This window comes from Lepisma saccharinum, chromosome 1 (assembly GCF_977018435.1).
Source record: "Lepisma saccharinum chromosome 1, izLepSacc3.1, whole genome shotgun sequence".
Classification (NCBI taxonomy): domain Eukaryota; kingdom Metazoa; phylum Arthropoda; class Insecta; order Zygentoma; family Lepismatidae; genus Lepisma; species Lepisma saccharinum.
The window spans coordinates 183,383,825-183,528,003 of NC_139229.1; the positions used below are offsets into that span (position 1 = coordinate 183,383,825).

At 37.6% G+C, this 144,179-nt stretch overlaps 2 protein-coding genes across 6 annotated transcripts; one reads left to right on the forward strand and one right to left on the reverse strand.

The window, feature by feature from the left end:
• The first annotated feature begins 1,889 nt into the window (after positions 1 to 1,889).
• Positions 1,890 to 36,482, forward strand: LOC145990524 (uncharacterized). Of its 5 annotated transcripts, XM_083126222.1 has the most exons (5): positions 7,078 to 7,522; positions 12,764 to 12,930; positions 13,606 to 13,833; positions 15,670 to 15,801; positions 36,360 to 36,482. In XM_083126222.1, exons 1-4 carry the CDS (start codon positions 7,429 to 7,431, stop codon positions 15,793 to 15,795), a joined length of 615 nt encoding a protein of 204 aa, XP_082982348.1. In that variant the 5' UTR covers positions 7,078 to 7,428; the 3' UTR covers positions 15,796 to 15,801; positions 36,360 to 36,482. The 5 variants fall into 5 exon arrangements, with proteins under 5 accessions (XP_082982352.1, XP_082982361.1, XP_082982348.1 ...); XM_083126226.1 differs by lacking the exons at positions 7,078 to 7,522; positions 36,360 to 36,482 and adding an exon at positions 1,890 to 2,151 and having other exon boundaries at positions 15,670 to 15,927; XM_083126235.1 differs by lacking the exons at positions 7,078 to 7,522; positions 36,360 to 36,482 and adding an exon at positions 2,129 to 2,158 and having other exon boundaries at positions 15,670 to 15,927.
• A 4,698-nt stretch (positions 36,483 to 41,180) lies between these two features.
• Positions 41,181 to 111,868, reverse strand: LOC146004958 (uncharacterized). The gene is made up of 8 exons (XM_083144035.1): positions 111,506 to 111,868; positions 80,005 to 80,047; positions 72,985 to 73,075; positions 64,968 to 65,171; positions 53,833 to 53,974; positions 52,802 to 53,001; positions 52,013 to 52,165; positions 41,181 to 42,791 (listed from the first exon to the last, which is right to left on the reverse strand). Exons 2-8 carry the CDS (start codon positions 80,036 to 80,038, stop codon positions 41,432 to 41,434), a joined length of 2,184 nt encoding a protein of 727 aa, XP_083000161.1. The 5' UTR covers positions 80,039 to 80,047; positions 111,506 to 111,868; the 3' UTR covers positions 41,181 to 41,431.
• Positions 111,869 to 144,179: the final 32,311 nt, after the last annotated feature.

Consider the following 144,179-nt stretch of genomic DNA (forward strand, 5'->3'; position numbering starts at 1 on the left):
CGCGAAACGCCCTTTCTAAGGCCCCCTGTACTATAGCACTACACTGTCGGCAATGTCTTCAGCTTTGGACCCGAACTTGTAATAGTGGTAGACGTCAGCACTTTCCAGCAAAATGTGTCACTAGTTCTCCCCCCCCCCACCTAATCTCTACATCGTATAAAACTGTCAATGGACACTGACTGATCACTAACCGACTGTCACACTTACTCCTGAAACCTTATTGAATGATTCTGTTGTACAGACCAACCGTGAAATTGAATCCGCGTATTTATATCCATATTATATTCTGGAATGTTACGCACATAAAATGTTTTGTAGTTCGACTCCACCTCCTATTCACTTTTCAGAGAATTAGTAATCAAACGAATCACCCGACTGCCTTCAACAGTGCTTTCTTGTGCAACTTCCAAATGCTGACAAATCTTTAAATAATGCTCAAGTTCGTTGCGACAACAGCGAAAGAGCAAGAAAAGTTTACATACAATATTATCAATAACAGGGTTATCCCTCAGGGTTCTAGAACATTCTCCGCTTTTCCTCAATAATTTTCTCCGCTTTTCCTCGATCTCTTTAATTTATAAATCACAATATTTTATTTCACACACACAAGCCAAAAACCTTATTTTATCTAGTGTAAATCGAAAAATTTCGGAGGGGGCTCGAGCCCCCTGAGCCCCCCCTCTGGATACGTGCCTGCGAGGTGTAACAGAGAACTTTACTTATCTCATCATAGATTGTCTAAGTCATTAAATAGTTATGAAGTAATTGGCCAAAACTTTTCAACAAAATTCCATTCTACTTGCATAATGAATCATTACAGGGTTTTAAAAACAAATTGTACAACTGGTTAGTTTTACACCCACTTTATGATATTAATGAGTTTTTTGAATGCCTAGTAGGCTAGTAGATAATGATTTAGTTTTGGTACATAATTTAATTGGCTTTTGACAATATCTATTGCTGTACTTGGCCTAATGACAATAAAATTTTATTATTATTATTATTATTATTACATTTTTTGTTGTCTGCATTTCCTTTTGTACTATTTTGAATTTTCCGTGACCAGTGGCGGCGATTGGATTCCAAACCTGTTAAGGGGGTGCTGGTGCCAAAACGAGGGGAACGCAAGGGCAGTTTACTTTCCCTTGGTAAATAAGGTTTAGCATAGTGCAGGCGCAAAAGTGGCAAAAAGTGGCCAACCGCCCCCTATTTGCGGCCACTGCCCGTGCTATGCCTTGACCCATGTACGCTGTGTACTCCGCCACGGGGGTCGGCCCTCGTGGAACTAAAAAGGCCGAGTCTGCTGCCACGCACATGTCAGCACTAAGATTAAGCGTCAAATTTGCTGCTGCCACGTAATTCGTCTGCTAAGAGTATGTTATAAATCTTAAGAACTGATTAAGACGAGAGAAATGCAAGTTTATGATTAGTGGGAATGAATGTACAGGCAATTTAGAATCTTTTTCTTTAGAAATCACTTAGCGATATTATTCTAATGCTAACAGAACCTAACCTAACTACGAGAGCATTTAGGTTTATTATTAGAAGAATGCTGAGGGACCTAATCTTAAAACATTTTTGTGAAAGTAATCGCTACAACTTCACAGTATGTGTTACAGACGTAATTGCATACATAGCATGATGAAATCACGATAAAACAAAGACCGAGTCTACTGCCACGCGCATCTTTTTTGAGATTCCAGCAGAAAAAGAACGTGGCAGCAGACACTGCCAACTAAAAAAGCTTCTTGGGAGTATTTCGATATTTTTAGGAACCAATGAGATGCAACTCCAAAGGAGCTAAACTGGCAACAGTTACAACGGAACACACAGCTTACACTTTGATTAGACAAATTGACCATCACCAAGCAGTATTTATTTTCATCAAATTCTCTTTATTTTATTTTGTTTTCCGAAACCTGAAGTTCAAAAATTGATAGAAAACTGTCAATGAACAAACAGCCTTTGATCTTGCATAATTACTATGCAATATTATTTCTTAAAAGTACAGAATGTAGAAAAATAAAGAAACGAAAAAAGCGGTATTTGATTTTGAATCTTTGGCGCCGAATGCATTGTAAATGGCATATTTTTGAATGTGTTTGAAACATTACATTAGAATTGAGAAGGTAAATTCTAGAAATATCCTCTGTGGTCTGTAAGTAGATTGTTTTGGAGTATAAATATTAGGTAACACTTTACTATACCTAGAATAGTACGTTAGCAATGTAAAAAAAGTGCGAAAGAAATGATTCCCAGGTGTCTCAGGTATAGTAAAGTAGTACCGAATATTAATTATTCCGGGTATCGGTTCCGATTGTTTTATGATTTTTTTTTTCAAATTCTCCTTGCAGGAAGACTAATTATCATAGTATTTTGGCAATCATTGTCACATGAAATTTGAACCTTCATTGAAGTAATGAGCACTGTTTGGATTTCGAAAAAAAGTTATTTATGTTGAAAAAACAACTTAAAAATTGCCTTACGCAAGTATGGGCGCTTCCCATGAACAATGTATTCTCCGTTGTCAAGCGACTGTAATTATCGTAGACTAGTGGGGATTAATGTAGAAGTAAATCGGAGCTTAGTAGAATGCATTTAGGGACTTTATTTTAAGGTCGCGACTAATTTCACCAGGTGGTGAGAATAGCGCAAGGGCTATTTTCTCCAGGTGGCGAGAATGACATATAAAGCTATTTTCACCAGGTGCTGAGAACAGCTTATGGGGCTATTTTCACCAGCAAGAGTATTTTGGCTTAATTGAAAATGACGGGAGTGTTCCCCGATTTGTTTGAAATTTTGTGTACTTTCTACATGAGGCCTCCTGAACACGAATCTAACATTACAATTTCCCGGTCACGTCTGTAACTTGAAAATTTCACGTAATGTTAGGTTAGGTTATGAAAAGCAATATATTACACCTTACACACGTAATATCCAAATTTCAAACAGGGTCGTTATATCGGAGACACATTTCTTCATTTTTACAGAAGAAACTACTTACGAATATGAGTTTCTCCAAGCTTTCCAACGTTCGTCGAGGTATTTTCTTTCATCATGGAATATATTTGACTGGGAAATCATGTATTTTTCAAGTGAAATATCTCACCGACGCACAATTCCCATTGCTTTCGCTACGTGAACTGCATACTGTGTACGTTTGATGATAAGCCCCTGTCAGTGTTTCCAACCCCTTTTTTTCACTGCTTGCCTAACCTAACCTTATCGGAAATGGTTTGTGGGGCTAACCGTCAGCTACCGTGCATAATGGTTTGTGGGGCTATCCGTAAGCTACCCGTGCATAATGTAGAATTTTCACACGTGACGAACACGATAGTAGGTATTTTTCGGTGAAGAAGGTTGGAAACACTGCACAACCACAACGTGAGTCAAAATGTGTCCGCCGTATTGTGTGTTACAGAACCGAAAAAAGGAATAAAAAAAAATCACTCTTTATGTGAAAAATTGTGTTTATTTTCATGTAAAAAGAATAATGGCACCTTGAGATATGTTCTGTAATACACAATTGGTAAGTACGAACCATGCGAAACACATAATATCCGATATTCATGTGTCTCCGATATAACGAAATGTTACCTCAAACAGTGACCGGGACATCAGAACCTCTGATACTTCATCCGGAAAACTTATTTGGTTAGTACATTCTCTAGTAAATAAATCGGAGAACACTCCCGTCACCTTCAATTGCTCCGAGTAATTTCCTGACCATAGCATTGTATTTTATCATATTTTCTTACATTCATTGGCAGTATTGGGGGCCTTCCTATAGCGTAGTGGTAACGTCTTCACCTTGTAATCAAGGGATCCCTCCTCATTACCCGGAGGAGGCACATTGTGGTTCGGATCCCATTTTAGGCATGAGTTTACAATACCGGACCACTCTACAATTTCTATAAATTTTCGCCTACTTACTAATTTCGGTGTCCTGATGACGTATCTGTAGTTCATATTTGGCGGTCACTTGTTAAAATTGTACATTTACGTGTAGAACTTGTAAAATAACCTTGCGATTTACCAGGGTGATTGTCCATACACAGCAATTCGGAACCATCTTTCTTTCGCAATTTGTTAATGGTCTTCCTTTACGCTCAACAATCTTGCTGACGTCAGACGAGGAATGCCTACGAGGTTAGGTTAGGCCTGTTAGGTTAGGTTCCATTAGCATAAATACAAAGAAAAATTGGCAAGAGTTTACAATACCGGACCACTCTCCAATTTCTATAAATTTTCGCCTACTTACTAATTTCGGTGTCCTGATGACGTATCTGTAGTTCATATTTGGCGGTCACTTGTTAAAATTGTACATTTACATGTAGAACTTGTAAAATAACCTTGCGATTTACCAGGGTGATTGTCCATACACAGCAATTCGGAACCATCTTTCTTTCGCAATTTGTTAATGGTCTTCCTTTACACTCAACAATCTTGCTGACGTCAGACGAGGTTAGGTTAGGCCTGTTAGGTTAGGTTCCATTAGCATAAATACAAAGAAAAATTAATATTTTAGCTAAGATAACTATACCTTGTCTTGCCTGTAGATTTCTTCGTTGGGAAAATGGCATCTTCCGTGGAGCTATTGTTCTTATGGTAGGGTTACGTTACGTTAAGAAAACATAGTTTATTTCGTTTTTTTCTCGATTTCCATACTTGACCACCAATTATTACATGCAGATTCGTGATTTGGAGTTCACAGTTAGTGAGTAGGAGAAATTTCATAGAAATTGGAGAGTGGTCCGGTATTGTAAACTCGTTCCCCATTTTATAATGTAGTTCGTCTCGATTAGCCTAACTGTGCATAAGGTGGATTTAAAATCTCGATGGCAGTATTACTTTTACTGCTAAGGGGACAATTTATATAAAAAAAATTGGTGCAATAGCAGAAAGTGCTGAAGACCAGAAATTACATGATCTGGTATTGGGAAGTATTTACAGAAATAATTTTAATGCTAACAGCCCTAAACCTGACCTGGCTAACCTAACAACAAAAGCATTTAGGGACGTAATACCCCTTTACGTCATGTGACATATTACCAGCACCAGTTCATACTGGAACACCTTGTGGTATTTTTCCAAATCCATGGCATGTAGAAAAAACTACTTGATTCCTGCACGAAAGTAAATGCACACCGACGTAAGCTTGATACACCAACAACTAAAGAATGCACACATACGTGTAGTAGGTCAGGTTGTAGATCATGCACATGAGTGGTTTAAGATCTGGTGAAAATAGCTCAAAAGCTAGCTTCACCACCTGGTGAAAATAGTCACTCCATTATAGAACCAAACTGTCCTGCCTAACGTAACTATGAAAGCATATATTGAACATAATCTTAAGTAATCGCTAAAACTCCGCAGACATCACCTTTTGTAGTGTTGTAGGTCAGATTTTTTGTTTAACCTAATTTTTTGCTGCTTTTGCCTGTATAAAGGAAGAACAACATGTCAACTTATGACTGAAGTAGCTTTTTTTCGATTTTCTATAAGTGTGTTAAACACAATGAAGTTAAAAACGTTCATATATATGAAAAATTCTTTTATGTGAAAGTTTTTTCTAAGTTATAAATTCCACATGCTTTACCAGAGATTTATTTTAGTTGTTTTATATGATTTCTCCATTATTATTATTATAGATAAGAATTTTTCATAAGTAATATATTGGAAACAATAAAATACTTTCCAATAGAAACCAATTCATTACAATTGACCAATTGGTTCCGATAGACCAATCAGTTCCGATAGAGTGTCTAAAAACTCATATTGGCTATCGGAACCAATTGGAAAAATTTCCAGCTGGTATGTGTTAACAGAAGTAATTCGAAATTGAACCATGTTAAAATTGCATTCTTAGTATGATGAAATTGCAATAAAACAAAAGGAACTTGGGCCTTATTCCGATTGACAAATACTAAAATATTTATTTTATATGATCCTGAATGGATAGCCACGTAATGAGATGTTGCATGCTTGGGCCCAAGTTTATGCTTTAGTGGTCTTAAAATAAAGTCCCTAAATGCATTCTACATTCATTCCCACTAGTCTACGATACTTACAGTCACTTGTCAACTGAGAATACATTGTCCATAGGAAGCATGCATGCTTGTGTAATGTAATTTTTAAGTTGTTTTTTTCATTATAAATAACTTTTTTGTGAAATCAAAACAGTGCTCATTACTTGCTCCACAGGTTATTTTAATTATTACTCCAAACACGTGAAGTAGATGGCAGCACCCCATGTTCAAGATGACAGTAAACTAATGACTGCTCGTAAACAAAGAATCATGTAGGAGCAGTGGCAACTCATGGATTTTTTTGGGTGTAGGAAGCTATGGTAAACAGACCGAGGAAAATTTTCGAATATGCGTTCAATTACACAATCACATGCATCACTTGTATGCATACCTTGTCTAGCTATTGCATTTATAATGTTAGCTCCAGGCCCTTCGTACCTGCCATGTGTGGATTGAGGACAGATGTGTGGATTGAGGACAGCTTTGCCCATACCAACCTCCTGATAAGAGAAAAGTGCTGTTTTAACTCTTAAATTACGCTAAATGCGATAAAATATTCTGGGCTCCATTATTATTATTATTATTATTATACAATTATTATTATCATTATCATTTTCTGATGACTGCAGTAATTTTAAGTTCAATTTATGCAGCTATTTTCGAGCGGTGAACTGTGTTGTTGTTGTTTATAGTTAAGCAACATTAGGAATTTCGACCATTCAATAAAATGGGTTCAGTAAAGTGTTTGAAAAAAGTTGAAGAATATTCGACGACTGGTAACGGCGTTCGTTTCTTTTATTTCTGTCCCCTAACTATCTACCGATATCCTTATATAAAATATTCCTTACTTGCTAAATCGGGCAGGATAACGAAAAGATGAAAACAAGAGGATGGACCAGGGCCTGTTCAAAGTTTGTCCCTTGATCGGCATACTTCCTTTAGTTTGAAAGAAGTCCGCTGGATATGTACAATGAAGATCTGCAGTTTTTTTTAATGTATATTTCTTCAAAATATCTTCATTAGAATTCAATTTCTCTTTCCCAGGGATGCCTGTTTTTGAGATGATGCTGGATTTTCCCATTATGCCAAACACAGAGTGCTAGGTGCCAACGAAGTTCAAATTTTGCTAGGGTTGGCATCACTGATTGTGGATACCACTGAAGCCTCCTCGTAAAACTGGGCAACCCCCCCCCCTTTCCCTTCCACTGCCCCTCACCCATCTGGCTGTAGTATGACGAGAAACCTTCCTCAGCGGCAGGCAAAGACAGATGGGGTCGTCTTTCGGCAGCAGATCTTGAGCGAGCGAGTGATAGCAGGTTGACTCTTGACCTACATTGTGCTCATAATTTTATAACGTGCATTAAACTCTTAAGAAGTACAGAACTGGAAATATGTATAAATGAACTGTAGGAAGTTCCTCACTTCCTACATGGAGGAATCACCCCTGTGTAGGAATATACAGAAGGGAAAAGTTGTTCTCCAGAAAACACACAGTAAGTAATCAGTATGTGTTAACAGACATAATTAGAAATCGAACCATGTGAAAGATGTCTGTGCATCATGATCAGTGGTCGGAAGTAGCGTGCTACTTTAAGCGTTGCTACTGTAGCTAGCTACAAAATTTATAGCTGCAGCGATGCTACATTTTGAAAATTGTAGCTGTAGTGAAGCTACAAAATTCCTGTAGTTGTAGGTAGGGTCATTCCATGCCAAACCATCCAATGGTGGTTTTATGACCATTTTAGAAAAAATTTAGTGCATATGTTTGTACATGATTCTAGATATCAAAACCAATGTTCAAAAAAATTTATTGTCTTTAGTTCTCCTGGGGCAGCCATTTTTCCAACATGACACATGGCTTTTTTTGCTCATGTAGCACTTTTCAGAAACCTTAATATCTCAAAAACCATTAGAGCGGTAAAATTTTAGTATGCCCGAAATGTATTTCTTCAATCTTACAGAAGAAAGTACTTACCGAACTGACTTTCCGTACACTTTTGAAAGGTCGTGGAAGTGTTTTTCCCCCATCGCTTAATTTATTTCGCCGGTAAATCATGTATTTTTGAAGATTAATGTCTCTCCAATGCATGAAAGCTGTTGCCTCTATGTCCTTCCACTATGTGAATCAAATGTTGCGTGCGTTTGATGATTTAACCCCCGGTCAGTGTTTCCAACCACACCGTTGTTTTCCAAGAACATGACAATTTTGAAGATGACAATTTTAACTATGTTTGCCTAACCTAACCTAACCTAACCTTGCCGTGCATGGTTCGTGGGGCTATTTATGAATGGTTTGTGGGGCTATCCTTGAATGGTTCTTGGGGCTATCCGTGCATGGTTCGTGGGGCTATTTATGAATGGTTTGTGGGGCTACATGCATGGTTCTTGGGGTTTTCGAACCTGGAAAAAAATACAAAATCAGTAACACAAAAGTAGGTATTTTTCGATGAAGAAGGTTGCAACACTGCATAACCACTGATCATGGACAACGCTGGTCAAGATTTCTCCGCCATATTTTGTGTAACGCAAACGAAAACGAACAAATAAGAATTACTCGATATGTTGAAAATTGAGATTATTTGCGTGAAAAAAATGAAATAGCACCTTCAAGAATCCTTAGGAATGCAGAATACGTAAGTACCAATGTGTACCTGCATGCAGGGTGTCTGTAAATAAAATATCAGTGTTTAGATACGTATTTCATTTTCCCCATTTCAGTTTCTGGTAAGTCCAGTATTAAAACCTTATGTTACTATATTTTCTTAGGTTTTATTTAACCCAAATTTAAAAAAGAAAAAGAAAAGACTTCATTATTCTAAGTATGGGATGTAGTTCAATCTTACCTTGCAACGTCAGAAATTAGGTGACATACGTTACCTCATATTGACCAAAACGAGTTGAATCTAAAAGTTGAGATTCTTACTGTGAGTTAGGTTCATGCAGGGTTTCTTTTGTGCCAAATTTCAGAATTTTTCAAGAGGACCCATCTGAGATATTTAACCCCGAAAACTGTCAAAGTTCAATGAACGGCCATGTTTGAGCCCTTGCTGTGAAAAGGGTTGCATTTCTAAGCACTGATATTTTATTTACAGACACCCTGCAGGCAGGTAGGTCTACACATGAAAAAGAAATCAAGCCTTAGACTAAACACCTTCATTGAAAAAAATCAGGCTTAAAAATCCAATTTTTTAGCTATTTCCACCATAATGGCAATGAGGATGAATGGTTTATTTAGATAAGAGATCTATAGTCACTTTCTGCCACTTTTGTCTAATTGTGAGAATGAAGAAATGATGAATGATGAGCAGCGTGGGGAATGGAGGAGCAGGAGGATCCGATCCTCCCAACTAGGTGTTTTTCCTAGTTTTTGCTTTGAGTCCATTTTGCGTAGATAAGCTAATCGAGACTGGATCCGACCCACTATATGCCTCAGTCGGGTATCGAATCTGGGGCTCTTTGTTTACAAGGCGATAGAATTTCCACTGTGTGTGCAGGGACGCAATCCCAACATGGAAACTTACGTAAAGCATCGCTCCACCAGTTTCTCATTTATACCATTAGAAGCATCGCCCAGCTATCCCCAAAGTTCGAGTAATTATCCCCCTCCCCTAACTAACATTCCGTTTAAGTACTAAGAAGATAAAATTGATAAATATCACATTTTTATCTTATTCCAATTTTGCACAACACGTTATAGTTAATTTCGATACATACAAGATATTCCAAATAATTTTTAAAAAGTAGTGTCAGAGAATATTTTTGATGTGACAATGAGAACAACATGCACACGTGTAAGACCTCGTTTTCATTAATATTCCCCTGAGCAGCAGGAATATTTATTAAGAAAAATGATCATTATAAAGCATAGTTTCCCTCCTGTAGGCTATGTATTTTTCGTTCAAAATGCTGCCTTCGTATAAGTTATTAAAAGTTAAATATTTATTGTCAACAGGAATATGTTGACATATAAACAAATAATCCTACCAAATTTTTATTTGTATATAGTTGTAATCATTAATATGCGTAACACCCTTAATGCAATATTCATGTGCCAAATTTGAACTGATATGCCACTTACATAGGTACGTTATTCTCAAGCACTGTAGTAGTAATAAGTAAGTGAAGTATGACTGCTATTAGAAATATCGAATGACAGAATCATAATAAACAGAATATTTTTTCCTGTAAGTACTACAACTACAATACTAGGTGCTTCTTTGGAATATCCACATGGTTGTTTTAATTAGTTTTTTGTGCAAAAGTAGCGAAGTAGCGAGTAGCGGACAGGAGTAGTGTAGTGAGGTACTTTTTGGTAAATGTAGCTGTAGCGAAGCTACTTTTAAAATGTAGCATTTTGATCACCATGATAAATTCGGAATTAAGCAATCTGAACTTGGGCCTAAGTAATTCATTATTATAATAATTAATATCTATTCTATTCATCACACTGGCACTCACAGAATTTCTTTTTCGGAGGGGACTGAAATTGTAAAGGTGTATAGCTGCATTCTGGAAAGGGGATAAAGTATAATTTTTTTTGCAATTACATTTTTAAGCTTTGTATTAAAAGTTGTTCAAAGACAAAAATGGTAATCGGGGGTCATTTTAAGGGAAATTTTCAATTACCACTTTAGTTTCTCCACAGAGTTCTTTACTGCTTTGATTTGAAAACTTCGTTGTTATCAACATTTCGAGGGCTGTAACCCTATCAGCTCCCCCTGAATATGTCAATGATTCATGATGACATGTAAGATATTCAAGAGTCTTTTAAGTAAAATTCAAGGCCATACTAATTGTAATTCTCCTGCACAGTGGTGAAAATTGGTTTCAGGGACTAAGGTACAGCTGCAATCAGAGGAGGGTAAATAAAAACCTTTAAGTCATAGGGTTAGTCTGTATAGAAGGACAGTTACCTGCCTTGATAATCTGCATGATATTCCATAAAGTACAAAACTTCTACATTTTTTAAAAGTCCTTCATATTTTGTTCTTTCAGTTCTCTTTTGATCTGGCTTTTCACAAATGTTTCCACAGGGCTTTGTAAGACTGCCAAATGGCTTTGATAGTTCTATGAGGGGATACAACCCATCTTACATTAAATACATGGTTTTTTGAACACAAATTATCACAAAATGTTTCGCAAATGATTTAGCACTGCAATTTTTTCAATTGCGTTGTTGATGTCAAGTTCAGGCATATGAGAAGCACAGTGTCAAGCTGTGCTAACTTTGAAAAAAATTCCAACTTTGTCCCTCCAGCACTAGAGAATAATATTTAACCCTTTCAACGTAGTAGCTTTAAGATACAACTATGGTTTTACTAACAAGTTCATGATTTAATTTTCACTTAATTTTATTTTAGTCCTACATGTGATGATTCTTAAACTAATGCAGCTTAAAAATATTTCTTTAGCACTATGCATGATATTCATTGTCACCTTACAAACACTTATTTATATGTATTCACTGTGCAGTTCATCACACTCGTCATCACATTCCAGTTCAGTCTCTGAATTACCCTCTCTTTCCTGTACATTATCACAATTGCTGACATATCCTTCATTACTGATATTGTCGTCTTCACTTCATTTACCATCACTGCTGAAGAACATGGGACGATTGAGTTCAGCAATCTTTTTCATATCCAAATGGTCCATTCTACAAGCAGACTGTACCACAACTACTAACCTGTAGAAAATCGGTTTCTCGGTATCTCACAGATACAAACAATTTACTAAGCCCAGACACGAAGGGCCACCAGGCAGATACTGTGGTTGTCTGCATTCAGATAATGAGAGAAGAAGCTACTGAGAAGCTTAGAACCGCATGCCTAATCCCTTCCGAGAAAATAAATCAGCTTAGATGCATGTATCTCAGTTAAGGGTAATTCTGATATTATGTTTGGTTGATTCCAGTGCTTGAAAAATCTTCTTCAGAGCTAGGTGCCTGCTCTGAAAATCAGGCGCCAGGAAACCACCTACTAGCAATCGTGGATAATATAAGAAGCTAAGCCGGCTCCCGTGGTGGAGTGGTTAGCATATCACACTACTACACCAGGGGTTCCGGGTTCGAATCCCAGCCTGGGGATGGATGTTTGTGAGTGTTCATTCATCAATTTCATCATATCATCACTCATCCCCATCTTCGCAATTAGCCAAAAGTGGTACAAAAAGCGAAGTAAAATAAAGCAAGTCAATCAAAAATCGTCATCGCTAAATCATGTGAGAAAGTGGGAAATGGGGGGTTGGGGAACAGAGAGTAAGAAATTGTTACTGATTCTATGGAATGTTCACAACATTGATAAAAAAAAATCATTTGCTAACTTATGTTATACTGCAATTTGAACTTAGAATCTTCAAAATTTCGTACATGCAAACTTTAAAATCGACAATATTGCAGCAAAACATCACAGTCGCCAGGCTGAAATTTTTAGTCACCGTGGCGACCCGCAATTTTCGAGCCCTGGTTGATTCTATATATTTATATTAAATTCAAGAAATTTAGGTTTGGTTGCTTTACCTTTCCTACAGAATTTTTGTATCCTCAAAATTTTCAAACCTGATTCTATAGCTTACTAAAACTTGTATTGTAAAATGCTTTTCTACGATAGAGCTTTGGAAATTTATGTACTTGATAACAGATGCAATACTGAGCTTAGTTAATATATCTGCCTTCTTTGTGTATGTTTTTCACAATGTAGGCTGAATGCACAGTGTGTTGTTTTTATACTTCACAGGAAGCTGCACAATGCCACGAAATATAGAAATAAAAGCTAAAGTTCAAGATTCATCACAACTATTAAGGATGGCAGAAACATTGAGTAAAAGTGCTGGTGTTCTTATCAAGCAAGAAGACTCCTTTTTCATTGTTCAGAATGGGAGATTGAAACTGCGAGAATTTGAGGTGTGTTTTATAGCTGATAATGATTTTTTTGGCCTTTGTTATCACCATCTTTTTATGATAGAATAACCTTCGTTATTTTTTAACCCAAACTTTTTTCTTCCTTCTGTGGTATAGTTTTTATTTTGAAGTTTTCAATGTCTCCCTCAGGGCCTTTGTTATAGCATTCCATTTGTAACTTGCAACACTGATATATTAAAAAGTTGTTTGTATGAATTAATGCAGAATCAAGCACATGGATAAACAACTTGTATGTAATTTTTTGAAAGAAGTTCTTGTATTTTACACATTATATTTGCTTCTGCATACACATTTTTGTGTATTTTTTGCACTAATTTAGTTTTTTTTAAATATTTTTTCATATTCATAAACACAATCATAATTTTTTTGAATATCAAATTGGTAAAATTATAAATTAATTTACTGCAATGCCATCGTGCATCGGCTGTCATGGATAATATTGCATATTGAGACATCTACTTTAGAAAACTGTTGTGTGAATTTTGCCTTTATGTTCCTTAAAAAATTACAAAATGGTAGAATTTTGCACTAAATTGTAGGCTATTTATCAGATCGGTAAAAGTGGCAATTTTACTGATACACAGATATGTCCATATTGGCCAGTACAAATAGAGCACTGAGTAATCTGTTTAATCCTTACTATGTTCCAAATAACAGGATGGAAGTGGAGAGTTGATATTTTACAACCGCCCAGATGCTGAAGGACCGAAGACAAGTACGTACAGGAAGGCAGCAGTCTCCCAGCCAGCTGACCTAAAAGGTGTTCTTTCAGATGCACTTGGGCTGAAAGGAATAGTGAAGAAGACAAGAAGATTATTTATGGTTGGCCAAACACGGATACATGTTGATGAAGTTGAAGGACTAGGGCACTTCATGGAGTTGGAGGTACATTGCTGAAGTAATAATTTTAGCTTTAAGTTTGTTCCTTAAATTTAGCAGAAATTATTTTTGAGCAATACATATTACAATTGATGTTAATTAACATTTATATATTTTTGGCACAAGAAATGCATGAATGTTTCCACTTGTATGAATTTACAAGACAAAACATCAAAGCTCATAATTAGCTCTTCCGATACGTTTGGATGAATGAATTACATTTTTTTTAAGTACAGTGTGTTTTAAAAGTTCTGCAGGATTCAAGGAACGTATAACTTTTAAAGTAATAAATTTATTACAACGAAATATTGTTTGTTACACAGAGGGAACTTTGGTTCATCGCCAGATCTCCAGCTGGGCACCATTCACGTCCAAACACACTTACAATCTTTGTTTGAATCCGAGAATTGCATTCTGACAATGCTCGTCTGGAATGTTGTGAATCATATCACGTATCTTGAACTTCAGGTCGTCAAGATTTGTCAGTTTGTGTTCACACACTTGGGTCTTGACATGTCCTCACAGCCAGTAATCACAAGGCATAAGGTCTCGGTGGTCTAGTGACCTTGCAGGCCAAGGTGTGGGTCCTCTGCGGCCAATCCATCTCTCCCCAAATTGACCATGAAGAAACTCACGAACTTCAATAGCAAAGTGTTGGGGGAGCACCATCTTGCTGGAAGTAGGCCTCATTGATGATGCCTAATTTCTGAAGTTCTGAGACATGGAATGTCTGTAATATGTTCAGGTAGCTGGTGCTGTTCACCTTGTCCTCCTTGGACCAATGAGGCGGTCCATGATCCTGCTTGTGTGTGTCAACCCCCCAAATTCGGTGTTTGGAACCTTCTCTGCACCAAAACACAAGATTTTAACTCGGAAAGCCATAACACGCACTGAGCTTTTTGCCGCATCGATGCCATCTTGGAATCGCATGATCACCTTCACACATCATTCAGCAGTGTGAACAGAACAAAATTTTAAACTTTCCTCTGTGTAAAATAATATTTCATTATAATAAATATATTACTTTAAAGTTATTGCTTTCTAGAATCCTGGAAGACTTTTAAAACACACTGTAGTATAATCAGGGGTAGAAAAATACATGGTGCCTGATTGCCATGGCACTTGAAAATGAAAATTTTCACCGGGCAGCTGAATTTGTAAATTCAGTTGTATTTAATTATTTTTTGCGTATATTTCAAATTCACTTATGGAAATTTCCAGTACTTTGTTTCGTTTGTTTTTAAAAATAAAAGAGGACAGTATGTGTTTTTTTCAATGTTAGTGTGTTTTTTGATCACGTGTATCATTAAATCATAATAATAAACACGGCATTGATTTTTTGCACTGTTGAATTTTAAAATCTGCAGCAATATGATAGAGTCAGCCTAGAATATATTGCATATTTATTCATGCTGTTACCAGTTGAGCCTTCTTTAGGAAGGCCACTCCAGCGCAACAATTAATTGCTTTTAATCCAATCTTTTATTTAGTTGGATTCATGGCTTTCTTAACCTGTATTTGCTTAAAAAAGAGGCTGCTGAGAAGAAGGGGCTGGTGCATGAATTATTTTACTTTTGTGTACCCCTGAGTATAATTAAATTTTATTTTGTGACCTGCCATAATTTTGAGCAAGGAAAAACATTTCTGAGTGAACCAAATTATTTATCAGCAGGAACTTTGCCCGTGAATAATAACCATGCATCGTTAATATCTTGTTTACACCATTACTTGGCTTGATTACCGAAAGAGGGATATGAATTATAGGAATTTTAGGGATGTTTTAATGATTCTATAACAATGGCAATTTTCTGCAGACTGTACAACTGGGCTTATTTCGTGTAGGTGATGCTGAATGATGAACAGCATCCTGAGGAAGGTGAAGTGATTGCTAAAAACTTGATGAAGGAACTTGGTGTTGACGAGAAGGACTTGATATCAGGAGCATACATGGACCTTCTCAAAAGATAGTGCATGGTAGGTGTATAATATAAATGATCTAAAGTCTTTAAAAAATACCTCATGGGAGGATAGGGGAATAATGACACTGTAATTAAGGAAAACTGTAAAATTCACATTGTAATTTTTAAGCATTTTTTATAAAAAAAAATTTGGCAAACATTGAAAACTGGAGTTTTTTTTTTTTTTTTGTGCCTTTAGTGTTAGAAATTTGATGTTTGCGTGGTTCGTCAGCACTTCTATGGCTTCAGTTCAGGAGGTTTGTCATGCATATATCATGTAGAACAAATATAAACTGCATTTACTCCACCCAGTCCCACCCCTGCGAGTTGTTGCTTGACAGTTACTGTTCTAATCGGAAACATGGCAAATGTCCAACAGACAGCAAGGGCTGATTGGAAGCCAGAAAAGCGGTGCTAATGCACATGCAGAGCACTGTAAAGTCAGAATTTTGCCTACCCGCCGCTTATTGCTTGTTGGAACAGGTTTACCTCCTCCCCAGCCCATGGCAACGAGTCGACTTGCACCTTTACCTGGGTTCCTCCACTTCAAGGTGCTCTGCGATTACAAGGTAACTGGGCATTCAATGAGACCCAGTCACCTGCTGGAAGGAAACAGCCCTCTGGCGTTTCTTTGCCACTTGCACAGCTGTAGTCAGTGTTGCCTACTTACGTAGCTCTTAAATCCTAAATCACAAAGTCCTAGGAGGAGCTATCTCCTCCAAGGAGGATTTATTTACTTGGCGATTTCAATGTAGGCAGTTTTTATCTTACTGCCAGGAAATGCACGCAATATTTACAGCTTCATTTATTTAAATGAATGATCGAGCATACAAAAAAACTCTGCATCGAAAACTAATTGTTTTTCATTGCATGGTGTCTTAACCAGGCCCTCAGTGGCACAACCACAAGGGGCATTGCACCCTACCTTGGATGGAAGTGAATTCTAGAGGGGGCAAGAGGGGAGGAGCATTAAAGTAAAATAAAAACAAGGCTAGCAGAATTTAAGAGTAGCAGGGCAAAAGGTACTCAAGATGGAATTAGTTTTCATATATTACTTACATTTCCCTTCCAGATGGCCAAGGGCACCTGCAGAGGGGTTACGGAGGGTCAATTGGCACCCTTTGATTTCAAATTTTATGCAAGTAAAAATATATTTCGTAAATTTTTTTCCTCACTTCGCTCGCAATGCCTACTTTCTTACAGTCCCATCAAGTTCAATGCTGTAGCTAGCCGATAGCGGGAGTTGGTCCTGGACACCGAACGATCTAAATGAAAAAAGTTTTAAAAGAGAGAATGCCATGTGGCACCCCGTGATATTATTTTTTTACTACTGTATTAGATATCGATGTTGCTTTCAAGTTGCAAGAAATTTGATATATATATATATATATATATATATATATATATATTCCTTGCAAGTTGAAAGCAACATCGATTTATATATATTTGCTCGCTTCACTTATTTCCTGGAATGCATTGTAAATTACCAGAGAGAGAAGTAAGAACAAATATGTACTTCAGACTGTTGCTGCTAAACAGTTTTGTTTAAAATGCACATTTAAAATACAGGAACAATAGTTTGGAGGAAAAAGAGCATGCAGATTTCAGAGACAATTTACATCATTTTTGCTGTTTCTTTATTACGAGATGGTTGAATTGATTATGTAATGTATTTAAATAATATATATGTATTAACGAAACTTTGAATACGTACACAATCTAGTGTTAACATGTTGCATATGTATTTTCTTATTTTATGTAGCTCCATGTTGAATTTGTGTAAAACATATATTGTACATGAAAGTTTTACATGTCATATGTAGATTTGGAATGCATTTCTTTCTTTCAAAAATAGTGTGTGTGCTTGTTTTCCATTATTAGGTAATGTGAAATTAACGTGTTGAAAAAATATTTCAAATCCTTCGTTCCAATACGAGTGCTTTAGGCCACCCACCTGTGGCAGAGTGGTTAGTACATCGTGCTACGAAGTCAAGGGTCCCGCGTTCAAATCCTGGCCTCGGCATGGGTGTTTGCGGATGTCAATCATCACATTTAGAACCCCCTTCTCTATCCCCTTTTTGCATGATTTATGAGGATAATAATGCCTTTCATACTACTACTACTACTACTAATAATAATAATAATGGGTAATAATTTATTATTATTGGCACGTTTATCCTGGTACTTGCCCTCCCCAGACAAAAATTTGTGGTACAGGTTGGGGGGCCATCGGAAGATGACACTAGGTTTTCCAACCTCAAGAACATCTTGGTCCATAATACACCCACCGCTCCCATCCTACCACCGCCAGCCCACAAGTGCAACAAACCCAGATGCAAGACCTGCCCCATACTTATCACCTCCCCCACCCTCCAGATCCCGACTGCAGCTGGTGAATTCACCCTTCACCCTAAGGGCACCTGCCACTCCTCCAACCTAATATACACCCTCATCTGTCAAATCTGTAGTTACTTGTACCTGGGTGAAACCTCTACCCCACTGAACCTCCGCATCAATAACCACAGAGCTTCCACCCAAAACTCCAACTTCACCGTCGCCACCCACACCAACAGCCACTACACCACCTTCAACAACTGTTTCCATGTAGCCATAATACACCTATTACCCCAGCACACTGACACCTCCACCCGCAGGTGATGGGAAAGGGCCTACATTTCAGGAAGGTATGCCACCATAGCCCCAGACTCAACCTAGCCACCCAATAATTATTCGCCCATTCCCCCCCTAACCACAAAAACAGTAGACACTGGTGAAAGGATCTTTTTGCAAAACCCGTGTTCTATCACTTGTTTCTGGCACCACTGTGCTGACTGATGGTGGTATCAGTATTCTGTACACTTTTGTACTCCATATTTTCTACCTACTGTGAAAATGAGGTCATGACCTCGAAATATCAAACTTTTCTTCAATTGTGGTAAGTGTTTAATGTCTCCTACTCCATATATACAAGGGTTATTTTTTTTTTTTTCAAGGTCCAATCGTTCGCAAAATAAAAACCACAGTGAAATCAACAATGTTTTTATTTGCAACATTTAGCTACACCTTCCAGCTACTTCTCTACATAGTTGCCGCCTAGATTTAGACATTTGTCTTAGCGTGGTACAAACTTTCCAATACCATCATCATAGAAGGCAGCCGCCTGTGTTTTCAGCCAATACTCTACGCTGGTCTGGCTCGCTGTGCCAAAATGCTGTTCTCCTAGTCAGCGTTTCATGTGCGTAAAGAGATGAAACTCTGAGGGAGCCAAGTCTGGGCTGTAAGGTGGGTGATCAAACACCTCCCATCGAAAATGCTGCAGGAGTGTCTGTGTTGCTGCTGCAGCGTGGGGCCGAGCATTGTCATGAAGAAGGACAATGCCTGATGACAACATTCCTCTTCGCTTATTCTGAATTGCCCTTCGTAGACGTTGAAGCATCACGCTGTATGAGGCTGCAGTGATGGTCGTGCCACGTTCCATGAATTCCACCATCAACACTCCTTTTCTGTACTAGAACACAGAAGCCATACACTTTCTGATGGAGAAGGTTTGCTTGCACTTCTTTGGTTTACCGGGGGAATGGGAATGCATCCACTGTTTGACTTGCTCTTTTGTTTCTTCATTTTCGAAATGGACCCATGTCTCGTCCCCTGTGACAATTTTGTTCAAAAGATCCTTTCATTCGTCGATCAATTGCACCCCTCAGCATGAAGAAATCGATTGACTGCACGCACTTCACACTTGGCGTGCGACTCTAATGTTCTAGGCATGTTTCCATGCTCACTACATGCTTCGAACTGACACGTGCGACGTGACTCGATCAACGGGCATACTAGAGACACTGCACAACACATCCGCGCACAGCTTCATCGGATTTTCAATGTGGTTTTTATTTCGCTACCAATCGGACCTTTATAAAAAAATAGCCCTCGGTAACGCGTCTGACTACCATGCTAAAGGCTCCGGGTTCGATCCCCGGCCGGTTCAAATCCGGGAACTTTTCTAACGGTGAAAGCGGCCCCGGCGCCCACCCAGCGTCGAATAACATGGGTACCTGGGGGAAACCCTGGGGGGTAAAGGCGGTCAGGGGCGTGATGCTGATCACATCACCCCCACTCACGACCGGATCAAGAAAGTGTGGGGCGTTACCCCCACACCCCCTATACGCCTTCATGGCGTAGTGCTATGCACAGGGGAGCACTTTACCTTTTTTTTTTTACGTATATACATTCACGCACACACATGCTAATTCACAGTTGTCTATAGCTAGGTATAATATGGAGGCATGGGAAATATTCAATTTTAGAGCAGTACACACACATTTCCTTTTTTTTTTAGTGCATACATAAATTTTATTTCTTTGTTTTTTTTTTAGAATTTATGGTAATTTTAAAAACAGCTCTTAAGACCACATAACAATTCCAAAATTCATAAAGCTCTGGACCTTGTTCTGGGCTCATTGTCAGTTTAACGGAATGGAAAATGAAGAGTTTGGAATGTGAAAATTGCAAACCAAGATCCATCAATTCATTTTAATGCAGTGTGAGATTAAAAGAGATAAGATAGAGGAGGAGGGAAATCCTCCTTGATTATTCCTGGTTGGGATGGCTCATCTCCCACCCAGTGGATTTAAAAACCATATTATTGAATATATCAAAGTTAGAGCGTTCCACTTCAGTTCATTTTAATTTCGAGGTCCCATAGCTACATATAAAAATATATTTAAACAATTTTTGGCTGATGTGTATCACATCCCATGCTTTTTAGAAGCCGGTATTTTCTCAGACATCTAGAGGACGTTGTATTATAAAACAAAAAAATGAGTTTAGATGGTTCCCAATCAACTCTTTAAGACTTCTAACTTTGGAATATTTGTAAAACATTTGACAATGCATTTATTTGTAATATAATTAGTTGTACCTAATGACGCTCTCAAGCACTGAAAGTACTAAAGTATCATTCATTTCATGTACAAAACCGAATCTGAAATCTCTGAGCAAGCAAGGAAAAACCACATGCTCGAAAGTTTTTTTTAATTTTTTTCAATCTTTGGTGGGCAATATGAAGAGCCAGCCAAGGTTTCTTTTCATATGTAGTGGTATTAAATATAGATACATGCGTGTGTTTTAGGGTGACATGCCAATTCCTCGTTTATGTGAAAAGGTGAACTTTAATGTAAACAAAAGCATGTGCGCGTCACAGTTAAAGGTTTTCTACAAAGAAAATACAATACATATGCTCACCTTGCTGGCCTCCTTGGCGGAGTGGCTAGCATAGCGTGTGTACGAATCCCGGCATGGGATGGTGTTATTTGCGAGTGTCTCTTCATCATATCATATCACTCCTCCTCATCTTCGCGATTAGCCAAAAGTGGCAGATGCAAAATAAAGTAAACCAAATCAATCAATCAAACAATTCCATCTCACTCCAAAGATCTTGTGAATCCAATCCAAAATCTACCACTATCTACAGCTGAATAAGAAAGCAGGTTCAATGCCACAAACCTAAACTTAACTGATTCGAGATATCACTTAGAAGTTGTATACCTACTTTTCCTTTCTAACCCCCAGTGCATTGCTTTAATGCAGAAAAATTTGCAAGAAATTAGATCAAGTTTAAGTATCATAGTGCCCTTTACGGAGGGAAGGAGAGACGTGAAGGGCTTTTTGGGGGAGGGGCAAGGTCTTTCGGGCCCAAAACCGAGAGAGAGAGGTTCACTCCTCCCCCTCCATCTCGCCCAGGGGGTGGGTGGGGGAGAAACAGAGTGGTAGGCAAGCAAACTGGGAAACCATAGAACCTGCAGGGTCTCATTTATCTCGTGCATTCATCTGACTAATGTAATTTTCTTACAGTTTGACTTTAGTGTTTAACTTTAAATGGTGTATGTGTTCCATTCGATATCAAAATATTTTAAGCAATTAATGTCCAATTCTAAGTACAGCTAATATATAGGTAAATATAAGTCCTCTCCCCTTTGATAAAATCACAAATTGATCCCTGTTTTAACCCTTATCCGGGCAAGCTATTTTTGTAAGATGTCCAGGCAAGCAGTGTCTGTCGGACACTGCATTGTTTTAAATGGATCTTGCCCTTCTAATGCAAGATTTTTATGTTTCATCGATGTGGAAACAACCGAGTAACATATTTAACCTAATCATCATTATTATGTCCATAATTCTTGTATTCATCATCATCATCATCATCGTAATTGCAACTTGTTGTAATTTTTGCAGCATAGTATATGAAACATGTTAGGCCAGAAGGTAGTGTGAGGAAATTGTTTTATTTGCTCATTTTTTTTATTTTATCGCTAATAATATTTTTATGTGATGTCTTATTAAATACTTTATTTTTGATTAAACATTTGTTAATACATATTCAAGTAATATTACAACTTTTGTTTGTACACTGTGTCCGACAGACACTGCTTGCCAGTTTACGTAAGTGAAATGGAAAATATTTTTTTACGCCTGGCCTACTTTATCAAACAAAGTCAAATATTGTGAAATGAGAAAAAGAGAGAAACAAACAAAGTCAAAAAATATCACGTTCGCAGGAAGTATTGTTTGAAGTATGTGACAAAAAATATAATCAACAGTGTCTGATAGACACTGGATGCCCGGATAAGGGTTAATGTCTATGAAACATTTAATTTCACATATGAATGATATCACGATGCGACAAGTCGAGAATTGTCACAACCTCATCTCACGTCCTGGGTGGTGAGAGAGTTTCTCGTTCTTGTTTGGGCTTATTTTTCTTTCGGTTTCCACTCAGAAGTTATCTGAACTTATTCACTTCATGCTTAGATAGGGTAATCGGGATTGGATCTATAGTTTAAAGTGGAATGTAAAGCACTGTGCATGTGGGACCCCTTAATTACAAGGCAAGGTATCTCGTTCTGACACACGAAATATTTAGTATAAGCAACACGTACTTTGAGTCACCCCTCAAACTTTCACAACGTAAAGTTGTCATTAAAGCAAAAACTTTTCTTTATAACATCTTTCTGCTTTACAACTTGTTTCAATGCTGCGAACCGTCGAAATATTACATTTTATCCTGAATAGATATTACGGGGCAGCACAGGCTCGTAATTGTCAATTGTCAATTGTCAATAAGTAGTGTATTTGATACTACTACTTGTAATTGTCAATTGTCAATAAGTAGTGTAATTGATACTACTACTGGCGCGAGAAAGTATGCACCCCCCTCAGGCAGATTTGCCTACACTTAAAACAAGCTCAACATGCCCATATGAGTTTTTTGCTCAAGTGTGGAACCCTGTCTAATCCAAGATTTTTGTAAAAATGCCCTCGGGAATTTCCCGTGAAAGTATGACCCCCCTCAGATTGATTTGCCTACACTTATAAAAGGCACTTCTGTGAGATTGTTGTCCATAAATTTGTTAAAAATATGCCCTTCTTGTTTTTTTTTTTTGGCTACACTTAAAACTAAGCCAAACGTATTAACACACACACACACACACATATTTACTTCCGGTTTGCCTACTTCCGGTCCACTTGTGGCCTATTTCTGGTTTATTTATATTGCATTATGTTTTGCAACAAATTATTAGACATGTGTTGTTTTCTGATTGGTTGGTTATGACGTAATGTGATGATGTGTTATATTCTGATTGGCTTATTGTTTCAGATGTTTTCAATGCGGTCTGTGCTTAGGCTATATAAAGAGATTTTGCATTGCATATCAGCCAGTATTGTGAGAGTTGTTGAAGAGTAAGGGTGTGTTGTTGCAGTGCTGCTCATATTTTTTAAACACAAAAATATTGCAGATTTGTATAAATTGAATTACAAATCTATTTGATTTAATATACAGAATTTTTAACAACCTGTCATAGGTTTATTAAGTATAAAGTTTTGATTTGGACCCCAAGAAATTTTATATAAATAGCAAAGCCAAAAATATTAACAAACAAACAAACAAACAAACAAACAAACACACACACACACACACACACACACACACTCACTCACTCACTCACTCACTCACACTCTCTCTCTCTCTCTCTGTCTCTCTCTCTCCTGAACCCAACTGATATTTTTTATTAAGCATAGAATTTTGATTTGAACCCCAGGAAATCTTATATAATAAACAACAACAAAAATGCCAAATCAAAAATATTGTAATCAATGCAATAAGAATATAACCAGCCCCAATTGGGCCAGGCATCAAAGGAATTGTAATCCAGACAAATGCAGAACTCCCACAAAAATATGCCCTAAATGCCATAGAAAATATAGCATGGAATACTTCACTTATAAACATAAAGGTACTTGCTCTGCACAGTCATCAACATTGCCCCCTCAACCATCTACATCTGGTCTGAAAAGAAAGCATGAAGCACCTGTTAATGCTGGACCAGCAAAGCAGCCACGCTATGAACCCATCCATAGCAGTTTTGCTGGCCAATTAAGGGATTACCGGTTTGTATCAGAGCCAAGATGTGGTATTAAGAATTTTTTGAACAGTTTAAATCCTGATGTGCAGACAATTCTAAATGCACAAAATGGCTCTTATAAGCTGTCCCTCAAATTGTTTACACAATATAAGAAGCCAAATGGCACAAAATTTACACAGCCCCACATAACAGAAACTGTACCTGTATATTCAAATACAAATTCAGACAAAATAATAAGCAGTTTGATAGATCAATTGAATATTAAACACTCTGAATTTGCAGCAAAAGAGTCTGGATGGAGCCTATGTGGTTCTCCACACAAGTTATATGTTAATATTTCTGAATTCAACCCATTACAAGGTTCCACTTATGTGCCTTTACCTGCCAATATTAAAAACAAACAAGCCGTGGTTAATATAAAAAATAATGATGAGAAATGCTTTTTGTGGTGTATTTTAGCTGCTTTGTATCCAGTTTCAAGGGATCCTGAGAGAATAAATTATTATAAACAGCATGAAAATGATTTTGATGAAGCAATGAAGGGCTTAGAATATCCAATGTCTGTTCAGAATATTGATAAATTTGAAAAAAAAAGCCAGGGATATTAATGGTAAACAATTATCTATTAATGTATTTACTTGTTCTACTGGCCGTGGCAATTGCTTGATAGCACCTCTCAGAATCAGTACATTTGATGATGATTCTGCTGTTCCGATTGATCTGCTCTTAATTGAAGAGGATGGCACATATCATTACACTCTGATACATAATCTTGAAGCTTTAGTCAGAACACAACTAGACAAAACTCATAAAATATTCAAGTTGTGCAGAAGATGTTTGTCTGTATTTGATGGTCAAAAAATGGTGAATGGGGTTCGGGAAAAGAATGCAGAAATTGCTAAAAACAAGTTAATTGAGCATCTGAAATACTGTGGCAACCATAAACCTGTTCATATGGTGATGCCTAATCCAAGTGAAAATACCAAATTCAAGAAATTTGAAGCCTTGTTGGAACACCCAGCATATATAGTCTGTGATTTTGAATCAAATCTCAAACCTCTTGCATTCTGTAGCCCAGATCCTGATGAACCTTCAATTACATCATACCAGTTACATGAACCTTCTAGTTTTTGTTATGTGATTGTACAGGATGGTGTTGTTAGTAAATAAAATTTATACATGGGAGCAGATGCCATCAAAAAATTTGCAGATGAAATAGAAAATGAGTGCCATGACATAGCATCTAATGTCTTATTAAAATCAAAACCCATGTTGCCTTTAACAGAGGATCAGATTGAAGATTTCAACAATGCAGAAAAATGCCCGGTATGTGATTGTGAATTTTCAGATGCAAATATCAAGGTGAAACACCATTCCCATACAGATGGTAAATTCTTAATGGCCCTGTGTAATAGCTGTAATATTAAGATTCAGAGACCAAAATTTGTTCCCATATTTTGCCATGGTGCATCCAATTATGATTTTCATCATTTGATCAGGTACGAGTGGTTTGACAAGCAGAATTTAAATATTTTAGCTGAAAATAATGAAAAATATATTGCTATTAGCAAAATAATTAAAGTTAATGGTGTTCCTATTCACTTAAGATTTCTTGATTCATACAGAATTTTATCGGCTAGCCTGGCTACACTGGCCACTCAATTATCTGATGATCAATTCAAAATCACATGTGCTTTGTTTCCAAATCAGGACCTGAAATTAATTAGGCGGAAGGGTGTATATCCATATGATTATGTTACAGATTTTTCTAAATTTGATGAGTGTTCTCTGCCACCACAACAAGAGTTTTACAGCAAAATCAGAGGATCTGGAATCACTGATGAAGATTATCACCATGCCCAGTTGATGTGGAACAATTTAAAATGCCAGACATTTGGTGATTATCACAAGGCATATTTAAAACTTGATGTGACCCTCTTAGCTGATATACTGCAGGCATTCAGAAAATCTTCCATGCAAAATTATAAGCTGGATCCAATGTATTTTTACAGTGCTCCGGGCCTAGCATGGTCTGCAATGTTTTTAAACACTAAAATGCAATTGGATCTGATCCAAGATCAAGATATGTATCTGTTTATGGAACAATGTATAAGAGGAGGCATGGTGCAATGTTCTCAGAGATATGCCAGAGCAAATAACAAATATATTCCTGATTATGATCCAGCACTGCCATCAAATTATATACTGTATGTAGATGCCAACAGCCTCTATGGTTATGCCATGATGAAAAAACTGCCATATGCAGGGCTTGAGTGGGTTGAAGATTTCAATATTGAAGATCTTCATGATTTTGATGACAGTAACTATGGCCTGTTCTTAGAGGTTGATCTGACAATTCCTGATGATTTACACAACATATTTTCTGATCTGCCCCCAATTCCCGAGGTTAAGTGTTCACCTGGCTCTAAACAGAAGAAATTGATGATGACTCTAGAGCCAAAACAGGATTATGTCTTATATTACAAAAACCTCCAGTTCCTGATGCATCATGGTGTTCAAGTGACCAAAGTTGGAAAAGTTTTGAGGTTCAGGCACTCAAGATGGTTGAAGCCATATATTGATACAAACACAGAGCTTCGAAACATCTGCAATGAGCCAATTTGATAAGACCTTGTTTAAATTGATTGTCAATTCAGTGTATGGCAAAACAATTGAAAATGTCAGAAAACATATTGATGTTAAAATAATTACTGACCCCAGCCGGAGCAAAAAATTGATAGCAAAGCCAAACTTCAATTACAGAAGAATTTATGATGAGAATATGGCACTTTTCAACATCAAAAAAACAAAGATTAAGTTTGATAAGCCTATTTATGTAGGGGCTGTGATATTGGAATTGGCCAAATTACACATGTTAAAATTGTATTATGATGTGTTGAAGCCTTTTTATAAGGATCGTGTAAAACTGATGTACATGGACACAGATAGTTTTGTTCTTGATATTCAAACAGAAGATGTTTATCAAGATATAGCACAGCCTGAATTGTTTAAATATTTTGATACCACTGAACATTCAAAAATTAAACACCACAACAAAAAGGTGCCTGGCAAGTTAAAAGATGAGACACTTGGTGATGTTATTGTGGCATTTGCTGGGTTAAGAGCCAAGATGTACAGCTTTGAAACATGTAGTGGCGCTATTGCCAAAAAGGCCAAGGGCATTGGCAGAGTGACTGTAGACAAAGAGCTTGAATTTGAAGATTACAAAAATTGCCTCAAATTATGTAGCACAATCAGAACATCAGAATCCAGAATTCAGAGTGTGGATCACTTGTTGACTACAAATATTGTAAGAAAAGTGGCTCTGGACCCACATGATGATAAGAGATGCATTTTATCATGTGGCATACATACTCTACCATGGGGTCATTGTGATTTGAAAAGTGGCAAACAATGCCCAATTACAGAGCATGATTTGAAATAAATAAACATGCCTATGAACTTATTTGGGTTCAAAAAACAGGCTATTATGGACCTGCCAACACCACAACCCTCTTCTGATATAATATCTAAACTAAGTGCTTTGTTAATTATTCATCTGAACAGCATACTTACAGATGTTGATGATGAAACAGGTAAAACATTGTACATATTTAACAATAATTTAAATCATTACCAATTACCTGTAGGTAGTCAATTGCAATTTATTACAACCCCTGAGGGTAATGTCAAGATTTCAGTAGGGAGAAATATTTATAGAATTAAGCACTCAAACATGATTTCTGGCACTGTATATACTGTTTCTGCTGGTGACTGCTTATATATTGAGGTCCCTGGATCCTATGACAAGCTTATACCTTTTTTTATAGAATTAAGAATCAGATATTCAATAATAAATAACCACTAAAACAAAAATGCCTAATGATATATTTGGCCATACAAGACATGAAGATCACAGTGATGAGATTTTAATGCTTGATGTCAGAGTCAAGAAATTAAGAAGTGATTTACAAGCTTTACAAACCACACTCAATGCCAGTCTTCAACTAGAAATTACAAATTTACAATCACAATGCATGGACCCTCTTCTTAAAATTGATTCAGAACTCAAAGTGCTGCTTCAAAAATATACTGATCTGACAACATTGGATAATTTTCAAAGTTTAGAAGAAGCTGTAGCAGCTCTTCAAGCCAAATTTAAGACCCAGGCCACCAACTCTGAGCAATTGAAACAACAATTGGAAGAGCAGATAAATAATGTCCAGACACAGCTCCAAACAATTGTCAAAAGCATAAAATCACAAGAAGATTTTGATCTAGTGATTTCCACTCTAAAGGAACAGATTCAATCACTCCAGATACCTAATCTGGACCCTCTAAACAATGCCATAGCCGAGGTTAAAGAAAAAATGAGACACTTGAAAATTTTATGAACAACTTGCCATCTTCTGATGCTTTGAGTGCAATAACTCTGAGTGTTGCCAATATTAAGCTGCAACTTGAAACATATGAAGATTTTGGAAAAATTCAAAGTACCATAACCCATCTTGAGGGTACAATAGCAGCAGTGCAAAGTGATTTGACAAATGTACAAGAATATCTAGAATCCCGCCTGCCTGGTATTGTAGACACACTTGTCAGTGTCCAGCAACAGATCACAAAGCTTGAAAACCTCAACACTGAATCTGAGCTATTTCATTTTCATCACTTGATCGATGATATCCAAACAAAACTTGAAATTTTACAACAATCAACACCCACTCAGGCAGATATAGCCCTGCTCCAAAATGCTATGCAAAATGTGGCTGATGCATCTGAATTAAATAATGTGAAATTGGCACTTGAATCTTTGCAAAATACTGTATCAAATCTGCCTACATCACAGGAACTTAAAAATATAAAGAGGGCAGTGAATCGCATATTGAAATCAGAAGATATCAAGAATATCCAGACAGAGATCAAACAACTTACTCAGACAGTGGCCACTCTACCAACTAATCAACATATTAATGAACTGCATGCCCTGTTTGAGGATATCAGAAGACAGGTCCATGATCTTACTGCTCAAAATTCAAAATTGGCAGTTATTGAAAATTTGCAACAAATTGTAGCTAATATCAAGCAACAGCTAGGGACCATGGAATCCAATCAAGCAAATGCTCTGTCTGTTTTTGCCACCCAGCTTCAAGAGATTGTGCAACAATACAAGAAACTGGTTGTGGACATAAAAATCAAGCCAGGCCATGATGATGTTGTTAGGACCATCAATGAGCACCTTGAATCTGTAACAAGCAGATTGCTTACAGCAGAAAAAGAAATAACCGGCATAATCGAGAATCCAAAACATACAGTAATTCTTGAATTGTACAGCATCCCCAACAAAGAATATGATTCACCATGTACACCACGTGGCAAAATATATATACTGTCCCCTGCACAATTTTATTACCAGTTTTTTGTTGGGGGCACACTGAGACCAATCAAGATCAAATATTGGCTTCAACCACAGGCACACCACTACCCCACCTTATCAATAACAAATGCTGACAACAAACCAAAAATCACCAGTGTAGAGTTAGAGGATTTTACAGATCCCAATACATTAGAAACATCTTATGTTGAAGATGATGGATCTCTGGAATTTAATATACAAATAGGAGACAAACTGTATTTAGAAAATCCTGCAGTATCAGCTGCTGAACACCCTATAGTTGCAATATTCTTGTTTACATATTATGTCTAGACAAATTATTGTTGATGAATTACACAGACAAGCCAGACATAATTATAAGAGACTGCCAGTAGTCACAAAAGGCATAGATGATTTATGGCAGAGCGACTTGATTGAGATGGCAAGTGGACAGCTGAAAAACTTAGACAAAATCAACAAGGGCTACAAGTATCTACTCACTGTCATAGATACATTTTCAAAATTTGCCTGGGCTGTGCCACTCAAATCCAAGACTGGAAAATGTGTTACAGAAGCCTTCAGGACAATCATCAATCAGAGTGGAAGATCACCGCGTTATTTGCAAACAGATAATGGCAAAGAATTTTATAATTCTGTGTTCCAACAATTTATTAAAAGCCAGTCAATACAACATTATTCGAGTTACAGTGATCTCAAGGCCTCAATTGTAGAGAGATTCAACAGAACCCTAAAAAATCATATGTATAAACAATTTACACTTCAAGGTAATTATAAATGGCTTAATATTCTTCCAGAACTTCTACATAAATATAACAACTCGGCCCATTCCACAATCAACATGAAACCCTCTGAAGTAACTTCATCTGATGAGCAAAAATTGATCAGAACTGTTTTTTATCCTAGATACCAGCCAACAACAAGAAAAGCCAAATACAAGGTGGGTGATCAAGTAAGAATCAGCAAATATAAGCACTTATTCAAAAGAGGCTTTACATGAAACTGGAGCACTGAATTATTTACAGTGGTTCAAGTTAAACCTGGGACCCTTAACACATATATAATAAAAGATCACCGAGGAGAAATTCTCAAAGGCAGATTCTATGAAGAAGAACTCAGCAAAACTAAACAGCCTGACACATATCTCATAGAAAAAATCATCCGCAGAAAAGGCAACAAGTTATTTGTCAAATGGCTAGGACTTCCAGAACACAGCTGGATCGATGCAGACAAAGTGATAATATGAGCACCTGGGATGTTATAAAAAGGCTGCCAGAACCTGAACAGCAGATTAAGAGAAATGGCAAGTTGCTGCCTGAAAATATTAGATGTCTTATTGTTGGGCCATCGGCTTGTGGTAAAACTACACTAATGATTGATAATTTTTTATTGGCACCCAACTGGTTAGACTGGAAAAACAGGCACTTGTATGTCTTCTCTAAGAGCTTGGAACAATTAAAATATCAGCAGCTGATGAAGCTATATGATGGATTGGATATAGCCACTTTTGAACCAGATGTTAAGCCACTCCATGAATGTCTCGATAATTCTGTTGTTGTGTTTGATGACATTATACTAGATAATCAAAACAAGGTTAGAAATTTCTTTACACAGGGGCGACACAAAAACATCGATTGCTTCTACCTGGCACAGACTTTTTCTAAAATACCGAAGCAACTGATCCGAGACAACAGCAATTTTATATGTGTGTTTCATCAAGATCATACCAACCTCAAACACATACATGATGAATATGTAGATGGGGACCTGAGCTACAATGATTTTTCTAAGATTTGCAGTAGGTGCTGGAACCAGGACAGTTATGGGTTTGTCACAATTGATATGACAAGAAAACCCAATATTGGTAAATACAGAAATAAAATTAACAATTTTCTAGACATTGAAACATATATAAATAACCATGAAAAGGCCAATCATTGATGATCTTAAATTAAGAGATTATCTTGTAAAAAGATTTAAGGGATGGAAATCACAGAATAACCTATCTACAAGTTTCCTGACATCATCAACCCAGACAAATTCTTTAGGCAGGGTGTTGTATTGTTTGATTCCACTACCTGTCTTGATTTGCGACCATATGGGCTTGATTAAATTGTTGTATTTTGCTCCACTGCTAGACTTGACTCTTTTTTGTGTGGGATCATTGTTCTGGTATAGAGCATCTGATTTTATTAATATTTCTTTGTAGTGCTCATAATCTTGATCTGTATAGTTGCCAGGCCTTTTCCTAGTCATCAGTTCCCACAACCCAGGTGTGCCGGGATATTTAACAAAAACCACCTTTTTCTCCAAGATGAGATTCTGAATATACAATTAGATCATCTCCCATAAATGTTACTCTGAAATTGCCAATTCTATGTATGATGCTACCATCACGCTCTGTGTCAGCATATAAGCCAAAGACCTCATCTTTGTTGTCTTTAGGTGTGCTTAAATATTTTTGAGCAAGAAGACCCAATTCAATAGGATCCAGAGTAGCTTCAATTCTTCGAGGAGCAACAGGACTAGGTGTATGAATACTGGAAAGTGGGGTGATTGGATAATCTAATATGTTCCTTGCAGCTACAGGTACAAGCTCCGTGATCAAATTTTGATTTTGCTCTGTAACAGTTTTGATATTTTTACCTAATTCACTAATAGCATCAATAATAGGCTGTTCTGTTTGTTTGTGTTGTTCATAATTTGTTGTTGTTTGTTTGTGTTGTTCCACAATTTTTACAATGAAAAGGTTGGAATTATGGACATGATAAGCACAAAATTGTCTAATTTTATAGTGAATGACACTAAGGGGATTGGATATCTCGTAAAAATTATTAATACTCTACCACCTAAATTTTGGAATATTTCTGAGGGTCGGGGGTTGGTTAATGACATTATAAACAAGCTGCCATTTGAACTACATATTCCAGGCTATCAGTATTGTGGTCCCGGTACAAAATTGAACCATAGATTAAACAGAGGTGATCCTGGTGTTAATCCCCTAGATGCTGCTTGTAGAGACCATGACATAGCATACAACACACATACTGATCTTGACAAGAGACATGTTGCAGACAAGAAATTAGAAGAGGCTGCATTTGGTTGATTTGTAAGCAAAGATGCTTCTTTAAGTGAAAGAATAGCAGCATTGGGGACCACCATAGCTATGAACACCAAACAAAAACTGGGGTGGGGGTTGTGAATATGTATATAATAAACCTACAATGAAGGCCAAGGGTGTTATGTATCAAATACCTTATGCAGGTCTTAAATCTCTTAAAACTATTGATAGTCTTTTAACCAAAAAGCAGCGCAAGAAAAAAAATTCTTGTATTGCCAAGGGCCATGGTATGAAATTGTTGCTTAGTACCCCCCAATTAAAAAAATTACAACAATCCAGGAAAAAATCACATGTGGGGGGTTTCATATTTACTATCCCGGCCATCTTAGCAGCACTTGGGGCTGTTGGGAGCTTGGCTGGGGGATCAGCTGCCATAGCAAAAACAGTAATAGATGCCAAGAAAAATAAGGCAGAATTAGATGAAATAAAGCGCCATAACCTGGCCATGGAGAAACAAGGCAAAGGTGTTAAGAGAGCCATGAATAAGTTTAAAAAAAACAAGAGCCGCTTACAAACCAAGATATTGAAGCTTTAATCAAGCCACTGGGCATCAAAAATTTTAGAGGTGTGTACATGTCTGATTCTTTACCAGAACAACCACTCAACAAAGAGTGTGGCATTGTTAATTTGGATAAGTACAAAAATCAGGGCACTCACTGGATTTGTTATCTTAAATATTTAAAAGATGAGGCATTTGTGTTTGATTCATTTGGAGGTGTTCCACCTGAAAATTTAGTAAAATATCTAAAATCAACTAATCTTTATTACAATAATGCCCGTGTTCAAAACTTCAAAGATGTTAATTGTGGACATTTGTGTTTATCTGTTCTCAGATATATGTCTCAAATAAATAAACCATCAATTGAAAATTTTCAAAAAGCCTTGTGGTATTTAAAACATCATGGGGGTATTCCATCTCACCAGCCAAAATTCAATATTGAAACTCAAATTACATGATGATATAGTGTATCCCAAAACAATAGCTCTCAGAGCATTTTATGGCATGTACTTGATCCCTAATATTACACACCACAACAACAAAATTGCAGTAGGGGATCAAAAAATTGTCATCACTCCAGGGCAATATAATCTGTCCACTCTAAATGCTCAATTACCCAGAGGTATAGTATTAACTCAAAATTCTGTCACTCACAGAGTAGAGATTGTATCTGCTACAGAAACAGTGGATCTGGGTACTATAGGAGAGCTGTTAGGATTTGAGAACAACACAAAACTTGAACCAGCCATCAAACACACTGCTATTAATATACCCAAATTCTTAGCCATAGAGACTTTGAATATTCACTGTAATGTGGCCGAGGGTATGATCACCAAATCAAATGGCATAGGCACTCACAAACAAACTGGCATCATTGCAACATTTAAACCTAATTCTGAATTTATGGAGCCCATCATCTACACTCCATCCCCAACATTATATTTTCCTGTGTGCCATAATAGAATAGATAACATTGAATTGATGGTCACTAATGAAAAAGAAGAATTAGTTGATTTTGCTGGAGCCACAACAACTGCAATCATAGAGATTAATATTTAAATAAAAATACATACAAAAAAAAATGGAAAATATTGAGAGTTATGAGCTACAATCATTCCCCCCAAACAGGAGGACATTTGCAAATTTAAATCAACCCAACACAGAGATTGAGGTTGATCTTGATGTAGGGGATGGCTTTATACACCCCCACAGAGCAGATCTATACATCAAATTTGATGTTGTAAAGCTCGATGGAACAGATTATCCGGCAAATTCAAATATAAGATTGGTGGACAATTTTGTGCCGCATCTGTTCTCTGAAATTGAGATCAGAAAGCATGGTGTTGTTATAAACAGAGTGGATTATCCCGGCATTACCTCCACAGCTTTGGCCACACTAAAATTATCCAAAACCGAGGCATCATACTACAAAATAGGTGGATTTGAGGCTGGTGATAAGATATTATCCAAGAGCCACACAGTGCTGTTCCCTATGCACCTGTTGCCAGGATTCTTCTCAGATTACAAATACATTATGTGGAAGGGTGGTTTAAGAATCACATTTAGAAGAGCTGCCAATGATAATAATGCTTTGATGAGGTACAGTACATTAAACTCTACAGGGGAAGCTCTGCCTAATACCCTTCCTGATGAGGGCAAATGCATTATTCAGACTGTGGAGCTAAGAATCCCAGTTGTTGAATATGAAGCCAGTTATGCTCTTAAATACAAAGCAGATATAATAAAAAATCCACAGATTCCTTTACAATTTTATACATATCAATGTGTACAGAAGCCTGCCGCTGGTACTTATTATGAGTTTGGTGCTACAAATTCATTCTCCAGTATACAATATGACATGCCGGATTTTGTGGTGGTACTGTTTCAGACTGGAAGACACAATAATCAGGAAAAAAATTCAAGTAGATTTGATAACTGCAACATCAAGAACATATATCTTAAAAATGGCAGAAATGAGGTGTTCCCTAGAGAAAATTATAATTTAGACATGTCCAAGGGTGATTTCCTTAAATTATATGAAGCATTTACAGCATACAAAAGGGTCACTACTGGCAATACTGACATGTATTACACACCAGATTAATTCAAAGCACAGAGACCCATGTTTGTCATCAACACTTCAAAAAGGAAACAAGTTGTGGTTAATGACAGGACAAACATTAAAATTATCTGTGAATTCCACGATACACTCCCTGATGACACCATATGTAGTGTTATTCTCATAGGTGAAAAATCATATGTTTATGATGTAAGAAATGAGAGAGTCACAGAGCAATTCTAGAAGAATTACATTATTTTAATACTAGATATACAAGTTGAGCCTGGTGCCCAATTGAACTTAAACCGGAAGTAAATATGTGTGTGTGTTAATACGTTTGGCCTAGTTTTAAGTGTAGCCAAAAAAAATATCAAGAGGGGCATATTTTTAACAAATTTATGGACAACAATCTCACAGAAGTGCCTTTTATAAGTGTAGGCAAATCAATCTGAGGGGGGTCATACTTTCACGGGAAATTCCCGAGGGCATTTTTACAAAAATCTTGGATTAGACAGGGTTCCACACTTGAGCAAAAAGCTCATATAGGCATGTTGAGCTTGTTTTAAGTGTAGGCAAATCTGCCTGAGGGGGGTTCATACTTTATCGCGCCAGTAGTACCACAAATCGCACTACTATTGGATTAACTTTGCAAGTACAGTAAACAAAATATAAGACTTATTTAATTTAAGCAATTTCTTCAAATATGATACCAGAGTTTCGAATGAGATCTCGGACATCAAGGATCGTCTCGCTTTAATTTTGAAGAGATCGTATTTAAGTCTCATCTAGAAAATTGAGAGGAAACACAGACTTTTCTTGCCTCAGTACCATCTTTACTTTCAAAAACTATCTTAACATATAGGTTTAAGTCCGAACACTCTCTTATAGAGCTATGAAAATTATGTGTGAGGTACAGGAGTACATTGTATCTTCTTTTCATAGCCACTCTCTTCTAGTTGTTCCCACAGGCTATTAATCTTGATTTCTTCTTCCCCTTTCTCTGTGCATATCTTCTTTATTTGGTCTTCCATGTTCCTTATAAAATTAAGTTTCGTTGCATCACACACATCACTTCTTTTGTGGCAGAACACTCCTGCCGAAAGGACGAAGAAAAGGAATGAGGGGAAAAAGAAGAATGAACAAGGAAGAAAGAAAAGAAGATGACCAGAGGAGGTGGTATTCATCCATATCCAAAGAGGCAGGAGGGGTGGGGGAATGGTAAACAGGTGGTTCCAGATTCTTGCTAATCTTGACCTGTCAATCACCTGTCAGTGTGGTAGACCCATTAGTCAACTGTCAAGAGGTGATATGTTTAATTCCTTTGGAAAAGTCTTCAAAGATAAGGACTGTCAACTTGATTTGTTGTTGTGTGGCTAGTGACCCTGCTGTGTGTATGTAATCTTTCTGTGTGTAGTATATTTCATCATTTTAGTTTAGTTCTTAGTCTGAGGAAGACCCTGATACAGGGTTGAAACATTACATGTTAAGTGTTTTTACATCTTAATAAACTGCCTTGGTCAGCAACTTAGTGTTTTTAATACACACACACACACACACACACACACACACACACACACACACACACACACACACACACACACACACACACACACACACACACACACACACACACACACACACACACACACACACACACACACACACACACACACACACACACAGAGGATGTATCATAAGTAATAGCGCAAACTGACACAGTTGAAAGTACACAATAATGGAAGCAAGAAAGTCTCAGTAAACATGGGTTTGCGAATGTGTGGTTACAAGCCACCACTGACTTCATTGTTTGTAAACGTTGTCCTAGTTGGTAAAATGCTAATAATGAGTGCAAATGTGTGGATAGAAGCAGTCACTGATTGCATTTTGTAAACACAGAGTGCTTCACTCCTTGCACGTTCCGAGGTTTGCTCTTTGTTTACAAAACGGAACATTTCCAAGAGGTGGCGTTGTAATCAAACAGGATGGATACAATCAGTACAGAGAATTGCACATGCTTGTGACCAATTCCGAAATGAACCGGGGGTGTTCGAAAGAATTTGAAACTCAATGCGGAATCTCATACATTGCATCCAGATGCAAGGACGACACTTTGAACATCTCCTTTAACAGGTACGAGTGTACAGTAATTGTAACATGTAACATACTAACGTTTGTTAAACTAAGTAGAAATGTTCAATAAAAGCAATGAGATCTCCAATGACTTTTCTTACTGTATTATTAGCATTTTACCAACTAGGACGACGTTTACAAAGAATGAAGTCTGTGTTGGCTTGTAACCACACATTCACAATTATCTCGAAAACGGCTCGTTTACAGACCCATGTTTACTGAGACTTTTTTTGCTTCTATTATTGTGTACTTTCAACTGTGTCAGTTTGTGCTATTACTTACGATACACCCTGTATAATGAAAGGAGAGAGGAAACACTCACCAGACGCAGTAAAACTTCAAATTTTCATGACAGTGTGTCACATCTTCAGGAGTAGAAAAAAGACTTGTGAGCCCACGCTATCGCACTGTTCATGTGGCTCACTTCACAAGTCTTTTTTTCTACTCCTGAAGATGTGACATGCTGTCATGAAAATTTAAAGTTTTACTGCATCTGGCGAGTGTTTCCTCTCTCCTCTTTCACTGTTTATTTAGCCCTTGTGGCCCTCCTTCCTTTTATATACTGCGTGAGGCACCTAAAAGTACCACCTGAAATAGCGAAGAAACCAGAAACAGTAGCGATGTGAGGTTTGCGGGAAACAATAATATCAAATGGGGCTCTTAAATCGGAGGTATGGGGTGGGTCGAAAAATATCGACAAATGGGGCATCTGGAGCAAAGTCATATTTTTTTAAATGGAACGATATACAATAACATGCATAATATAAAAGAGCACACGCAGAGAAACACAATGCCGTTGGTCTCATGCATCTACTGCACATAGGAACGAAGATATGGCCATGTGAAAATATGTAAACAAACTAACAAGTGGCCCACTTGACCGTCAGTACCACGGCATGTAAGACTTCTCAGGTGCCTGACAGAACTGCCTTTACGCAGAGCAAGTTTTGATAGCAGCTCCACGAGATCGTGTTAGTTCATAGCAAGCAGTCGTAGTGGTAAGAGCGAAGATTATGGTGTTCAAACATAGAAAAAGCGGACATGATCCTGATTTATGGGGAATGCCGAAAGAATGCCTCGGAAGCCTACCGTGTGTACGCAGAGAGATATCCGGACAGACGACAGCCATCTCGACGTCTGTTTGGTAAGTTATTTATTAAATTAAGAGACACCGGAAGTGTAACACCACGAGCACGTGTGCGGAACAAGCCAACTAAAGGTGAGGCAGGTGCAACAAATGTTCTCGCCGCTGTTGCTGTGAATCCGCACGTTAGCTCCCGTGAAATTGCCAGGGATGCTGGGATGAGTCAGCGAAGTGTATTGCGCATTCTGCACACACACAAGTTTCACCCATATCACATCTCCCTCCATCAGGAACTTCACGGGAATGATTTTGTGGACAGTGTTCGGTTTTGCACATGGTTGTTACAGCACGACACACCCGATTTGTCACGTATCCTCTTCACTGACGAGGCAACTTTTACCAATCATGGAAATGTCAACCTAAGGAACATGCACTATTGTTCGGTGACATATCCACATTGGCTTCGCCAAGTGGAACGCCAGCGCCCATGGAGTGTGAACGTGTGGTGTGGTATAGTGGGTGAACATCTCATTGGCCCTTTTTTTATACAAGGGACACTGAATGCTGATCGATACATACAGTTTTTACAACATGAACTGCCTGTACTATTGGAGGACATACCACTTCAGACAAGGAGGGACATGTGGTACCAACATGATGGGTGCCCAGCTCACAGTGCAAGACGCACTACAGCATGTGTGGAAAATATATTTCGAAATCGTTGGATTGGACGTGGAGGGCCTGTCAAATGGCCGGCTCGTTCCCCAGATTTGACACCATTAGACTTTTTCCTGTGGGGAAAGCTGAAGGACATTGTCTACCGGGATGTGCCAACAACTCCAGAGGATATGCAACACCGCAACAACTCCAGAGGATATGCAACACCGCATTACTGCGGCCTGTAGGGACATTCCCTACGAGATGCTACATTCTGTGCAACGATCTTTGCATGGGCGCCTCGTTGCCTGTATCGCAGCTGACGGCCACCACTTTGAACACACACTTTGACAGGTTTTCGCTTCTTACGCAGTGGTTCTTCGACATACTGTCATGGTCATTTTCATTATGATGTAACACTGTCAAATACATGGTGCTGACGATGTCTACTGTATTTTTTCTTCCTTTAACACGTTCTGTCTTCATCTTGTCCAATGGCTTCCGACATCTCATACTTGTACATGCCGTGGTACTGACGGTCAAGTGGGCCACTTGTTAGTTTGTTTACATATTTTCACATGGCCATATCTTCGTTCCTATGTGCAGTAGATGCATGAGACCAAGGGCATTGTGTTTCTCTGTGTGTGCTCTTTTATATTATGCATGTTATTGTATATCGTTCCATTTAAAAAAATATGACTTTGCTCCAGATGCCCCATTTGTCGATATTTTTCGACCCACCCCATACCTCCGATTTACGAGCCCCATTTGATATTATTGTTTCCCGCAAACCTCACATCGCTACTGTTTCTGGTTTCTTCGCTATTTCAGGTGGTACTTTTAGGTGCCTCACGCGGTATATATAAATAAATTGATATTGGTTGTTTACGACATATTCTTATGGAGCGTACAGCACGGAAATGCTACTTCAATGTGTGTGAGAGGAAAAGTAGCACCATTCTAAAATGTTATTGGCGATGTGGCTTATGAAGCTTTGAGTTCCCTTTCTAAGTGGTGGAAATCTATTGCAGTTGGCAACACTACATACAGGTGTGTGACCGGTACAGTTTCTACTCGAAGCAACTGCATCACGCAGAGGAAAGGGTGTGTAGTTGATTGAAAGAATGCACCGAGACCTACTAGATATCTTAGGACTTTGGGTACCCAGCAGGTTTAAAATACCTGCCAGGAACGATCTGGGCAGGTGGTCAGGCAAGGTGCTCAAGCAAGGGCGTTGCACAGGTTGCATGTCATTTTAGGAGCGATGTCTTGTGAATGGGTCTGCTCCAGGTCTTGTGCAGGCATCTGTGCACATGCTGTTAACAATTGACAGTTTAATTGTCTTGTTAAAGAAGCTAATTTTGCAGTTTTTGTAGTGGTTGGAGAGTTTGCTGTTCATACATTGTTCACAGCCTGGCCTTTCCTAATGTGGGATTGATAGTAGATAGCAACACTGTTCTGTAGTTTCAGTTAGAAATCTCAAGCTTGGCGAAATGTGAGAACAGGGTGGAAGAGATATGAAACAAGATTATTTGGTAGAAAGTCACAGTACCACAAGCAACAAATCATCACATTTCGATATGCACCAGTGTAATGATGTTGGGATCTCTCTTCTTCAATTTGTGCATTTTGCTGGAGGATGAAGGATACCCATGATCCATTCCATTTATTTTTAGATTTTGCTTCACAGAATGTACAGTACAATATTGAAAAATCTAAGTGGATTAGGTGTTATAATGCAACATAATCTGTTGTTATTATCTCTGCACCTGGCATGGCTGACTGTTCAGTACAATCTATAGATGTGAATGACTCCTATAATAATTATATGAGAAACTGAAACAAATATATACAAAAACTTTATTGTGTTCTGAATATCAAAAAATCAACAAGTCACACATGGTGAAGATAATACATAGGAAATTACTGTACACTGATAAATATATAATCAACAAACAATCAAAATGAACAAAAATCAAATTCTTCATTCTTATTTATCTCAAAGTTCTCTTTCCAGTTTTGCGCCCATCCTTCTCAAAGCTATTATTGTATTCACTGCTTTGATCCATCTCTTCTTAATCACGTATCTCTTCAGTTTCTTCTTGCTTAAAGTTTGCCCTTCGGCTTTCTGGTCCTTCAGCCAACGATGCTCTAGGCTTTGAGTTGAGGTCATTCTCTTGCTAAAGACAATAAATTAGACTGTTAGAATGTTATCCAACAGGCTTACCTGTAATGTCAGAATATGTGTTTTTTTTTCCTTTTTTTTTTTTATTGTGTATGTATAATATTATATTCCAAGCTGCGAGAGCTTGTGTTGAATTGTGGACTTTTTCTCCATGCTGCTATTACATTCAAAGTGACTGGATAATGTTTTCATTGTTCTTTGGCCCAACGACTGCATTGTTAGTTCAACCTCTGACCATTCCTTGGATAGATTCTGGCGACAGTTATCAACGGATACCACAGTTCCTTGAGCTGTGGATGTTTCCTTATTGTCCCACTTCTGGAGGAACCGAGTCAGCATGTCATTTGCAACACCATCCTTCAGAACATCTACGCTCGAAGTTTGCTTTGGTGAGTGCCGTGGGGTGGATGGAGCAGAGTGGCTGGAAAGGGAGGAAGGACAACGAATTGGACTCGTGGGAGGAGTTTTGGTGGGAGACTGTTGGTCACTGGATGCAGAAATCGCGGAAGAACCAGAGTTAAAGGAGTATTGTGAATATGATGTCTCACATTGTTGTATCGCAGTTTGGAACATTGTCGACAAGCGATTTGAAAAAGAGGTGTTACTTTCAGTCTCGTATTTCCCGAAAGGAGTGTTAGGTACTTCTCTGTTTTGGCTGGTGAGTTTGAATTTCGTACCACCTCGGGATAAAGAAGACCGTCTTCCATCCTTACATACTTGTTCAGTCTGTTTCGAGTTCTCGGAAGATTGTTCTCTAAACACAACAGGAATAGTGAGTTTGCTAGAGTAGACTGGACTTGAAAATGGATACGAAGTGTAATTGTTTTCTAACTTTGTTTCCAAAAATGAGTGTGTCTTCTCTGAAAATTTGGTCTTTGTAATTGTAGAAGATGAGGTTTCTGCAGATGAAGTCATGCTTGAAGAGCTTGTGTTGTTGTTTGTGATGTCAGACGGGGTCTGAGAAACCATCTTGAACAACTTGTCAGACAGTTTCCGGATCTCATCAGCAAGATTAACTCCAGCCATATCATTCTTCTTGAGTAAGCAGGAACTGTCGGATGCCCGACGACGACCAAACTGGCAAGTTTGGAAATTCTTATTAGGTATCATCGAGTTCTTATCGAATGTGTAGTGGAAGAAACTGTCTCTCGGGGAATTTGAAAAGTCAGTTTCAATTACGGATTCTGGAGAACTTGAAATGGACCCGCAAGGAGAGGGTGACATGCCGTGCAAGGAATGCTGGGAAGATATGTGTTCGAGGCCCTCAGGAACACACAAGGAAATGGACTGGCAGGATGTGTCGAATACATAAGGGCTGTTGGGATGCTCGCTCCACCTTTCGACAAACACTCGTAGGTTGTCTTTTGTCACATCCAGCTCTTCAATTTTGGGTTTTGGAGGGGGTAGAGGCTTTCTCCGCAGCCATGGGTGAGAGAGGCACTGAGTCGCTGTCAACCTGCGGCTAAGACAAAGGTCCTTTGTTAGAAAGAAAAATCAAACTACTTCACACACAAATGAAATACCATGCAATGAAAAGTAAAAATAGCTCTGCCATTAAGTGATAAACTTCCCATGCATATGAAGTAAGTTAAGAAAACACACTTGGAAAATGCAAATATGTCAATTCAAATAGAAATAGAGCCAAAACACAAGATTTTTACATTATTGTAAGCAGAGAATTCAAAGCATTCTTTTTTTGCATGTAGAAATGAATGTAAAACAATATGACCGACAGCAAAAAATTCAGGAACTGTGAGAATTTAACTCATTTAGACAGTGGCATGACTGGGAATTTTGTACGGCAATTATATGACCTTAATATAAGTTATGGCTTCTTCTGTTTAGTAGTCTGTACTATATTTTACTATCTTTATTTGCATCTGGAATTTTATTTAAGGAGAACTGTGGTAAAGTAGAGTAAATAACCTCCACTCCCAGACATGCCACAGAGATCAAAACTAACTTACTCAGCTACTTACCTTATCAGATTTCTTATAACAAACAGAAGTGACAAATTTTATACTCGTTCCTGAACGCTTTGCTGAGCATTGACATAACGTTCCCAAAACTGACAATAATAATTTAAAAAGTTCACTTCAGTTGATGCTTTTCCCATCTTCTTATTTGAATATCTAATATATCTGACAATAATAGAGCATTTTGTATACTGCTTGGAATGAAAAATATCTATATTAGGTTGCTTTTACACCCCCCTTTTAGGTTAATTGTGATGAGGACAACTGATCAAACAGTTGAAAGAACGAGCACACAGTTAAATTAATTTCTTACACGAACGTGTAATAAATAATTCCATGTAACTAATTCAGAAAATTATATAGAATTATTGTATATTTGTGTAAGAAGTGAAAAATGAACATCCATGTACGTAGGATTCGAATCTGGGTGGCATGCTATGATTACCACTGTGTTATTGAAGTTGGCTAGTGGAACTTCTAAGAACAGGGTCAACTAGTACTTTGTTTTCAAAATTAAGCACAGCCGTACTATTATCTCCTTTCTCTGCCAGTATTACAACGAGGGAAATATATTCTCAGTTATTCTTACAACTATCTACTATTGCCTCACATCTTTACTGACATACAGGGAGGCAACTGGTAATGATTCCTAAAATTTTGTCTGATCTCAGTAAGAAATAATTACTTGTCTCCAGATTATTTCACTCAGTTTTGGTGCTTACCAAATCTATTTTTAAATTTCAATATATCACATGAAATATGATTTACGCGAAGTATCATTTTTTAATGTAGTTAATGTCAAGCAGCCAACAATATTTGTTGGACTTCCATCCTTAATAATTCTGCACTCTGAATGTAAAAGCTCCAATGCAAGTAACTTCAATCCCTGAAGATGAGAGTGACATTAGCTCTCGAAATCTCGAACCCTATCCTGAAATTACCTGGTTGATTGCCTGAGAAAACCTCTTCATCAAGTAACTGTTATGAGTATATGACATGTGCTTATATTTTCCTGTGCAAGGCACAGAATTTGTCCTCACTGCACTTGATGACTTGAGGTTTGTGTTCACACAGGCTGAGAAGAGGCAGTGCTTGAAGTGAGGAGGGATGGTATCCTCAGCTAGCAAAATTTTTACAAAGCATCCCCCAGCTGTCTCATTATCACCATGTTAAATCATAGGAACAAACACCCTCCATCTAACCCCAAAACATGATCAAATATCCTCCAGCTAACATTTTCCACTCTTGGTGCTGATAAGAGGTATGTTTAGACCTGTCAGTGAGAGTTCAAAAAAGGTGAAAATCACACCTGCTAAGGGAAAACAAAACCGTATTTAAAATGTATTTATTTTTCACAATGGATTCATTATTTATTTAAGCATTATTTGGGGGGGGGGTCCTTTGCCTCGATTTTGTTATGATACGTTAATATAATTGCCATAGCAGTTTTTTTCTACTTTCTTTGAATTATTGAATTATTTATCAAATCATGCAGCCATTTAACCCACCATTCTTCTTCTTCTTCTTCTTTTTTTTGCAAATTTACCACATTTGCTCCTCATATGGTCCTTAAGGACTTAAACTTTACTTCTTGTTCATTCATGTATTTCCTTATTTGAAAATGTGCTATTCTCTCCCCCCTCCCAAATGCATGAACAAAATAGAAATTGGGTTTATTTTATAGTTTTAGATGCCATTTATTAGAAAAAGTAAGTCTCATATGAACATTATGCAAAGTTCAACATTCTTATTTTAAGATCTTTCTTTCAATATACAAATTAAAAATATGAGAAATATTTATGAATATCATTTCAACAATTTCATGTATCTGTCATCATTTCTGTTATTCAGTGCAGCAATGAACCAGATGAGCATTTTGAGGGAGAGGGGGTCAGATTTACGAAATTTTTCTGGCATTTTGATTGGATATATTATAAAGTGCATAGTGTTACTATATTCATGAAGTATTTAGGGATAACATTCATACCAGCCTCAAGCAAATGGCACTTACAAAAATCCTCCCCAACTTTTGAAGTATACTTGGCCTACATTGCTTTAAAAAGAAGCCTGATGAAGTTGTAAACAATTAACTTCATAAGCTTAGAAAATAATGTGTTTTTTAAAACAAGGTAAGCCAATTATTTAAGAATTAATTTTTCTGGTGAACACAAGATTAATAATGCATTCTAATGGTTAGTAATACAACATGGTTCAAAATTATTGTTGAGGTTTCAGATTACAATAAAACTGCCCACAGAATATGAAAAGGTAACTCAAAAGTTCCATTTGGTAATGATGCAATTGCTGCATTTATGCCCAGGACCTTATAACCACTTGAAAGTGTCACCATTCAAGAGAAAATGTGCAAATTTGGTTTTTCAAAAAAGCCTTATTGCAATGCAGTATCGTTACAAAAGTCAGCATGGAATAGATCTGCCTTCATGATGCATTGAAAGTTACCCTTTCATACTTTCTAAGCAGACCCACCTTGCTGAAGAAGCAAGACTTTTTAAACTAAAGGTCACAAAAACTACAAGAAAATAAACTTCGAACAAGAGTTCTCGGGTTACCAGCCAGGTTAAATTGTAGTTTGCTTACAACGTTTCGAGGGCATACATTGCATGTATGCCCTCGAAACGTTGGAATCATGTCGCCATGAAAGCTACAATTCCAAAAATCTTCTTATATTTTGGACCTACTATACATATAAATGGAGGTGTGGTGATGCAGTAAGTAGGGTGTCAGACTGTCATGTGGGAGACCCATGTTTGATTCCTGGGATAGGTGATCTCAGGTGGGAATTTGCTTCTCTTGGTTCAGCCTCACATAATGTGGGTAAAAGTGGCCAGAGCATGGTGCTGATCACATCACCTCCACAATGGCCAAAATCATGTTTGTGGGGAACCTCTACCTCTATCCCACCTTTCCTGTGTGTGTAGGGGGAGGGCTTTTACATATACGAGGGAAAATCAAAAAGTAAGTTACACCCAACCTGTGTTCTTGTATTAAAAGAGATAATATAATCATGCTTGGTGGCAACACCGTCTGGAATGTTTTCTCCCCACACCCGAAGCAGCCATGCTGCAGCTTGTTTAGTATGTAAGTAGTCACCGTGTAGTATGGCACATTGTATTGAGGTGGCATCCAACATTGAGGCACTTTCTGTTGTCCAATTTTTGTGGCACAAAGGCATAATGAGAGTGAAATCCATCGCCAAATTGTCAAGCTGTATGGTAAGAACGCAATGTCATGCCTCATGAATGCGAAATTGTGCCAGATGTTCAAAGAGGGAAGAACGAATATGAGTGACGAACCATGTGTCAGGCAGCTTCAACTGTGAACACTATCAACAACTTGGATGCTCCCGCTGGGTGCCACGCTTCTTAACTGACGAGCACAAAAATAAATGTTTTGAGGCTGCGCTGTCATTTCTTCAGTGTTATTCCACAGATAGTTTGCAGTTTTTGAGTAAAATCATCATGGGAGATTAGTCCTGGTTGCACCACCCGTCAATTCCGAAGGCATTGTTTACAGTGAGTTTGTGCCCCAAGGAACAACAATCAATGCCTCATCATACTGTGGACATCAAAGAAGCTGAGAAAAGCCATTAAAGATCGAAGGCCCAGAAGATTGAGTGATGGGGTTGTTGTTCTTCATGACAACGCTACCCCCATACAGCTGGTGTCATACAGGAGTTACTGCCAAAATTCAAGTGAGAAGTGTGGTCTCACCCCCCCCCCTTTCCACTATATCTCCTATTTGGCACCCTATGACTACCACCTTTTCGGTCCTCTCAAATAAGATCTGGTGGGTGAGTATTTTGCATCAGATGAGAAAGTGCAGGAATCAGTCTCAAAAGTGGTTGAAAGAAATTGGATGGAATTTTTACACTTAAGGAATCGAAAAACTGGTCACACGATATGAAAAGTGCTTGGAATACCTTGGTGGCTATGTCGATAAAAGTTAAATGTTCATACTTTTTGTCTAATAAACTTTCTTTTTAATGTGTTTTGTTTGGTTTATACAGGGGAGTGTAACTTACTTTTTGATTTATCCTCGTAACTTCATAAATGTTAAATCATAATGAAAGTGTAGTAGTAGTTAAGTCAAATGATATCTGTAGTAATGTTAAACATTAATGTTCATTTTTAATTACATTTATGTTGGCTACACATTCTGGAATGCCTGATATGGGGAATAAAATTAAGCTTTAGTAACATTTTGGTTGTAATTCCAGTGCAGGATCATCTGAATCCCTTGGTTTGCATGCATAACAGGTAAACAAAATGTTAGTAAAATAATTTTCAAAAGTAATCTCTGTGAGCAACAGCCTTTTGAAGGCCAAGCTCTCCTAAGGGGCTCTTGCACTGGGCAATGTGGTCAGCCAGTGCTTGAAGTGGGGGAACTTAAGAAATTTTGTGTAAAGCATACCCCCAGCTATGATACTTTTTATAAGCACCCCTCTCTCCCCACCTAGTTATTTCCACTTTGAGCACTGTGGTCAGTGCATAGTCTCATGAATGGCAATTTCGACCAAATCTAAAGAAATTTGATCTAATCTCGATATGTACAATATGCTCTCCTTTTCAAACAACTTTTTCCTCCCTAACTTCATAATGGCTAGCATGACCAATCACTTTGCTGTCATACATAATGTAGTATTTATAAATTAGGTTTGAACATATTTTATAGTGAATTGATACATGATTGCATTGAAGGATGTGTACCAAAAAACTTTTCTTGAAGGAAAAATTATACATGGTATTCAAAGTTTTAAGAACTATATTTGAAAACAATCAGTATCTGTATAATTGAAGAAGTCAATGCATTTTATGCTTTGGTATATTTGTTCCCTCAGTTGCAGAAAAATGGCATTAGTGTGTGTGCATGTTAAAGGTTTTCCAATAATAATGGGAAGTTGCAGTATCCCGAATTAAATGTCAAAGGGCCAGTTTTGATTTCTGGTTGAACCATAATTTTTTCAACTTTTCAGTAAGTTATTGAATTTATCTTGTCCAATGGACAGTGTTGCCATGCAATCCAAAGGAATTTTAAGAAGAAAAAATCTAGATTTCACTCAATGGTCAATCTCCTTCAAATCGGTATTACGCGAAATTCACACAGCTGAAAACAGTACATGAATTTAGATTATAGATCTGTCATATTTTTATTGGTTTCTAACACGTGCACAACCATGCTTCTGAACACATTTATGAAAAAAATACATGCAATATTTGAAATAAAATACAAACATACAGTGACACTTGTAGAAAACTGAATAGTGCAAACCATTTTTTCACTGCTTCCTAAACTGCTGACTTGTGTGTTTCATTTTTTTAAACTCACTAGCAAATGATTGTATTAATACAGTAAGAAAGTGTGAGATGTATATTAGTTGTAGGTTAAGTTTATTCTTTCTTACATATGTTCCTTAATTTAGGATTTTCTACTTTATTTAAAAATAAACCAGTATGTTGTTATTATTTGTATTTGACATATAAGTTCAATTCTTTCTTGTGCATTATCACCATATTGAAGTCTATATTAAACTTTACGATTTACATTTTGTATCTTGTATTAATTCTGTTGAATACAGCCATTTTCTTTGAAACTACTTGCTGACTGATTGATGTTTTTATCAAACTTCACGAGTAAACTGTATAGTATAAGACAAAAGAAGAGTTGACACTGTATATGTTGATCAACTGAAAAATATGATCATCCTACTTCTCCTCATGGATTAATTACTACATTGAGGATTAATTATGAGATTCATGTCTTCATGTTTTACCATGCGCGTGCACTCCAGTACAACAAGGCCAGCAGTGCTGGCACACAGCATAACTGTTACAAAAAATACTTCTTTAACTTCTGGTTTTTCAGTATTTCTTCAACGGAATCAACCTGCAAGCCTCCAAGGTTCGTCCCTTACTTTTCCGATATGGGGCCATCCACACCCTCTCGTGGCGTGTTGACAAAACATCTGCGACACATCACCCTGGCCAGCCTGTAGGCAGCGAATGCCACCAAGGCCCCAAAAAATCAACAGGCGACCTTGAAGGATCCAATGGGAGGGTATGCTATGTGGAGGGAAATTTTGTTTTCGAACCGGTAAAGGTGGAAAGAAAGCCAGAGTGACATCGGTTCAGTCTGTTGATGTCCTCAGTGTTGCGAACTGCACGATTAAGTGTCCAAGTGTGTTGTATACTGTCAGCGATGTAGCATATCCACCAAGCTAGCTAAAATTTATTTTCAAAAATTTATATTCATAAATGGCCTCCCCGATGGCGTAGTGGTAGCATCGTCACCTTGTAATCAAGGGGTCCTGCGTTCGATACCCGGTGGAGGCACAAGTGGTTCAGATCCCACTTTAAACTGTAGGTCCAGTCCCGATTAGCCTTACTGTGCATAAAGTGGACTTAGAACACCAAGTCAACAACAACCACCTAACTCAACAATATATTCATAAATAAACTATAAAGTTTCAAAACAAAGGGGAAACACAAAAATATGATTGCTGACATACGGATGACATATTCTATGTGAAGATAAAACGTTTCAGGGCATTCAGTCTATTAAGACAGCTAACATGTCCATGGACACATCCACCAAATAGAGTTGGTAAAACTTGCTGGCCGCAGTCACACTTTTTTCAAGTGCTTTGCGAGGTGAAAAGTTACTGTTTTTCGGGCAGTGAATTTCTATTTGTTTGCTTCAAAATCATTTGTGTTGGCATTGTTTACTATTTACTATGGAAAGAACTACGTGGTGCCAAAGTGGATTTGTGAATATTGCAATGTGTGAAAAAATTGAAAATTGTTTTCAATCATTCGCAATCGTCTGTTGCATTAAGTTCGACACAGACCAACTGAAATTCGTGAAAATGAACAACTGTGCCAGGACATTCAGACACATTAATGAAACTGTATCAGGTAGTGTGCTCATTTTTTCAGTATAACGTACCATGTAGAAGCACTGAATTCTTGGTTCTCTTAATTTTTCGGGATCTGCTTCCCTAACGGAAAATGTCACCGCATGCCACTGTGTTTTACACATAGGAACTGGGTACATAGTGTTTCGGATTCCAATTAGCCTTATTGTGCATAAAGTAGACTTACAACACCAACTCAATCAATCAATGAATTACACATAGGAACCCTTGCTTATAGCATGTTGTGTGAACTAATTAGCAATGGTAATTAGTGGCAAGCCCAGGAATTCCAAAACGGCGAGGAGGATATAAAAACAAAGATGGGAAGCAGCTTATGACTTTGCTTTTTAGTCAGTTGTGTATCCCACAATTTTAAAGTAAAACTGGGCCAAAGGGGTATCGTATCAGTTTTTCCAGAAATGTTCTAGAAATTGCCTGATCAATAGTGGAAAGAAATTTTTCCATGCTTAAAAATAGCTTTTGTTATGTTCTGCTACTGTTTTAAATATTTCACAGGTTTCTTTTACAAAACATTTTCATTCAAAATCTGTTCAAGCCAAACATACTTTTACCATTTACGCAGATTTTTCTACAAGCTCCACTGTCACAGACATTGATATTTATTTAGTGTGTACATATTTGTTTCTTTAAGTGACATTCTCAATCATTTTCATTCAATTGTTAACATTCACAACTTTCAATAGAATAATGAACGTATTTTGACTACTTGTTAATTTTACATGCATGACACTAGATCACCTAATCAAAATACAGGAGCCGAGTTGCAACAACTCAATATCTACATGTTATTTCTGCTTCTGTTGGCACTTCTTGAAATACTACTGATGCTCTCTACTTGACAGCAAGTATCATTTGTGAACATGCAAATTGTTACATAGAAGGGCCTTTGTCATACCTGATGAACTGAATAGCATCCTGCGTTTATGCAAATATATTTCCATACACATACATTTTCAATATATTTAGTACAAGTACTGAACCTAGTAGGTGACAGGTTTACTTTTAATGTATTAGAAAGTCATGTTATATGTACAATGCAAGTTAATATTACATCCCAGTGAGAAATTTTACATACTTAAAAATGGAGGAGGAATGTGCAATTCAAGATAGATACTTAAAAGTTGGGTTTTAATGTTTTTCACATTTTTTAGCAAGATGTGATGTTATATCTAAAATGGAATACCCCCTTATATTGTTGAACATTTTCGAATATTGTGACAGTGCAATATAAACTCAAGGAATGGTGAAGAGGTTGAATAACCATGATTCTAATAAAGCTACATGTATGATTTGGAGGATTTCAGAAAATGCAGTCAGAATAAATATGTGTGCATTGAATTTCAAGTACTGCAATCTTGTCTGCCACACTGTAACTGAGTATTTGGCCTGATTTGGCTGTAGTATGGTTTCCTAGACTAAATACTATTTCTCTTCAAGAAGCTATCAAAACTATCCTCACAATGGTGGGCCAACATTGAAATTTTGAGACTAACTGGGGATCAAATTGGGAATGGTCATCCCAATTCATATGTTGTGTCAAGTATATGGTGTCGTAATATATCTGTGCATGTATTTTACAATAAGTTCCATTCCTTTCAAAAATTAATTTCTCTGCCTTTTGTTCCCATTTCAATATTTGCTAATCCGAACAAATTATCTACATTCCTAACCAGTAGCAATTGTTATAATTTGTTGAAGTAATATAATTTGACAAAAGATTGAATACAAGAACAAAGTATTAAGGTCAATACTTACTCTTTATCCTGAAGCAATAACATCTTTATGAAGTCCTTTGCATCCTCAGATATTTCATTAAAAGCCTCATCTTCAAAGTCATATTTTGCAATTGTTACATTTGCCATAGTTTCAACATCAGTCTCACCCATGAATGGGGACAATCCTGATAACCTGGAACCAACAAAGTAATTTATAACACAATCATGCAAACTTACTGAGTAATATCTGTACTTGAAGCAATGTTGGTATAGATTCAAATTATTATTTAATATTAATGCCAGTGCCTTCTTAGCCTGCATGAATCCACTATTAGCACCCTCTCTCTCCTATACAATATACCCTGGGTTTCCTAAGAGAGTCCATGCAAGCCAACAAGACATTCTTATGCAGTATAATCATCTGGAACTGTATGTGTGCTGATTTTACATCTTCAGGTTTTTTGTTTTTCTTTCAATGGCATGGTAATTTTAATTTTTATAAGTTCTTCTTCATAAGACTTGTTATGACCAAGACATTGGTTATTTTAACGTACTGTGTCATATTACCATTTGTTGTTCGCAAGGGTTTCAACTTCCTTCATTAGGGGCAAGTGCTGACATCCCTAATCATTTTCATAATAAAAAAATCATTAATGTTATGTCCACTTTTATTTAACCCTACACCAAAAACAAACACTACTTCCCACAAGATCTTCCAGTAGCTGGCATCCTATATTTATTCCATCTTGACTACATTCCCTATTTTTCCCTTATGGTAAGTTGGTGTGTAACAAAAAATGTTGATAGTAAAAGATAAAGGCATACTCACAGAACATAGCATATAACTCCAACAGACCACATATCTGTGCCGTATCCAATTTGATCAAAATTAACAACCTCAGGGGCAACGAATTCTGGAGTTCCAAACAAAACTTGAAGCTTTTTCTTTGGGTCATATTTCCTGGCCAATCCAAAGTCAATTATCTTAATTCTATTCCCAGTTTTTGTCAAGCATAAAATATTTTCAGGCTGGAATAGAAAATGTTTTATTTTGTTTGGTGTTTCTTAATTCTTGTAATTGACAGGAAAGAGAATACATGTAAATACTATATATAACATTGCTAAAAGTGGACGCTGTACATTGAAGTTTAGAATTTAATCAATAGTTGAATTTATATATAAAACAAATTTCCATAGCTTTGCAACCACCATTTTCAGGATTCCAATGCAAGAACCTTTATTTTTTTTTTCCTGATCCTTCTGTAGTGATCATCCACTTCTAATGAAAGGTATTCAAGTTGAATATTTGCTTACTTTTTCATTATTTCTAAATGCATTACATTATTTGATAACACCAAGATTCTCATGATAGTAAAGTTGCAAAAATTCCCTTTTACCTTTTGAAAACTAAAGGTAGGTTACAGCACCTTGTTCAAGAATGTTGTGAAGGTAGGGGGCTATGACCCACCTTGCAACCCCCCTTACTAGTTTTTAAAGTAAATAATTTTGTCTTCAACATATAATGACATTTGAAAAACATTATCATACACATGTTCTGCAGTAATTTTTGACCACGTGGAAAATGTTTCAACTAAACTTCAAAATGTTCAAGAAGTTTTGCAAGCAGGAGAGTATCTTGAATTCTGTTAGTGAAAAAACACTAACGCTGATTGGTATTTCTCATCACACAAGATAATATTCAATTCTCATCACAAATATAACATCATATAGTATTAAATAAGCTTAGAGCTATGAAATGATGAGTACTATTTTCTCAGAATATTTACTGAAGGTGTAAATAATTTTTCAGATCTAATGTATTAAATTATGTGAAACTGAAAGAAAATAATAAGTCTGTACCTTCATATCTAAATGTACGATGCTCTGTTTGTGTATGAATTCCACTCCTTCACATATCTGCCTCATAAAAATTGTACAGGCTTTCTCAGTAAGAACAAAGTCATCATCTATTACTCGCTCGAACAGCTCTCCACCCTCTATTCTGAAAAGAGAACACATTGTATAAATGCAACATTTAAATTAAAATTACAGTAATTTCAATAATGGTTATTTCATTTTACGCAAGTTCTGTAATGAGAAATGTTAGGAGTGTCTCTGGTACAAGGACTAAGATTTTTTTTATGAGGAAGTATTTCTCCTACCCATGGTGCAACAGCCCGTGAGGGCCAGTGTCTACCTATTGATTGCCAGTCTCACTCTCACATGCCTCATCAGAGTTGGGCGATCCAGGTAGTTACAGGGTGATGTATGGTCGTCATGGTGAATCCCCAGTCATAGTCATCGTAGATTTCCATAACTGGGTTACACTACTTACTAGTAGTTCCCAAATTTCCTCACAGTGGTGGGTGGCCATTAGTCCCTTACACTGGCCGAAATCTCAGGAGAAAAGTTGTTAAACTTCCCTCCATAAACCAGACTTGAACCAGCGTGTGTCCCCTAGCCCGAGTCCAAAGCCTCGCACCTTAGACTGCACGGCATGAAAAAAAACACAAAACTAGCCACATCTTACACCACATGCTATGAAGCAGGTAATATCAGACATTTTAAAACTGCATAGGTGTGTGACTAAGAGTTTACTTTAGGGAGATGAGGTTCAAGTTAAATTCAAGTAGTCAACTAAGTTGATTTTTCGCATTGAAATTTACATGTACTTCACATCTTGGAAGTATATAAGATTATAGACACAAGACATGATGCATCCTCAGCCAGTCTTTCAGATTCACCCGATGGAGGCACATAAACTGTAGGCCCAGTCCCGATTAGTTTCTGTGCATAAACTGGACTTAATAAGAATCTGAAAGGGTTTGAGTTTTTGTTTTACATGTAAGTTAAAGATAATCCATTAAATTGAATGAATAAAGTATAAGCCATGCCAGCAAATTGCCCACCCCCTTTTCCAATACAGTTATTTGCATTCTTATTTGAAATGCCATTCTTCTACATTCTTGCTCATCAAGGCAGAAAAATATGCATTCAGCAGTCATCACAGAGATATTTCCTGGCGTCCGAGATAAATGCTTGAGTGGCATAGTTTGGCTGTTTTTCTTCAAAGCTTTTTGGGCTGAGGACAACACTGCATGCCAATTTTTGGCACACTGACAGCCACTGTCCAGCTGAAGTTGAAAATAGCCTGGCATAAACCCTGCAGTGGCCAGTAACTCCTTGCCTTGACCTATTCGTTACTCTTGATGGCTTCTTTTCCTCTTCTCGTCAAAGTTCCCTTTGTGCACTGCTACTGAAGGGAAGGCTGTTGGAAGGATTTCAGAGTTTCAACACTAACATGCCCTGTTGAAATAGCATGTGGAGAGATATCACAAAGGGTGTAAATGACACGGAAACAACATGTAGATCATTAAAAGTGCTTAGGAAACAGTATCCGTGCACACAACACTAAAATAAGTCTACAAGGTTCTGGATTCGTGTTTCAGTAAATGAGGCTTATTGATTGAAATTCTAGTATTTACATACGTATGTACATTTCATGGGCTTCGGCCAAGGTAGAAAGAGGCCCGGGGCTGAGAAAGCATTGTGAGAGACTTATACAAGTAAATAATTTTAGTTCCACCTTTTAGGCCAAGATATGTCAGTTGTTATATATTTTAAGCACATTTCAAACATATCATTTTTTTCATTTTGTGAGCTCAGTGTATCCTTTGCAGATTCATACCCAGAGCTGTAGTTTTCCCTTTCCCCTCTAACTCTGCGCCTGTGTAGAAAGCCTACTCTAGTTTCATCATAGTCTGCACTTCAATGGTTTCTGGAAGTTGTCAGAGATCTGAAGGAGATTATTTTATTTGTGCCAAGAATCATCAACCCACTTTGCAAAATTTAGTTGATTCCAGAAAAATATGCAGGGTTTGCGTAGTTAGTTAGATGTTAGTCTTTCATCCATTCAAACATTTTTCGAGATTCGTCGCAGATATTGTGATCGTATCTTCGCAAGTTACGGCATACAGGTCATTAGCTACGCCTTAATTATTTTTTACATTTCTCAAGTTTTCGGCTGCTAGATTTTCCATACTTCAATCTATTTGCTTTCTTCAAAAGTCGGTATTCGTGACACCCTGCAAACTTCATTGAAGGCAACCTAATTGAATAGCGTTTTGGAAAGAACAGTGACCTCTTGCATTCGTTCACAGAAGCATTGTTCGAAATTCAATAATTTCTTATTCCACACTTTTGTCGTTTCGCCTGCAGTCCTAACTAGAGCCCGGATTTTTTTTTAACTTAAACTTTTGATATATGTAGCAAAGTGTAAAATATGTAAAAACGGCTCAAATATGTAACTTCCAAATAAGGGTAATATTTGTAAAGATAAGTTTAAGAGCGCATTAGAAGTTATGCAGATAGATCGCTGCGCTATGTTATTTCGGTGACATATCCCTCTTAAGTTACTTGTAAACACTCCTCTCTTTCCCCGCACGAATTTTGCGGAATATTCTACACTACCCGAACAGCCAAGTGGTCTCTGCATCAAAAGTTACTAAAATCTTTTGTTCTAAAGAGCAAGTGAATCATCGTTACTGATGACCTCCGTGGTAGAAGTGGGAATTCCTATTTGAGGAATTGGGGGGGGGGATGCTTACACAAAAGGGATGGATGATGGAAATTTCCCCTCTGGTTGCTAATTTTTGGTACTTGGGGAAGACTGCCGATCCTGCACGTAGTTACTGGAATCCCACTGAACATTTTTCAAATACCACACTGGATATGAACACAGCCTATTATAAATAATCATGGTTTATCCTTATATCGCCTGAAGAAACTATGTGTAAAATTACTGGGTTAAAGGAGACAGCACAGGAGAGCTGCATATCTTTCCCTTGTAACATTTCCTTGTGGAAAGCATTGAGAAGAACGGAAGGTTGGGATGAAAGGGGAAGCGACCACGTGCATGGCATGCGTCCAAGCAAGGGTGCGCGTGCCAGGAACCGTCTGCATACTTTCCTTGTTCTTGGCTGCCGTTTGGGGGAATCATTGTGGCGTATGCGATCTTATTGCTATTCGAACGCCCTGCTTACACATGCAGAAACCGTGTGGCGGATGGCATTCGTGTATTGCAGACAATAGATAATTTCCAGAAGACGTGGTTCATAAATTTAATTTCTTGGGAGTTTTTATTTTTCAGTAAATATTCATAGTAAGTGTTCGGCCTCTTTGGCCCTTCTTACAACTTGGCTACTCCTGTTTTGATTATTGTACGTCTCCTTTCTTCCACTTGGTTTAATCGCAACGAAGAATGAATGATGAAACAGATGATGGAGCAATCATAAAAGATCACCGCCACCCCCCGTGGCGGAGTGGTTAGCACATCACGCTACGACGCCAGGGGTCCCGGGTTCGAATCCTGGCCTGGGCATGGATGTTTGCGAGTGTCTATTCATCATATCATCACTCATCCCCATCTTCGCAAATTAGCCAAAAGTGGCACAAGAAGCGAAGTAAAAATAAAGCAAATCAATGATACTAATAAAAGGTCACCAACGTCTAGGATAGTGTGGTTAGGGTAGTGCGTTTCGAAATCACGGTTCATAGGTAAGGCATGGTCATTTCGTTGTGATTGTTCCTCCATCTTTACTAATTCGTATGAGCAGGATCCTCATAATCGTAATTAACCTAGAGAGATAAACAAATTCAATAACCAAAAACACAAGTATATTTCACTCCTCACAAGAACTTTGTAATATTGTTACATTAGGCACAACAAGTTTGGAATATCATTATGTTTGGCAATAGGTGATAGGCACGGTGGCATATGTCGGTGAAAAGACAAGAACGTCCACCAGACAGATATCACGTGTTGTTGAATTCCAAATCTGTGCCATTCACCTATTGTCTAATATAACAATATTCCAAATTTTTTGTGAGGAGTTTATATCAAAGTCCATGGTGAGAATCAAACTCTCATCCTTCGATAGCGAAAACTTGAGTCGAACATTCATCGCGCTCGGTCACCGAGATGAAGGTTATATTACTGCCGTAAAGCATATCGAAATTATGCTACTGGTCCTGTAATCGTAGCTCCAACTTCATTTTTCTTGCAGAGGAGCAATGTTGAAAATTCACCTAGGTTTCATAATTCACAAAATGAGCCTCATGTGTCTAGTCAGTATGACGACTGATGTGGGATACCTGGGTTTGATTTTCAGGATGGGTCATCGAACTCGCCCAGTTCCTTTTAAATGGGTACCTGGGGGCTATTCTGATGGGTAAACCCGGTCGGAGCAATGTGCTGATCACATCACCTCTACTAGGCCCAGAATCAATGTATAGAGCCCCATCTCCACACCTCTTATATGCATTCATGACACGTGCAATATCAGGTGGACAGTTGTGCACATACACGCAATAAGGAATAAAGTATTGTGTTATATTTACGATGCGAATAAGGAATATGCTATGTTGTTAGTTTCACAGATAGCAACCCAACCAGCAGTAAACTGGCTCTAACCAATCCAGGCAAGAGTTGGCTGAAACCCACCTCGAGCCTGTTTTCACCGGTGTGTTGATGCACACTGGGCGCCATCCTGACTTCACAGCAAAGTTTTGACAATAAGCGCCCATAAATCTTCTCCCACTTCAATACAGGGAAGGGGGGAATCTTGGACCCTTTCTTGAAAAGATTTCAAGCAACAACACACGAGGAAATACTTATAAAACAATCAACCACAGCAAGCATGAATCTATCATTCTCGACTGGCGAGTGTTATGCGGTTCCTGTTTACCTTTGTCTGCCAGCAAAAGAGAAAAAATCATAGTCACGACACGAGGCCTGCTTCCAGTGTATTTGCTGGCAATGCTGCGGGGTCGCCGTGTCGACCAGACAACGCGAATACTTGCCAAAGGGTTGGCCTTCGTCACTTTGTTTGGCGGATGCTTACCTGTCTGTCACTATCAGTGTGTGCTTTTCAGGAGTTATCTTGTAGACAACCCTCCCCCTAAATAAACGAAACATGACACTTTGAGAAGGACACTGCTATGAGCACACTTAGTTAAGATGGCACCAAAGTTAAGCTACTCAACCAACACCCTGCAACTGCTTATACTTTCGTAAAAGACTCAGAAATGTCAAATCTTTTTTGACTTCATTCTCGTCTTTGCTTTTATGTTGCTAACAAGCTTTGTTTTCTGTTATAACAGAAATTACAATGGAATAAATATCGAATTACAAGCTGTTCTCAGTCTATATCTCTGCAAATAACTCCAGGAATACGAACTTTAGGCAAGAATTACGCATTTCATGTATTTAATTTCATTCCAGTGTCAATAGTTTGCATTAATTATTACAAGTGAGTGCGACTGGTAACACGAACGCCAGAATTTCAAATCCGATCACAGTGGTGTGAAGGGAAGGGGCAGCACAGTTTCTGAAATAAATGCCCTCCCTACCTTTACCCTTTCTTGCAAGATAATACGAGTAATAATGGGTATTAATATTCATGAAATTGACATAAAACTTGAGTTATTTTACGTTCCTTGTGTAAATATGAGGGAACCGGACATAGAGGAAATATATAGATTGTTTGATTTGGTTTATTTACTTCGCTTTTCTACCACTTTTGGCTAATCACGAAGATGAGGATGAGTGATGATATTATGCAATTGATGAAGGATCACTCACAAATAACACCTAGGCCGGGATTCGAATCCGAGACCCCTGGGGTTTCCTTCTGCTAAGCACTCCGCCACGGAGGTCGGCATAGGATAAACAGATGAAGACAAAAAACCATTCACACAGTACCCGAAATTTGAACCCTGCCTCTTGGCTTTGTATTGCGTTGAGGTAACTTACGTATTTAAAATAGCCTAAACTTAACACATTATATTACATCCCTCTCCAGTCTATTGTGCTGCGACGCTCACTTAAAAAGAGTACATTATACTAGAAACTAATAGAGCTTTCTAACAAATTTATATTGTTGTTGCGACCGATTTAAGATGAAATGCAGGAGTTGACAGTGCTGCCAAAGAATTTCGGGACGATTCCCATTGCACGAGAAGTGCAAAGTTGTTCATTGTCCTCTTAATGATCTGATTGCCGAGCAATTTAAGTGATCAACCGGTGGATGATTAGTGGTTTTGGTAGATATACGCGTACAATGCAAGCTAGAGCGAGCCAGTCTCCGTGACGGAATGGTTACAGTAGCACGAAACGAAGCCACGATCTTAGCCTCAAATCCTGCGCAAGAAAGGCATGATCGTTTGTGTTGTGCGCTTAATCTAATTATCGTTCATCCTCATCGTCGCGATTAACCTATGGCCAATATAAGCACGTACTGTAAACGTTCGAAAAGTAGGCACAGTCCGAAGTAAATTGAGGCTGTTAGGTATTTGTTTAAAAAAACAGGCTGAAATTCGTACAACTTACTCCATCATGAAAAAAATGCCTTGCATTATGTACTACCTTTTCATGTCTACCATTATTTGGGTTGTCTACCAAAATAATAGAAATTATAGGGATTTTTGATTGTGTTACAATTATTTAATAACAAAGGTGGACCTCCTCGATGGCGTAGTGGTAACGCTGTTGCATTGTAATCAAAGAGTTTCCGGTTGAGGTACATTGCAGTGGTTCGGATCTCACTTTAAACCGTAGGTCTAGTCCGATTAGCATATCCGAGTATAATGTTGACTCCAAACAACGTTGGACTGTACATGTTTACCCTCCTTATGAACCCTTATCCAATTATGACAATGTATTCGAAACACTATTTCCAAACGGCCCAAGGGATCGATTCAATTTAACGCGACATTTAGAACAATGACGAACAGGCCAGAATCGGATCATTTTACCTGGTCACTTCCACGACTCTTATCTTCAAAAGTATCGTTATGTAAACACGTTCGAGGTGTTTAGTTTCGACACCAGATCTCGTTACTGGTACACAGCTACACCCCGATCACTTATGGTTCTGTCAGCAAGACGGCTTAGATTGCAGCAAGGTTCTTCTATTCTTAGGCCGCTTTATCTACAACCTGTCACTAGCCAGCTGTTATGTGCAAGCTCAGGGCGATCGTAAATCCCACCAACGCTAGATAATTTGGCTTTCCAGGCCTATCTACGGGGAGTAATGGTGTTAACTGCGCCTTCTGCGCGCTCTGGTTTCCCGAATGGCGATAACACGACAAGGATTCCTGCTCAGTAATTTGTGCTTGGAAGACAGTGCTTGGTTGTGCACAAACTCAAAATAATTGATTAATTATTAATTGTACAGAAACCTGTTTTGACAGGAAATGTTATTGTTAATACACCAAGACTAACCGTATGCACACATGAAGGATACAAAGATGGGGTTTGCAGAAACTCGTTTATATAAAACAGTGTGGATATGTCGAGGCTACTTGCATCTGTCATATATCTGTATTACGGAATTAGAGGTATAAAAATAGCTTTCTTAGGAGTAAAATAAAACCTCTGCTTAAACAAAGTCTCTCCCATGTTTACGATGAAAATATGTAGGTATGTATGATTGGTTCATCATGTTTATGATGAAAACTTGGGCAGTAAAAAAGTACCTCTGAACAAACAAAAAACAGTAGCATGATAACAGGAAGCCCCATAGATTATGCTGGAAGCAGTTTAAGTCAACAGCCCTTCGTTCTGCTAATATCGCTACCAAAAGTTTTGGGTTCGAGTCCCGCCCTAACCAGAGGTGTACCATTGTGATAGTCCTTCCATACATTTTATCGGTACTCATTCTCATCATAATGGCATTAGGTAACGTAAGATAATGTTCCCCGTGCATATAGCACCGTGTCATGAAGGCACATTTAGGGGGTGTGGGGGTATAGCCCCACATATTCTCGATCTCTGACATTTTTTGAAGTGATGTGATCAGCACCTCGCTCCGGCCGCATTTACTCCCCAGGGTTTACCCCAGGTATCCATTGATTTGAGGATGGGTGAGCCCCAGAGCCGCTTTATGCGGGGACAAGGCCGAAAAAATTCAAACCTTAGATCACGCGAAAAATAAAATGCTGCAGCTATAAAAATTTCAAGGTGTACTATGAGGAAAGGAGACCTAAACATCTGCTCGTGAGAAAGTTCTTATGGTAGTTACACATTTATTTCAGAAAAGAATGTGCAAAAAAGCCAAGACTAAATTTCTACATCACGGATATTTACGAATTTCATTTTGAATGAGCTCATAACATACCAAGGCAATCCAAATCCCTCAAATATAATACCTGAAATACAATTAATTACATTTCTGTGTAATGTATGCATTCCGCCGTGTTTTATAATGAAGGGATACAGAGACTATTCCTTACGTTAGTATTGGCTCTTCTGTATATCTCTAAGCTATTACACTTACCTAGAGATTGATAGTGAATGCAAAATCAGTAGTTAGATATCATTGTCTTACTGGAGAAAGGTATAAGCTAGGTTTAGGAAGGTTTTATGCATCGAATTTTATCATGCTAAGCCTTTCATGTGAATAGCTGGCATAGAACGGGCGCAGCGAGTTCACATTTAAGCTGATTAGGAGCTTAAATGAAAATGTAAAATCAGCCACATATTTCACCTTACTCTGGTGTCAACAGAAAAATGACTGGCTATTTTCTCTAGTTTCACTGTATTCATCTTGGAAGTGCAGGTTACACGAAATCAATTATTCACGTAACTCGGTACATGAGGATATTACTTGACGCGATAAACTATTGGGACTTCTCGAAGTCAATTTATCCAGACTGCATCAAGAGAACGAGTGGTTATTTGCCAAATTCCTGAATAGCACGCTTGCCCGCACAACAAAAACGTAATGATGGTTGCATATCCTGTAGGTTAAACGTGTCTATATGAAATGCACTTATTGAGGAAGGTGTAAAGTTGGTTGGATATTCCACATAGAAAAAAATCCATCCGATTCTGTTTTATTCAAGCATAAATGTTGTTCAATGTGCACCCGTAAAATGAGTATTACTCAGGATGCGACACGTCGATAGTTTATTGGTTAGTGATTCTTGAACGAATGATCAACGAGGATAGTTCATAGCAAGCAACCAGTATTTGATAGGCTATCAGTACTTCGAAGTTTATTTTTGTATCTGAGTAGTTTCCGAAGTTCCCGGGTTCGAGTACCGTCATGCACATTGGTGGGTCCCATTATAAATTTCATGTCATCCTCATTGTCGCTATTAGCCAAAAGAGGAAAAAGCGACGCTAAATAACAAAAGTACAAGTTTCCTATTCAATTATTGACTCAATCAAATAGACCGATAAATAGAGAATATCAGTTCACTAAATTACATATTTGTAGCTTTACTTGTCCCAGAGATATCATAGATTAAAGATATGTCGTAAGTTAAGATTGATTTTGGATTTTCTATTATCTGACAGATAAACGACTGCGCCAAGCGAGATAATGTACTTGTGTTTACACAATACTAGGTGGATTTACCAGATCACCAAATGTTGTTTCTTACTGTGCAATAGATGGAAAACAAATACGCTCAAATTTTTAATCTGCCTCACTCCAGCAAATAAATATTTTATCAAATTTTGCCTTGCTAATAAAGTATTTTCTAACTTTCTGGAAATAAAAATTATCAATTCATTCGCATCTATTCCTTCATCCTAAATGTCGTCATATCTCTATAACAAACTCCATATAAAGACATCAACATCAGCAGCTGGCTCCCCGATGGCGTAGTGGTAAGTAACGTCTTCGTCTTTTAATCAAGGGGCTCGGGTTCGATACCGGACACAGTGGCACAGTGGTTCGGATCCCAGTTTTCACTGTAAGTCCAGTCCCGATTAGCCTTTCTGTGCATAAAGTGGACTTAATAGAACAATTCAAATTCTACAATCTGCTTTCCATTTACAAGGTAAGTTGAATTTTGTTTTGAACAATTGCCGCGCCACATACGAGATATCGAATATCTATTGCGTTGACAGTTTTTACAACTTTATTGAGCGGTGCCCTAAAAATATAACGTTTTAAATATTTAGACAGTACAAAAAAAAATCGAGTAGAAAAGATTAAATGGACACACAACTTTGCTCCGTCACTATTATCCGTAAAATTCCACTTCCAAGCTGCAAGGAAGTTGAATGTTTCGTCAGCATGTAGGCCAGCCATATGGTGGTCAACCACCCTGGAAGACAACGATAGAAGTTTGTTTATTCAAATCTTAAGCTCGCTTCTCCTCCTGCTCTAGATCGATCAGCAAGATATTTGGTCACGGAGTGGCCCATATATACGGGCAGCGCTCCTGGATTTTTGCTTGAGACGAGAATAGACGTTAAGCAGAGACTACAGTCGTTTCGTAGTTTCCTGGTCTAACACAAAAAACAAACGTGCATGGTAGCTATCGAGCTGTTGCATAGAAACAAGGACTTTTTTGCGTTTATTTACTTCAGGACGGGGAAAATATTGAGGTTTTCCGGCATGCACTTCATGTCTGGGACGTGACGCACGCTTTCAGTTTCTACCGGTGTGCTTTTTTCCCGAATTATATGCATAATGTTGTGTAATAAAGAAAAAAGGTAAAGCTGTTGTTAAAGAATCACTACATATCCTAAAATCACGATAAATTGTATTTCTTTTGACAAACTAACCAAGTAATGATAAAAATCAAGAGTCAATACACGATGCACGGTTGACTTTCAGAATAAGGTATAAATTGTTGGAATTTCAGCGTGTTTTTCAATTAGCTGTCAAATAATATTTCAAACATTACTGAACTCATGAACAGTATTGTTATTTTTAAGAATGGAAATTTATTTTATACAAAGTAAATATTGTGTTCCTAAGTGGAGGTTAATACTGCGTACTTAACAACACCGTGGAAAATACCTAGTTGGGGGAAAATCTCCCTCTCTGCACCCCTTTTAATTCGCACCCTGGTTTCAACAGTATTTTCAAACCACCCCAGCTGTGATCCACGATCTTATTTGTTTTTTAACTGCAAATGTAATTTAAACTAAAATTATATTTACTGAAAAAGAATAAAACTTAACTGGTACTTACAATTCCAATATAAGGCACATCACTTTCCCATTGTCAAAACCGTCGTAAAGTTGAATGAGCCTTGGATGCTGAAGGCATTTCATGATATCCACTTCTCGCTCAACGTTGCGACGATCTTCACGCCTGGGAGTCCCCACGAACTTCGCAGCAAGGGGAAGCCCCGTGTTCCTCTCTCTACATCTGTATACGGTGCCGAATTTACCCCTGTAATGAAAAATATTAATTGGAAACATTTTTCTCCAAATTAGGCTAATACTACCATGTAATAACATTAGATCTGAAAGAAAATGTCTTAAGTTTTCATATCACAGTTGCATCTGCGTGCACTTACAAAAATGATCTTTCACTGCTCTTAGATGGATCTTACGAATTACTTCGCATCAAGTTCGGATAAAGCAAGTAATGGGAGAAGGATCAAAGTTTGGTAAAGTCCGGAAACATACAGGTTCAGTGAAACTGACCTACTGCTTGAAATTCGACAAACCAATTTTCTACCAACGGGAATCGAACCTAAGAATCATCGTTCACATTACAAGGTAAGACAGGAAAAACATAAATAAAAAAAGTAGATTTATTACCTCTAGTGAAGGAGTATGCTTTATAGTAAAGAAAAAAAGACACTGGAGAAAGCCCGTAAACAGTCCATCTCCACCCGAATACCTTCATGGATATGCGCTTATGCCCTGGTACCTTAAAATTTATACCAAGGCGTCTGTTTAGAGTAAATGACAATGCTACCATACTAATGACTTAAGATAAATTAATTCGTTATTTTTCGTCCAAAACTGCCCCAATAAATGACTTCGCGATAGAATTTACGTGGAGGTAATTGAGAGGTAACAATGGCAATGCTAATTCTTTCTTAGCACAATGCAGTTAAGAATCAGCATTTGTGATTGTTCAGTGGAATTATGTGTGAGAATTTAGGACGAAAAATTTTCAAATGTATATGAGAGAGCATATTGTATAATTAGCAAACATGGTAAAAGATCGACCACGTAATGCTGTTTTGAGAACAATGAAGTGATTACGAAGAACCAAAAGTTTAACTTTCTACTTTTCAGAATAAGATTCACAAACTATTTACATGATCTCAAACTTAAAACTTCAGTTGTTTGAAGATTGTTTAATTGATGTAAAATATGTGTTCGCATACGATAGGAACCTACATAGACAGACAGACAGACAGACACACACACACACACACACACATATACATACATACATACATACATACACACACACACACACACACACACACACACACACACACACACACACACATACATACATACATACATACATACATACATATATATATGAAATGGAGCTGAATACGCAGGAGAATAAGAGGGAACCTACCCTTTGGCCATTGAGTTAGGAATAATATGACCCCCGAAGAGGATTTCCCCATTTAACCCAAAATCTTATTTTTATTTAATCGTGGAAAGGCTATGTCTGAGGCACCTAATATCAATGATACCAGTCAGTTACCAAACATTTCCCTCAAGTGATATTCAAAATTGGCCCCTAACCCAGCCATAGCCTAGATGATGATGATAATAATAATAATAATAATATTTTGGCCTTGACAAGGATGCTATATGTAATTTATATAATATCCCGATACTTCAGGGGCAGGCGGCTCCGTGATCGAGCGCATCAAGTGGTTCTACTTTCGATCTCTCACCGAAATTCCCGGGTTCGAGTCCCTGGCATGGCATGCGTGCTCTTTGCGACACTCCTTTTATCAATTTCATATAATCACTCATTTTCATTATCTCGATTATAAAAAGTGGCAGAAAAGCGATGTAAAGCAACGAAAATACAAACACAGATACGAAAGAAGTTACTGAAACCCCCTAATAATTAAATAATGCAATGTTTGTGTATAAATAATATTACTCACGCATAAAATCAAGATAATGCAATTATTAGAGAAACCCAATTTCTATTTCGTTTATTTAATATAACTTTTCTGTCAGTGAATATAACTGGCTTAAAATGAACATTGTCCGGCTACGTTTGCCAGCCACCTGAAATGATCCTTGGTTCAGCAGGCGTGATCGTTCTGCTTGTGGCATGCCTCGAGAACCCGTAGTGACCAATCCACGGCGGGAAAGCCATCAGACGATAATGTTGATTGCGAAGTCGCATTTTCGCGTGATTACCTCATGAACCAGTAGCCGAAAACGACAAATGGCGTTGCGTCAGGTTGTACCCTTGTTGGAGCCAAGCAGAAATAACAACTGACTGGCGGGCGGCCATTTTCACCTCACCGATGACCTATGGGATCTTGCGAGCGGGAGAAGCTCCACTGCAGATAGCTTCTGGCAAAAACTGCTTGGATGCCTGTTAAATGGCATAGTTATGGCTACCTCGAAGGGTCAACGTTTTTTCAGGTACGACGCAATCAACGTGCTAAAAGGTAAAGCGATGAAGTCCTAGACTAATAATTGAAAAGCTTTTTGTCGAAGTTTGTTTAAGTTCACTTATGCAAATATAAGTTAATCAGGACTAGACCTACAGTTTCAAATGCGATCCGAACCCCTGTGAAAAGTTCCTCCACCAGAGAACAAACCCGATGTCCCTTGATTACAAAGCGACACTGTTACACCAGCGGGAAGACCCGAACTAATAATGCGAATAAACTATAAGACCTAGAATAAAGTTTCTCCTAATTGTACAAAAAGTACAATCTATCTATTATATTATATCGCTAATCAATCTATGAATAGATGCTTCAAACAGATTGGCTTTGATAATTATATATTTTTCATTTATGTTGTTTTTCTACCACATTAGGATAATTACGACGATAACAATGAATAACGATAGATGAAATTAATGAAAGGAGACAAAGAACACCAATGTCAAGGTCAGGACTCCTACCCGGAGAGATTTCATAGTAAATGTCCATAGAAAATAAGTTCTCCAGTTGCATTTTCACACTATTTCATAAAATTAGTTTGTTATAAAATTTGATTAAGATTTGACACACAGGAGATGTATTATGTAGAAATTTCAGCAAAAATGCAGGTTCGCCAGGACTCCAACCCGGGTCCTCGCAGCGTAGAGATGTGTATTATTTAATTATTGAAATGTATACTACCCAAACAAGTTTTCTGTAAAACGAAATCTCATTGAATTTTATTACACGGAAATATACTGTTAAATGAAATTACTACATTGTATTCTGATCTCGAAAAGGAAATTGTGATACTTTCCCACTTCCCCGAAATTACTTACGTAACCATGGAAGCTATGCTTGGAATGAAAATATTTCGTGGCAAAGTTCCAAATAAGCCAACGAGCTGAAAACATTCTATGAAGTCCAGTTTCGCAATAAAGAGATGAAACAGAAAGGCATTTGAGGAACCACGCCAGAGCTATTTAGTTCGCGAGCGCTGGATGCGTACAGAATATCTCTAATCGCTCATTTGTATGTATGATATGGGATAAGGGACTAACATTTAGAACCTGTCCTTGCTTTCTTTCCGTATTGAATTTAAGTTGCTTATATTGATTTCAGTTCTAGGCAAAGTTTTAGCCCGTAAATCATGCGATTAGTCTGTAAGGATGAACTTAAAATTAAAATACACACACCACACTAACAGTTAACTGCATTAAGATTTATGAAATAGAGTTTATCCCGAGTTCCTACAAGCAGTGGCGCTGTGCCCAAATTTTTTGGAAGGTGGTAGCTCCCTCAACTTTCATTTGACAAACTTTTAATTTTCAGTTTCATTAAATTTTACGTGGGCCCAGAATAAGACCGAAGTTCAAAATAACTATAAAATTCTAAAAAATAAAAATTACTTTGCGAATAATTTTTTTTTATTGGAAACAGACATACATAGCTACACACACACGTGTTAATTATGTACGTATGTGTGTGTGTGTGGTTGAACTTTGTACCCCAAAATAAAATACGTTCCTGCACCACTGACTACAAGCGTGTCGAACATCAGGGAAATAAGTCATCTGTGTTACTCTTACGTCAAGGTGATCTTAGATGCAACAATTACTGTATTCTAAATGTGTCAAAGTGACTTCACTACTGATTAAATTAATCTTATTCTATGTTCACAATTCATTTTCTTGTTGATAAGTGTAAAGCCATATACAGGTATATTGATAAATAGGTGTAAATTGATTGGAAATTTAGATTTACATCACATCATAAGCTTACTGCAAGAAAAAATGTTTAAAGTCAGTTTTATGATCACATAGGCTAATCGGGACTATATCTACTACATATTTCAAGTGGGATTCGAATCTCCACCAGCGTTAGCTACTGTTATTGAGGGGGTTCAGAAAGATAACGTTCAATAAATTGTTGGCTAGTTAACATGGATTAAGAGCAATTTAATCCGAGGCCACGTCAATGGCGGCAAGACAAATATAGAAACTGGTAATCCACATCGAGTTATTAATGATAAATCCATTTAGATTTAGAAAATAATTTATTATATATAGAACTAAGCAACGAAATCCTATACAGAAACTCTGTAGCCTTCCAGTTTAGTGTTGCTAGTAGCTCACGGTGAACTATCAATTGCATTAGTGTGTCTCATACACCCAAATTAAAATAAATCTATGTATTGTCAAACACACACTTAAAAAAGAACAGCCACCAAAATGTGGTTGAAACTTAAATGGACATTACATTTTCAGGGAAGAACACGTGAAACACTGGTGTCACACATGTAATATTAGTTCTAAGCAAAATGTTTACTTAGTGTAAACAACTTTATTCGGTAACTAGAAATATTTCTATTTCGATTCTTTACGCCTCCTTTCTACTTCTTGGGTTTGAGGAAAATTATGAAGTGGGCCATGGAACAAATACGAGCGTCTTGCCTTGGACTCGAACATGGAACCTCGGCGATCATAGCACGTTACGATGACGCCCGGCACATGTAAATAGAAATATCTGAGCATGGTTTTCCCAGCATAGTGTTTTCCAATAATACTATCAAATATAATTTATTTTTGTTGACAAAGGAATCTTCACAAAGGACATGGAATGAAGACTGCAAGACTACCATGACTACCTGTCTACTTATAAGCAAAATTCCAATGTTGCTAAATGGTACAAATATGTACACACATCCAATGGTAATTTAACCAATTCATCAAGGTCATCATAATTCCTGGAAGATTATCATTGGTTCTTATCATACTCAGTATTGATTTTACTCTATTTCTCAAACACGTTTCGTTCAAAATGCTTCAACAAGAGATTACCACAAACCTGTTTTTATCAGCAATTCCTCAAACTTGCATGGAAAGCCAAAATATCTTAGATATTAGAGTAACTTATATTTGCTGGCTGCAGATCAAACTTGCTTGTCCTTGATCCGAAAACCTACATTTCATAAAAAACTGTCTACAGTTTTTCGTGTGTAAGCTGCAAACAAACGTCACCCTCCTCAGAGAAAAATACACAGCTTTCAAAAATAAGGGAACGCAGCCTCAATATGACATTGAAAACAGATTATGAGACGCAGTTTGCCCCGGATCCTCTGCATTTTCTGCAGGTGATACCATAATTAGGCACCGCTTCCTTTAATAGCGAAGGGCTTCGGATGTTGAACAGAGATAATTTGACAACCTGAGTCTCGGAGTAAGACAAACCATTCATCAGCTTCCTGGCAGAGACCACCGAGGAGTCCCGCTTTGGCACGCCTCCTGAGGGAGATATTTGTAGCATATCTTCATTCGAGAAATTTCCCCAGACTGCATCGACTAGAAGAAAGAATACCACGCTTCTTTGCCGAGTCTCGAGGAAGATAGAGCCGTGTCAGAGTTTAGGGCAGGCCCTACAGACATTCTTATTATTATATTTTAGGTGAATCGTTACGAAGAGATTTTTTAATTTTTTAAAAAAAATCTCTATATGTCGACTGTGAGTAAATAAACATTGCTTCATAGAGAATATGTTCATTTCGTGAAGTTCACCGCGAAAGAGGGACATTATATGCCTTTCCTTTGTCCATTATTTTTATAACTTTGTTTATTTATATTGTTCGGTTAATTGTAGCAGGGAATATGAAAAGAATGAGGCAATGAAATCTGTGGTCTGCACCAAGAGTAATATGCCAATATTCATCTATTGTAGCTTAGGAATATTACCGAAAAATTTTATTCACAATGAACCGTCACGTAGTTTCAACATTTATTTTCTGTGATAAGGTTCCATAATTATATACCTAGAATATAATATCTATGCACACCATTAACAATAGGAATTCACACAAGTGTTCTTGGGTTGCCAGCCGCGTTAAGACGGCCTTTATCTCCAACGTTTCGATAATACATTGGTCTCGTCATCATTGCTGACATCGTTAACAGCGTTTCCAGAAGGGTTGATGTAGTCGTACCTTCTGGCCCAATATTTCTAATAAAAACGTCGATTGTGTGATCAGAATATAGCATAGTCTGACGACTACGAAACCAAGGCATAATCCTCACTTTAGGTCATATCAACTCCTTTGCGAATGCCCCGAACACATCACTAAAAATTAATATACCATGTGTCTACACGAAACATATCGTGCCACCCCGATGGTCGAACACCCGAGTGGACGATTATGGATCACCACAGGATGTTCCGGATCTGTATTCATTCATATCCGTTGCAGTGGCGATTTTCCAAAAGTGGAAGAAAAAAACAATGCAAAAATATATATATGCGCATGTAATACAAATATATACACACAGAGAACATTCATCCAAACTCTCCTCTTCGCACACAAAACTAGAAAACAATTTTGGCGCTGGAACAAACTAGAAGATCTTGAGCAAACCTCACCGTTGGGATCTTAAAAGTTGTTAATGGGCCAAATCATGGCCGATGATACCTGACTAAATCTAAATCATAAATTCGAGTTTTCAGCCAATGGTAACGCGCATGCACTTTAACATACTTGCGCCAATGCTGCCACCTTCGCGCCCTCGTATCACCTCTCCCCTTCGCTCCGTGCTGCGGATATGCCAAGTTCAGATTCCCTCCCGAGACAACAGAGGCTTTCTTCACAAATTGGTGTCTGGAGGCTGCGATAATTTGTGGAGGAAAAAATCGTTGGCTTGGCTATTATTGCTGTTTTTACCTTGCTTCCAATTATATTTCCAAGGTTGCACTCAACGCTACGATTCTGTAACGAATTAATCCCCCTTTGCTGCCTGTCAAGACCACCGTTCTCATTTCTATGTAGTCATCAGTTAATAGCTATGCAGGTTGCACTTGTACTGTTGTTATTCTTTTTCCATTAGAGTGTTCGTCCTCTTAAGACGACGAAACCACGTACAGAGATGAATGCACCTGATGAACTTTATGAGACTCCTATACGTATTGCCATAATGAAATGAAAAGATACAATTTCTAACAAGTCTCGCTATGCGTAAAGAGACGATTCTGTTTCATGTGTCAATGGTAGAAACTGTATTTGATTTCTCGCTATTTAGTAGGTCTATGGCTCACAAATTTAAAAAAGGTATTTATTACCTTTATCATTCAGACAATGACATAATTTTATAAATTATTACAAGTCGTGTAGCATCTGCTGGTATTGTAAATGCTAAAACCGTGTGTTTGCACATAAAAAGCTAATTCTCACAATAGTCTTTGCTTAAGACACACACACACAACTCACTTAAATGAAACAAATCTTTATCTCAATACGTGATACTAAACAGACATGTTCACAGGGTGATATATTTAAAAAATATAAAAAAATATGGTTAACATCTATGAATGGAATATTACTATAGGAAAAAGAACGAGAACTTTCCCTCTTAAAACATGCAATATGGGTTAAACATATTGGCTTATTTGAAAGATTAAAGAAATTAACATTTCAATACAAAGAACTTTCATTCCTTCCTTATAAGGGAAGCTTTCGGTTTACATTGACACCGTGAAAACTTGTTGGCCTGGAAACGACATTATTGCATATTCTGCCGTTTTCATATTTTATCACTGCATTCGAAACTAATACGATTATAGACTTACCTTCCAATTTCTGTCTGCAGTTCATAAAATTCAGTCACGTCCACATTTCTCTTAAGGACCACATCCCGATAGGGGAAACTTGGGTCCACTTCTGCAAAAAAAGAGATCAACAAACTTCAAAACCAAGAGCAATCGTTGTGCAATAGCAAATAATATTAAAGGAAAGTCATTACCTCCTTACCATGCACACGAAATTGTGTACTTTCAATTCCCAACAAATATCTTACAATACGTTTCGACAACTTCTCACTTGACTTCCTTGCTATCAACTTCTATTTTAGGAATACCTATAGGATTCGAAGTCAGAACCGATCACTAATCCAATAGTAATTACTACTGATGTTCAATTTTATGCTACCTTATGGAATTGTGAAGATAATTATTTGCAGTCCTCAAAATGGACGGGAGCGACCGGAACGGAATTCCGGTTCATGGAAGTCCGGAACCTTCTAGTTCAGTCTCGTCAGAAGTGGCAACTAACCGTTCCGGTTAGTTTATTTAATTATTTTTTAGTTGTTTTTTTTTTAACCTAGGTTGGAAAAAACTATGGAGCGCTGGAACTGCAACAAGCATACCATCTGCAGTATTTTCTTTTTCTTGAATTTCACTTTTTCAGTGCTTTTCTGATGTCCTTTCTTCTTTGACCCTAATAACCCAACTGTAAAAATTCATGTCAGCCAAACAAAAACCCAATCCAACAATATTGAAATATCTTTCACTTGCACAAATTGATTTTTTAAATTAGTATTTTCAACACAAAGTATTGACGATATGTACATTTAATTCCAATTTTTTCCCCCTTTTGAGCGAGCTGACTACCAGTCACGATTTTCGTCTGTTTAAATTGTAAAGAAAAGAAAATTGCAGAAGCCTCTTGGCCAGTGTATGATGCATTATTTTACGTTTATGTAGTATTTTAATATTAACTATTATTAATGTTAATGTAGCACGTCATTTCACTAGCCGTTAATCTCGTCGCTGTAGTAATCAGTGACAAAAAAAAAGAAACATCATGTTAACGTCCAGTTTCGTGAAAATTTCCATTTCGTGTCCTGTTTTTTGCATGTATCAAGATACTACGATCTTCTTAAAACTCAACTCTTCACCAATCACAACGTCAAATAATCACTTACGTCAAAAGGAATAGAATGATAGAAAATTGAAAACAATGAATCGCAAAAGAAAATAAATCTGTGCACAAATAAAGTGAAATATTAGGTATACATGCATCACTGGCTGGCATATTTAATCAGAATCATTCAATGAATGATTCACATGCTTTCAAGCTTTTTATTAACAATAAACACTTTTACTACAAGTTCTGTTCTTGATAAAGCTCTCTGCTCATTTTCGACCTGCTTTGGTCGCCGCACGGTGACCTGGCCGCCCAGTGCGCGGGAGGCCTTATATTGACCTTGCACAAGTCGTTCCCGCAGTAACTTATTTTGAGCTCTACAGAGACGCTACGAGCTACTGGTCAAGCAGTTGCCAACATCGTTGGTTCATGTGTCACTTGAAGTCCGCCCTTAATTGACAAAATGCCAAGAGGAGCAGCGTGCGAATTCATTTTATTGCTTAAACTTTCTTGTATAAACAGGAAATGCATATATTTGCACGAGTACTCTCTCAAGGGTATTATTATTATAAATATACATTAAACCCTGGTCGTATTTAAACAAGGAGTTTAGGGTACAAATCCCACCGCACGAAACTTCTAACACATTAAATTAATGCAAGTTCAGAAACCAAAATCTGTAACTCCTATTCAAAGCTTATGAAAATACAACGGAAAGACAATACCGAGAGAGCTCCGAGCCAGAATTTTCAAATGTTTGGAAACTTGAAACTTGTTCGAAACTGATTTTATTCTTGGAATCGCAGCCCATTAGTGACCTCTCCAATTACATTTCTGCCGTCCTCTGTCCAGTATTGTCCCCGGATCAAATTGAAAATTCCCTTATGATTTGCCCACAATTTCCTGCCTTGAAATTCTCTGTGCTGCTAGATAAGACAACCCTGGACCTCTGGCTTCGTAGCGCGTTACGCTAACCACCAACCTCAGTCTCTCCTCAAGCAGTTGGCATAGTATACACCTAGGTGGATTTAACCTATATTCGGTCCCATAAAACACATGCTTGTATAATGTGCAGTGACTGTATATAATGTCAATTAGAGGAAATGGTGAAAACCTCTTCCGAAAGTTTCATGCCTGTGCTTATTTCCTCAGACTAAATCCCTTTCCCCAAACATTCACTGCCCCACTTCGGTCAATATTTGTATCATTATTCACGAAATGTTATTGTATTTTTCATAACATTTATTAACCATTTCTTGTTCTACACGAATTTTAACAAATTTATCGAAATGTTCTATATAAAAGAATTACAGACATCTTGTACAAAGATTTAAAATATGGTAATGAGAAAATGAGAGAAATCTTGCAACGATATTGAAAATTATAGATTATAATTACCAAAAATTAACACCTCATTAACAATGATAACTACTTAAGTAACTTAACAACATATGCATACATGCAAGAGCAACACAGTTTCACAAAACCATGATGAAACGCGGCCGGTAAAATAAGTAGGAGCGGGAGAGACTGAAAACTTGCCTGTCCTCAACCTACGGCGACGTAATCAATTTGTGTGAACTATTCAGCTAATGAAGGTTTTATACTAATCCTGTGATTCACTTTCTACTTTTATAGTGATTAACATTTTCTGTTCGCGACGATCAATGCTCTATAGTTTCTCGTTGTAAAATATTTTACGTAGAGATTATTTTGAAAAGTAGCAATAAAACTGGGGCACTATCTCTTTGCACCCCGCCCCCTCCCAATCCCCGCACCACGGGAGGTTATTTACTAGCTTGTGTTCGGTCCTTGGTTAGATTCTCCGTAAGAGATACAAAATCTCAATATTGATCCAGCATCGCGAGGGCAATTGAAAGAAATAGTAGCGCATTCTGCTGGTCTACAAATCCAGGAAAAGCGGCAACGAGACTCGATACGTCACGCAAAGAAAAAAAGCTTGGTTTCCAAAGGGTTGTTGCGTCACGGAGTTCCCTTCAGCCGTCGCCTTAATGCCACTTTTGACTAGTCGCGACAGTAACGTAAGGGTTAATGGCGATTGGATGAAATGGATCTATCAGAAATATACATGCACAAGACACAAAACACAAACCTCTCAGAGGATTATACTGACTGTGAGCCCAGGAGCCAAACAAACTTTGTTACAACTCATAAGTGCTGGAATGGGACAATAAAAAAATAAGAACAGGATAAAGGCGATTGTATCACCAAAACAATTTTACGAGAGGAGGATTAACGAAACTATTTCCGCTTTAAAATTCAACACGCCCTCTTGGTCGTTTACGATTAACAACATCTCGCGTACTGTTCACAACCATCCGGTGAAGTTCCCTCAAAACATTACAACTGACCGTACAATTTATTGACCACTATCCACACGGAACCCTCCCCTTTGGACTTTCCTGAAGAGAATGGTGCATTATAATTAATTCTCTTAGTTTTTCTATTCACTGTTTCACTTACCCCCGTGGCGGAGTAGTTAGCACATCGCGCTACGACGCCAGGGGTCCCGGGTTCGAATCCTGGCCTGGGCATGGATGTTTGCGAGTGTCCATTCATCAATTTCATCATATCATCACTCATCCCCATCTTCGCAATTAGCCAAAACTGACACAAAAGTGAAGTAAAATAAAACATATCATTCAATCTTCACTTTTTCATTTAAATTTCTGGGCGAGCCTGTTATTTTAATGCATGCTTGCCCAGTCTTGAATTACATTACCCCCGTCCGCCACAACTTTGACCCCAGATGCAGAGACCTCACGGGGGAAAATGCTTAGAAAGATATAATACAGTGGCGGAGCGTGACCTTTCCAACAGTGTAAGCCTGCCATGACGAAGGCTATTTCCCGTTGTGCTTATTTTTAGGCTGACATGGTTAGTGATTTATCCACACACATCGACCCCCGCCCCCCCCAATTTTTCAGAACACTTCCCTGGAATTTTTCACCAAATTAAAAATTCTGGATATCTGATAATTAAGTCAGTGTTATTCCTGTCACAATGAGTAACGTAACGATAAAAAATATGCAAAGTTAGATAAAATTAATAATAATAATAATAAACAAACGAAAACAGAAGGAAACAGAAAAGTACTGAATACTTTTTACAACCGCATAACCAAGTATCAGCTCCGTATCATTAATCGCAAAATCGGCGCACTTTATTTTTCGTTTCTGTTACTATGTCTGCTAGAGAAGGAAGGGGTGGGCCTACCTACGTCCACAAGTTTCTTCTTGACAGCAAAATCCTTGCTGGACAACGGCGTCTTCAACAAGTTTTCCACCCCACCGCACAATCACACTCATTTTATTCCATAATGCACTTCACTACTGTATCACACCACAGCACAGGGACGACAGTCCGCTTTTCAATAGATGGAATTCGCAAAAGCAATATCTCGAGACTTTAACAAACACACAGCAAGAAGGGGAAAACAAAAAGAAACCAGATCCAAAATCGGTCACTGCTCAAAGCAGTGATCTTTCGGACTGTGAGGGGAATATCCCTTTCGGATATAAATAAATTCCCTCTCTTGCCTTAAAATTCCCTATATTTAGTAAAAAAAAAAATCAATATTAATTATAAAGGAAATGCTCACTAATTGTAGGGACATATCCAGAAATTTCTATCAAAGGACATGTAAGTGCTTTCTTAGGATAATGTAAAAGCAAATTTAGCACCTAAAAAATCACAAACAGGCTTTTCGTACGTTGTTCGAAGAGTGTTTGAATCACGGACTATGTAATTAATAATATTTGGTTCACATTTGACATGAGATTTGTAAAATTGGTTCAATCTTCAGTTTTCATTAACATTTATTTATTTATTTACTTATTTATTTCACTTTTTAGCTCAATCATTACCAGCTGAGTTCATACATAAACGGAAAACAGAGTCTTAATATGTCTAATGTTTATGCTCTCCTACAAGCGAAAAACAGAAACAACAAGAATTTAGCACATCAATGTGTATCTAGTTTTTACGTATCCCGCTCATTTCTAGGTTTCTCCTTTTTCCCCTTCCTGTTAGTTTCTTGCTTCAGAATTCCCTGTTCCTGGAAAAAAAAACCTCCTTGAAGCACCACCGGCTCAAATTTCCTTTGCCGTCAACCATTCATACCCGACAACGCTGGAGCCCTCCTCTTGCAGGACCTGTGTCTCGCTGCCGCGTATTCAGTGAAGCCAACCCAAGCATAATGGTGCTAAACCTCGCAGAAGTTTAAAAAGTCGTTTGTAAGTTGGAGATATAAATAAAACAACAGGGCCGCTTTTCGTTGTGGTTGAATTTTCTCAAACTTTTCACGTAACGTGGAACCCATGTCGTTGGTTGAACCATTCAAATTTATATTTGTTTTTGTTATAAATTAATATTTATAATATGAAAATCCCAGAACAATTTAGTAGTATGTAGCATAATTTCGGAGTTTAAACGACACCATGGATGTCCAGAAGGGGCAAGGGGAGGAGGCACTTCCTGAAAAATGAATGTCAACCATTTTCACACATATAATTTCATTTCAGTCACATCAAATTGTTAATTATTGTAAGGGCGTTGCAGAAAAATGTTAACTTCAAATTGAATTAGTATATTTTGAGAAGGGAAATATACCTAGTTTACCCCAACCCCTGAAAAAATACTTTGCTTAATCCTCCCTGGTGGAAAGAAATACTGCGGACGTCCATGAACAACACTTTTTCTAAACATGAGGTTTGCAACGCTGCTGTAAGCCTCTGCCCGTAGGTTTACACACCTAGGGTTTCGACGCGCTCTTCTCCCTATATTCCCTGTTCTTCTCCTTCCAGATAGGCACTGCTCCTTCGCGGTCAGAAATTTGTAAGGCAACATTCAGACGGCTTACAACTTTCCCCAAGCAAAAGGCGGGAGTTCTCATGTGCCATCTGGTGTGAAGTGTTGCAATCTAACAAACAGGATCTCGAAGACTGGTATCAGGCCGAGATGAACTTTGAAGTTTTTACGAATTTTGCCATATAATTACATACATTTTACTAGAATTAATAAAGTGTAAGCCCGGCTTACATGGACGCTCCGCGCCTGATATAATATAAGCTACAAAACTAACCATCTTACGTAACTTGACCTAAAAGTTATGATTGAAATTCTATATTAGGGGTGCGCACGGTGATTTTAGACCAGGTCCTCTCCACATGTAAATCCGAGCCTGATGCAACGTTAGGAAACTTTTGTTGTCCATACTTACACCTTAATTGAACAAAGAGTTTGCCTCCCTTAAAAGCAAAATGGTTTTGGATTAAAATGTCAATTTCTTGATTTGATTTGAACAATTGTCACAATCAAATGAACTGATTGTGACAATTTTTATTGGAATAAAAGTTACGTTATCGGAGGGGTATATCATCTAAGAAACGAAAAGTTAAAATATACAAAACAGTAATTTTGCCTGTAGTATTATGTGGATGTAAAACTTGGTCCCTTACATTAAAAGAGTAACATAAATTAAGAGTATTTGAAAATAAAATCTTAGAAAAATATTTGAACCTAAAAAAGATGAGGAGACAGGTGAGTGGAGAAGGTTACATAATTTAGAACTGCATAATTTGTATTCATGTCCGGATATTATTAGAATAATTAAATCAAGCAGACTTAGGTGGGCAGACCATGTGGCACGAATGGTAGAGGAAAGAAGAGTTTACAGGATTCTTGTTGGGAACCCTGATGGTAAGAGTCCTGTAAGAAGGCCAAGACAAAGATGGAGGAATAACTTTGAGATGGACCTAAAGGAAATCGGTAAGGATGGACAAGATTGGACTGATCTTGCCCAGGATAGGGACAGATGGATGGCTAGTGTTGCAGCAGCCATAAACCTTCGGGTTTAAGAAGGCTAGAGAGTTAGTTATCGGAGGCGAATTAAAAGTAAAGACGTACAAAAAGCAGTTACTTACCCCCAATGGGATCAGATTCATCCACACGTATCATTTCTGTCACCTGCAATGTAATTTAAAACCGTATTAAAATTTATAAATGTTATGCTCTTATAATAGGAAATCGTGCCACAAATTATGCCTGATTGCCATTATTAGCCAGTAAGTTAAAAATTCATCTGCGTAATCTAAATTTTTAGTTACTAATAGGTGCAAATTGACAAAGGTTGATTCCCCAACCCCAATGGCGTTGAAATTTTTACAAGAAAAAGTGACGAATGAAAAAATAGCACTGACTACTAAAAAGTATTTTGATACCGCGAGAACTAGTTTACTCTGTTAATGAACAATTGAACAGTTTGAGATTTATCTGAATGAACTATTTTCTCTGATCACTTGGTAATGGTTGGTCAATATCTTCATACAGAATCACTTCCTGCATCCCTGATACAGTGGGATGCTTAAATATTACCAGGTAAATTGTCCATCACTTTTCATTCATTTCTTCCCATATTCTACCTGTTTTTAAGGAACGCAATTTTACTGATACTGGCTGCGGATATTTTCACTGCTTCGTTGATTTGTATCATTTCTCGAACCTCGCATTGCGTTAAACACAGTGAATAAACGTGCCGGTGGACAATTTGGTCGGTAATAACTTTGCATACTGTCTGTGTTAACTTATACTTAAGGTGGCCAACCTCGCCTCCTCCTGGTGAAAATACTCGCCAGAAAACCTTCAGATCAAGTATTGTCTGTCACCTTATACTATTTTAAATACCAGATGTAGTAGATGTATAAAATTAATTACAATTGTGTGAAGTAAGTAGTGGAAACAGAAACAGGTATTAATACATTTGTGTTAGAAATTAACTTCAGAATCAACCTTGACAGTTTTGAGATGTTTAACTGGAGCGGAGAGTTACGCTTGTTAAAAAAAATGTCACTGTAAACACCACTCCTAATTGACTGTTTAAAATTACAATAAACAAATATTAATATTGTTAATAAACAACACATTTCAATTCAGTTTATATTTGTGTTTAATTTTTTAAACTTTTTTGTGTTGATAATTTATTTCTATATATTTTGTCGAATAAAATAAGCACATCACACATTCGCTATTTGTACAATTTCTTTATATGTTGGAATGAGAATGAATGTCACTGATTGGTCGCCCCTGATATTATTGTGCCTAAGATCTTCATGGTACATGCGATTCTTTTTAACTTGAAGTCTTGGAAGTTTTCACGTTTCCTCATATTCAAATATTTTTTTTAGTCCACTGGGAAATATGTCTCCATCGATTCCCTGGGTACGCCACTGGTGATAGGTGTTCCAATTTTTACTAATCTTTAGAACCGCAGTTTTGACGTCACAGTACACCCGACCTTATGCTCGGTTGACTGCAAGCGCCACAATAAGAATCTTTCGCAACCGAAAGGCAAGAAATCGGTCGCCATTCAGAAATACTTGAGAACGTTGCCAACGCCTTGACCTGTTATGTATGGAATCGGAGTCGACGGCCGAAGGATCTGCGCTTCTTGGTTTTTCAGCCGCCACACACACAGCCCGCGCAGATAACTTCACAGAAAGCGACGGCTTCGTCTGATGGAGGCTCGTATATCATCCGCCAAGTAGGTCGTTACCAACAGCGGTAACTAAACGCTCGAGACGAGAGAAGATGCATTCCGATAGGCTGTTGAGCAAGTGATTCTCAGTGTAACCACATGGCTAAGACCCTGTGTAATGCGTTCCAGTTCTTTGTTTCTTCTTTCCAAAATGTATCTTTGAACACCGATCCCTTACCAGAGACATCTGTAACATCTAAACTGAACCACACTTTGTTGTACAACATTCCTATGAGAGCCAAGGTCTACCAAGCGGTTTCCCACTGAGTGACACGTTGTCAGTCATCTGGTTTTCGAGATCTGAATCCGCTACTCCTTTTCCAGTAGCTTCCAACTTGTCCTGATGATGCTGGGTGAACACCGATTTCAGTTCCTACATGGGATCGAACCAGGTGCCGCTTACACCAAAGGCAAGAGCGTTAACAATTTGGCTACGCAGGAGCTCACATCTGTAGCATTGGGATGCGAATTCGAGGGGATGTTGGGATCCTCTTTATACACCTATGTATCACTTAACAAATAATATAAAGTTTTCTCCTTGCGTATTGATAATATTGACTGATTATTAAAATTAACTTGGGTTGAGGCTATTTGCACCCTTAACTTCGTAACGAGAGCGACTCCAACTTGCAATCGGAGATGCCGGGGTATCTCTTGCCTGTCGATCAGCTGAGTAGATCGATGATGACCCAGACGCCTCTAACTCTTGACAAAGACGTCTCTCATAATTCAAACCAAAAGTCATAACTAAATTAAACTTAAAGTTCCGCAAACTTGCATTTGTACTACACTGCACATTTCCGTGGCGGAGTGGTTAGCACATCGCGTTACGACGCCAGGGTTCCCGGTTTCGAATCCCGTCCTGGGCACGGGTGTGCTTTGTGAGTGTCCGTTCATCAATTTCATCACATCACCACTCATCCACGCTAAAAACATTTCATTACCCCCTTCCTTCCTTTTCACCTCTTCAATGAGATTGTCCAGTTAGGTGTCGCATAGGTAGATGCCGTACACATAGGTGTTCTTTCACATTGTTAAACAGCCAGGAAGCATGCCATACACAAGCCAGCCTAGAGCTGGATTGGTGTTTGTCTCGCAGATGGTCTGACCCCACATCGCGGCGTGATACATCCGAGTTGGGGACCGCATCTTGTCTTCTCGTAAGTCCCTTAACAAAAACGAATTTGGGCCAACAATTAACAAATATCTTGACCATCACGAATTTTTTGGAGATGATCACTTTATGAAGAAAACAATGTAAAAGCTGAGGCCGAATAAGGACATTCAGCACTCTGGACAAGCCAGGACAACACACATTGCCACAGAGGGTTAAATTGGATGTAGGACCACGAACCAGGCCCTCATCTTGCAAGAATGCAGTACCACTCCAGCAAGTACGACATGCAAGGGAAGTAAATGACAATTGAGTAAAATCCGCGTTGGAACAGCTATGTATGGGTGTGTGTGGGGGGTATGTATCATTATTTTATTATTATTATTATTATTATTAAAAAAAAAGATTCCAATGCCGAGACTGTTGCAGGGGTTAGGGAGCGTAATTTAAAAACAAGCAAGCAGTAAGCTAAATAACATTTAATATCTGTGAAACTAATTGTTTCTTCGTATCCAACATCTTTTATTTTAGTATGGACCAGGCTGTAAGGTCATGTTCGTAAAGGTCATAAGCCGGCCCCCGTGGCGGAGTGGTTAGCACATCGCGCTACGACGCCAGGGGTCCCGAATCCCGCTCTGGGCATGGACATTTGTGAGTGTCCATTCATCAATTTCAGTACTCGTCCCCGTCTTTGCAAATTAGCCAAAAGTGGCACAAAGCGAAGTAAAATCAATCAATAGTGAAGGTCATTATATTTTAGTAATTACAAGGAAATGGCCGCGGTGGCTCAGTCGGTAACGCGTCTGACTACCATGCTAAAGGTCCCGGGTTCGATCCCCGGCCGGTTCAAATCCGGGAACTTTTCTAACGGTGGAAGCGGCCCCGGCGCCTATCCAGCGTCGAATAACATGGGTACCTGGGGGAAACCCTGGGGGGTAAAGGCGGTCAGGGGCGTGATGCTGATCACATCACCCCCACTCACGACCGGATCAAGAAAGTGTGGGGCGTTACCCCCACACCCCCTATACGCCTTCATGGCGTTGTGCTATGCACAGGGGAACACTTTACTTTTTTTTTTTTAATTACAAGGAAAATTTTCATTTTATATATTCAAGAAAAATAAATTTGACCCCGTCACCTTGACACTACGCCAGAACTTCAGGGTTAAAAACTGTAATAATACTGCCTAGTATTGGTAATAGGTCCTCCTCCATGGCTGTGCAGTCTAAGGCGCTGTGCTTTGAACTCAGACTGCGGAACGGTTCGAGTCCGCCTGGGTTCAGTCTCGGGGTTCTCGGCCTGTGTATAGGACCGGTGGCAACCCACCATCGTGAGGAAATTGGGGAGCTACGAGTGAGAAGCGTAACCCGGTCTCGGAAATCTCATATAACGGCTGGGGGTTCGACGTGCTGACCCCACGTCACCCCATTATCGGTTGAAGATCTCCACACCTCTAGGTAGGATCAGGGCCACCGTTAGGGGTGTGCGACGCGTGCCACCGCACAGGGCCTCGTGGTTTGAGGAGCCTCGCGCTTCCGTAATATTTATATAATATTATTGAAGATTTTATTCGCATTCATTTCTTGTGCAAACGTGATCGCTTTAGAACAGAAGAAAGAAAAGAAAGGAAATTATTTCATCGATAGAAATCGATTTAAATAAGCTTACGGGGTGTAGAAAAAAGGAAACACAATTCTCAAACGCGGGCTGCAAGGTGCAAGGCTGCTGTGTCCTATGGAACGCAGTTGGATTTCTTGTTTGTGACCACAACCCTCGACGGATTTCCTGCCATATACTATTGCCCAAGAGAGTACAAGAACTATAACGTGATTCTTTGTGCTGCGCTGCGACATTTACGGTGCATATGTTTGGGCTCCCGCGTTTGGGTTTTACGATCTGGTAAATCGAGAGAAGATGAAAAGAAGAGGATTGACCATGACAGGGAAACTTGTCCTGGGTCGATATTCCGCAGCTGAAATCGAAATAAAGATCTGGAGATACTTTTACTTTTATTCCTCAAAACCCCTCCTAGGAGAAGGGACGTTTACCTGCCTAAAAGAGACCTGTTTGTAAATCTGCACTTTAATAATCCAGAAACTCGTAGATACATACGTACGTTGCAGATATGAAATTTCTATACAAGATCATAAATGGAAACTTAAGATGCAGCTTCCCCTTCTCCGAACTCTCCTTCAGAGTGCCTAGACATACAACACTGAGCAAGGAAACTTTCCTCACTGCAACTCCTCATACAACATTCATTATTCCATAGGCTACCGCATCAGTTCAACATCATATCAAACCAAGTAATATTTAGTTCATATTTACCTTTTATCAGCAACATAGAAAAAAATTGTTCATAAGTAATGCTTTTGTGAAAGTGATCTGTTTACCTTGGTACTATTTTGACTTGTTTAGTTTTGTTTATTTTATTTTATCCTATATTTTGTTCTTTTTAAATACTGGTCTACCGTTTTATTGTTTCTTTCCGGTTTAAAATGCCTTCCGCTGTACTGGAAATTTCAATAAATAAACCAATAAAAATATTACCGCTATGCCAGTGGGCCAACTAGTTTCAAGTCAAATAAATCATTACCGTTTGCAGCAGTAGTGCGTGCGGCTTCCTTAAAAGTATTTCATTTTCAGTTCACGTTAAAAAAAAAAAATAGTCTAACATCGCCGATAAAAGTAGCAAATAGCGAAAGGTGCTTGTGTCCTTTGAAATCAATCAAGACGTATTTGAGACAAGAGCGCCCCCGCCCCCTGATATGAAACACCAGTTTGGGGAAAGTTGGGTGATGTTTACATGGATCAACATGGATAAAGTACAGTGGGTGGGGATGCAAATTATCCTGCTGTGGAATGCTTTATGAGAATTTTCTTAAAGGCGGGTGATAGCGTTACCCCACGTTCCTCCCACTGACCGCTGCTGCCCCCCTCAGAGAGACTCATGCCGGCGGCCGTGATTTTAGAACCAACATGTATTTTTAAAAACACTCACCACAGTCGCCACTTGTCAAAATTTGACATCGATAACTTGACTGAAGGCTTTGACACACAAAAGGCGAGAGATTGTAAATGAAAGGTAAACTATCCGATTTTTGCCTTTATTGTATTTTACATGTTTTCTAAATTTATTCCTATCCATGATACTTTCATGAACCATACGGAATATACAGAGTCGCAGACCTTCGCGGCGGCCAGGTTAAAAGAGCGCGCTACAACACCAGGGTTCCCGGGGTCGAATCTCGGCTTGGGAGTTCTTTGTGAGTGTCAATTCATCAATTTCATCTTGTCATTCATCCTCATTGTCGCGATTAGCCAAAAGTGGCATTAAAGAGACGCTAACAGGTGGACCACAGACAAAGTGTCACAGCTTGCAGAGGACGTCAATACGAACAACTTTCCTTGAAGTTTCATTTCGACTTCAGCCTTCAAAAATAGCATTTTCTTTCCTGTATCCTTGCGGCCATGCATCACATTCATGCTTACTACGGTACTAGCATTTTTCCTGTCGGAAGACGACAGAATATTTAGTACGCTGCGAACAGGAAATTATGGCCCTCAGGAATAAAAATATCGTTGAATAAAACTTAACAAGTTTTTAATGTAACGATAAGCAGCAACGTAACTTGGGGTCGAACATGAACCTCAGGTTTCTAAATATATGAAAGGTTTAACATTTCGAAACCTACGTATGCATACATTTTAATAATCGTGGAGATTTGGTCCCCGCCCCTATGCCCACGCCAAGTTACGCCTATGACGATAAGCAGCAATGCATGAATTAAGCGAAATGGATAATCTGAGGGGTTTCATCCTGTCTGCTAGCATGATCCCGTCCCGTTTCCATAGAGTAATGACGTATTTAGTATGTTATCTGACAAAAAATTATGTCCTACATATACAAAAGATCAGCGCCCAAAGTATGGAGGGTGAAACGCAGCGGGATGATGACCCCCTTGAGTTAAACACATTTTATAAAACACCCGCCAGCTAGGATAACTTGCCTAAGTATTCCCTCTAGTGCATTATCTCAATGTTGATACAATGTCTCAATGTTCGCTCCCCCCCCCCTCCCTTCCAACTTATATCTTAAAACTCGACCAAGTATTCCCGCACTAGAAATTTCCACTTCGAAAACTACAGAAGAAAAATGTTTTTGGAGGGCTGATGGTACTGAAACAAGGCCTACCAAAAATTTCTTAAGTAAAATGGTTTGTCTTGATGCCCGCTACAGACTGCCAAACTTCGTCGGTGGTTGAAATGTGAGTTGTGGATGGGGGCGGAGGGGGAGGAAGTTTGGGTGTATAACTTTACAAGAAAAGAAAGATGTACGTATATATTTTCACTATTCAAAATATAAGGGTCTCGCGGGTATGGTTCGCACAGGGCCTAGCGTTCCCTAACGGCGGCCCTGGGTAGGATTGTGGGAGGGAGACTGGCAGTCGGTAGATTGGCCTAGGCCCTTCAAGGGCTGTCGAGCCACGGGTTATTATTTTATTTTATAGTATTGGTAATAGCGACCAAATTAGTTATCACAGTTTAAGAATTATGTAACCATAAATCTTCGGAACATTACCCGAACTGCAACTTCTTGCCAGAGTCGTGTTATTGAGTTTCATGTTGCTTTAAGTCCACTTTCTGCAAAGGTAAGCCAATCGGAACTGTAACTCCAGTTCCAGGTGAGACCCGAACCACCATTTGCCTGCACCGTGTATCGAACTTGGGACTCTATGGTAAGGCGACGACATTACCACTATGCCATCGGGAAGATCTCGCGTTACAATTGCGTCACAACTTGGCGCACCAGCAGTGCTATGTAGATGTTAGCAGAACTATGTGTTTGGCGAATAAGCTGTGCCATATCGAAGTTTAACGGTTAGGCTCCCCCAAATAAAATAAAATACGCCACTGTTCCAACATAATATCTCTCAGAAATTATCCTCCTGAGAAAATTTTGCATGGAAATTTAATATTGATGTAATATTTAATATTGATTTAATGTTCTTTTTAGTAAAAAAATAGTTTACAGACGGCCACACCCTCCTTATACATAGAACGTTTCTCATTGACATGGTATTTTAAGTGAACGAATAGGATGCTTTGAATTGAGCAAGCCGTGACTTATGTTATGCAGCCTCTCAATCGGCAAGTCGAAGTTTCCTCGTACGCGGATATTAACCGCATGGCTTCTAAATTTAACCAACAGCTGAATCATTCTCGAAGAATTTACGTTTACATGTGACGTCATGGCGCAGTCACATCCGGAAAATCTGTGTGTTATCAAAGATATATTTTACCACACTAGCACTCAAGCCTTTCTACGATTGGCTGACTTCAAGTTGCAAAATTCCAAGTAGGTGATAGCAAGGATACTTTCTTGTGCTTTTGATCGGCGTAGCTCGCTTTGAATTTTTAATTAATCAGGATACCTAAAATACTTACCTCAACTGTTCAACTTATATCCAACTAACTCTTATTTTTAGTTTTCTCTAGATATATAACTAAAAGGTAGTGATTGCTGAATTGCTGCTACAACTGTTTGAAGTATTGCCATTGGCTGGTAGCTTTGTAGGGTGGTCTCGCTTATCGGACACAACTTAAACACCATCGGTGGTTAGGTTAGGCTTGTTGGGTTTGGTTTTATAAGACGAAAAATAGTTGTAGCAACAATACCGACCTAACTAATATTATATAACTTTGATATCATTAAGTTTGCCAATATCTACGCACAAATTATTCTCTGTCCTAGGAATCTCTGGAGCAACGCCGCGCATAACGGTAGAGAAGTGGAGAAAGCGAGTGGGCAGAGCGAAACAGTGCACGCAGTTGCAAATGACTGTCGCATTGCCCCCTTCATGCCTCACGAGTTCATTCCCAGAGGCCTTTTGAATCACTACTTTCGCAGAGCAATCCTTTTCGTTAACTTGCTCGATAGGGACAGGGTATAATGTGTATATCACTGCAGGCTAAATTTTACTTCTGCATAGGCTTATGGTTTACATGTATTTATGCTTAGTATGCGAAATCATTGAAGACTGGTGGAGGAAAGTAAGATCTTAATTTAAACAAGCAAATACCGTATATTTGTGTGTGAATTATTGCATGTTATACACATTTATTATGACTGGTTAAAATAGTAGAGGTTATCTGAGATAAGCTCGGTCGCTATTTAATATTCGCAATTCATTTGCACGTACTTATAACTAATTTGCACGGGTTTTAATTAATTTGCACGTACTTAGAATTTATTTGCAAGTACTTAGAATACTTTACATTTATGTATTTGCATGTTTATAACTTTTTATGAATATATAATTATTTATTTTATGAAAAATATGTATATAGAAGGTAATTAGAGGTACTAAATGTTATGCATATGTTTTTATATTCATTACTGCAAAGTATGTAATGTATAAATCGATAATAATTAATGTTTATAGTATTAAAAATAAGTTTTCTATGGTTTATGAACCGCTATGAACGGTGGTAATGGGTGTAGGTACAGGTCCAATTAAGATTTAGGATGGTCACGGTACTCGAACCCGCGATATGTAATATTATTAATTAGTACTATGTAATAATGTATGTTATTATTGTATGAAACACGATGGTCTCAGACGCTAGACAGAATACTGTCTGAGAATCTCGACTCGGCGGTGATGCCAGACAGAGAGAATGAATTAATATTCAGCGCAGGTAGAGGAGAAAGGAATTTTGGGGAAGCGCGCTCAAGGTCAAATGACGTCACAACGTCAGGACAAAGAAGGAATCTGATTGACCAATCAGAGAACGCGTCGGTAGATTTTCAGAACCGGTTTTTCCAAGGTTAACCAGTACGCAAGAACAGGGGAAAGCTATGCAATACTGTAGGGCAGGGGAGGGATTCAACCAGACAACAAAGAATGTCTGAGAATGCGCAGCAAGGGTCAAATCTCTGAAGCTATGCGGTTTCCGCCGCCAATTAATATTCCGCTCAGGTTTGCCTCCAAGGCACAGGACGCTTTAGCGCAGGTTTTTTTTTATCTGTACTATGAAGAAGGGAGAGCTATTAGGGACGGGGCCTACAGTTTTCACCATTTGCTTTTATCACGGGGTAACGAACCTAGGACCCTTTGATTATTGATTTAGGTAGTAAATGTATGTTACTGTGTGCTATTTAACTTAATTTTGAGTTTATTTTTTACCAAACTTTGACTTTATGTCAAACATTTTCACAGCTTATCCTTATTTTTACCAAAATAACACTATTTGTACTATTCAGGCAACACTTTTTATTAAATTTTAGACTCACAAAGACATTTTTTTCAACGTTTAACTTATTATTTTACAACTTTATATTAATTTTTTACCAAAATAACACTATTTGTACTAATCAGCAACATTTTTTATTAAATTTTGGATTCACAAAGACATTTTCTCAACGTTTAACTTATTATTTTACAACTTTATATTAATTTTTTACCAAAATAACACTATTTGTACTAATCAGCAACATTTTTTATTAAATTTTGGACTCACAAAGACATTTTTTCAACTTTTAACATATTATTTTACAACTTTAAGTTAATTTTTTACCAAAATAACACTATTTGTACTATTCAAGCAACATTTTTTATTAAATCTTGGACTCACAAAGACATTTTTTTCTACTTTTAATTTATTATTTTACAACTTTATATTAATTTTTTACCAAAATAACACTATTTGTACTAATCAGGCAACATTTTTTATTAAATTTTGGACTCACAAAGACATTTTTTCAACTTTTAACTTATTATTTTACAACTTTATGTTAATTTTTACCAAAATAACACTATTTGTACTATTCAGGCAACATTTTTTATTAAATTTTGTATTTACAAAGAGATTTTTTCAACTTTTAATTTATTATTTACAAGTTTATGTCTATTTTTTACTCAAATAACACAATTCTATCTGTTCAGGAAAGACTTTTAGTTACATTTTCGACACACAGAGTGTGTGTTCTCAACTTCTATCTGTTTATTTCACAAGTTTAGGCTTATTATTACCAAAATAACACAATTCAATCTGTTCAGGAAAGACTTTTAGTCGCATTTTCGACACACAGAGTGTGTGATCTCAATTTCTATCTGTTTATTTCACAAGTTTAGGCTTATTATTACCAAAATAATACAATTCAATCTGTTCAGGAAAGACTTTTAGTCGCATTTTCGACACACAAAGTGTGTGTTCTCAACTTTTATCTGTTTATTTCACAAGTTTAGGCTTATTATTACTCAAATAACACAATTCTATCTGTTCAGGAAAGATTTTTAGTTACATTTTCGACACACAAAGTGTGTGTTCTCAACTTTTATTTGTTTATTTCACAAGTTTAGCCTAATATTTACTCAAATAGCACGATTTGAACGTGTTTTTTATTATATTTTGGACTCTCAAAGACACACACACACACACACACACAGAGAGAGAGAGAGAGAGAGAGGGAGAGGGAGAGAGAGAGAGAGAGAGGGAGAGATAGAGAGAGAGGGAGAGGGAGAGAGAGAGAGAGGGAGAGATAGAGAGAGAGAGAGATTTTTTTCCAAGTTTAGGTTTCTTTCCACTCAAATAACACAATTTAGTTGTGTTTTGAATTATATTTTGGATGCAAAAGTATGTTTTGACAAGTTCTACCCTTTTATTTTACAAGTTTAGGCTTAATATTACTCAAATAACACAATTTAATCCAGTCAGGAAGGATTTGTTATTATATTTTGGATGCACAAAGAGAGGTTTTCAACTTTTTTTATTGATTTTTTGCAGGGTATGTATTATTTTTTTTGTATTTTGTTTTGTATCATATATACATTTACAAATTTTAAACTTAGAATTTAGTATTTATTTAATTTTTTCAAAAACACTAAAAAAAAGTACTTTTAGCTAAAATGTAAGCCACAGAATATATTATTATTATTATTATTATTATTATTAAGGTTTACTGATTTCCACTATGCTATTTTTGGTTCTGTATTTCTATATGTATTTATTTAGGGCAGGTTACGCCTGCCACGTAGGAAAGTTTGTTTATTTTAGAGTTTGCTGAGTATTTTGTTACTGCTATACTAGGTAAAAGTTTTCTAAATATACCAGATAGAGCTCTATATACTTTTGTTTTTGCTATTTTGGAGATGATGCGATCAGCACCACTCTCCATCTGCTTTTTATTTTATGTACCCAATATTATTTTGAGGCTTAGTGAATTCTAGAGCCTATTTATGCAGGAGAGAGGAGAGAGGACTTGAAAATTTTGATCTCAGACATCCCACAACTATTTGTCAGAGTATTTTAAAGGATATTTTATACTTATTATGTGCCACTAGAATATCAAAGCTTGCTTAATTTTTATGTCTGTAACGCATTTATTGTATTTCTAGCTAAGGCTTACTGGATAAAGTACACGAAATGTTTAACATTTCAACTATTTGCTTTTATACGAGGGCAATTTTTTAGTGTAACGAAAATTATGATGTGTCTATGAGGTCTGAAACCCCTTTACCGAGGGTCCATATTTGGACGCTTACTAATATTGTTTTTTCCCCTTACATATAACAATTTAACAATATAATTACAATACGAAGTTAACAGACGGCTTAGGGGCCTAGGTCCACTTTCCAAACTTTTTTACTATTCTAGAATAATTATTTAGCTTTATAGCCTTTTTCAAGGTATTTTTGAAGTATTACTGGCTTCTTTGGGTGCATCAACACTTGGGTTATTTCCATTTGGTTTATTATACGAGGTTTATTTTTTACTCTAAGATCAATATATGTCTCCGAGGACTAAAATACATTTATTGAAGCTAAAAGCTTAGGCTGTAACTAGGGACTTAGCATGTATATCGACAATTTATAGGACAACACGAACCATACAAAGGATTATAGGTGACGTACGACCACACGCCAGAGCTTTGTTAATCTGCAAGAAGCAGTTGCAACTAATGCTATGAGGATATAATGTTAATTTTTCATTGTTTCACAAGGAGGCTATTTTTTACACAACCAATATTTGCTTTTTCAAGTAACTACATGTACCAGAAGCACACATGCCAACACTAACTAGATTTTGATTTATACTATCTCAGGTGCTAAATGTATCAAGAACACTGATTGTATATATTTTTGAGAATCCAACTATATCAGGATTTTTCTATGTAAGTATATTTTTATTGACTGGCTTATTTAACAGATCAAACAGAAAGACGGCAAAATTCACTAAATGTAGGTGATTGCATGAAAATAACTAGATCAAGGGGTGACCAACAGTGAGCTGAATGTATATATAGAGGGTTGCGCTCTATTATTCTCACCTTCGCTGGATTGGCGAAGGAACGCACTTGTGGGCGGTAGAACCTGAACGGGCTCCACCATGGCATCGGAGACTCGAAGCAGATGTTTTGGAGGATGAACCCAAGTAGGGTCATAGGCGCTACGACCAATTTGGTCATTGCTTTTTATATGAGGAACCAATTTGGCCCACTCCCAAAATTAACTTAGATTGCTTATAACTTATGAAATTTGAAGTCTGCACAAGATCCGATGACAAAATCTAAAATTGTAACAACCCTGCCAAGGACTTGAACCCTGGACAGATAGGTTAAAAGCCTAGCGCTATACAAACTAAGCTACCTGCATTTTTAAAAAGTTAGTTATGTTAAGAAATATATTGAAACACCTGAGAACACTTTTGGTCTGGTTCGACAGAGAAGGAGACAACATTTCCAAATTTTTACAGACTGGGTGTATTTTTCCACTATAGAGGTCTTCACTATATGTAATTCGAACCGCTAAAGTTCAGCTAGCTTCCAAAATTGAGGTAAAAATTGTGTTTGGCGAGATTAACAAGTTACAATTATATCCAGTTACGGACAAATAAAGCTAAAACTCTTAGATTTACTGTACTAGCCAAGTTTTAGTAACATTTTCTTCACTTTAGTACAAATATCAAAGAAATAGGTATATTTTATTTATAATTTGACAAAATGTACTAGTATTTAATTCACAAAGTTAGGTAAAAAACAGTATTTTTTTAAAATATTGTTACTGCCTTCAAATTTTATGTTATTTAGCCACTAACAACTGGTTTACACTGCTTGGCATCCTTTAAATAGGAAAAGAAGGAATTATTTGTTTAGTATTTTTACTACTTTATATTTATTTAAGAAAACAATTCTACAGTTTAACTTAATTTTAAACAAATTGTTACTAATTTATATATCAAATTTATATTATTTAGAGTGTATGAAGGCGTATAAAGTTAATATTTGTACTTATCAGTTCAACTAACAATTATATTTTACACACAAAAGATAATGTTTACAGTTAAATTACTTGAATCAGAGAATAATATTTTACAGTAATTGAGTCATTCAGCACTAGTCAGTACTTTTATGCATCAGAAATTTTTCTTAATTTTCTATTACGCATGCTATTTTGGGCTATTCTTAAAATGTATTTCTAGGGCAATCTGGTTTAATTTTCTGCTTATAATGCAAAGTTGACAGTTTTCGCACAATGCATTGTACATTTGTTATATTCTCTACTTACAATCCAAATATTATGCTTATTTAATGTATAACTAACTAACTCTCTAGCCTTCTTAAACCCGAATGTTCATGGCTGCAGCAACACATGCCTTTCATCTGTCCCTGTCCTGAGCAAGATCTATATACTCCTTTCCTTACCTATAGATGAGAACTGAGCTGGGAGACTCTTTTGAACCTTTTCATGAGAGTTTGCATGTGAACTGTATGCAAATTGAGCACTATTGACTGTGCATGCTTCTAAGTTTTGCTGTTATTTTACATCAACTCTGTGAGAGTGTAGAGAGTTTTTCCTTTTCAAGTAGTTTTTATTGATTGTATTTGTATATGTTTTGGGGACTTAGCAGTTTTATGTTATGAGGCAGTTTGTTGTAGAATATTTTCACTGGATTCTTTTGAGATATTGAGTGTCTGCTGTTTTACTTGAAATTATTTTCCTTCTTGTGTTGTGTATTTGACTATATTTTGTCCAAGTTTGTAGTATTTAGAATAATTGTTATTGGCTTGTAGATGTAGGGAGTAATAATCCTTTGCAGGATGCCCTATACTTTAGTCTGAACATTATTCTTAGTGTTCACTTTTGAAGCCTTAGTATTCTGGTAGTATTTCATTTGTAATGTAGGCATTTTTCTGATAATTTATACTCACTTAGTTGTTTCAGCAGGTAGAAGTTGCATGATGGTTTACTGGTGATGATGTTAATTTGCTCTTCTTATGTACTACGTATGATGTAGCTTACTTGAGTAATTGGAATTTTCTACTGAAAAAAGGATTGCTTGTCTATTTTATTCCTATGTTGTTGAGTTTGTCCATAAGCAAGCCATGTTTTTACTCTATCCTATGCCTTGGAAGAATCTAGATATATTGTGTTTGCAGTTTTATGTTTCTCTAAGGTTTCAGCTATGTAGTTTTTTAAACTGTGCTATGGGTGTGACTACTGATTTCTCTTTCTGGATGCCATGTTGGTTTCTGTGTATTCCTCTTGCTGTTTGAATTTGACTTAGGTTGATTGCTTTTTTTCTTAGATCTTTATTTGTTTATTGAATTTTAATTACTTTAATTTTACATATAAAAATTCAAAGTACATTGTTAAAGTCAAAGTGTGTTAAAATTCAATTTTTCAAAGTTAAAGTTTTAAAAATACAATTTTCTAAAATTAAAAGTTATAATAGTATATTTTTGTTAGTAGAAGTTTTTATACTAGGCAAATTATTTTGTTGTTAATGTAAAATTTGTTAGTTAATGTAAAATTAAAGTAATTAAAAATCAATTTTTCAAAGTTAAAGTTTTAAAAATGCAATTTTCTAAAATTAAAAGTTATAATAGTTCATTTTTGTTAGTAGAAGTTTTTATACTAGAGTAAATATTTTTGTTGTTAAAGTAAAATATGTTAGTTAATGTAAAATTAAAGTAATTAAAATTCAATAAACAAATTTCAAAAATATTTAAGCACACCTAAAGACAACAAAGATGAGGTCTTTGGCTTATATGCTGACACAGAGCGTGATGGTAGCATCATACATAGAATTGGCAATTTCAGAGTAACATTTATGGGAGATGATCTGATTGTATATTCAGAATCTCATCTTGGAGAAAGAGGTGCTTTTGTTAAGTACCCTGGCACACCTGGATTGTGGGAACTGATGACTAGGAAGAGACCTGGCAACTATACAGATCAAGATTATGAGCATTACAAAGAAATATTAATAAAATCAGATGCTCTATACCAGAACAATGATCCCTCACAAAAAAGAGTCAAGTCTAGCAGTGGAGCAAAATACAACAACTTAATCAAGCCCATATGGTCACAGATCAAGACTGGTAGTGGAATCAAACAATACAACACCCTGCCTAAAGAATTTGTGTGGATTGATGATGTCAGGAAACTTGTAGATAGGTTGCTGGTGATAGCTGGGGAAGAAAATGCTGGCAACCACAATTTTTACAATGAAAAGGTTGGAATTATGGACATGATAAGCACCAAATTGTCTAATTTTATAGTTAATGACACTAAGGGCATTGGATATCTAAGAAAAAAAGCAATCAACCTAAGTCAAATTCAAACAGCAAGAGGAATACACAGAAACCAACATGGCATCCAGAAAGAGAAATCAGTAGTCACACCCATAGCACAGTTTAAAAAACTACATAGCTGAAACCTTAGAGAAACATAAAACTGCAAACACAATATATCTAGATTCTTCCAAGGCATAGGATAGAGTAAAAACATGGCTTGCTTATGGACAAACTCAACAACATAGGAATAAAATAGACAAGCAATCCTTTTTTCAGTAGAAAATTCCAATTACTCAAGTAAGCTACATCATACGTAGTACATAAGAAGAGCAAATTAACATCATCACCAGTAAACCATCATGCAACTTCTACCTGCTGAAACAACTAAGTGAGTATAAATTATCAGAAAAATGCCTACATTACAAATGAAATACTACCAGAATACTAAGGCTTCAAAAGTGAACACTAAGAATAATGTTCAGACTAAAGTATAGGGCATCCTGCAAAGGATTATTACTCCCTACATCTACAAGCCAATAACAATTATTCTAAATACTACAAACTTGGACAAAATATAGTCAAATACACAACACAAGAAGGAAAATAATTACAAGTAAAACAGCAGACACTCAATATCTCAAAAGAATCCAGTGAAAATATTCTACAACAAACTGCCTCATAACATAAAACTGCTAAGTCCCCAAAACATATACAAATACAATCAATAAAAACTACTTGAAAAGGAAAAACTCTCTACACTCTCACAGAGTTGATGTAAAATAACAGCAAAACTTAGAAGCATGCACAGTCAATAGTGCTCAATTTGCATACAGTTCACATGCAAACTCTCATGAAAAGGTTCAAAAGAGTCTCCCAGCTCAGTTCTCATCTATAGGTAAGGAAAGGAGTATATAGATCTTGCTCAGGACAGGGACAGATGAAAGGCATGTGTTGCTGCAGCCATGAACATTCGGGTTTAAGAAGGCTAGAGAGTTAGTTAGTTATACATTAAATAAGCATAATATTTGGATTGTAAGTAGAGAATATAACAAATGTACAATGCATTGTGCGAAAACTGTCAACTTTGCATTATAAGCAGAAAATTAAACCAGATTGCCCTAGAAATACATTTTAAGAATAGCCCAAAATAGCATGCGTAATAGAAAATTAAGAAAAATTTCTGATGCATAAAAGTACTGACTAGTGCTGAATGACTCAATTACTGTAAAATATTATTCTCTGATTCAAGTAATTTAACTGTAAACATTATCTTTTGTGTGTAAAATATAATTGTTAGTTGAACTGATAAGTACAAATATTAACTTTATACGCCTTCATACACTCTAAATAATATAAATTTGATATATAAATTAGTAACAATTTGTTTAAAATTAAGTTAAACTGTAGAATTGTTTTCTTAAATAAATATAAAGTAGTAAAAATACTAAACAAATAATTCCTTCTTTTCCTATTTAAAGGATGCCAAGCAGTGTAAACCAGTTGTTAGTGGCTAAATAACATAAAATTTGAAGGCAGTAACAATATTTTAAAAAAATACTGTTTTTTACCTAACTTTGTGAATTAAATACTAGTACATTTTGTCAAATTATAAATAAAATATACCTATTTCTTTGATATTTGTACTAAAGTGAAGAAAATGTTACTAAAACTTGGCTAGTACAGTAAATCTAAGAGTTTTAGCTTTATTTGTCCGTAACTGGATATAATTGTAACTTGTTAATCTCGCCAAACACAATTTTTACCTCAATTTTGGAAGCTAGCTGAACTTTAGCGGTTCGAATTACATATAGTGAAGACCTCTATAGTGGAAAAATACACCCAGTCTGTAAAAATTTGGAAATGTTGTCTCCTTCTCTGTCGAACCAGACCAAAAGTGTTCTCAGGTGTTTCAATATATTTCTTAACATAACTAACTTTTTAAAAATGCAGGTAGCTTAGTTTGTATAGCGCTAGGCTTTTAACCTATCTGTCCAGGGTTCAAGTCCTTGGCAGGGTTGTTACAATTTTAGATTTTGTCATCGGATCTTGTGCAGACTTCAAATTTCATAAGTTATAAGCAATCTAAGTTAATTTTGGGAGTGGGCCAAATTGGTTCCTCATATAAAAAGCAATGACCAAATTGGTCGTAGCGCCTATGACCCTACTTGGGTTCATCCTCCAAAACATCTGCTTCGAGTCTCCGATGCCATGGTGGAGCCCGTTCAGGTTCTACCGCCCACAAGTGCGTTCCTTCGCCAATCCAGCGAAGGTGAGAATAATAGAGCGCAACCCTCTATATATACATTCAGCTCACTGTTGGTCACCCCTTGATCTAGTTATTTTCATGCAATCACCTACATTTAGTGAATTTTGCCGTCTTTCTGTTTGATCTGTTAAATAAGCCAGTCAATAAAAATATACTTACATAGAAAAATCCTGATATAGTTGGATTCTCAAAAATATATACAATCAGTGTTCTTGATACATTTAGCACCTGAGATAGTATAAATCAAAATCTAGTTAGTGTTGGCATGTGTGCTTCTGGTACATGTAGTTACTTGAAAAAGCAAATATTGGTTGTGTAAAAAATAGCCTCCTTGTGAAACAATGAAAAATTAACATTATATCCTCATAGCATTAGTTGCAACTGCTTCTTGCAGATTAACAAAGCTCTGGCGTGTGGTCGTACGTCACCTATAATCCTTTGTATGGTTCGTGTTGTCCTATAAATTGTCGATATACATGCTAAGTCCCTAGTTACAGCCTAAGCTTTTAGCTTCAATAAATGTATTTTAGTCCTCGGAGACATATATTGATCTTAGAGTAAAAAATAAACCTCGTATAATAAACCAAATGGAAATAACCCAAGTGTTGATGCACCCAAAGAAGCCAGTAATACTTCAAAAATACCTTGAAAAAGGCTATAAAGCTAAATAATTATTCTAGAATAGTAAAAAAGTTTGGAAAGTGGACCTAGGCCCCTAAGCCGTCTGTTAACTTCGTATTGTAATTATATTGTTAAATTGTTATATGTAAGGGGAAAAAACAATATTAGTAAGCGTCCAAATATGGACCCTCGGTAAAGGGGTTTCAGACCTCATAGACACATCATAATTTTCGTTACACTAAAAAATTGCCCTCGTATAAAAGCAAATAGTTGAAATGTTAAACATTTCGTGTACTTTATCCAGTAAGCCTTAGCTAGAAATACAATAAATGCGTTACAGACATAAAAATTAAGCAAGCTTTGATATTCTAGTGGCACATAATAAGTATAAAATATCCTTTAAAATACTCTGACAAATAGTTGTGGGATGTCTGAGATCAAAATTTTCAAGTCCTCTCTCCTCTCTCCTGCATAAATAGGCTCTAGAATTCACTAAGCCTCAAAATAATATTGGGTACATAAAATAAAAAGCAGATGGAGAGTGGTGCTGATCGCATCATCTCCAAAATAGCAAAAACAAAAGTATATAGAGCTCTATCTGGTATATTTAGAAAACTTTTACCTAGTATAGCAGTAACAAAATACTCAGCAAACTCTAAAATAAACAAACTTTCCTACGTGGCAGGCGTAACCTGCCCTAAATAAATACATATAGAAATACAGAACCAAAAATAGCATAGTGGAAATCAGTAAACCTTAATAATAATAATAATAATAATAATAATATATTCTGTGGCTTACATTTTAGCTAAAAGTACTTTTTTTTAGTGTTTTTGAAAAAATTAAATAAATACTAAATTCTAAGTTTAAAATTTGTAAATGTATATATGATACAAAACAAAATACAAAAAAAATAATACATACCCTGCAAAAAATCAATAAAAAAAGTTGAAAACCTCTCTTTGTGCATCCAAAATATAATAACAAATCCTTCCTGACTGGATTAAATTGTGTTATTTGAGTAATATTAAGCCTAAACTTGTAAAATAAAAGGGTAGAACTTGTCAAAACATACTTTTGCATCCAAAATATAATTCAAAACACAACTAAATTGTGTTATTTGAGTGGAAAGAAACCTAAACTTGGAAAAAAATCTCTCTCTCTCTCTATCTCTCCCTCTCTCTCTCTCCCTCTCCCTCTCTCTCTCTCTCTCCCTCTCTCTCTCTCTCTCTCTCTGTGTGTGTGTGTGTGTGTGTGTGTCTTTGAGAGTCCAAAATATAATAAAAAACACGTTCAAATCGTGCTATTTGAGTAAATATTAGGCTAAACTTGTGAAATAAACAAATAAAAGTTGAGAACACACACTTTGTGTGTCGAAAATGTAACTAAAAATCTTTCCTGAACAGATAGAATTGTGTTATTTGAGTAATAATAAGCCTAAACTTGTGAAATAAACAGATAAAAGTTGAGAACACACACTTTGTGTGTCGAAAATGCGACTAAAAGTCTTTCCTGAACAGATTGAATTGTATTATTTTGGTAATAATAAGCCTAAACTTGTGAAATAAACAGATAGAAATTGAGATCACACACTCTGTGTGTCGAAAATGCGACTAAAAGTCTTTCCTGAACAGATTGAATTGTGTTATTTTGGTAATAATAAGCCTAAACTTGTGAAATAAACAGATAGAAGTTGAGAACACACACTCTGTGTGTCGAAAATGTAACTAAAAGTCTTTCCTGAACAGATAGAATTGTGTTATTTGAGTAAAAAATAGACATAAACTTGTAAATAATAAATTAAAAGTTGAAAAAATCTCTTTGTAAATACAAAATTTAATAAAAAATGTTGCCTGAATAGTACAAATAGTGTTATTTTGGTAAAAATTAACATAAAGTTGTAAAATAATAAGTTAAAAGTTGAAAAAATGTCTTTGTGAGTCCAAAATTTAATAAAAAATGTTGCCTGATTAGTACAAATAGTGTTATTTTGGTAAAAAATTAATATAAAGTTGTAAAATAATAAATTAAAAGTAGAAAAAAATGTCTTTGTGAGTCCAAGATTTAATAAAAAATGTTGCTTGAATAGTACAAATAGTGTTATTTTGGTAAAAAATTAACTTAAAGTTGTAAAATAATATGTTAAAAGTTGAAAAATGTCTTTGTGAGTCCAAAATTTAATAAAAAAATGTTGCTGATTAGTACAAATAGTGTTATTTTGGTAAAAAATTAATATAAAGTTGTAAAATAATAAGTTAAACGTTGAGAAAATGTCTTTGTGAATCCAAAATTTAATAAAAAATGTTGCTGATTAGTACAAATAGTGTTATTTTGGTAAAAAATTAATATAAAGTTGTAAAATAATAAGTTAAACGTTGAAAAAAATGTCTTTGTGAGTCTAAAATTTAATAAAAAGTGTTGCCTGAATAGTACAAATAGTGTTATTTTGGTAAAAATAAGGATAAGCTGTGAAAATGTTTGACATAAAGTCAAAGTTTGGTAAAAAATAAACTCAAAATTAAGTTAAATAGCACACAGTAACATACATTTACTACCTAAATCAATAATCAAAGGGTCCTAGGTTCGTTACCCCGTGATAAAAGCAAATGGTGAAAACTGTAGGCCCCGTCCCTAATAGCTCTCCCTTCTTCATAGTACAGATAAAAAAAACCTGCGCTAAAGCGTCCTGTGCCTTGGAGGCAAACCTGAGCGGAATATTAATTGGCGGCGGAAACCGCATAGCTTCAGAGATTTGACCCTTGCTGCGCATTCTCAGACATTCTTTGTTGTCTGGTTGAATCCCTCCCCTGCCCTACAGTATTGCATAGCTTTCCCCTGTTCTTGCGTACTGGTTAACCTTGGAAAAACCGGTTCTGAAAATCTACCGACGCGTTCTCTGATTGGTCAATCAGATTCCTTCTTTGTCCTGACGTTGTGACGTCATTTGACCTTGAGCGCGCTTCCCCAAAATTCCTTTCTCCTCTACCTGCGCTGAATATTAATTCATTCTCTCTGTCTGGCATCACCGCCGAGTCGAGATTCTCAGACAGTATTCTGTCTAGCGTCTGAGACCATCGTGTTTCATACAATAATAACATACATTATTACATAGTACTAATTAATAATATTACATATCGCGGGTTCGAGTACCGTGACCATCCTAAATCTTAATTGGACCTGTACCTACACCCATTACCACCGTTCATAGCGGTTCATAAACCATAGAAAACTTATTTTTAATACTATAAACATTAATTATTATCGATTTATACATTACATACTTTGCAGTAATGAATATAAAAACATATGCATAACATTTAGTACCTCTAATTACCTTCTATATACATATTTTTCATAAAATAAATAATTATATATTCATAAAAAGTTATAAACATGCAAATACATAAATGTAAAGTATTCTAAGTACTTGCAAATAAATTCTAAGTACGTGCAAATTAATTAAAACCCGTGCAAATTAGTTATAAGTACGTGCAAATGAATTGCGAATATTAAATAGCGACCGAGCTTATCTCAGATAACCTCTACTTAAAATGTCAAAAATTACAAGATGTTTTATTTTCACTGGTTTTTAATGGTTTTACATTTATTAATGTATAAGTCTTTGATGGCTTTACATTTATTAATGCATACGTTTTATTTAGCTTTTACTTTCTATTAAATCAACCAATTAAATTTCATACAGACATTTGTCTCACATTCTTGTTTTACCTTTATTGTGCATATGTAGATGCACAGATAGTGTACATCTGTTAATGGCAGTGGCGTAGCAGCCGCCCCCGCAAGCTGGGGGGGGGGGGCGATGTGTAGGGGCCCGGCAATGTCCTCTCTCTGTGTTCCTGAAATTTTATATAATCACAGAAATTCAACAGATAGAGTCCCTTATTAAAAAGAGATATTTACGAAACAGATCAATAACATATCATACGATTATGTCTGCGGATAAGCAGTAGTGTATTGTCTCAGGCAGAGGGGCCCGGGGAAACTTGACATAGGTGCTCTCCGAAATGCAGAATGACCTTACTTGTTCGCAGATGGCAATCGATAGGAAATACCCCTCATCTCATACCTTTATAGCTACTCAGTTTGTCGTAAACGTAGTGTATTGTGGTTTAGTGTAGTACAGTTATGAATCCAGTAGAAAGATGCAGTTGCTCAACCAGTCGATGCCTTATTGGTGCACAATAAACAATCAAACTTGATAATGCATGACCTTTTACCAGTAATATAGTTTTACACGTGATATTTAAAATGTAACTTCCCACCAAATATTTTCAAGGGGGCCCCAAGCCTCAATATGAAATTGAAATAAGATCTGAGATAAATTTCACACATTGTCCACGCCTGTTACGTTTTATTCAAAGGAGCCCCAAAGCTCATTAGGAGGTTGAGCCCCGTTAGGGCCAGTAGGCCCTCTTCTGCTACGCAGGGTATACAGCGTATGACCATTATTTTGAAGGAATTTGTGAAATTAATTTTTCTTACATATTTTACATATTGGAATTTTGAGGACATTTCTGTCAAATCAGTTCTTCCTTTCCAGTTTGTTACCATTTTATGATTTACAGTGCTCGAATTGAAAATTCCTAGCTGCGAATTTGCTTGTTCGAGTTTGGGGATAGAAGAAAGGATCCTTACATGGATCAACTTTAAGACAATGCAGTAGGTGGAGGAGGATGCTTATGCAAGTTATCTTTGCTGGGGGTGGGAGTTACTTCATGATTTTTTTCTTAGCTGGGGGATAGCATCCCCTTGCGTCCCTTTCCCCACACACTTCTAGCACTGATAATCTATTATAAAACGGTTCTTGTTTCATGAACAAGTCTAAGAAAAACCAATGGTGTATCGAAAAGAAATGGCATCTTTGAAAATTATGAATAATAATATTGAGGTCCACTAACACCAAAATTAAACATTGTGTCCGCGCGGCGACAACCTTTTGGTTGGTCGTCGGTATTTCTTTCAGTGACAAATTTTCAGCGAATAGAGTCCCATCGCCGCTTTATTATCTATATCTGAAGACTGGAGTCCGCTGCTATTTCTTCGTAGCAGATTGCAATTGACCTTGCGATGTTAAGCACCACTGACAATCTCAAGGTCCAGTTCAACCCCCCTAACTAAAATGATAAGTTTGCTTGAGTATATTATTCACTATTAGAAGGCTAATGTGAGCGGCTCTTACGTAACGTTGAATCTTGGCCTGGCGCAGCCAAGGGATGGCTTTTGGGGCTGAAGGCGTATCAACCCCAAAGTTCAAAAGAGGAGTGTTTACTATTCATTAAACAATTTCATTTCCCCAAACATTATTTTTGTATGTAACCTAAAAAAAAATGTTTAAAGCAAAAAATACAAAGGATCACAAACAAAATATTTGTCTGCGTGAAGCCTCCCCCCGTCCTCCAAGAAAGGATCCTGGCTGTGTTGCTGCGTTGAAGTAAGAGAAAATATTTCTAATGTCTTCTTTCAGTTATTTATCAGTGAATTAGAACATCTTGATTTAGTTTCGAGAAGCTCGTATAAGTCTGTGACAAAATATGGGTAAGCATAGTTTTGGGGGTAAAAGTTATTATATTTTTACAACTGGGGGCGGGGGGAGCTAGCTTGTAGTCCCTCCCACTCTGGCATAATCTAGATAATTCTTTTTTCATATTTTTTCACTAAAGGGGCGGGGCCCCCAATATTTTACTTGCAGGGGGCCACCAGAGAACTGCGCTCCGCCATTGGTTAATGGTCTCTTGATTGAAACAGAGAGAGAGAGATCATGCAACACACTCACGGACAGACATTATCCTTCGTTGTTTGTGAGTTTTCGATATTATCCTTAGTAAAGTATATTTGAAGTCAAAACTAATTGCTTATCTTTCATGTTGCAAAAAAAAATACGCCACGACCCCCGCAGGAAAATTTTTGGCGGGGGCGATTTTTTAGGAACAAGATTGATTGTGGGGGGAAATCACCCCATCTCTCCAGGATTTCGCACCCTATTTATACTCCTGTCTGAAAAATAATCGTCTCATTTCTACAACGCGCAAGTTGACTCCAGAAATGACAGTTAAGAAAAAAATAGGTACACCAATTTGAGCTATTGGCGGTCGCAAGGCATTGGAAACGTGCTTGGGAATATAGGAAATAGATACACATGGTCTTGGAAGGTAGTCTTGTCTGGCAGTTTATGGAAACATAATTATCGATGCAGAAATGCCGCTGAAGAATTAAGTACAGTCACGGATACTTGTGGGCTGTAAAGACTTTATTGACTTGCAATGGGGAAGCTGTCAATATCGGTACCAGAATGAAATTAATCGAGAGGCGAAAGTGAGAAGAGTAGTCGTATTACACACACCCACCCACACATATACATATATGTGTGTGTGTGTGTGTGTGTGTGTGTGTGTGTGTGTGTGTGTGTGTATATATATATATTAATATATATACATATATATATATACACACACACACATATGTATATATATATGTTTGTGTGTGTGTGTGTGGGGGGGTATATATATATTTATATGTACACACACACACACACACATATATATAATATACCTACACATTCGGACACATTATTAGCATTTTACCAACTAGGACGACGTTTACAAACAATGAAGTCAGTGGCGGCTTGTAATCACACATTCGCGATTATCTCTAAAACTACTCGTTTGCAGACCCATGTTTACTGAGACTTTTTTGCTTCTATTATCGTGTACTTTCACCTGGGTCAGTTTGCGCTATTACTTTTGAGACACCCTGTATACACACACACACACACACACACACACACACACACACACACACATATATATGTATAATAACTATGGGTAAAGTGGGCAGACTGGTCGACCATATTCCTGCCCCTGTGGTGTAAGTGGTGACACTTCTACAGATACCCAAATGTCAACCTCTTTTACACATAGTACACCCTGGACTGCATTATGTAGACTAACGAGGCCCCTGTCGTCGGGACTCGCAGACAGTATAATCCTCTGTAGGGGTTGTGTGTTGTCCATGTGTGTTTGCGATTGTCCTTTCATCAACTTCATCCCATCACCATTCATCCTTATCTTCGCTATCAGTCAAACATGGCAGAAAAACTAAGTAAAATCGATCAATCAATATCCCCACCAAAAAAATACATTCCTGTCAATTTCACTCATTAAAACGTGGAAGACCCGTGCAGAAAACTGCAACCACTTGAAACAATGTTCATCCCTGTCATTTCCCTACGCCGAATATAAGGGGAGGGTTTTACAGGTCCAAACTAGGGATGGGCGTTCGAATCCTTATCTGAATCCCAAATTCAAAGCTCGGAATCTGTATTAGCCCGAATACTGGATTTGATATCAGAATTCTTATTATCCAAACCCGTCCGAATCTTCAAAGATCGCGTTCTGCCCAAACCTCTCCGATTGGTTCCCTAAAACGAATTGGCATTACTTGTAAAATAAAAAAATAATATTTATATTTAATATCTAGAAAGAGGTTAAAAGTAAAAGCATTGTAAGTATTTCAAAATATTATTATGGGTGACATAATTATGTGCGTCACGCAAATATGCACATACAAATCATTTCGAAATAATTATTTTATTGGTTTATTTAAACATTTTAATAACAATAAAAATATCTATGTTTACTATCCTTGGCATAAGTAGTATTTGAAGGGCGAATTCCTTGTCGCTCCAGTTTGTTACATTTTTTGGAACGTATGGTAAATTATGTATAACATCCTGATTTTATTATTTTTATTTAGCGTCGCTTTTCTGCCACTTTTGGCTAATTGCGACGATGAGAGCGAATACTGATATGATGGAGTTGATGAAAGGACGCTCGCAAAGAACACCCAGGCCAGAATTGGAACCCGGGACTCCACGCTGTGATAACCACGGAGGTCGCCATAACATTCCAATACTTCAAGAGTAGTTATTGGAATTTCAAATTCTTGAAGCTTTTTAAATAACACCCTGCTTGGGATATTCAAAGTTGAACCCTTTCGATTATTTTATTCTAACCGTCCTCCAGCCAACAGCTGTTCTCTATGAACTATTCTTCCCTACAATTTTGAAATTCCTATATTCTAACGTGCTGCTCTAATTATTAGCATTACAGAGGTATTGTGAAACGAACATGGCACAGAAAACTTATCAGACCAGCTAAGAAAATTTTAACCTAAAGGAAATCATCAATGCGCTAGTGCATCATCACCATGATTGCGAACTTTCACACGTGGAATGAAGATTAGAGACTGGACAATTACTTCCAGAAACCAGATATGCAAAAATTTCTACATTCATTGCGTCTAACATAAATGGCAGTAAGTCTATTTTTAATTATGTCCGGGTATCGAACGCGGGACCCCTTGATTACAAGGCGACGACGTTACAACTACGCCAATTCACTATTCATTGTTGCCGTTGTTACAGATACATGGAACATGTTGGTACAGTAGGGGTTTAACTGTTACGATCGGAATCTTAAAAGAACGTAGAACCAAGTAACAACTTAAATTGTCATATTCTAACTCAGTACCCTCAGACTATTAAAATTCAAGATTAAAAAATTAATAAATACATAAAATAATGCAAAAAATAGTAAAATGGTGTATAATATCTGACAGAGCACCTTATAATATGTGGATTTGCAAGCTTTTTACGTATTTTACATGTTTTTAATGTATTTTCGTGTTTTTAATGCGTATTTTACACCTCGGGTAGAAAACGTTTTTTACGCGTAAATACCCAATCTTGACAGTGCTCCTAAATCTTAGAAGAGATTTCGACTATGAATGCAGCCTAATAGTATTATCATCACCCAGCGGTTCTTGAACTGTGGTGTGCAGACTAGGGATGGCCAGATCCGGATCCGAAATCCGGATCCGGTTGGTTCCTGATCCTAAAATTTTTCGGATCCGGAATTTTCACATCCGGATCTATTTTGCCATCCCACATGCGCTTCTTTGGAAAGTAAGAATGTGTTTATATCATATTGTTACCTGCTAATCTACATTATATATATATATATATATATATATATATATATATATATATATATATTAGTGTGTGCGCGCGCGTGCGCGATTTGTAATTAATTAATACACTTACAAGGGAGGTCTAAGTCTCCCCCTCCGATTTCCATGAAACTTGGCAGGTGTATAGAGGGGCCCAAAGGAAGAAGTACGTGTTTTTGTGTTTCAGCTGAAAAACGGTTTTAGGGGGCAACCCCCCCTCAAATGTCAAGATGAGGAGAAATTGAAGTGGGAATCTGACCCCGAAACCACGTAAATATGGCATAGGAAGAAACAGGGGGCATAGGGCCTCTCTATACACCTGCCAAATTTCATGGAAATCGGAGGGGGACACAGGGGTCAGATGATCCCCACGTCAATTTGTCCTCATCTTGACATTTAAGGCGGGTTTTGCCCCCTAAAACACTTTTTTAGCCGAAACAAAAAAAAAAACACGTATTTCTTCCTTTGGGAACCTCTATACGCCTGCGAAGTTTCATGAAAATCGGAGGGGGACACAGGGGTCAGATCCTTACTTCAATTTGTCCTCATCTAGACATTTGAGGGGATTTTGCCCCCTAAAACAGTTTTTAGCTGAAACACGAAAACACTTATTTCTTCCTTTGGGCCCCTCTATACACCTGCCACGTTTCATGGAAATCGGAGGGGAACACAGGGGTCAAATGCCCACTTAAATTTGTCCTCATCTTGAAATTTGAGGGGGGTTGCCCCCTAAAACAGTTTTTTAGCCGAAACAAAAAAACACGTATTTCTTCCATTGGGCCCCACTATACACCTGCCAAGTTTCATGGAAATTGGAGGGGGACACTTTGATAACCTCCCTTGTTAGTCTTACACTTTGTAATTATATAACACTGCATATATTATAATGTTTTATTTTAATTTGTAAAACTGTAACTGTAGAACAATTGTATAATTTTTTTATAACATTTCTATCTTGTTATATGTGTTAAAAGTTTCATCCTGGAATGGAATGTCTCATATTTATGTGTGTTTTCATTTCCAATACATTAGAATGAATACATATTCGTTTCAATGGCATTTACAAAATCACCTCTGACATTTTATGTTAAACAAGTAAGATTATTTTTGTGCACGAGTGTGTTAGCCGATGCGTAGCAAAGTATTTTAGGAACAACACTTGAAAAAAAATTCTTGTAAGACTAACTAATGAAAAATTTCTTTGTAATCGAAGATCATAATACCTTTTAAGGTGTGGTAATCTTATAATGGGATTGAGATACGAAACTCTCGGATTCGGATCCGGATCCAGATCCGAAACTTTCGGACTCTGATCCGGATCCGGATCCGTTTGGCAATCCCTAGTGCAGACTCCGTCACCATGACCTCCCAGACGGTCCGCGAAAGCTTGAAGAAATATTACGAACTTTTATATTTGTCACAAATGCTCGTGGGAAAGAAACTGATTTATTAAACACAGATTTCAAATTTAAAAGGAGAGCTATGAAGGTACCGGTTCCTTTCGTAATGACATATTTGTGCGAAAAACAGTTTTCTGCACTTTTATAAGTAGAGATGCCGTTTAGTAAGCGTCGAGTCAGAACTCGGAACACGAGTTTCATATATTTAGCACGATATAAATACACTTGCCAATGAAATGCGGCACCAGCTTTCTCATTAAAGTCATATTAGATCCTAATTCACTATTGATTGATTGAATTCTTGTTTTAAGTCCACTTTAAGCACATATAGGTTAATCGGGACTAGGCCTACAGTTTAAAGTGGGATCAGAACCACTGTGCAATGTGCCTCTACCTGGTATCTAACCCGGGTCCCCTTGATTACAGGCGAAGACGTTACCACTACGCCAATTCACTATTCCTGTTTGCCGTTATTAACATAATATAGGGTGTCCCCAAAAAAAGTGCACACACACTATTACAGGAATTTCAAAATCAAGTGGCCATTGCATTTTGAAGCACTGGCATTGGAAAAGTTACATTTCAAGAAGAGTCCATGCTCTCAATGCAGATAATCCGGACCGGGGAGTGAAATTTTGGGGTGGTGGTATATATATATATAAATTAAATTGGACGCAGAGATTTCGAAGAATACCATCTGCGTTCACCAGACCTCACGCCATTAGACTTTTTGTATGGAGCTACAAAAAAGATAAAGTTTACAGTACAAAACCGGCAAGAGTCGAGGAACTGAAGGCAACTTTTGAACGAGAACGCGTGCAAAAACCGAACGAAATGGTTCTTGGTGTTTTGATTGCATTGCTTCGAGTTTCCAGCAGTCCTTGGACCAGTACGGTCATCAGTTTTAAAACAGGCATTGGAAGATTCTGTTAAATTTTGAAAATGAACTTAAAACAGGCATTGGAAGATTCTGTTAAATTTTGAAAATGAACTATCTAAATAAACACCGGCTTTATAATCAGTCAAAGTGTGTATAGCTACATTTTATTGGGACACCCTGTATAATAAAATCTTAGCATTGTACATACAGTATAATTAGAATTAAATACCCTATGAATACCTTTAAATAAGTATTGGACAACTTAGGAATTCAGATATTAAGTCCTAAAGCTAATAATATATATTTAAAGGGGATCGGTGGCAAAGAAAAGGTTATGAATCGCTGCAATAATCTGTGATAACTTTCGAATTTTGTGTATCCCATTTCAATCTGCCACTTCTATTTTTCTGCTGTCAAAACTGTTAGCTTAATCCCTAAACCATGTAAGCTGACTAGTTCAGGAATTTAACCAGCTATGAGAATTCTTAAATCTTCGATATAAGAAATATGGTAAATGGGTGAATCTACAGATATATATTCAAATGTAGATTAACCCACTGTAAGGAAAACTATAATAAGTTGTGATAAACGATATAAGGTCAAAAGCTTTAGGGAAATTACGTACCCTACTGGTTAAAATACTTTGTTGTGTGTTTCATCAAGCATTCGTTCTCGCTCTCAAGCTTAGCATAACGCTAAGAAACTGAATAAACACACACACAAAAAATGAAAATACGAAATACATTATTTAACTACTGGCGAGCTGCTCCTACCAATTCAATTTCATCTTTCTATGTAACGTAGTTTTCAAGAAACGTACGATAAAGAAACGAACAACACTGCGATAAACATCACCTAAACGTCATTAATACGCGTACATGGGCATTTAATTAGCCAATCATTCCATTTCAACACAATTCAAGGTTATTTCAGTTTTTGGTAGTTTATGCATATCAAAATATTCCGTTAAGGAAAAAAGGGCGGCACAATAGACAACTTACCTTATTTATTTACGACGAACAGATTCATCAAACTAACAGTAATTATAAGTATCCATGCAATGTTGTTCCTGTCGCCTGACTGCTTGTTGTCTTGAGACTAGCACTGTCTTCCTACTCTGTTCACCTGCCTGCACTTTGAGCTTCCACACTGGCGACTGGGGTTGTTTTCCGGAGTCAAGTACAGCGCTCGATTTAGAACGGCGTGCCCGAGTGTAGACCACGTGATCGGCCCTAAGTCGCGATTGTTTAATTTAGAGGAAGACGCTGGCTCGCTTACAAGCCAACCTACAGAGGACTCCATGCATGTTCCCAACCAACTTGCTGCACACGGAAATAAATTATTCAGCTGCTCAAAACTTACTCGAGCTTTAAATGGCAATTGTATTCCATACAACACCTCGTCCACTTTGCTTCAGTCTAGATAAACCAAAATTCCTTCAAACCACTGCACACAAGACAGACATTCTTATCATCTTATCATAATCTCCTTCAACATTTCCATACTTTCGCATTCTTGCTTCATGACAAAACGTTTATCTTGATTGATTGATTTATTTATATTGTTAAATCACTCGAGTTTCTAGCAAAAATATTTGTAGCAAATAACAGGCCAGGAATGGGAATTTGGGAGTGACGTATTTATGATTTAGTGTGTTCTTTTAACTGCAAAAAATATTCTCTCTGAATGAGTCTGTATTATTATCACTATCGTACGCAGGGGGGAGCTAATGGGGCTAGAACCCCTCCCGAAATTTTAAGAAAATCAACATTTTCAAATAAAAGCAGTAAAGAAGTCATGAAAAACTAAAGTTGTAATTACGTACAAACCCACCTTAAATTAACTCGCCGATCATTGTTTAATCTGAACAACTATGAATATGAAGGTTAAAAATGGAAATTTCGAAATATTTTAAGTGTAACCTACCCGAACTAGAGAGTAGCTATGTCATGTCCACTTTTACAATTCCAGCCCTCTCCGAAAAGGAATCCTACGTACGTCAGTGATTATTATAGTTATTTATAATTATTCAAAATTATTTGCAGCATCAGAACTTAATTTCAAGATGAAAATGTGCCGATAATAATATCTTCATGTTAAAATCTTGTGAAAAGATGGATGCAACTGGATTTGGTTGGTTGATTTCGTTTATTTTATGCCGGCCCAGTGGCGGCGCCAGAAATTTTCGACCGAGTGGGCAGAAGCTCCATATTGATAGATTAGGGTTGGCAGTATAAATGTAAGACCATGATATATAGTATATATGTGTATGTAAGACGATGTATCCCCACTCTCTCTTACACTCCCGATTTTCCTCTTACTTGTTTTCCTTTTCTTTTTCTTGTTTTCCTCTTTATTCTTTTCTAATCTATTCTCGCATCTTGTTCCATTTCCTTTCGCTTTGTCTCTGATGGACACAATTATTTCAAGGAATGTTTACCCATGCGCAACCATACATTCTAATCACATTCCTTCATGGATGTTAATACAGTGAAATAAATGTGAATTAGGTTTAAGCTTGTGTTGCAAATATAAGGCACATACTTGATTTTATGCATTCGGCGACAATGATAGAAAGAGCGATGGTAGACAATCGTGAAGTTTCTCGTAATTTAAATGCATGTTCCTGAGCATTGTATTTTCATGGTATGAGTTTTTGACTAAAATAGTTTTCTTACTCGTTGGGGTCACTTTTTTTAGCTTACAAGGTTTGTATAACTGACAAATCTAAATGTATCTGAATGTTTGTAGTAGCAGCGATTGGATGCCAACATTTGAGGGGCAAGGACAATATGCCTTTTCTTGGTAGAAAAGGCTTCGTATAAAGAGGTCATAGTGCGGGGGCAAAAAGTGGCGGGCGGAACTGCATCCTCCACTTCCCGCTCCTCCTAATCGCCGCCACTGAATGTTTTGATTAAAATGAACGTCTTATTAGGAATGATTTAAAACGCACACGGAAATCGAATTCTTTGTTCATTGTCCATGAAGTATTCCTAGGCTAATGAAAGGCTATTTTGACAAAATATCACTCATAAGTAATAAACAAGTAAGATTGAAAAATCTGTTCAGAATTGAAGAGATTATTAGCTAAGTTGCTATTCGTTTTCTGAACTGTCATGTTACTAATGCGGGAGAAGCAATACACGTATGGTTACATGAACATATTTTTTGAGGTAACAAAATAATTTGGGACACAAGGAATTCATCGAAGTTGATCACCGTACCAGTGATAATTCATCTATTGTTCATAATGACTTGGGTTGTATGGCGTGACCATTTCGAACACACTAGAATGTCAACTTCTAACCTGTGCAGCATACCCTGGAAACTTTATTCTTTCAGGGCAACGAGTCCCTGGCGCCTGGAACCACTGTCAAAGAAATAATTTATGAGGGTTTGTATTTTGAGTGTCAGCATGTGTTTGTTTTTGCCCTTTCGTTACTTTCATCTAATTACCATTGAACCTTATCGTCGTCATTATTAAAATTAGCAGAAAAATGTGTTCGACTTCCCCCTCCTCTGGTGTAAGCACAATGCACACTGGTTCGGACTACACGTTAAACTGTAGGTTTAGTCCCGATTAGCCTATCTGAGCATGAAAGTGATCTTAAAAACAAACTCACAAAACGTCTTCTGCATACTTCGTGACATAACTTTTTTTCTTCACTTCAGCTGCATCTACAGATTCTGTCGACATTTTCGGCTAATTCATATGGCAAAATTTATGTGTGGAACGAAGATTTCTAAATAGGATAAGCCACTCATTAGCAATTGAATAATTCTGTAGCTTTTTCCATACATAACTGGTTCATTAAAATTTATTCACTTCGGTATTGTAGTGATTATTGTGATTCCTTCTTATTAGTAGAACGAATATATAGTTGATATTCCACATACCATATCGATATTTTAAGATGACAGGTATATAACAATTATAATGAAATAAGAGAAAGGGACATTTCTGGAATTTCAATGCAGAGTTAATTAAACCTATACTACACTATCTAGCATACTTAAACCTGAAGATTCATGGCTGCAGCAATACAAGCCTTCCATCTCTACCTATCCGGGGCAAGATCAATCAAATCTTTCCCATCCTTACCAATTTCCTTTAGGTCCATCTCAACGTTATCCCTCCATCCTTGTCTTGGCCTTCCTACTGGTCTCTTACCATCAGGTTTCTTAACAAGGACCCTGTAAACTATTCTTCCTCTGCCATTCGTGTCACATGGCCTTCCCATCTAAGTCTTTTTCATTAAATTATTCTAATAATAATAATTAAAAAGTCGAAATAATTTATTGTGTTGCTGAAGGAAGTAACGCAAAGATGTTGTTTTTATTTGTTTATTTGGAGATTATATTAACCATACTCAGTTTGCAATTTATATACGTATGTGGAGGTCCGGAGCTTACAGCACCAAGACCTCACTCCAATCCCCTCTACACAGTTTATTATAACTTCTCACCAAGTTACATGGTGTGGTTTGTTATTATATTTTTTACCATATCCGAAGTACCTAATTTTTTCATTATGGGGTACTTTTCAAAACAGTCTTTCCCAGTGAAGGACTGGAGCTGCAGTCCTCAAGTTCACCCTAAATTCTGATCTAATCTTGATCATCTGCATATTTTTGAGCCTCCTAAACCTACTAGCTGCTTTTAATCATGGAAGTGTTAATTTGAACACAGTTTTTGTTTCAATAGCTCTAGTAATTACTTTCACTTTCTAATGACAAAATTGGCTTTTTATGGGTTGATAATATATTAACATTTCTAGCATATACGTATAATATTCACAAGTAAAATATACATGTTATGAACACCAGAATACACTTATTTATTGAATCATTCATATATCCCCAAGTATATGTACTTATTGAATTTGATTGGGTGGGCAATCGGGTAGGCACAGGAATTTTTGGGTGGGCGCTTGCCCACCCACTGCCCATCCCTATCGCCGTCCCTGTGCCGGCCCCGTGGCGGAGTGCTTAGCACATCGCGCTACGACTCCAGGGGTCCTGGGTTCGAATCCCGGCTTGGGCTTGGATGTTTGCGAGTGCCCATTTCATCACATCATCACTCATCCTCGCAATTTAGCCAAAAAAGTGCAACAAAAAGCGAAGTAAAATAAGAATCAATTCAATCGTTTATTTTATTTCGCTTTTCTGCCACTCGTGGTTAATCACGAAGATGGGGATGAGTTATGATTCAATGAAATTGATGAAGGGACACTCACAAACACCCGTGCCCACGCCAAGATTTGAACCCGGGACCCCTGGCATCGTAGGCATCTGAGCGCACTGTGCTAACAACTCCGCTATGGAGGCCGTCAGGATTCAACTGAAAGTTACAAAAAATAGCATTTATAGAAGATTCTGGCCTTTCATAAGGCCATAACACTACATACAGTACATACATACATACGAAGGGAGAGTGAAAAGTTTTGAGCCTCACATGGAAGGAGTGATGATGCTAGGTAGTTAAAATTTGGGAGGATGTAAGGTTTGAGTTTTAGGACAATCTGTGAAAACTTTTATGAAATTCACATGTTTTCTTCTATTTTTTGTCAGGTTGAAAATGAATGAAGTGTCAGAGAAGAGTGGCCAACAGGTCCGTGATACGGTACCTCTGTCGGCAAGGCCTCACTGCACAGGCTGCTTTGGTCGAGTGTGGCTTCACCGCACTTCCCCATCCACCTAATTCCCCCGACCTGCCCCGTCGGGGGGGGGGGTGATTATGTAGAGAAATCATAACGAGAAACTGTAGCTCAAACACCCCTTCCCTGTGAGCCTTAAAATTTTTCACTCTCCCCTCGTACACACACACACACACACACACACATACACACACATACACACGCGCGCGCGCGCGCGCGCGACCGCGACCGCAGGGTTTTTTTATTCAGTGGGCAGAGTAAGACTACACATCTTGCTCCTCGGTCATAGAAGCTTATATTATATTTGACCGTTTATTAATATTATTATAAAACTGAAATTGAATTCAAAATACTTTGACGTTATGGGCGAGTTCAGATTTGAGTCCACTATTTAAATAGTAACTGGATTCGCCCATAAATTGTCTTTTTGTACTTTTTCATTATGGACTGATATCAGAGACCACTTAATTATTATTTAATTATCCATTCCTTTTCTGAAATGAAACGGTGTCCTATGATTTTCAATTCACCCTGTTAATGTACGTCTAAAGAACTGTAAATAATCGTCTACTTCCTTTCTAGTGATTTTTTGCGAGGTTAAAGCCCAATTTTGTGGTTGTTACAGAAAAGTGGTCATCTGTTCCAATACACGTTTTCAAACAATAAACGCTGGGACGTGAAATACGACACATTTGGTTTCTTCAACTTTTAGAGCATACTGCGATTCAGGCAATGTTAAGAGATACATGTCTTGAGTGCTACACAAAGAGCCTTAAGCATCCTATTAGTATTGTATTGAGTAAAGTTCAATTTGATTCTGAATATATTTTGGCGGGCGGAAAAAATTTACTGCTTTTACATTAGAAATTATAATTTTTCACCGGAAGTATCAGAAGCAAGTCCGCAATTCTTGCCACGAGAATGAAACACATATCCGGAAATATGCAGGTTCCGTTTTAAACCATCATGTTCCGGCGTTGTCTTCGAGGGGGCCTGATGAAATTTAAATTTCGTAAAAATATAGTTTTATTTAACTTTCGTCTTCTTCTTCTTCTACTTGATAAATGAAAATTAAATTTATTCGACCATGGGCGCATTGTCTAGTGTGTACGAAAGAAAACGAGATATAAGTTTTAACTCTAGGGTTCATACTTTCCGAGATAACAATTTTTGGAATTTTGAATTTCCCGTTAAAAAGCATGGTTTTTATATTATAAAATATTTTCTACGAAAGTGTCATCAGTAAGTGCACAATTCTTGCTACTAGAATGAAATACATATTAGGAAATACGCAGGAACTGTTTTGAATTATTACGTCCTGGCGTTGCCTACGTGGGTGCCCGACGAAATTGAAATTTTGTAAAGAAAAAATAAGATTATTAACTTCGTCTTCTTCTTCTATTTGGTTAGTGCAAATTGGATCTTTTCAACAATACGCATGTAGGTGAGACTGTACTGAAAGAAACAAGCTATAATTTGTAACTATAGCATTCGTAGTTACGGAGATATAAAGCTTCATTTAAAACCTTGCGCAATTTTAAACTTCCCACTGAGAATGCGCTGGGCGTTTAAGGGTCTACCTTCACTGTACACTAGGGACTTGCAATAACAAGTTGTGAAATTTTGACACACATTAGAGGAAGGTCTAATTATGTAGGTGGTCGCGGTGGCTCAGTCGGTAACGCGTCTGACTACCATGCTCAAGGTCCCGGGTTCGATCCCCGGCCGGTTCAAATCCGGGAACTTTTCTAACGTTGGAAGCTGTCCCGGCGCCCACCCAGCGTCGAATAACATGGGTACCTAGGGGCGTGATGCTGATCACATCACTCACGACCGGATCAAGAAAGTGTGGGGCGTTACCCCCACACCCCCTATACGCCTTCATGGCGTGGTGCTAAGCACAGGGGAGCACTTTACCTTTTTTCCTTCTAATTATGTAGTGTATGCTTGGATATCTCTTGTCCCTTTTGTGCTTCACCATTTAAAAAATCCACCATTTTCCGGTGATTTTTCAATTTCTTGCATATTCAACCACATATAATATGGATTGGGTGTGGTATATAGAGACGACATAATTCTGAGCTAACATCAGGGTTACTAGCAAAATTAATGCCACCTTCCTTGTTGGATTACAGTTTTAACAGCAGGCACACAAAATATGCATTTTTTGACATTTTTAAGGCATATTTCGGGGCTTTTTTTTTGCTAACGTAAACAAGCTGAGGGTATTTTGATACAATACGCGCGTTCATTGGTGAGAGGTTTGTTTGGTGTGTAAATATCACTAGGCTGTGATCAATAGTTCAAAAGTTATTGAGTCCTGAAGTTAGCTCTGAGGCTCATTTCTCATATTTGGATCACATTTTCTGTTGCGCACCACCTTCTTCCACAGGCTATAACTCTAGAACTATTTCTCGGACGAACCTAATATTTGGAATACAAGCCTTCCAGACATGATTGAACCTTCATGCCAAATTTCATCCAAATCAAAAAACCATAACCTGGAAACTTTTCTGAAATTGGTCGATTTGACATGGAATGACCCTATTATATTATCGCCCTAAACTTTACTTTCTGGGGATTACTATATGGTTTGAGTGTGCGAATAATATAATTTGGGGGGACGCATGACATAATTTGTGGGGGGGATTGCGCCATTGGCCTTGGGGGGATGGGCACCCCTGCCCACACCTCCCATAAATAACGAGCGGCTAGGGGCAGCTTTAGCACCTTGGGAAATACATGCTAACAGAACCAAATCTGGCCTGCCTAACCTATCCACGTAGGCATATAATAGCATAAATAAGCATGTAAATAGGTTTGGCAAGTTATGTTTTGTTTACTTAAACTATTATATGCATACGTCGATAGGTTAGGCAGGCCAAGTTTGGTGCTGTTAGCATGTATTTCCCAAGGTGCTAATGCTGTCCCTAGCCGCTGGTCCGTAAATAATGTATAATTCAGCCATTCGTCATCATTATAGTTCATCATTCAAGCAGCAGTGACGGACCACGTGTCTACAGAGAAAATATCTTCTCGTAGATTTCCGTGTTGGTTCGACTCCGAAGTGCTGGATGTACTGGCCAACAAGACATGAGCATGGCAACTTTGGAAGGGCTTCCCGAGTGAACACACGCACAATACCTTTGCTGCTCTGCGACGACACTCAAAGTATCTCCTTCGAAAAAAATATAAGAAACATATAGACAATATCACTGCAACATTCCCGGAAAACCCAAAAAACTTCTTTAATCTAATAAACTCAAGGAAAAATAACAGGAGGATTCCAGCTGAAATTACGCATGATAGTGAAAGTGCGATAGGGGACCGAAGGGCAGAACTCTTCAACGCTTATTTTCATGGTAACTTCTGCCCCCCGTCTTCCCATGCAGCGTTGCCAAGCGTAAGACCAGTCTGTTTCTCCTCCCTAACAACGCTTGTCACTACACCCGATGAGGTGAAGGATCTATTGTCGCCTCTTTCAGTTCACCGTGCCCTAGGACCGGACGATATCAACACCATGTTCCTCAGGAAAACTGTTCAATCCCTGTGCTATCCCCTCTCCATTCTCTTGAACAGATGTTTTTCGGAAGGCATCTTTCCTCACGCTTGGAAACAAGCTAACATCACACCGATTCACAAAAGTGGTAACAAAAATTTTGTTTCATCTTACAGACCAATCTCCTTACTCTCTCCTCTGTCCATCATCTGTGAAAAAGTAATCAAAGACAGACTGTACAAATTTGTTTCTCCGTACTTAAGCTCTAAGCAACATGGTTTTCTTCCTGGTAGCTCCTGTCTTACAAACCTGTCTGTTTTACTCTCACATGCTATGAAATGCATTTCAAATAATTCACAATTAGATGTAATATACTTTGATCTGGCCAAAGCCTTTGATACTGTTAGTCATCGTCTTCTGATTCACAAATTATGCAATAGATTCAATATTCATGGCAAATTTCTCACCCTTCTCACAGATTACCTTAGCGATCGCCAAGAACGTGTCGTTCTTCCTGGAACTGTTTCTAACTTTCTTCCTGTCCTCTCTGGAGTTCCACAGGGTAGCGTTCTTGGACCTCTCTTGTTCATATTATTCGTCGATGACCTTGCCGAGCATCTCACAGCTCCCTCTAGCAATTACCTTCTTTTCGCAGATGACTGTAAAATTTTCAGGGAAATCTCCACTTCCGACGATACTCATCTTCTTCAGAATGACATAGCAACATTTACTTCCTGGTGCCTGACATGGGACCTTACATTACATCCTGACAAGTGTACTACTCTCACTATCTCTCTCAAGAAGAATCTGTTAAAGTCATCTTACTCCATATCTGGCAATAACATCAAAGCAGTATCCTCTCATAAGGACCTAGGCATTGTTTTCGACCAAAAGCTCACATTTGAGGAACATATTTTATGCACCACAAAAAAGGCCATGCGTCTCTTAGGTTTACTCTACCGTTTCACTGAAATTAGTGACATCTCAGCCCTCACTTTGTACTTCAAATCATTCATCTCCCCAATAATAGAATACTGCTCTCCCGTCTGGTCCATGGCATGTCCCACTCACCTCTCCAGAATCGATTCAGTCTTTAACTTCTTCCTAGCTATAGTCCGTCACAGGGTTCCCTCATTACGCAATTTTTCATCTCCGCATCTCTTGTTTTTTCTAAACTTACAAACTGCTTATCAGCGACGTTTGCAGAATGATTTCAGTTACTTATACAAAATTGTGAATGGCAAAATCCGCTGCAACACACTCCTTGAGGAATAACACTTTAGAGTACCTATGCGCACAACTCGCAATACAAGGTTATTTTATACAAAAAAACCTAGACTGAAAATTCAAAAAAGATCTCTCTTTTATAGACTTGCCATACAATACAATGATCTCCCCGCAAATATTGATATATTTTCCTCCGAGTTTGCCTTTCGGTCTTCTATCAGAAGAAATACTTGTAATTAATATCACATAGTGCCATCTCTTACTTATTTTTTGTTCATTTGCTATTCACTTTTATGTTGTTTTGTTACTCTTAATTATTTCTTATTTATTTATTTCATTTTATTTTTTATCTTTATGCTTATTATAATTATTGCTTTCTCATTGTTGACAATTTCAGTGTAAAATGGCCACCTGTGCTGTATCTGAAATGTTCTCAAATAAATAAATAAATAAATAAATAAATAAATTTCAAGATAATGGCGCTGAAATCAAATATATTAAAATCACGTTTTTAAGATGGAGATATCCAATCTTTTCCCAAGGAAGGTAAATAATCTGTAGTTCTGCCATTTCCCGATGATGGAAATGTCCCATGAAATATTTTTTTAAAAAAAGTTGTGCTGGATAATCATTCATGTGGTGGATCGAGTTGAAAAGTCTCCCCTAGCATAGAATAATAATAGTGACAATGATAATTAATTTCTAATAGTAATGTAGTGATTTGCTTTATTTCATTTCTCTTCTTGTGCCACTTTTGGCTCATTTGCGAAGATGGGGATGAGTGATGACATGATAAACTTTAATGGACACTAACACACATCCATGACCAGGCCGGGATTCGAATCCGGGGCCCCTGGCATCGTAGCACGTTGTGCTAACCAGTCCGCCACTTAATTTCTAATAAATTGGGTTATTAGTATATAAGCATACTTATACTACTACTACTAGAGTTGAAGGTCTAAATATGGGCGAAGGTTTAAATATGGGTTTTGGAGTTATCAGCGTTCCCGGGTGCTGCAGCCTGGCAGAGGCTATGAGAACTAGTTATCTGTCAGGGAAAAAGGTTGCGGCGCCAATTCGCAAGAGAAAGTGGTGGTTACTTTCGGCCTTGGACTCTGTTATAGAATTGCGACCTCCGAAAACTTTTTGCAGGTATGTTTTAACTCAGTGTTTTCTGAATTACCATCGTCTTTGTATAGTTATGATATTAGCGGTACATAAAGCAAATGTGGGCTTTTATAATGTCATGATTTGTTTGTGAAATATGTACCACAGAGAGCGAAACTAAATTGAAGAAGAAAAATAGCGTGATGGTCTAAATATGAGCTATGACATGAGGTCTAATGCTGAGATCACATTTCCAACAAATATTTGGATGTTTTTCTTAATTTCGATTTTTCCCATTCCGCGTGATTTTCAAAACAACAGATTATTCATAAATATGAATTTTATAATGTTTTAGCGATAAATGACTGTTTTTTAAAATTTTAATTGCTTTTTGTGATATTGCCACTAGTAGCCCATATTTAGGTCCTCCTCCGTAGCCGAGCGGGTTAAGGCGTTCACTCGTCTTGAGATCGTTCGCTGCGGGACGGCGTAGGTTCAAATCCGGCTCTGGTCGGAATTTATTCGGCCTACGTAGAGGGCCGGTGGTAACCCACCATCGTGAGGAAATTGGGGAGCTCCGAATGAGTGAGCGGTAACTCGGTCGAGAAGACCTACAACGGCTGGGGGTTCGTCGGGCTGACCACCCGTCATCCCAATACTGGTATAAGATCTCCACGCTACAACAGGTGACGGAGGAACAGTGTGGGAGGGAGACCAGCAGTCGGTAGGTAAGCCAAGGCCCTTCAAGGGCTGTAGCGCTGTGTGTTTAGTTTTTTAGCCCATATTTAGACCACATTTTTGAAATACATCATTTTACCATTTTTTGGAAATTGCTTTCTTTTAAAAAAATAGAGACCTTCTATACTTTAGAATGTTATTACATCTAAGTATATATTTCGTAGATATGCATTTTAAAGGCAGGTGCTTGATATATTTTTCCTCCGAAAATGACAAAATGAAAAGGGGGGCCCATATTTAAACCTTTTCCTCAACTAATTATATTTATTACTTTTATTATTATTATCAGATTTATCATTGGACAGACCTCCAACGAGAATTCCTGGCAATGCTAATGGATCTAAATAATTAGCCCCCAGACAAAAATTTGTGGTTGCGCCTCTGACGCCTTGTACCCCCTTACATATATGTATAAATATACAGCGTGTTTTAAAAGTCCTGCAGGATTTTAGAAAGCTAAACATAATTTTGTTAATTTTCTTAATGGTTTAATAGAGAAGATTATGACATTTGCCCCTTCCCCTCAAAAATGATCAAACTGGCTACGCCCCTGATTGTAGTTAATTGCTGTAAGCAAGGCCGCCTGCAGGATTTTTTCTGAGGGAAGACAACAGTGATTACAGTGGGGGAAACGTGTAGTGATGTTCTTCACCAGTTAAGAGAACTCTCATAAAGCATCCCCAGGACTAGGATAATTTTCGTCTATGTTTTCACGCTACAATTTCAAAATTTGAGTTTCTTCCAGATATTGCATGGGGGCGAGTGTCCCTATTACCCCTTTTACGGGTGCCTTTGGCTGTAACTTTTTCACCATTCCAATTACATCATATCTAAGAGGGTAGCAAGTGCTCCTCTGCCTTGTATTCTGTTTTACAGTACTGTGCGTGCCTCACTAATAAGCCGTAGATTGCAAAATATCTTATAAGTAACACACACACACACACACACACACACGCGCGCGCGCGCGCCTGCAGGTTTTTTTTTATTCAGTGGGCAAAGTAAGACTACACATCTTGCTCCTCGGTCATAGAAACTTATATTATATTTGACCGTTTATTAATATTATTATGAAACTGAAATTGAATTCAAAATACTTTGACGTTATGGGCGAGTTCAGATTTGAGTTCACTATTTAAATAGTAACTGGATTCGCCCATAAATTGTCTTCTTGTACTTTTTCATTATGGACAGATATCAGAGACCACTTAATTATTATTTAATTATCCATTCCTTTTCTGAAATGAAAGGGTGTCCTATGATTTTTCAATTCACCCTGTTAATGTATGTCTAAAGAACTGTAAATAATCGTCTACTTCCTTTCTAGTGATTTTTTGCGAGGTAAAAGCCCAATTTTGTGGTTGTTACAGAAAAGTGGTCATCTGTTCGAATACACGTTTTCAAACAATAAACGCTGAGACGTGAAATACGACACATTTGGTTTCTTCGACTTTTGGAGCATACTGCGATTCAGGCAATGTTAAGAGATACATGTCTTGAGTGCTACACAAAGAGCCTTAAGCATCCTATTAGTATTGAGTAAAGTTCAATTTGATTCTGAATATATTTTGGCGGGCGGAGTGGGTGCAATTTACCCCGAAAAAATTTACTGCTTTTACATTAGAAATTATAATTTTTCACCGGAAGTATCAGAAGCAAGTCCGCAATTCTTGCCACGAGAATGAAACACATATCCGGAAATATGCAGGTTCCGTTTTGAACCATCATGTTCCGGCGTTGTCTTCGAGGGGGCCTGATGAAATTTAAATTTCGTAAAAATATAGTTTTATTTAACTTTCGTCTTCTTCTTCTTCTACTTGATAAATGAAAATTAAATTTATTCGACCATGGGCGCATTGTCTAGTGTGTAAGAAAGAAAACGAGATATAAGTTTTAACTCTAGGGTTCATACTTTCCGAGATAACAATTTTTGGAATTTTGAATTTCCCTTTAAAAAGCATGGCTTTTATATTAGAAAATATCTTATACGAAAGTGTCATCAGTAAGTGCACAATTCTTGCTACTAGAATGAAATACATATTAGGAAATACGCAGGAACTGTTTTGAATCATTACGTCCTGGCGTTGCCTACGTGGGTGCCCGACGAAATCGAAATTTTGTAAAGAAAAAATAAGATTATTAATTTCGTCTTCTTCTTCTATTTGGTTAGTGCAAATTGGATCTTTTCAACAATACGCGTGTAGCTGAGACTGTACTGAAAGAAACAAGCTATAATTTGTAACTATAGCATTCGTAGTTACGGAGATATAAAGCTTCATTTAAAACCTTGCCCAATTTTAAACTTCCCACTGAAATCGCTCTGGGCGTTTAAGGGTCTACCTTCACTGTACACAAGGGACTTGCAATAACAAGTTGAAATTTTGACACACATTAGAGGAAGGTCTAATTATGTAGTGTATGTAACTTGGCTTGGATATCTCTTGTCCCTTTTGTGCTTTACCATTTAAAAAATCCACCATTTTCCGGTGATTTTTCAATTTCTTGCATATTCAACCACATATAATGTGGATTGGGTGTGGTATATAGAGACGACATAATGGGTGCATACTGAGCTAACATCAGGGTTACTAGAAAAATCAATGCCACCTTCCTGGTTGGATCACAGTTTTAACAGCAGGCACACAAAATATGAATTTTTTGACACGTAAGGCATATTTCGTTTTTTTTTTGTTTTTTTTTTCTTTGCTAACGTAAACAAGCTGAGGGTATTTTGATGCAATACGCGCGTTCACTGGTGAGAGGTTTGTTTGGTGTGTAAATATCACTAGGCTGTGATCAATAGTTCCAAAGTTATTGAGTCCTGAAGTTAGCTCTGAGGCTCATTTCTCATATTTGGATCACATTTTATGTTGCGCACCACCTTCCACAGGCTATAACTCTAGAACTATTTCTCGGACGAACCTAATATTTGGAATACAAGCCTTCCAGACATGATTGAACCTTCATGCCAAATTTCATCCAAATCAAAAAACCATGATCTGGAAACTTTTCTGAAATTGGTCGATTTGACATGGAATGACCCTATTATATTATCACCCTAAGCTTTACTTTCTGGGGATTACTATATGGTTTGAGTGTGCAAATAATATAATTTGGGGGGACGCATGACATAATTTGTGGGGGGGATTGCGCCATTGGCCTTGGGGGGATGCGCACCCCTGCCCACACCTCCCATAAATAACGAGCGGCTAGGGCCAGCTTTAGCACCTTTGGAAATACATGCTAACAGAACCAAACGTGACCTGCCTAACCTATCCACGTAGGCATATAATAGCATAAATAAGCATGTAAATAGGTTTGGCAAGTTATGTTTTGTTTACTTAAACTATTATATGCATACGTGGATAGGTTAGGCAGGCCAAGTTTGGTTCTGTTAGCATGTATTTCCCAAGGTGCTAATGCTGTCCCTAGCCGCTGGTCCGTAAATAATCTATAGTTCAGCCATTCCCCGATAATGGCGCTGAAATCAAATATATTAAAATCACGTTTTTAAGATGGAGTTATCCAATCTTTTCCCAAGGAAGGTAAATAATCTGTAGTTCTGCCATTTCCCGATGATGGAAATGTCCCATGACATATTTTTTAAAAAAAAAGTTGTGCTGGATAATCATTCATGTGGTGGATCGAGTTGAAAAGTCTCCCCTAGCATATAATAATCATAGTGATAATGATAATTAATTTATAATAGTAATGTAGTGATTTACTTTATTCCATTTCGCTTCTTTTGTCACTTTTGGCTAATTTGCGAAGATGGGGATGAGTGATGACATGATGAAATTGAATGCACAGTAACACACATCCATGCCCAGGCCGGGATTCGAATCCGGGACGCCTGGCATCGTAGCACGTTGTGATAACCAGTCCGCCACTTAATTTCTAATAAATTGGGTTATTAGTATATAAGCATACTTATACTACTACTACTAGAGTTGAAGGTCTAAATATGGGCGAAGGTTTAAATATGGGTTTTGGAGTTATCAGCGCTCCCGGGTGCTGCAGCCTGGCAGAGGCTATGAGAACTAGTTATCTGTCAGGGAAAAAGGTTGCGGCGCCAATTCGCAAGAGAAAGTGGTGGTTACTTTCGGCCTTGGACTCTGTTATAGAATAGCGACCTCCAAAAACTTTTTGCAGGTATGTTTTAACTCAGCGTTTTCTGAATTGTCATCTTCTTTGTATAGTTATGATATTATCGGTACATAAAACAAATGGGGGCTTTTATAATGTCATGATTTGTTTGTGAAATATGTACCACAGAGAGCGAAAATAAATTGAAGAAGAAAAATAGCGTGATGGTCTAAATATGAGCTATGACAAAATGAGATCACATTTCCAACAAATATTTGGATGTTTTTCTTAATTTCGATTTTTCCAATTCCGCGTGATTTTCAAAACAACAGATTATTCATAAATATGATGACTGTTTGTTAAAATTGTAATTGCTTTTTGTGATATTGCCACCAGTAGCCCATATTTAGACCACAATTTTGAAATACATCATTTTACCATTTTTTGGAAATTGCTTTCTTTTTTAAAAAAAATGGAGAACTTCTATACTTTAGAATGTTATTACATCTAAGTATATATTTCGTAGATATGCATTTTAAAGGCAGGTGTGGTGGAGGCACATAGTGGTTCGGATTCCACTTTAAACTGTAGGTCCAGTCCCGATTAGCCTTACTGTGCATAAACTGGACTTAAAACACTAAATCAACCAACCAAAGGCAGGTGCTTGATATTTTAATTTTTCCTCCGAAAATGACAAAATAAAAAGGAGGGCCCATATTTAAACCTTTTCCTCAACTAATTATATTTATTACTTTTATTTTTATTATTAGATTTATCATTGGACTGACCTCCAACGAGAATTCCTGGCAATGCTAATGGATCTAAATAATTAGCCCCCAGACAAAAATTTGTGGTTGCGCCTCTGACGCCTTGTACCCCCTTACATATATGTATAAATATACAGCGTGTTTTAAAAGTCCTGCAGGATTTTAGAAAGCTAAACATAATTTTGTTAATTTTCTTAATGGTTTAATAGAGAAGATTATGACATTTGCCCCTTCCCCTCAAAAATGATCAAACTGGCTACGCCCCTGATTGTAGTTAATTGCTGTAAGCAAGGCCGCCTGCAGGATTTTTTCTGAGGGAAGACAACAGTGATTACAGTGGGGGAAACGTGTAGTGATGTTCTTCACCAGTTAAGAGAACTCTCATAAAGCATCCCCAGGACTAGGATAATTTTCGTCTATGTTTTCACGCTACAATTTCAAAATTTGAGTTTCTTCCAGATATTGCATGGGGGCGAGTGTCCCTATTACCCCTTTTGCGGGTGCCTTTGGCTGTAACTTAGAACATGTAAATCACAGAATACAATATAATGAAATATCGCTACAATTTCACCATTCCAATTACATCATATCTCAGAGGGTAGGAAGTGCCCCCCTGCCCCTCCTCCAGGGGCGCCGACTTGTCAAAATTTTTGGGGGGCTGTGATCACTGAAATAAACGAATGAATGACTCCATCCCTCCCTTTTTTAAAAAATAAAAATTAAGTCTTCGTAGAGGAGTTTTTAAGCAGATATTATATTCCTCATGCAAATGAAATGTAACATGAAAAACGTTTAGAAAATGCTTCAAAGTCTCTTTATGTCTTTTGTGTCTGCTCATTTGTTTTTTAGATTATTAACATTTTTATTGAAAAGTATGTATTTACATTACGAGGCCAACCTAACAGTTTTATGCCGGCCTCGGTATCGGTAGCCGAGCGTGTTGGGTGGTCGACTCAACTCGCTTTGATCTTGATCCAGAGGTCTCGGGTTCGAGTTCCGGCGAGGGCATGGGTGTGTTTTAATGTCCGCAACAGACATGTGACGGGTTGAAAATAACCTTAGTGTCGACGTACCGATAAAATAACGAATATTTATAATATTTAACAGTTTCATTTAATTATTTACATAAATGCTATCACAAATCGCAGGAAAATAGATTTACTTTTTTGTTCTTGCTACAATATTTCACTTTTTAAATTTAATTTTGCAATAATAAAAAAATAGCATGTACACTAAGATATAAAGTGACATACACACACTATTGAAGGGTTCAGAGTATAAATGAAGTATATCGTTCAACTTCGTTAAAAGCTATGCAACTGCAAATAGTGTTAAGTCATAACTGTAATATCAAAAACAGTTTTAAAGAAAGTGACAGATACTGCATATTTGAATATATACGTACATATATTTTGCACCACTCTCTGTGGCATGAGATTCCATATTGAAGTTGTGTATATCAGAAAATGTAGTCACCTTTATTTACTTGTCTTGTATTCTGTTTTACAGTACTGTGCGTGCCTAATAAGCCGTAGATTGCAAAATATCTTATAAGTAACACACACACACACACACACACACACACACGCCCGCAGGGTTTTTTTTATTCAGTGGGCAAAGTAAGACTACACATCTTGCTCCTCGGTCATAGAAACTTATATTATATTTGACCGTTTATTAATATTATTATGATACTGAAATTGAATTCAAAATACTTTGACGTTATGGGCGAGTTCAGATTTGAGTTCACTATTTAAATAGTAACTGGATTCGCCCATAAATTGTCTTCTTGTACTTTTTCATTATGGACAGATATCAGAGACCACTTAATTATTATTTAATTATCCATTCCTTTTCTGAAATGAAAGGGTGTCCTATGATTTTTCAATTCACCCTGTTAATGTATGTCTAAAGAACTGTAAATAATCGTCTACTTCCTTTCTAGTGATTTTTTGCGAGGTAAAAGCCCAATTTTGTGGTTGTTACAGAAAAGTGGTCATCTGTTCGAATACACGTTTTCAAACAATAAACGCTGAGACGTGAAATACGACACATTTGGTTTCTTCGACTTTTGGAGAATACTGCGATTCAGGCAATGTTAAGAGATACATGTCTTGAGTGCTACACAAAGAGCCTTAAGCATCCTATTAGTATTGAGTAAAGTTCAATTTGATTCTGAATATATTTTGGCGAGCGGAGTGGGTGCAATTTACCCCGAAAAAATTTACTGCTTTTACATTAGAAATTATAATTTTTCACCGGAAGTATCAGAAGCAAGTCCGCAATTCTTGCCACGAGAATGAAACACATATCCGGAAATATGCAGGTTCCGTTTTGAACCATCATGTTCCGGCGTTGTCTTCGAGGGGGCCTGATGAAATTTAAATTTCGTAAAAATATAGTTTTATTTAACTTTCGTCTTCTTCTTCTTCTACTTGATAAATGAAAATTAAATTTATTCGACCATGGGCGCATTGTCTAGTGTGTACGAAAGAAAACGAGATAAAAGTTTTAACTCTAGAATTCATAGTTTCCGAGATAACAATTTTTGGAATTTTGAATTTCCCTTTAAAAAGCATGGCTTTTATATTAGAAAATATCTTATACGACAGTGTCATCAGTAAGTGCACAATTCTTGCTACTAGAATGAAATACATATTAGGAAATACGCAGGAACTGTTTTGAATCATTACGTGGGTGCCTAACGAAATTGAAATTCTGCAAAAAAAAAAAACAAAAATTAAGATTATTATTTTCGTCTTCTTCTTCTATTTGGTTAGTGCAAATTGGATCTTTTCAACAATACGCGTGTAGCTGAGATTGTACTGAAAGAAACAAGCTATAATTTGTAACTATAGCATTCGTAGTTACGGAGATATAAAGCTTCATTTAAAACCTTGCCCAATTTTAAACATCCCACTGAAAACGCTCTGGGCGTTTAAGGGTCTACCTTCACTGTACACAAGGGACTTGCAATAACAAGTTGAAATTTTGACACACATTAGAGGAAGGTCTAATTATGTAGTGTATGCAACTTGGCTTGGATATCTCTTGTCCCTTTTGTGCTTTACCATTTAAAAAATCCACCATTTTCCGGTGATTTTTCAATTTCTTGCATATTCAACCACATATAATATGGATTGGGTGTGGTATATAGAGACGACATAATGTGTGCATACTGAGCTAACATCAGGGTTACTAGAAAAATCAATGCCACCTTCCTGGTTGGATCACAATTTTGACAGCAGGCACACAAAATATGAATTTTTTGACACGTAAGGCATATTTCGTTTTTTTTTTGTTTTTTTTTTGCTAACGTAAACAAGCTGAGGGTATTTTGATGCAATACGCGCGTTCACTGGTGAGAGGTTTGTTTGGTGTGTAAATATCACTAGGCTGTGATCAATAGTTCCAAAGTTATTGAGTCCTGAAGTTAGCTCTGAGGCTCATTTCTCATATTTGGATCACATTTTATGTTGCGCACCACCTTCCACAGGCTATAACTCTAGAACTATTTCTCGGACGAACCTAATATTTGGAATACAAGCCTTCCAGACATGATTGAACCTTCATGCCAAATTTCATCCAAATCAAAAAACCATGATCTGGAAACTTTTCTGAAATTGGTCGATTTGACATGGAATGACCCTATTATATTATCACCCTAAGCTTTACTTTCTGGGGATTACTATATGGTTTGAGTGTGCAAATAATATAATTTGGGGGGACGCATGACATAATTTGTGGGGGGGATTGCGCCATTGGCCTTGGGGGGATGGGCACCCCTGCCCACACCTCCCATAAATAACGAGCGGCTAGGGCCAGCTTTAGCACCTTTGGAAATACATGCTAACAGAACCAAACGTGACCTGCCTAACCTATCCACGTAGGCATATAATAGCATAAATAAGCATGTAAATAGGTTTGGCAAGTTATGTTTTGTTTACTTAAACTATTATATGCATACGTGGATAGGTTAGGCAGGCCAAGTTTGGTTCTGTTAGCATGTATTTCCCAAGGTGCTAATGCTGTCCCTAGCCGCTGGTCCGTAAATAATCTATAGTTCAGCCATTTCCCGATAATGGCGCTGAAATCAAATATATTAAAATCACGTTTTTAAGATGGAGTTATCCAATCTTTTCCCAAGGAAGGTAAATAATCTGTAGTTCTGCCATTTCCCGATGATGGAAATGTCCCATGACATATTTTTTAAAAAAAAAGTTGTGCTGGATAATCATTCATGTGGTGGATCGAGTTGAAAAGTCTCCCCTAGCATATAATAATCATAGTGATAATGATAATTAATTTATAATAGTAATGTAGTGATTTACTTTATTCCATTTCGCTTCTTTTGTCACTTTTGGCTAATTTGCGAAGATGGGGATGAGTGATGACATGATGAAATTGAATGCACAGTAACACACATCCATGCCCAGGCCGGGATTCGAATCCGGGACGCCTGGCATCGTAGCACGTTGTGATAACCAGTCCGCCACTTAATTTCTAATAAATTGGGTTATTAGTATATAAGCATACTTATACTACTACTACTAGAGTTGAAGGTCTAAATATGGGCGAAGGTTTAAATATGGGTTTTGGAGTTATCAGCGTTCCCGGGTGCTGCAGCCTGGCAGAGGCTATGAGAACTAGTTATCTGTCAGGGAAAAAGGTTGCGGCGCCAATTCGCAAGAGAAAGTGGTGGTTACTTTCGGCCTTGGACTCTGTTATAGAATTGCGACCTCCAAAAACTTTTTGCAGGTATGTTTTAACTCAGCGTTTTCTGAATTGTCATCTTCTTTGTATAGTTATGATATTATCGGTACATAAAACAAATGTGGGCTTTTATAATGTCATGATTTGTTTGTGAAATGTGTACCACAGAGAGCGAAACTAAATTGAAGAAGAAAAATAGCGTGATGGTCTAAATATGAGCTATGACAAAATGAGATCACATTTCCAACAAATATTTGGATGTTTTTCTTAATTTCGATTTTTCCAATTCCGCGTGATTTTCAAAACAACAGATTATTCATAAATATGATGACTGTTTGTTAAAATTGTAATTGCTTTTTGTGATATTGCCACCAGTAGCCCATATTTAGACCACAATTTTGAAATACATCATTTTACCATTTTTTGGAAATTGCTTTCTTTTTTTAAAAAAATGGAGACCTTCTATACTTTAGAATGTTATTACATCTAAGTATATATTTCGTAGATATGCATTTTTAAAGGCAGGTGTGGTGGAGGCACATAGTGGTTCGGATTCCACTTTAAACTGTAGGTCCAGTCCCGATTAGCCTTACTGTGCATAAACTGGACTTAAAACACTAAATCAACCAACCAAAGGCAGGTGCTTGATATTTTAATTTTTCCTCCGAAAATGACAAAATAAAAAGGAGGGCCCATATTTAAACCTTTTCCTCAACTAATTATATTTATTACTTTTATTTTTATTATTAGATTTATCATTGGAGTGACCTCCAACGAGAATTCCTGGCAATGCTAATGGATCTAAATAATTAGCCCCCAGACAAAAATTTGTGGTTGCGCCTCTGACGCCTTGTACCCCCTTACATATATGTATAAATATACAGCGTGTTTTAAAAGTCCTGCAGGATTTTAGAAAGCTAAACATAATTTTGTTAATTTTCTTAATGGTTCATTTGCCCCTTCCCCTCAAATTTGATCAAACTGGCTACGCCCCTGATTGTAGTTAATTGCTGTAAGCAAGGCCGCCTGCAGGATTTTTTCTGAGGGAAGACAACAGTGATTACAGTGGGGGAAACGTGTAGTGATGTTCTTCACCAGTTAAGAGAACTCTCATAAAGCATCCCCAGGACTAGGATAATTTTCGTCTATGTTTTCACGCTACAATTTCAAAATTTGAGTTTCTTCCAGATATTGCATGGGGGCGAGTGTCCCTATTACCCCTTTTGCGGGTGCCTTTGGCTGTAACTTAGAACATGTAAATCACAGAATACAATATAATGAAATATCGCTACAATTTCACCATTCCAATTACATCATATCTCAGAGGGTAGCAAGTGCCCCCCTGCCCCTCCTCCAGGGGCGCCGACTTGTCAAAATTTTTGGGGGGCTGTGATCACTGAAATAAACGAATGAATGACTCCATCCCTCCCTTTTTTAAAAAATAAAAATTAAGTCTTCGTAGAGGAGTTTTTAAGCAGATATTATATTCCTCATGCAAATGAAATGTAACATGAAAAACGTTTAGAAAATGCTTCAAAGTCTCTTTATGTCTTTTGTGTCTGCTCATTTGTTTTTTAGATTATTAACATTTTTATTGAAAAGTATGTATTTACATTACGAGGCCAACCTAACAGTTTTATGCCGGCCTCGGTATCGGTAGCCGAGCGTGTTGGGTGGTCGACTCAACTCGCTTTGATCTTGATCCAGAGGTCTCGGGTTCGAGTTCCGGCGAGGGCATGGGTGTGTTTTAATGTCCGCAACAGACATGTGACGGGTTGAAAATAACCTTAGTGTCGACGTACCGATAAAATAACGAATATTTATAATATTTAACAGTTTCATTTAATTATTTACATAAATGCTATCACAAATCGCAGGAAAATAGATTTACTTTTTTGTTCTTGCTACAATATTTCACTTTTTAAATTTAATTTTGCAATAATAAAAAAATAGCATGTACACTAAGATATAAAGTGACATACACACACTATTGAAGGGTTCAGAGTATAAATGAAGTATATCGTTCAACTTCGTTAAAAGCTATGCAACTGCAAATAGTGTTAAGTCATAACTGTAATATCAAAAACAGTTTTAATGAAAGTGATAGATACTGCATATTTGAATATATACGTACATATATTTTGCACCACTCTTTGTGGCATGAGATTCCATATTGAAGTTGTGTATATCAGAAAATGTAGTCACCTTTATTTACTTGTCTTGTATTCTGTTTTACAGTACTGTGCGTGCCTAATAAGCCGTAGATTGCAAAATATCTTATAAGTAACACACACACACACACACACACACACACACACACGCCCGCAGGGTTTTTTTTATTCAGTGGGCAAAGTAAGACTACACATCTTGCTCCTCGGTCATAGAAACTTATATTATATTTGACCGTTTATTAATATTATTATGATACTGAAATTGAATTCAAAATACTTTGACGTTATGGGCGAGTTCAGATTTGAGTTCACTATTTAAATAGTAACTGGATTCGCCCATAAATTGTCTTCTTGTACTTTTTCATTATGGACAGATATCAGAGACCACTTAATTATTATTTAATTATCCATTCCTTTTCTGAAATGAAAGGGTGTCCTATGATTTTTCAATTCACCCTGTTAATGTATGTCTAAAGAACTGTAAATAATCGTCTACTTCCTTTCTAGTGATTTTTTGCGAGGTAAAAGCCCAATTTTGTGGTTGTTACAGAAAAGTGGTCATCTGTTCGAATACACGTTTTCAAACAATAAACGCTGAGACGTGAAATACGACACATTTGGTTTCTTCGACTTTTGGAGCATACTGCGATTCAGGCAATCTTAAGAGATACATGTCTTGAGTGCTACACAAAAAACCTTAAGTATCCTATTAGTATTGAGTAAAGTTCAATTTGATTCTGAATATATTTTGGCGGCCGGAGTTTGCCCCGAAAAAAAATTACTGCTTTTACATTGGAAATTATAATTTTTCTCCGGAAGTATCAGAAGCAAGTACGCAATTCTTGCCACGAGAATGAAACACATATCCGGCAATATGCAGGTTCCGTTTTCAACCATCACGTTCCGGCGTTGTCTTCGAGGGGCCTGATGAAATTTAAATTTCGTAAAAATATAGTTTTATTTAACTTTCGTCTTCTTCTTCTACTTGATAAATGAAAATTAAATTTATTCGACCATGGGCGCATTGTCTAGTGTGTACGAAGGAAAACGAGATACAAGTTTTAACTCTAGGGTTCATAGTTTCCGAGATAACAATTTTTGGAATTTTGAATTTCCCTTTAAAAAGCATGGCTTTTATATTAGAAAATATTTTATACGAAAGTGTCATCAGTAAGTGCACAATTCTTGCTAGTAGAATGAAATACATATTAGGAAATACGCAGGAACTGTTTTGAATCATTACGTCCTGGCGTTTCCTACGTGGGTGCCCGACGAAATCGAAATTTTGTAAAGAAAAAATAAGATTATTAATTTCGTCTTCTTCTTCTATTTGGTTAGTGCAAATTGGATCTTTTCAACAATACGCGTGTAGCTGAGACTGTACTGAAAGAAACAAGCTATAATTTGTAACTATAGCATTCGTAGTTACGGAGATATAAAGCTTCATTTAAAACCTTGCCCAATTTTAAACTTCCCACTGAAATCGCTCTGGGCGTTTAAGGGTCTACCTTCACTGTACACAAGGGACTTGCAATAACAAGTTGAAATTTTGACACACATTAGAGTAAAGTCTAATTATGAGCCGGGGTGGCTCAGTCAGTCTCGCGCGAACCGCGGAAGGAGGAACTTGGAGCGGTGCTCTCTCCCGTAGCGTGTAGTTGAGACAGCGTGCGTGTATTACGTAATCGTCCAGTCGAACAAAACTGAAGTCTTGAAAATGGCCATTAAGCGAGTGAACACGTTGAAATTGAACTTTAGAGAAGTGAGATATAAGCCAACGTCAAATGAACTACATCGCTGGATAAGTACGAAATTGAAACTGAAACCAGAACAGGTTGTAAGTATAGAAGTAGACTATTATAGAAAATGTGTTTTTGTGAAATTATTGTCTAAAGTAACGGGTGAACAGTTATTACGCGAGTCGAAAGGAGTGTATATGTATAATGACGATGACGGCGAACATGAAGTGATAATGACGTGGGCAGATGAAAATCATGTGATAGTGCGGCTGCACGTCGTGCCGAGTGAAATGTCAGATGAAGCAATTTATTCTGTACTAACTAACTATGGACAGGTGATATTCCTTGATGACGAAACGTATTCGAAAGACCACATATACCCAGTGAGAACCGGAAGAAAATTAGTAAAGATGAACTTGTCCCGTGCGATACCTTCATATGTTACGATCAGTGGCGGCCGATATTGGGTCACGTACAATGGTCAAGAGCGTACGTGTTCCTACTGTGACGCGGTCGATCATTTCTTTAACCAATGCCCTAGTCGCCAGAGGCCAACAGCACGCACAAGTGATAACTCGTACGCAGGGAGAGTGCGACCCGCCCCATTCAACCTCAACAGCGCTGAAGAAGTGATACACAATGATCGGACAGTACTTCCAGCTCCAACAACCAAGACGCAAACTGAATCAACTGTAGATGCCAGTTCCGATATAATACAGGGTGTCCCTTTAACGCCGACCGAAGAAAACAGCACCCTGCCTAGTGTCGATTCCATGGAGGTTCCAGTATCTGCCAATGACGAGACTACAATCATGCCGCTAAGTATCCATACTACGCAGATGACTCCTGAGGAAACCATCGAGAACTCACCACCAGTAGATGCAGATTCTTCGCAGACGACAAACATGGACCTGACTCTAGAACCCCCATCATTGCCGACCCCAGCTTCACCCATACTGGGAAAGAAGAAGAGGAAGAAGCAACGTAGCACAGACCAGTATCACACCCACCCGGCGAAGAAAACGAACGAACAGCGTTCACCATCGCCAGTGAAGTATACCCTGACCCCAATTGTGCCCAACCCTTTGGAAACACCCCCCAACCCCACGATGACGACCACTCTAAATACCGATTCTTCAGGAAACCTGTAAGCACATGCAATGTTTTGGTTGTTTATATCATTAGTGTGTTATATGACGGCTCCCGTGTATCATTTTGCCACACTAAATCTGAACAAACTATCCTCTACAGTCAAACACCATGCCTTGACCGATTATATAAAGCAAAGTGCTCTCGATCTTCTTTTCCTTCAAGAGGTCGGTACAGACGATTTTACATGAGGCCACGACTACACTATATATAATAATTTCACATATAACGCCACAGGTACTGCCATTTTGGTACGACAAGGTATACCTGTTAACAAAACTTTCCTGCATCCCTCTGGGCGAATTACGTGCGTCGAAATAGGTAAAATCTGGTTTTGTAATATCTATGCGCCTTCAGGATCAGTGGCCCGCGAGGCACGAAACACTTTCTATGCAACAGAAGTGGCGACAGCTTTAGGGGGCAACCACCAACATATTGTCCTTGCTGGGGATTTTAACTGTGTGTTACGACGACAATATCAATATCCAGGGTTTAACTCATCCCTTAGTCTCTCTACCCTGGTCGAGGCCTTTCACCTAAAAGATGTCTGGGAAACCAAGCACCCACAACTGGAAGGATTCACCTTCATACGTCCAGACTCGGCCAGTCGATTAGACCGTTTCTATGTAAGTGCGAACTTATTACCCAAAGTGTCATCTATAAAAAAATTTCCCACTTGCTTCACCGACCACCTCAGTGTGCAACTAGACATGGCAATCGACGCCAAAACTGCAGTTTGGGGACGGGGATACTGGAAACTTAATAGTCGGGTTCTCCAAGATGAACAATTTCGAACAGCCTTCAAACAAAAGTGGAAGGAATGGGAAAATATGAGCAGGCGCCAAACTGATATCATCACATGGTGGGACACATTCCTGAAGCCGTCAATCAAGCATTTTTGTATGGCATACACACGTATGATGCATACGGATTTCCATAAGAAATACAACTTCTATTATCGCGTACTACACGAGTTGACGAAACAACTCATACGGGGCGACCCAGTCCTGCAGGAACTGAAACGTATACAAGCGGTCCTACTGAGGATGCACCACGAGCGAATGGCAGGTTTCGTGGTGAGAAGTCGTCTCCCAACAATTGACCCTCAAGAACAAGCCAGTATTGCCCATGTAAGCGCAGAACAGCGAAGTGGGAAAAGGAAACTCATAACGAGATTGCAACAAGGGAACGAATGCCTCACACAACCCTCAGACATTCGTGCATGCCTATATGAACACTATGCAGCACAATTTAAGGCACCCCAGGCGGAAGAAGAACACGTGGCATACCCCGATATCCCCACGCTATCAGGGGAAGATGAAGCCATCTTAAACCAACCGTTCACTAAGGAAGAAGTGGAAGCGGCCATCCAACAAGCTCAAAAAGGAAAAACCCCGGGCATAGACGGACTACCGATTGAATTATTTCAAACATTTTGGCCTACCATGGCAGACCTGCTTATGCGGTGGCTCAAAGCCTGTTTTGCGCAGAAGAAGTTAGGTCGTACAAGCTCGACAGGGGTCATGGTCTTAATCCTGAAAGTGATACATCCCTTAACACCTGAACATTATCGCCCCATCACTTTGTTATGTGCCGATTATAAAATATTGGCATGAATATTAACGCGCCGACTACAACACTATGCAGCTACTCTACTAGGCCCTCATCAATTTGTGCACGGAACTAATGGTAATATAACAACCGTTCTCACTAGCATACGAGACATCGTTACTGTAATGAATGAAGCCCCTGACTCGGAAGCAGCTCTAGTAGCCCTGGACTTCAAAGGAGCATTTGACTCATTGTATCATCATTATCTATTTCGGCATTTAACTCAGGTTGGATGCGGAGAATCCTTCGTAGAAGCGATAAAGAGCCTATACACCCAGGCTCGGGTACATTTGTGTGTAAATGGAACATTATCCTCGCCGTTTGTTCTTCAGCGCTCTGTTAGGCAAGGTTGCCCCTTTTCACTCCTCGCCTTCTGTACAGCTCTTAGTCCCTTCCTACACCAAATAAATCAACGACTACAAGGAATACAAGCGTATGGCATGACCTACCGAGTTTTTGCATACGCCGACGATGTCACAGTGGCGGTGCGTGATCACCAGGATTATATTAACCTAATGGAAATCTTGGAACAATTACGAGTAAATACAGGTTTGTGTCTCAACCTGAGAAAATCAAAAATACTACCCTTGGGGAGAATGGCAAGGAACTGGACAGAATCTGTCCCAATGAACGTGACGGACGTATTGAAAGTACTCGGGATCTATTTCTCGAGAAACCTGGTCGAGACTTCCAACCACACATTTCAAACCATAGTGCCCAAAATACAAGCAGTATTACATTTCAACCGACTCCGCCAACTGTCACTAAGCGCTAGAATCAAATATGTCAACACTTATGCACTCTCGAAACTATGGTATGTGGCGCAAATACTACCCGTGCCTACCCAAACGGCTGCGAGAATCCGGAGAATGATCACACGCTTTCTCTGGCACGGTCACCTGTTCACACTATGCCTACCAACTCGCCTTGGAGGACTAAACCTGCTGAGTATCGACCGACAAGCGCAAGCCTTATTTTTGCACCGCCATATCACCATGATAGTCCAGAATCAAGATAGCATTACGGCTCGTGTGCTACGCTCCATGCTGGATGAAGTGGAACTATGTGCCCCAATTTACCCAGGTGTTATACCCACTAAATTTCTCTATTTACGAACAACCATAGTGGAAATTTGTTACATGTTGATGCTCCTTCCAAGTGTGGATCCTTCTGATATAACAGTCAAATCTCTATCAAAAATGCTGCAAAACCGGATGAAACATATTCCGCGTATTGTCCCATTATTCCCCAGTGTGCGCTGGAACATCGTGTGGAGAAACATATCGGCGACCCACCTCCCCACTCGAGTGCGCTCCATATGGTACTTAACTGTACACGATGCTATCGTCACTAGAGTACGATTGCAGAGATACCTTATGGCAGACAACTCCCATTGTACCAAATGTGCACAGGACGACACCTTAGTGCATCGACTGACGACATGTGTGACAGTCGTGGAACATTGAAAACACCTTAAGAAGTTACTTGGAATCATATGCCGCCGCTCTCCGAATGACTTCACGGTGAACCATATACTAACTCCAGAGTTTCAGTATTTTTCTCTCACAAGAACACGTGCAGTGCAATTTCTCATAGGACATTATGTCTATTATGTGCTTGGCAACCAACCTCATGTACAAAAACTGTCATTCAAATTCTATGCCAGTGAACAATATTATCACAATGATCAGATAACCTGTAAAGCCTTGTATGCAAATTTCCTACATGTGATCCTTTGAAATTGACGTCCAAATGTAAAATCTGTGTAAGAAGTAGCTAATTTCAATAAAGAAAATTTTTTTTTTAAAAAAAAAAGTTGGTAACGCGTCTGACTATCATGCTAAAGGTCCCGGGTTCGATCCCCGGCCGGTTCAAATCCGGGAACTTTTCTAACGTTGGAAGCGGTCCCGGCGCCCACCCAACATTGGGTACCTGGGGGAAACCGTGGGGGGTAAAGGCGGTCAGGGACGTGATGCTGATCACATCACCCCCACTCGTGACCGGATCAAGAAAGTGTGGGGCGTTACCCCCACTCCCCCTATACGCCTTCATGGCGTGGTGCTAAGCACAGGGGAGCACTTTACCTTTTTTCTTCTAATTATGTAGTGTATGCAACTTTGCTTGGATATCTCTTGTCTCTTTTGTGCTTTACCATTTAAAAAATCCACCATTTTCCGGTGATTTTTCAATTTCTTGCATATTCAACCACATATAATATGGATTGGGTGTGGTATATAGAGACGACATAATGTGTGCATACTGAGCTAACATCAGGGTTACTAGAAAAATTAATGCCACCTTCCTGGTTGGATTACAGTTTTAACAGCAGGCACACAAAATATGCATTTTTTTTACACGTAAGGATTTTTAAGGCATATTTCGGGGCATTTTTTTTTCCTAACTTAATCAAGCTGAGGGTATTTTGATGCAATACGCGCGTTCATTGGTGAGAGTTTTGTTTGGTGTGTAAATATCACTTGGCTGTGAGCAATAGTTCCAAAGTTATTGAGTCCTGAAGTTAGCTCTGATGCTCATTTCTCATATTTGGATCACATTTTCTGTTGCGCACCACCTTCTTCCACAGGCTATAACTCTAGAACTATTTCTCGGACGAACCTAATATTTGGAATACAAGCCTTCCAGACATGATTGAACCTTCATGCCAAATTTCATCCAAATCAAAAAACCATGACCTGGAAACTTTTCTGAAATTGGTCGATTTGACATGGAATGACCCTATTATATTATCGCCCTAAGCTTTACTTTCTGGGGATTACTATATGGTTTGAGTGTGCGAATAATATAATTTGGGGGGACGCATGACATAATTTGTGGGGGGGATTATGCCATTGGCCTTGGGGGGATGGGCACCCCTGCCCACACCTCCCATAAATAACGAGCGGCTAGGGGCAGCTTTGGCACCTTGGGAAATACATGCTAACAGAACCAAACCTGGCCTGCCTAACCTATCCACGTAGACATATAATAGCATAAATAAGCATGTAAATAGGTTTGGCAAGTTATGTTTTGTTTACTTAAACTATTATATGCATACGTGGATAGGTTAGGCAGGCCAAGTTTGGTTCTGTTAGCATGTATTTCCCAAGGTGCTAATGCTGTCCCTAGCCGCCGGTCCGTAAATAATGTATACTTCAGCCATTTCCCGATAATGGCGCTGAAATCAAATATATTAAAATTACGTTTTTAAGATGGAGTTATCCAATCTTTTCCCAAGGAAGGTAAATAATATGTAGTTCTGCCATTTCCCGATGATGGAAATGTCCCATGAAATATTTTATTTAAAAAAAGTTGTGCTGGATAATCATTCATGTGGTGGATCGAGTTGAAAAGTCTCCCCTAGCATAGAATAATAATAGTGATAATGATAATTAATTTCTAATAGTAATGTAGTGATTTGCTTTATTTCATTTCTCTTCTTGTGTCACTTTTGGCTAATTTGCGAAGATGGGGACGAGTGATGACATGATAAACTTGAATGGACACTAACACACATCCATGCCCAGGCCGGGATTAGAATCCGGGGCCCATGGCATCGTAGCACGTTGTGCTAACCAGTCCGCCACTTAATTTCTAATAAATTGGGTTATTAGTATATAAGCATACTTAAACTACTACTACTAGAGGAAAAGGTCTAAATATGGGCGAAGGTTTAAATATGGGTTTTAGAATTATCAGCGCTCCCGGGTGCTGCAGCCTGGCAGAGGCTATGGGAACTAGTTATCTGTCAGGGACAAAGGTTGCGGCCCCAATTCGCAAGAGAAAGTGGTGGTTAGTGTCGGCCTTGGACTCTGTTATAAAATTGCGACCTCCGAAAACTTTTTGGAGGTATGTTTTAACTCAGCGTTTTCTGAATTGCCATCGTCTTTGTATAGGTTATGATATTAGCGGTACATAAAACAAATCTGGGCTTTTATAATGTCATGATTTGTTTGTGAAATATGTACCACAGAGAGCGAAACTAAATTGAAGAAGAAAAATATCCCTCCCTTTTTTAAAAATAAAAATTAAGTCTTCATATAGGAGTTTTTAAGCAGCTATGATATTCCTCATGCAAATAAAATGTAACATGAAAAACGTTTAGCAAATGGTTCAAAGTCTCTTTATGTCTTTTGTGTCTGCTCATTTTTTTTTTTTTTTTTTTTAGATAATTAACATTTTTATTGAAAAGTATGTATTTACATTACGAGGCCAATCTAACAATTTTATGCCGGCCTCGGTATCGGTAGCCGAGCATGTTGGGTGGTCGACTCAACTCGCTTTGATCCAGAGGTCTTGGGTTCGAGTTCCGGCGAGGGCATGGGTGTGTTTTAATGTCCGCAACAGACACACAGATTAATAAGATCGCTTACTTCCTATCTCTCCTTTGTAATCTGTGCGTATACCAAACCGGACATGTGGAGCCACCCTACGGCTGTTTCGAATCATAAAGCGTTGTCATAGCAACCTCTCCGCCAATCATATCTTACTCTTGGCAGTGACAGTTGAATGCGTCTCAGCGCAATGATCCGCTCACCCCACCCTTCCATTCCTGCTTTTATTTTCTGCTAATAATTCGGGACATATCTCGTAAGGTCGAATTAATTATTTTATATAAGTGCATAAAAATGTTCTACAAGGATAAATACCATTGTTCAGTTAATGCACGTTACGTTTGAATGATTTCTACATCTAAGTTACGAGATATACAGAATAAGTAGCCCAGAAGCACAACATACAAAAATTATTTTAAGTTCCTGAAATTCCAGCACGTAAATCATTCCGTTGTGCATGAAAAATGGTCCATGTATTATCTGTGGTAATAAGTATTTTTATGTCGTATTCTCCCTATTATGCGTTGCTTTTCTGACATTTTGGGCAAATCGCGATTTTATCTTGTGTAAACTCTACAGCGATTACTTTCTTCGTAGATCAATGCGTTTTACCCCTCCCTCGTCGTTGTTTATTTAGCGTCGCATTTTTCCAATTTTAGGCTAATCGCGACGATGCTATGAAAAATTGATGACACAAAGAAAGCTCTAACAGGGATTCGAACCCAGGACCCCTGCATTAACCGAACAACGGTATTTATCCTTGTAGAACATTTTTATGAACTTAAATAAAATAAATACTAATACCTTACGAGATATGTCCCGAATTATTAGCAGAAAATAAAAGCAGGAATGGAAGGGTGGGGTGAGCAGATCATTGCGCTACC

Excerpts from the sequence above, each read along its gene's own strand:
- LOC146004958 (XM_083144035.1), bottom strand. The coding sequence starts at position 80,038 with ATGATACGTGTGGATGAATCTGATCCCATTGGGG. Across the intron at positions 53,975-64,967 it reads ATGTGCCTTATATTGGAATT|AATAGAGGGTGGAGAGCTGT; the intron begins GTAAGTACCAGT and ends TTCTCTTTTCAG. Across the intron at positions 42,792-52,012 it reads TTATTGCTTCAGGATAAAGA|CCGCAGGTTGACAGCGACTC; the intron begins GTAAGTATTGAC and ends CCTTTGTCTTAG.
- LOC145990524 (XM_083126222.1), top strand. The coding sequence starts at position 7,429 with ATGAACTGTAGGAAGTTCCTCACTTCCTACATGGAGGAATCACCCCTG. Across the intron at positions 7,523-12,763 it reads TGTTCTCCAGAAAACACACA|GAAGCTGCACAATGCCACGA; the intron begins GTAAGTAATCAG and ends TATACTTCACAG. Across the intron at positions 13,834-15,669 it reads GGCACTTCATGGAGTTGGAG|GTGATGCTGAATGATGAACA; the intron begins GTACATTGCTGA and ends TATTTCGTGTAG.